The 144,179-nt window shown below is 42.6% G+C and overlaps 5 protein-coding genes and 1 long non-coding RNA gene across 21 annotated transcripts in view; 2 read left to right on the forward strand and 4 right to left on the reverse strand.

Annotated features, from left to right (window-relative positions):
• Positions 1-5,927: 5,927 nt before the first annotated feature.
• On the reverse strand, positions 5,928-12,273 carry LOC119890293 (transmembrane protein 235). The gene is made up of 4 exons (XM_038701489.1): positions 11,789-12,273; positions 10,645-10,722; positions 9,687-9,824; positions 5,928-7,195 (listed from the first exon to the last, which is right to left on the reverse strand). Exons 1-4 carry the CDS (start codon positions 11,958-11,960, stop codon positions 6,951-6,953), a joined length of 633 nt encoding a protein of 210 aa, XP_038557417.1. The 5' UTR covers positions 11,961-12,273; the 3' UTR covers positions 5,928-6,950.
• A 718-nt stretch (positions 12,274-12,991) lies between these two features.
• On the forward strand, positions 12,992-64,387 carry LOC119890361. 6 transcript variants are annotated; one of them, XR_005442225.1, is made up of 4 exons: positions 12,992-13,202; positions 17,299-17,422; positions 30,032-30,125; positions 47,138-47,200. It is a non-coding gene; the product is annotated as an uncharacterized LOC119890361 (long non-coding RNA). The 6 variants fall into 6 exon arrangements; XR_005442223.1 differs by lacking the exons at positions 30,032-30,125; positions 47,138-47,200 and adding exons at positions 28,203-28,249; positions 28,342-28,419 and having other exon boundaries at positions 12,995-13,202; XR_005442228.1 differs by lacking the exons at positions 30,032-30,125; positions 47,138-47,200 and adding an exon at positions 64,324-64,387 and having other exon boundaries at positions 13,001-13,202.
• Positions 24,199-29,068, reverse strand: fscn2a (fascin actin-bundling protein 2a, retinal). Of its 2 annotated transcripts, none has more exons than XM_038701600.1 (5): positions 28,113-29,068; positions 25,147-25,303; positions 24,920-25,041; positions 24,641-24,808; positions 24,199-24,492 (listed from the first exon to the last, which is right to left on the reverse strand). In XM_038701600.1, exons 1-5 carry the CDS (start codon positions 28,933-28,935, stop codon positions 24,287-24,289), a joined length of 1,476 nt encoding a protein of 491 aa, XP_038557528.1. In that variant the 5' UTR covers positions 28,936-29,068; the 3' UTR covers positions 24,199-24,286. The 2 variants fall into 2 exon arrangements, with proteins under 2 accessions (XP_038557528.1, XP_038557519.1); XM_038701591.1 differs by having other exon boundaries at positions 24,641-24,858; positions 24,916-25,041.
• Positions 45,898-110,233, reverse strand: LOC119890301 (BAH and coiled-coil domain-containing protein 1). 10 transcript variants are annotated; one of them, XM_038701579.1, is made up of 29 exons: positions 110,011-110,233; positions 106,692-107,015; positions 80,464-80,646; positions 72,678-72,800; positions 70,116-72,464; positions 69,471-69,585; positions 69,158-69,357; positions 68,469-68,627; positions 66,843-67,111; positions 66,111-66,456; positions 64,307-65,257; positions 62,654-62,823; positions 62,356-62,492; positions 61,713-61,826; positions 58,847-58,961; positions 58,310-58,544; positions 57,987-58,181; positions 55,952-56,125; positions 55,534-55,817; positions 55,127-55,207; positions 54,510-54,639; positions 54,295-54,409; positions 53,534-53,609; positions 51,063-51,171; positions 50,808-50,924; positions 50,542-50,703; positions 48,716-49,953; positions 48,308-48,544; positions 45,898-48,185 (listed from the first exon to the last, which is right to left on the reverse strand). In XM_038701579.1, exons 2-29 carry the CDS (start codon positions 106,861-106,863, stop codon positions 47,976-47,978), a joined length of 8,766 nt encoding a protein of 2,921 aa, XP_038557507.1. In that variant the 5' UTR covers positions 106,864-107,015; positions 110,011-110,233; the 3' UTR covers positions 45,898-47,975. The 10 variants fall into 10 exon arrangements, with proteins under 10 accessions (XP_038557507.1, XP_038557470.1, XP_038557453.1 ...); XM_038701542.1 differs by having other exon boundaries at positions 58,310-58,541; positions 68,469-68,630; XM_038701525.1 differs by having other exon boundaries at positions 68,469-68,630.
• A 20,437-nt stretch (positions 110,234-130,670) lies between these two features.
• On the reverse strand, positions 130,671-138,144 carry LOC119890388 (protein FAM104A). The gene is made up of 3 exons (XM_038701648.1): positions 137,614-138,144; positions 137,244-137,361; positions 130,671-132,800 (listed from the first exon to the last, which is right to left on the reverse strand). The coding sequence occupies exons 1-3, from the start codon at positions 137,628-137,630 to the stop codon at positions 132,579-132,581; spliced, it is 357 nt and encodes a 118-aa protein (XP_038557576.1). The 5' UTR covers positions 137,631-138,144; the 3' UTR covers positions 130,671-132,578.
• A 157-nt stretch (positions 138,145-138,301) lies between these two features.
• Positions 138,302-144,179, forward strand: part of hid1a (HID1 domain containing a) — a 9,584-nt gene continuing 3,706 nt past the window's right edge. The window contains exons 1-9 of the mRNA XM_038701637.1: positions 138,302-139,096; positions 139,702-139,851; positions 140,809-140,979; positions 141,383-141,499; positions 142,353-142,459; positions 142,584-142,700; positions 143,302-143,509; positions 143,604-143,660; positions 143,752-143,892. Of these exons, the coding sequence (XP_038557565.1) occupies positions 139,031-139,096; positions 139,702-139,851; positions 140,809-140,979; positions 141,383-141,499; positions 142,353-142,459; positions 142,584-142,700; positions 143,302-143,509; positions 143,604-143,660; positions 143,752-143,892 (1,134 nt within the window). The 5' untranslated portion in view covers positions 138,302-139,030. The remainder of the gene's footprint in view (positions 139,097-139,701; positions 139,852-140,808; positions 140,980-141,382; positions 141,500-142,352; positions 142,460-142,583; positions 142,701-143,301; positions 143,510-143,603; positions 143,661-143,751; positions 143,893-144,179) is intronic.

Below are 144,179 nucleotides of genomic sequence, written 5' to 3' on the forward strand. Positions count from 1 at the left end.
ACACACCCTGTTGGGCCTTACTGGAAGTAGGATTCCCTTTGCACTTCCTTACATGACACATGTGCCATCTCTTCCAGCCAGGAGTTCAGCAATAGGCAGTTAGAAAAAGACAGACAATGTCTTATAATAGACACCCTAATTAACAACACTGTACATAGTGTACTTGCAAAGAGCAAGAAACAACTAGGCCTCACTTGGACACTTGTCAGTAGTATAATTAATAAAGCAGAAAAATGTCTGAGGCTGAATACATCCACATCACAGTTTCAGATGTGTTACTGTAATTCTACTGTAATGAAACAGTGCCAACTCTGTGAACACTATCACTGAAATAAAGCCAAGTTGACGAAGGTGTGTATTAAGGTGAACTAAGACATTATTTAGTGGCCGGTGTTGTGCCAAATTTTGCCTGCCTGCCGAGAATTGCATGCACCTCGCGGGTGATAACGGTCATTAATGCTGGGAAAAGAGGTAGATGCCTGGAATGGGCGACTACTGACACCTAGTGGATTATGTGATTCCTCCCCCTACACCTTTTTACCATGGTACCAGCCTGACCAAGGCAATGCCGTTTTTTTGATCCACTCCACTGGATTGTCATGAAATTTAGTAGATATTCATGGTCTCTAGAGGATGATCCTAATGACTTTGGTGATCCCTATTTCTCTGACACCATCAACAGGTGAAATTAGGAGATTAGAGTCTGAGATTAACTGGAAAATGGGGGTGGGTAGAGAATTTTATCAGTTTTTTTTAATATAAGAAATAGTCCAAATGAATAATCAAAATGTAAAAGGTGTCGCAACATAGTGACAAATCCACAAAGACTTTTCACCCGACCCTGCAGCTCCCCTCCACTCTTTTTGCATTTTTCAGCTGATTGTTTTGGTTTTAAGGCCCAGAGTGTTACTGTTTTGATTCAGTCTCTTCGCTCTCATCAGGGTCGTTTCAAGACTTGCCAGTCAATGCTCTGTACACTACCACAGACAAAGTTAGTGAAAGTTTGGTCAAAATATACTGGAGCGTTTGGCTACTAACAGTCTGCCCTGTGTCAGCCGAATATGTGGCCAGGCAACTGCGCATGTATTATTATTTTCACTTAAGTTTGATTCATATTAAATTTTTCTATGGACCCCAGGTAGAATAGCTGCTGTGCTTCAACAGTCCGCCCACCCCCCCACCAAATAAAAAAAAAACAGTGTATGAGGAAGAGGAGATTTAACGTAAGAAAACCTTTTGTTATTTCCTATTTGTGCCAAAATTATTTACAGCTGTACAATCTAGTCAACAACTAGGATTTCCTTTGCTTTGTAAGCTTTTGTTAGTTTTTCACAGCCTCCCTTGCAGCGCATTGTAATTTAAGTTTTTCACATGGACCCAGAAAAGCCTCTGGCCCTCAATTCAGAGAAAAACATTTGTGTCATTGTCCACTGAAATAAACCCTGTAAGACAGAGAACGTGGAGAAGAGAGGGCGACAAAGGTGAAGGAAAATAAAGCCATTTGTAAAGTGCACTTCCCTTCACTCGTCCTCTCTCCATTTTTCTTTCTCTTGGTTTCTGGCAGACAGTATTGCACAGCTTTCATCAACAGGAAGTGGGACTATTCTATTCAGAGAGGGAAATATGCAATCCATCCTACTATTCATTATATTCTTTCTATCCACTTCTGTTTTCATCTGCTTGTTTCTGTTTGCAAACTTCCAATCCCACCAGGGAGGCTTTCCAGTTCTCTTCCTTCTCAGCCGAAAGAATTGAGACACTTGACTGAATGTTTGTTATGCTTCTTTTGTCAGCTGTTTTCAAAGCTTTCCAATCCAAGTCAGGTCACAAATCTCCATCAGCAAATTGCAAGTTAGGATGCAGGTCATTCAGGTCTCTGGATGATGACCAGTACAGTGATGCAGCATTTATAACCTTTCAATAAAGGAATAAAAATATATACCAAGCTTTTCGTTTTAATTCACTACCTCACATTATTTAATTGTATGGATTTTTGCAGGGCAAATCTTTTCTTTCACTTCAAAGTCTTAGGTCTCAGGTCCACTCTGTGTTTATGTGTACTTGCGCGTCTGTTTGCCAGCGTGTCGCAAGCCTTACGCATTTATCTTGTGTGAACTCTTCTTACCCATCTCATCACTTGATCCAAATAGCCTATATTTTCATCGCCGGAAACAAATGAAAACAAGATCCGTGGCATCTTCAATTTCTAGAATGAGCCCATTACTGTTGGTGCACACTGAGCGAGGGACATGTCTAATTAACTTTTCGAGTGGCTCCCAGGTAAGAGAAAATGCATCTTATTCACGTTCATCCTCTGTTTATGAGACCACTCAATCCTAAGATATCAGCTCCACATGCCCCTAGACTGCTACACTGCAGTGCTGGATGCCATGTGGTAAAGTGTCCAAATGGGTTAAAAAAATATACCCACCTAAGTAGCTACCGCAGCAGGAAGAAAGATGGTCTGAATCAGAACGTGGAGATGAAAGTGTTGGAGAATGAATCATTGGGACCCTTGTCCTGGAAGGAGAGGGTGGGAAAATATAAGATAAATGAGCAGTACCGGCTACATGAATCTCTCTCACTGCACAACATACATTTGAGGGATATGCTGGTTTCTTTAATGGGTGTGCTTGAAGATGTGACTGCTTTACAGTAGCTCTCCATTAGTTCCCTCTTCAGGGGTCAGTTATTGGGTCAGATATTTTTCAACCAAAGCATGCTCCACAGTGTGTTCTGTTAAGAGCCTTTCATGCACGAATTGCAGGCTATATATATATATATACATACATACATACATACATACACACACACACACACACACACACACACACACACACAATATAAATAAATAGTCTTGGTTCAGGATTACACATTCAAGACAATCTTTTCCGTGCAATCTCAGCAGACCCCTGGATGTCATCATTTGCAGCAGCTCAATATCTGTTAGCAGTAATTGTGTGAAATGAAAAATAAACTAAACAATCATGGCAGTGTAATGAGCGGGCCTCCCAGCTACAATACCAGTTCTTAATAATGTGTTGACAGGATGTGTTAATGTGCCTTCAACACCCTTAACAAAAGCTGGTCCATCGATACCGCAACATGGCAAGAAGGACAAAATCCCTTTTAGCACTGTGAAATTCAGTAGGAAAGACTGTTACCCCTGAGGCAGTGATAAATTAAATTTTCTGTAACATTTCAGTGAGTGCCTTATTCATTATGCTGATAGACCTACTGAAAGAAAGAAATGACCTGATGGCAATGACCAGAGGTAACACCTTTGTTTCACTCACTGAATCAATAGGTGAGGCTTTATAGTTTGTTTCACAGCTTACACCAGCATTTTCATCATTGCAATATCTCTTTAGAAAATACCATGATTTCTGACCTTTCCCTAAGGCAATGCTTTTTTCTGTAAAACATTTGTTCTCATTCTAGACATAATGAGTACATTAGGGTCCAGTTAAATCTATATAATATATTATGTTAACCCCCCTGATGGCAACACATGCCTAATGGAGAAATACAGTATATTGCCTATAGAATTTTGTGGAGCCGAGCACAGTCAACATCACCTAAAAAGGTATCAAAATGCTTTTGACCAATCACACAGAGAAGGTAAAAGCTTAATCAAAAGGCTCTTTTGGAGGGGAAAAGCCTAAAACTCATGACAATGACAAATTTCACAAAGGCATCTCACAAAACAAGAGATTGATTTATGAATGTATATAGTGATTACATGTTGGGGGGGGGGGGGGGGGGGGTTAAAAAACAGCTGCCCAAGGAGAAATTGAGCGAGGAAAGTAGTTCTGATAGAAATAGGCTGTGTTTCTTCAATGAATTCTTAAAACTGAAGCCTAGAGGTTGTCCAAGTCAAAATTACTGCACTCTGTCAAGGGCAAGGGCACAAATCAAAGAGTAATGGCTTAGCACCAACTTTGGTGTTCCTCTGCCAGAGTGGATTGATTGATTTATTATATACCATAAAAGTTTAATGGGATTTCAGCAGGCCTAATATATAAAAGGATGGCTGCGCGACTGAGTCGATGTGCTTTGGTCCTTCCTTTATGGCTCTCCGGTCTCTGTAGCATCCTGAGACAGGATTACTGGGCAGGAAGCTGCCAAACAAACAGCTGAGTGGACACAATGTTTCATGGTTTGGAGTTTGATTCACTGGCTGAGGCGCATTAAATCACGTAGAGTATCACATTTAGGCAAACATAAGCACACCTTTTATGTTGTAGCGTCTCTGCCATGAGCACCCTTAGCAGAGACGTTTGCATTGCTTTTCTCCATTACAGTGCTTAGCAGTGTAATTTAGTTGTTTAGTGTTTAGTGTAAGTTCACATCTTAGGGTCAAAAATTCCACTTAAATCACTATTAGTCCCAGGTTTACTTCTGCAACTCCTAAACCTTTTCATGTGTCAGTAAACTTTTTTTCCCTGAGCTTTTGTCAAATGAAAAAAAGAGCTGCTCCTGTTTAACCTTCTTCTATTGGATTGAACCACTTTTCCTCATATGTGACAGACAGTTTAGCTACAAAATGTCTTTGAGGCAGAAAGCAAGAATAGGAGTATAGTGGTAGTTAATAGTTCACAAAATCACTGTAAAACTATTGGCAACACTCCAGTCATAAAGTGCAGATCACTCGGCTGTAACAAAGTTGTCAGTGAACACGTAGGCCCATCACTGTATTGCGCAGTGGATAAACAAGCTCTCATTGTACCTGTAAACTTCAACCCTGTACACGGTACATACTTTAAATATGTCACATGTAAACCTGATTCTGATTGTTGTAAATCTGTTGTAAATATTTTGCACTCACTGCACAAACTGCCATACTGCACATATTCTTTATTACCATTCTCTTAAAAATGTATACCATGTCAATTTAATATTTTAATCTTTATATTTTATTTTTGTTGTGATGCAGCAAGTCACCAAAGCAAATTCCTTATATGTGTAAATGTACTTGGCTGATTCTATTGTTGCTCATAGATGTATTTTCACTTTTTATTTTGAGTGCCGAGTCATGAGAAAAACTGTAGAGGTTTAAAAAACAAATTATTTGTCCTGGGATAGACTTGTCAAATATAATCTGTGTGCAAACTTAATAGCAACAAGTAGAAGAGCCTGGATGTCCGGGATGTTCATAGATGCCAAATGCCGCTAGTATTGGAGGATGACCACTGCTTAATGAGCACATTGTGGAGTTTGCTTTTCAAACAGTTCTGTTTTCTGCACATTTTATATTTGTAAAGCCTTTCTTTGATGCTTTGTAAGCTTCATTCTTTACATTGCCTTGCTACCATCTTCTTTGTCTTTTTTACTGGTGCATTCCTACCTTAGCATAGAGGCAGTAATGCACTGAAAATGATGAGCATACTTTTGTGCTACAATTTCACGGTTGTCACAACATCGACAATGGTTTGAAGGTGCAAATATATTTTGAATGAATGTATCTTTTATAGACAGCAGTGTTGCAACATATTGGTCAGCCATTTCTAAATTCTTCTGAGGCTGTCTTTGGCAATTCTTTACACAATTGTTTTTCTGTCTGGCCTGACTCCGGATGTGCTTCATTTACATTCAGAGGCAGGCAGTCCCAATTTAACCTAAGGCTCGGTGGTCTAGTAAATGCAAGACTTGTTTTCTCAGAATTGTATTACATTTAGAATACATAAAACAGAGTGGATGCATGAGCATATAATCATTGTGTTTTAGATGACTCCTCAGGACATTTGTGCACTTGAAAGCATCTGATCATTGTGGCTGGTTTCTGTTGCATACTTACAGTATGTATTCACACTACAGCTGGATTGATGTTTCATTGCTATCACAGTTAATAAGAAAAAGTTAAGCCGTTCTGTTACAAAAGCATGAGCAAGGTTTGATGCGATTGTGAAAAGGGAACGACAACACAATACATTTTTCTGCATTGCAAAATGTTCAGTGTTGTATTTTCATTGTGCCCCAACATGTAGAGAGGAGTCTCATTTCTAGAAATGACAGCACAGACAACATTACAATATCCAGCTACTACTACTGCAAGGCAACACATTCACATATTCTGTGAAAACAGCTGGCATGAGTGCACTTATCTTTAGCCCTGTTTCCATAATGCATTCACCAGTAGGGTGGATTTTCGTGAAGTTTGTAAGCAGGAGGCGCAAACTAATATTTTAGATGTTTCTTTAAAAGTCACAATACTCTGGTACATGGATCAACAATGCAGCAGCTTTTTTATAATAATATTAGAAACTACACCATTCCTGACAGCATGCTAGAGTCTATACAGCTGCATTGCCTGGTGATTCTCTGCTGCAGAATCTGCAATTTTTTCAGTTGAATTAAATATTTCATATGGGTGTCGAGTAGGTGTAAGCCAAACACCCTTACAGGATAAAGCAGGTGTCAAAAAGGAAAACCTAAAATGTGACCCACAAACCTTTACAGAAATGTATACATAATAAAAGGGTTATTAGCTATACATAAATACTGACTGCAATATGCCAACAAGGCTGAAATTACTGATAAACACTCAAAGAAAAAAAGAATCTGCTAATCTATGCAGTAATTACACTCTGAAAGGGTAGCCTCTGTTTTTCTATTTGTGTGCCCACATTTATAGCATCATTGGGACAATGGATAGAAAATTATATTGAGAGGATGAAAGGCAGCAGGCATTAACAACAAGCCAGCAAAAACAATGATCAAACAGATGTTCAACAGCATCACTTCTTCAGCATCTGTGTTTCCATAGTTGCAGTTATGTAAAGCGAGCTCGCATTTACATTTTGTTGTCTTGATCGCTACCTGCTTCATGGTATTACAATACTCTTCAAAAGAAATTTTCTTTAGTACTAAAAATAAATACAGGAATAACAACAGTAATATCATCCAACCTCTGGGCTTTTAGATTCACTTGGGTATCGAAAAACACCAATCTACAACATGGCGATGGCTACACCAGAGTCATAGCGTCCCTTAATCTGAGTTATTCTGGCAGCTACCATCAGCAGCAGACCAGTGGCCACCTCCAGGCTGTAGGAGAGCCAGGCTGTGGCTAAAGACCAGCCAAAGGAAACATCCACATTGGCAAGGTTCTCCGGGGACACGATACGCTGGAACTCCTCCATGGCCTGGTTCGAGTATTTGATGTAGATGCTGACCCCAGTCAGGGTGAAAAGACCTGTTGGTGCACATAAACAGACAGATGGCACCATTGGAAATACATAACTGCCCAGATTTTCACACACGCTGTAACATGGACATAGATCCTTCTTGAAGATTTGGAATGAATTCTCCAGACACAAGACCCTTGAGCTGCCTAAAACATCATGGTGTTGTATGAAACATAACCAGTTTATACAATGAGGCTATTGATGTAATAGTGAATGAATTAGCAAAAAATATTTTTTTCCCCCAACTTTGCTTTCACATAACTCAATGGATGGCATTAGACAACATAGACTTGTTAGCCCATTAATGAGGAACAGTGCAATCTTGAAGCATTTCAGATTTAAATGTTTCTCATTCATGTGCAAATTATTCCAGCAAGGTGATTCTAAATTTAATCAGAGCATTTACACTATGACCTGTGACATAACTTTCTATTTCTTGTATTCCCAAACAGACAAATCGGATCAAACATCTCGCATAATAATTACCACAGGAGTGGGCCGAAAGGAATAACACATCACTGAATGTCAACCCCCAAAACACACTTAAATACCGAGTAGTCACCTCTACAAGTATATTTCAGACTGACCTTTTGTATGGCACCATAGAAGGCAGAACCACTACACACTTAACTACTGTCTGCTGCATTTAACCATTCTTAATTACTTGTGGGCTCGTCTCTCAATGTCCGTCAAGCAGTGTGCCTAATTTGCATGTAGGCACACACACCAGAGCAGAAAGAAAGAAAGAAAGAAATACAAAATGTTAAGTACAAATGTCATGAACAGTGCTGAAGGAGGCACAGCGGGTTCTTCGGCAGACCACCCTTTTGTGGCCAGGCGGACCAATCATTTTTATACAAGACTTCAATTCAGGCTTAAATGTGCTCAATTACAGTCATAATTGTGGTCTGCTGGGGAAGAAATTGGAGAAATTACTGACACTGATTCGTACCAGTTCTCTCCTCCCACATGGTCAAGATTTTACCTTTCGTTCTAATCTACATCCATTTTGTTTGTGTAGTCTCCTGTGCATAATGTGACTTTTATAGTTCCATTGCACTTTATGGGTAGTCTGAGCTGCTACTGCACCAATACCACACTATGGATTTGCTGAACATCTATTGTGCTCACTGAGAAAAGCGATACAGATTTGACCATTTTAATGGCATGAAGGCAGCTTTTTAAAAACAACCTTGAGTTGCAGAGTTAAAGCTGAGGAAGAAGTAAAAATTGTCCAAGGTGGAAATGTCAGTTTGGCCAGATGTGATATCTGAGGCCTGTCCAAATTCCAGTCCAATCAGTGCTGTTGTACGTGATGTGCGTTCAGATGGGATTTCAAAGACCTATTGGCACATTGCTCAATGTGAAACTTTGTCACTAGCATGGCTAACAAATGTGTTCACAAACTCAGTAATCCATCAAATGTCAGGGCTGCGCATCACAATTACATTTCAGGAAGATGTTTGTTGATGATTTGACTGTCCAAGATTATTGGAATGATATTCTGTGTAATAGGCCACTATATAAGTAACTACCTATTTGATCATCCTCAGATTCTACAAGAAAGACATTGTTGTTTATATTGTATTTAAAACAGACTGAAATCAACGATAAGATCGTCTGCTATTATGTGCCACTCCATCACTATCAGCAATCACTCCAAATGCTGTTAATTATGTCCATATCCACAGTGAGAATGTTTGGTGGTTTGGTGTCTAAAATCATGTTCAGGCTCATCTGCTTGCAATTATGATTTATTTTATGCAATCTGATTGGTAAGAAAAAAAACTGTCCCCAGTAAATCATTACCTCAAACTTTATTTCCACACGTTTGGAGTGTATGGAAAAGGTCTTCAAATCTGTGATTCAGCATATACAGTAGGAGTCCCTGTCAGAGGAGCACAAACATCTCTCACAGTACTACCATAACTGCATCTAAATGTCTTGAGTCAATCACCCGGTGTCTATTCACAAAATCTGACAAAAAGAGCGAATAAAGAGATGGAAGTCTTGCATAGTGCTTTTTTTCTCCTTATTTCCTTCCCCATCTCCACCTACTCTAATAACAAATAGCAAAAAGATACCTAACTCAACTCAGTTAAGTCAAATGGTATTTTGAATGTCCACACAGAGATATAAATGCACTCACAGATTCTACTTTTAACAATCTTCTCCACACAACTGCAAGATATAACATTTACACTAATCACTGTTTTCTCATTGGCCTTCAGTGTGCTCCAGTATACTTCTAATGTCTAAGATGGCTAAAGGTCAGAGGTCAGTGGGAGCAGTTGAAATTGCATATTCAAGAGTTAACACAAACAAAGACACCTACATGTGCAGGATGTGCCGCCTAAACACTATTCTTGCGCTGGACATCTTACACACTGACATGAGCAGGCAGAGGATTTGCTTCCAACCAGTCTACATGTCAAGCACACATAATTGCTGCAGGCTTTGAAAAAAAAAATGAAAATAATAAATGATCTGTGGACTTACTGCAGAAGAGAAAGTAGGATGCTGATCCAACCAGCAAGTTAGGACTGCTGGCCAATGAACTGACGAGTCCAAAGATCCAGCCAAACACCAGCAGGACCAGGCTGAGGGGCAACATGATGACCACGACCTTATGCAAGCCTGTAAACACACATATGCAACAATGTGTTACAGTGCCTGATCTACAAGTCAGCTGCATTTTTAGAGCTGGGGTATCTTTGGAGAACTAGCAAACGATTGCTAGATTTTGAAAGCATCTGACCAGAAAAAATACCCACCCCACCCCCTTCCCTTCAACAGTCAGTCCCCCAAACACATTTTCATGGGCAGTGAGTACACGGGCAAAGTTCGCGCAGCAAGGCACGTCGATAGGTAGACTGGCAGATATAATAGTTTATTACAGTCCTGCAACAGCCACAGATATCAATGTTTTTTATTTTGTCAGAGCATTTGATTTATTGATTGCTGTATGTAAAGAGAATGTCAACAAACATCACAAAATGCTTCTAAAATAAATTGCCTACTCCAGCTTTAAATAACTACTAAGTGCAACCATTTGCAATAGCTTTTCAAATTGATTGATCATCCAGGGAACCACTGGTTTCTATTTTCATGATTAGTAGGGTATGAAAATCAACTTGCAGAGTGTTCTCTGTCACAGTGGACAATTTATTACTGTATTTCATTGTCAAAATTCCAGACAGGAACTGTTTCAGAGAACACATTATCGTTTGCAAAATGTTCATATTTGCTTACTGTAGGTCCTCTGGGTTAAACTTTCTGACCAGTCGAGCATCTAAGGGATGTGCTGACTTTCTTCATACTATCGCTTGTACATGTTATTACTTCAACAGCCAACACACCTACCAATTACTTTTGTCAGGATTCATTGACTTTGTTTTTATTTTAAATCAAACTCATTAACACCTCACTATGACAGTTGATAAATAAAACCACTCACCAAGAAGGTGCCTATCCGCCTCTGACAGGCTGGACATATTTGCTGTGAAAGAAGGGATGACTGAGCTCCTGTTTGTGCCTGAAAATGTCAAGGGAAAAGGTCACACATGACAGGACATGTGGACAGAGCTGTAGGACTTTGCAAAATTCCTGCTGGATAACAATGTCAGTTTTTATCCTAGAGTTGCACAAATAATTATACTCAGAGATAGGCTGTAACACATTGCATGACTAAATGCATCAAACCTTTTATTACACCTCTGTGTGACACATTTCACCAGCCCTGCATGCCTGACAGTTTTGTGTCAGTGCATGTTCCACTTTTGCAGATATGTCACAGGTGAGCATAGCTTGAAGAGCTTCAATCATTGTCTCATTATTTAGCATTCACTTTGAGGACTCTGGGCGCCACCAGCAACAAATTGGACACCACTGTGAGCCCAAGCAGTGCAGCCAGCGAGCAGAAAAAGAACCTTTAGAATCTCTCTGCAACCTCCTGCGTGTTCCTCAGCAGCTGCCTGCAGGGGCTGAGACAGATGTGAGAGGTTACAGTTCCTACAGTTATATAGGCTACAACAAAAGAAACTAAACTGTGAATATGAGGTTTGGGCTCTATGATATTATTCCTGTATGGTTCATTATACTGGTTGAATAAAAAGTGAAATGTTAAGAATCTTATTCAGTAATTAATAATTCAGCACAGTCTTTGTAATTTATTTCTCCAAGCTAAACGCACTGGCATGTCACCTCCTCTGTGCACCACTGTCACAAAAATGAGTTTTTGCGCCAGAGTTCTCTGCCGCCCTGACATTGCCGAGGAATAAACCAAACCAAACTAGCATCTGCGTGGACAATAAACATGGTAATGCAGCAACATCAGACACCCGTGATAACCCACTGTAACAATGTAAAGACTATGTTGCATCACATAACTCACAGTTCAACACCATCAATACTGTTATTTGCACGCCTGATGAAACATAAACAAATTCAAAATAGCCTAATAAACCTTGTGATTGAACCCGTCAATACTTTTTACGCCCAACAGTATGTATGCCACACGATAAAGCCTTAACTTATCTTCTGAAGAAAATCTCACACAAACTACAAACTATAATATGTAGGCTTGAATTGAATTGGTATACCTTCATTAATTCTCCACAGTCCAGAATGTGAACTCAGGTCGTCTGGACCTGTGTGGTTGGGTTGCTTCACATCGATGATGTACCAGTAATCAGTCCCAATAGCCACAGCGAGGAGGGTAAAACTGAGCAAACCTGTAAACCCAGCAGTAAGGACAACCAATCCGTACCTCATTATATACGGTCCACACGCAGAGCGTAGTTACTCTAATGTTCTGAGCAGTTTTTTAAAACCCTTTTTCTACAGCATAATCTGTATCAACGCTCCAAGAGGTGCGATGCGTAAAAGCACTCCAGCTGATTCCATCCCTGTAAAGTGCTGGTTCTCCATGGCTACCACGGTCTTAAATTGTTCCCGTTTACTTTGAAAGAAAAAAACTGAGAAGAGAGATGCGTCCTTCTTTGCATCAGCTTATAACACCGTCAGGTAAATGGGGGCTTAAGGCGGCAGCGGCGCTCCTGGATTGATCCACGGAGTCAAGTTAAGAGGGATAAAACGCCACACTTCTGGTGCGGAATTCCAAAATAAACTCCACGACCCGGACACACGTGTTGTGAAGGTGCTAAAAATGTATTTTTGTGGTACAAAAGAGCCCACATCCGGCCACAGTTTAGTTATCTGGTTTTGACTTGATTACAAAAACGCAATTGTAGCCAATTTTTTTCCCAATAGCAATAGTGGCTGCTTTTGTGACCAGACATATACCGACTCCATCCGTTTACAGTATGGTAGCCTAAATTAAAAGGCAGCCTATGTGAGGTAACTAAAAATCAAGATTTAAGGTTGTACTCTAGTCTATTGTAGTTCATGATACATGTGTTTTATTGTATCTTCAGATACTCATTTTATCTTGTGTTCTATTGTAACTTAGGCTATTGTAGCCTACTTGTATACTTTTTTCATTTCCTTTTTTCCTCACTGTTTAATAATGTTGTATTTCTTTAAAATCCCTTCTAGGGACGTGCGTTGCAAATTAGCTAAGATAAAATACTGTTACAAACACAGTGGATTGCTGTTTTCAGTTTATCTATGTAAGCTGTAAAACACATTGCTCCATACCGCTAGCAAATACATAAATCCTCTCCAGCTTATGAGATAGGTTTAATTACATTTAAGAAGCTCTGTTGGCATCCTAATTAGAATAGGCCTACTTAGGCCTACCTGTGCTTTATGACCAGGCACTTTGTCACCTGTTATACCGGAGGGGACCTGCAGATGGGGCAGCTTTAGTGACGTGTGCAAAAATCCAGCACAAGGCAAGACGGCGTAGTGTTGTGTTGGTAGCCAACTGCTTTGTAAGCCGAAGGGGACGTTATAGCTACGACGTTTAAAAGTAGGGCTGTTAATGCTATGTGAGAAACAATAACGTAAAAGTGTGGGCACCTGTTTAACGAGCTAACTTTAGCGGTCTCCGAGGTAAGTTCGGTGTTTTAACTGAACCCTTAATTATCTCTGTGATTAGGCTGTATTTTGTCACGGAGGTGGTCTTAATGTCAAACATATCTACAGATTGTTGTAAAAACTAAGTTCAGCTATTAACTATAGCCTACATCAGCACATCATGCACCCCTTTCAAGCCAATATGCACACTTAGTAGAGACACCTTTGGCAACAGTTACAGCCTGGAGACTGTGTGGATAGGTCTATGTCACATATGGACGAAACGCCCCCCCCCTTCTAGTAAAACTGCCCAAGCTCGGTCAAGTGCCATGGGGACCATGAGTGAAAAGCAATTTTCGAGTCCTGCCACAAATCCTCAATTGGACAGAGGTTTCTGACTTGCCCACTTCCTTACTCTAGGATATTTTAAAGCCATTCTTGTGTAGCTTTATTGTAGTACGCAGGGAGTTGTCTTGCTTGAAAATAAATCTACCAAACTCTTGCAGAATGACAACAGGCTTTCCCTGTCCTCTGTAGCCTATTCACCAGGAAATGTAGCCATAGCTGTGTTTTCAGTGTTGTGAAAAAAGGGGGAAACACACACACGCTGGGGGAGATTAACATATATGCCTTTAATGATAAAGTTCAGTGTAATTGCACACTTGTGGGTGTTATTCTTTTTCATGTAAGTAAGTATTGATGCAAGCATTCAAATCCCACAGCCCTCTGATTACTGACATGGAAAGTAAAACTAACAAAGTATCAGCTGTAGCATTATGACAGGTGAAGTGAATAACACTGATTTTCTTAGCATGGCACCTGTCAGTGGGTGGGATACATTAAGCAGCAAGTGAAGATGTAGTCCTCTAAGTTGATGTGTAGAAGCAGGAAAAATGTGCAAGCGTAAGGATTTGAGTGTCTCTGACAGGGGCCAAATAGTGATGTATCGACGACTGGGTCAGAGCATCTCCAAAATTGCAGCTAGTGTGTGGTGTTCTTGGTCTGCACTGGTCAGTACCTATCAAACGTGATCCAAGAAAGGTGACGTGGTGACAGGGTCATGGGGAGCCAAGGCTCATTGATGCACGTAGGGAGCAAAGGCTGGCCCATGTGGTCTGATCCAACAGGCGAGCTACTGTAGATCAAGTTGCTGAAAAAGGTAACGCTGGTTCTGATAGAAAGGTGTGAGAACATACAGGGCATCACAGTTTGTTGTGTATGGGGCTGTGTAGCTGCCGAACAGTCAGGGTGCCCACACACTTAAAAACTCCTAGGTTAAAAAGGGACCAACTAATTACTGGGTTATTCTTTTTGACCCAACATCTGGGTTAAATACCTGACCCAAATGTTGGGTTAAAAAACCCAATGTTGTAGTTAATATAGCCCAACTTCTGGGTCAAAAGAACAACCCCAATATCTGGGTTGAAATAACCCAGAAATTTGTCGGTCCCTTTTTAACCCAGGAGTTGGGTCAAAAATAACTTAACTTTGTTTTACATTATATCTGTCACAGTGTGGTGCAGGCAGAAGAAGAGGAGTCCAAACTTCTAATTCAAACATTTTACTAATAAAGTAACTCCAAAAGGTACAGACAAGCAGGATGAACACACACTAAACAAGACTGTAAAGTAGAATGGCCAAAGACTGAAGGAACTAAATACTAACACAGATGAACATTGATTAACAGAATACAGGTGATGCAGATGAACTAAATGACAAAAACCATGGAAACAGATGAGTGGCTGGAAAACAGAACAAAGGAAGACATGTGACTTCAAGCACTTTTACATTTTTATTGCATTAAATTAAACTCTATATAAAAAATAGAAAAATAAACAACTCAAACATTCAATAACTGGATTGAATTTAAGGCTTAAAGTCTTCAAACATTGGTTGTGTCATGGCATGTGTGACTTTACACAGACTTTAAAGTAGTTAGATGTACATGGCAACCACAGAATTACCACAGCTAATGCTAGTCTAAATGTAGCAACTAAGCATGGTAATTTTTTCAGCAAATGGTGCTAAACTAGCAACGGGGACATAGGCACAAAAGTTTACGTTACATCAACACTGAAAATACTTGCTTACCTTGAATACACAACGAAGTTGCACCGAAGAAGCACATGCCAAAACGGATTGAGTGCGAAGTGACAGTTATTTCAAATGACTGTTGTGAGAAAATTCCAGGGTTAGGGGTGGTTGCTATACATTCATGCCAATAAAGCTCATTTGAATTTGAGAGAGAGAAAGCCAACCCTTTAACCCAGAACATGGGTTACTCTTTGAAAAACAACCCAGAAACCCAAACAACCCAGGAATTGGGTCAAAATATTAGCCCTATAACCCAGAAAATGGTTACTCTCTGAAAAAATAACCCATAATTTTAACCCAACACAAATAACCCAGAAAATGGGTTGAAGAAATAACCCAGGAGTTTTTAGTGTGCATTCTTACCCCTGTCCTCTGCTGAAAGTGCCTACAACAGGCATCAGAACTGGACTACAGAGCAATAGTAGAAGGTGGCCTGGTCTGATGAATCATGTTTTCATTTACATCATGTTGATGGCCAGGTGCGTGTACGTTGCTTACCTGGAGAACACATGGCACCAGGATGCACTATGGAAAGAAGGCAACCCGGCGGAGGCGGTGTGATGCTTTGGGCAATGTGGATGTTACTTTGACACATACCACCCAACTAAGCATTGTAGCAGACCATATACACCCGTTCATGGAAACGGAATTCCCTGATGGCAGTAGCCTCTTTCAGCAGGATAGGATGCGCCCTGCCACAAAGTAAAAATGGTTCATGGAAAGTTTTGTGCATGTCCATCAGACATTAATGAGAGGGAAAGATGGTTTTGTCAAGTGTAGGATAGGAAATTAAGTCCTCCTTGATTACTGCAATTTTCTAAAGCATCCAAACTCGTGGGGTCTATTTTTAGTTTAATTGCCCTTAATTATAAGTTTTGTTTCCACAAATGCATCTGCTGTGACACATTTAGGGTATATTAAAATACTTAAACTGTGCATGAATTGATTTAATTCTCTATTTATAATTGCAATTGTCATTTTCATTGATACAGTATCTGTTTAATTCAAACTCAGATACACCCCCTGATTATTATTTAACCATCACAGATTGATGTCTCATAAACACTGATATTGATGTGGGTTTTTGTTTATACATTTTTATTATTATTTTATTTCATTTGTTGCAATAAAAGATGGACTTCACGCGACAATTTTTTTATTGAAAAAGCTACAGTATTAATTATCCACCAATGTTTCGCACAGTGTTGCCTAGTTTAACAGCAATAGTAATTAACAATGTCTGATCCTCAGCATCTCTTACGTATTACAGAGGTTATCTAAGCAGAGGTCTATACTGCACAGATGATGTCTTGCATTGAAGATATTGCACAAACTACCGGAACAATGCAAAATGTGTTGGCTTGTATCTTCCCTGCACCTGTAAACCTGTGTTCATTTGTAAATTCTTTCATTAGCAATACTGATATGCCATCTTTGGTGGAAAGCAGCAATGTAATGCCATGGTGTATCAGAGTTATTCTGGCTCAGTTATTATTCAATCTTTTGAAGTGCTTTTGATTATTTTCACCTCGAACATTTGATGCAAACACACACAGGTTTCTATCTTGTTTTGCTGGCTTTACAAATTTGCTGAAAACCCATGCCACATTTTCTTAGAAGCTATTGCTAAGTTTTAATGTAAAAAGCTTTGCCTTGCTTTAAATTAACCATTTTTTATGATTGAATATTATAGCTAAAATGCTTTGTGCTTGCTTGAAGCAGTACATAAGCCAGCAGAACACTACTGCTGGCTTATGGTTATTGTCAGGAAGATGAACAAGAATTGCTGTTTCTGTCCACACACAAGTCAGTTAGCGGTTCACCTCTACATCACAAATACACAGTGTGGTTGAACTGGACATGTTTGAGGTTTGTCTTGCTGGTATTGTTCTGTTCTGTGTGCATCTTCTTGCTACAACAGCAGCTTTTGCTCACAGCTAACCTTGGATCAGTGAAGCATTGCTGACATTACCGTTCCTAAGCAATTTATGTTCTGCCGCATTTTGGAGATTGCTAAATCTATTCTTTCTTTTTGCAGATTCTTGAGAGGAATGCAGGAGAAATTGACTAAACCGTATTATTTCCAAACTGTGGATGACAGTATGAAGGTGTGAGAGCAGCGTGATGAGCCAACAGAGTATCAGAAGATAGGTAAAAGAGAGGTCAGAAGTTAACATCTCCTTGGCTCCAGCTCTTTCTACTGTGCAGTTTCCTCTCTTTACATAGGAAACTAATGTGTCTCTGTCTCTGAGTCTCTGTCTGTACCTTTTCTTACTGGCAGAACTCTGGGTTGCCAGTTTTGTCTGTGTCCACCAGTCTCAATGGCCAGGCTCAGTGGTCAGAATATCTTTGACAGTTGCTCAAAGTGCCAAGTTAATTTCCTCAGTATGGGGCAGGTCAGTGCTAAATAACTATGTTTACGTTACTGTTTGTATGAAAGGTCCAATGTTTTCCTTCTCTTTGGCTGTGATTTGTTTGGTCCAGTTTGTGTGAGGTCTGTGTTTAGGCGGTGCACCGTTGATGAGCTAACTGAAAGGACTTCTCTCCATTTTCTTCTGTGTGTAGCTTTGTAATGGTTGGAGCTTGGCTCATTGGCTTTAAGGTGTTTTGTTGAATAGTATTACTCTTCTTTGGATCCTAATTAAAATTCGAAATTAGTCTGTTCCAGCGCTGCATCGTTTGTGTATTGTGTTTCTGTGAAGGATATTCTTACCAATTTCAGTTTGAAGGGTCGCACTTGGATGTTAATCCCATTTTCAATTGCCTTGTTTTAGTGTCCACTCACATCACTATCATATACTAAAATTAATTCAGGTATGGATTTGAATATTTGTAGCCCAGTTCAGGTTTGGTTGTTTCATGGCACAGAAGAGACCATCTTCCTTTGTTTCTGAAAGCTTTCAAGATGGAAAGGCCCATAGATGTAATTTGTGTTCCTTATTATGTATAGTACTGCTATTTGTTTGTACAGTATCAGTGTAGCTCAGTAAAACCCTATTTGGATTTCACTGACATTTCACAATCTTGTTCCTTGTCAGAATATCTGTAAAATGCATCTATTGTTGTGATGCTTCTTTAGATTTGGCCAGCAACATTAGATAATCAGCAAAGAGAAGTCATTCATTGAAACTTTAACAGACGGAGATCTGGGATATCTGACGGGGATGAAGGGGGGAAGGTGTGGTTTGTTGTTCGATAATTTGATTTTAAACCTGTCTGACTTTTGCAGTTGGGTGTCACGGATGCTTAAGAATAATTTGTGAATTTCCCCACAGGGATCAGTAAACTCTTACCTTATTTTTAACTATAATCACACATCATCATTTATTTGTTAATTATATTTCCTGTAATTAGTCTGAAGGTGCAAAGTAACTATTAATTTAAGTTATCAGTGAAATAAAGTGGCGTAAGAAGTGCAATATTTGCCTCTGAATGAAGTGTAGTAGAAGTATTTGGTAGCAGAAAATGGAAACCCCAAGTACAATATTTGAGTAAATGTAGACTACTGTGTAATCCTTTGCTCTAGATATTATGTGCCCAACATTTAAGATTAAAGGAGAACACATCAGAGTCTGTTTACAGGTCTCGGGGAGAATTGCAATGTGAAAAAAGTTGTATAAAGCCTTTTGTGGCTCCAGAAGGAGCTGTGTGGAATCTTATCAGTAGCCAAATGTCATTCAAATGGCCGTTCCTTATCTCTGCTTGAGGCTAAGGTTACTTGCATAACACACCCGAAACTCACTGTTGACAGTCAAGTTGCATTGTGGTTATTGGGCAAGGTTTTGACGAGGAAGAAGAATGCATGGAATAGAAAATGATATTTGTGGTTCTGCTGCATCGATTTTTCCTTTTTAACTGCCCATCGTAAGCCTGAAAATGTTATGGGAATGCAATGTGAAATTGGTGGAGGGCTCTCTTAACATTAAATAAGTTACACATTGTGTTGGCGAATTTGTGCATTTTGTGTTTTACCATACCAATCAATGTTGCTGGCCTCCCTAGTTTTAGAGCCTGAATTTTGGTTGCTACTCTTTGACTCCTCCACTCTCCCTCTGAGAAGATGCCTCATTCAGAAACATGAAATGCAAAACATTGTCCAGTTCCAAGAAGTTGGATGAACTTCATTTAAACATGATTTGCATAAAAGCTTAGAGCATCTGGCCCATGTGTTAAAAACAAGTGCTTGCTTTTAATCCATAAGAAATCAGAATTGGATTTCTATTTGTTTGTATTTTTGAGATAACATCTATGGTGGATCAACAAAAAAAAATCTGAAGTTGTTCATCTGACAACCTGGAAAAAAGAACCCCATTTTAGTATTGTTTGTCAAAAATAACTCTGCCTCTCAGGCAAACCTAGCCAGTTCTGCAGTACGGCACACAGAGGAAGAAAACAGTGTCGGTCATACATATTGACCTCTAGCCATCAATTCTCACCAGAATTCTGTGTCAAGCGCAGTCTGGCAGAAGAACACACGTGGGTCAGAAAGGTTGGTTACTTGAAATTAAGTTCTTTGCAAATGCCAAAATCTTTGGCACTCATTATAGCAGAAATTGCATAGTTATTCTGGTTCGGTCAAGAGCATGTTAAAGGCAAGTTATTCTGTGAAAACATCTTCATTCAGTGAGTAATGTGTAATGATCAGGGCTAGTGAGCAGGGCATTTATGGGCTGTGATTCTCAAAGAAAACTTTTACCAGTGTAATTATATAATTAAATAAATGAAGACAAAATGTCATGGTAAAACATGATGGGCTTGAGAAAGAGTGTGTGTGTTTTCAAGAGAGAAAACTGACATTTTTAGAAAACAATACTACACTGTTGTTGTGGATAGATGGCTAGGAACCTGAACGACTTACAATGACTTGTTGAGGGACTAAGTACTGTGTTCTGCATGTGACAGCTGATGCCAGTTCCAGTTTAAATATGTGGAGTTGTTGAAAGTGTTAACAGATGTCAGGAGGTCGGTTGCGGTGTGGTGGATTGCAAACAGGTGTTTGTGCTTGTCTAGATTGCAGCATGATATGCTACTTTCACAGCACTTGCCACTGACAATTACTCTAAGAGAGAATGAACTTCGAGGTGTACATACTGCCACCCAGTGTAGTGAATAGGAAAACCATCTCAGTAATAACACGCTGGTCAGAGAGTCCTTTATGCCTTGTATTCATGGATGAGTGCTGATAAGGTTGGACTGCTCTGGTTGGGAAATTAAAATTCGCCAGCCAAATAGCTGCCACCTTCTAGCATTTTCGTTACTACTGTTGGGCTTATCAGCCTTTTTCAACAGATGTTGTGACTTGTCAACTGATGTTATTATTAGTTACAAGAGTAACTAATAATATTAATGATACCTCAGTTCCATTTATGTCCTCCATTGAGACAACAGTCTTTGACATTTCCTGTTATATTACTGAGCCCTAATTATAATTCACTGTTTTCTCAAACAGTAGGAAAAGCACAGGTGATAATCATAACATTAATGATGCCTCAATTCAGTTTAGCGGCTTCAGTTTCAGGGTCCTAATATTGGGCATGCTGTCATGAGTCAGGTATCCATCCATATGTAGCGCAGATGTCAACAGAATTTCCAGAAAATCTGAAAAAGAAAATGTGAAATAATAGCTTCAGGGGTGAGAAGCCCTTTTTGTTGACCTTTTTGTCCTGTCTATGTTTGGTAGGTAGGTAAAATACCCACTATTTTCTTTTGTGTATGATAGGGATGTAAGTTGTTGATTGTTTAATTTATTGTTCTGGCTGGGATCTCACAGACACTAGCATGATTGATATAATAATAATAAATAATTTCTGCTTGGAATGCATCTGCTGTTGTCCACTGGTTTCAATCTACTACTGTTAGTCAAATAATAGGTTTATCATTGAGATAAACAGCTGTCGGGACAAATTTTCCGGGTGGGTGCCATTAAACCATGAGCGCGGAACATCAAAGCTCGAACACAGTAAAACCATGTAGAAAACGTGATGGAAAAATGCCTTTTATGTTTTTTTCATGTATTCATGTGAGTAACAAACAGTCTTGCCTGCTTCAGTATTAAGTCTCTTCAGTGGAAGCTTGAGTGACAAATCACATGCCTCATGTACGTCATGATTAATGCCTGATTAAGACTGCCTCCATTGCACCTTGCCGTATTTTGTTTTAATGGATACACTAACACCAAAAACCTTTTTTGCAATATTTTAATTTGTTTTTTGAATTTTCAATGTTTCCACTCAGGCTTTTAATGCACAGTTTGAAAATGTGCAAAAAACTGGTGGATGGAAATGCACTCACTTACTAAGACACTTGAATAGAACATGGCCATCATTAACGTACTACCACCTGTGCTTTTCGTACTATCACAAGTCTAAATGTCTCTGAGTCATCTCTGCTCCATTTCTCAGTAACTGAGCTGAAACATTACAATATTTTGCAAGACACAAGTCTGACAATTTGGGGTCCAGTTTCTTGCTCTTGGACACCTGGGTCATCAACCCTACAATCATTGGCCGTTCATCTGAAGTGCTGAATCACAAATTTCTTTCATATTATATTAGCTTGGCATACAATTCTAGTCACAAAGTCAATAAATATGTTTTTTTCAACTTTTTATTGTCATTAAAGGTTTTCAAAAATCAGATCAGAAAACAAAGATAGTAAAACAACAAACATCTATATATGTTAAATACATTCTAAAAATATGGCTGGAGGCTCTCAGGATGCATAGGTGACCAAGCCTTTTAGACTTTGCTTTCTAAAATATTTCTGTATTAATTGCAAATTGCACACAACACAAAACCATTGGTTTAGACATTACATTTGAACTATTGCAGATTAAGTTTATTCCTGGGAAATAACTGACAAAACTCTACAGGATAAAAACAGGTTAAGGTTGTCCTCTGTGCTGCACACTAACATCTTTACCAGGTATGGGCAGCTTGTGCCCCTAGCGATTTGATGGGTGTCCGAAGTATGTAATCGATTCAGTAAGTCATGTGAGAGATTGAATTAAAATACAAAAAGTACCCCCTTACGGCTGTGGTGGTAAAGGTTTACTAGAGGCTACTGCTTACATTTTACAAAAGCAGTGTTGGGTAACTTAGTGGAACACAAATACAGTTGTTTGCTGTTATATCCAGAGTTAAATGAGAAGATTCATATCAGTTTCAGTGGGACGTTCTTGGAAGCAGAGGGAAGGCAGATAGCCCAGCTCTGTTAAAAGTGAAACATGTTTTCCAACAGCTCCAAAGCTGTCTGAAGAAGCAGCTTGCTGACACGTTGGAGCTGGGTTTGGGAAGTGCACATTCCACTCATTTCACAAATGTAATTCATTGAATCCTCTCATCTGACTGTGGGTAAACAGATGGAAAACAGTTTTCTTATTCCACATATAAGTATTCCACTAAGCATTTTCTTCAAAAGTTTCTGTTATCTAAATCCATATATTTTTCTAATCTTACCACCCTGAAACTCTAAACACTAAGAACAGGGTATAAAGGGATATAGAGTGCAGTGTGGTTTAAGGCCCCTAGGCAGAACACCAGAGAAGCACTTTCTGAGTTCACACCTGGTACATTAACAATGATGTATAGGCCATCAAATGCTTTAAATGTGCTCACCTTTGGTTTCTTTCTTGTCCCTGATATGGATATGTGACGGTTCTACTGATGCTGTCTGTTCCTGAACATGTCTGATCTCTGTTTCTATATATTTTACACATCTATATCACAAAATGTATTGTAGTGTTTGTAGTGATGCTGAATGATTGTCCTCTTTGGATACATTGCTCAGCATTGCAGATGTGCCTGAGACAGTACAATCTATTTGCTCCAGTCCACTTCATTTGCTTCATATTGTGTTTTGATGGGAGCTGTAAATGGTCCATTATCAAAAATGGAAACACCATTGACACCAGCCATTCGCCGTCTTTGAAGACAATGGTGCATTCCCTTGGTGCTTAGTGACATCAGTGGCTGTTCTTATAGAACATGTCAAAGTATTGAAATCATTTAAAAGCTGTAAACAAACTTGGCAGGATTGTTGACAGAGGTTACAGAAGTAAGGTCCAGATAAACATAAATGAAACCAAATGAAGTTAACTTTCTGTCTGTAAATGAGTGTCCCTGTTTTAAAAAGAATTAACCTTAGGATGCAGCTACTGATCCGTCATTGTCTGTTTTTCATTCATTGTCAGTTGTGAATGCTGTTCTGGACTGATGTGTCTTTCACTGCCAAATCAGTTTGGATTAGGGGTGTGATGATACATTTAGCCCATGAGACGAGATGATATACGACATTGGGTCCACAAGAACAAAACGATATTTCAACAGTATTTTTAAGAAATCTTCAATGATGAAATATATGACTGGTACCCAAAATGCTGACACACAAACTATTTAAAAGTGACGGGGGCATCTTCGATGCCAATTTCACCCTCACTCTCTATCGCGAGACAGCTTTTCACCTCGACGAGAAATATTGTCTTGTTTTAATATCACAAGATCTAGCCACACCCCTAGTTTTGATAGACAGAGATACTGCCAAAGTTATTTTCACCTTTTGGAGATATTTAATCAAATAAGCCTGTTGAATTTCCTATTGCTGCCATTCATAGCGATGCGTAGGCAAAACTGAAAATGTGTCAAAGGCAGCAACAGTCTTTGTTAAATTTCTCTCTGTTCAGTGACTGATCAGTGCAGCAGCCCTCAAAGATATTTGTTTGTCACTGTACCTATGTCGAACAAAGTGTGTCTGAAGAATTGGTACAGTATGTGTTGTTTGATGTTGGCATTGTCATTTGAAAGACAAAACATTTAACATTTACAAGAAAAAACAAACATATCTTCCTAAACTTCACTGCTTCCCAATTTAAAAAAACAAACAAACAAACATGGTATCGGGCATCTGGCAGCTAGTATAAAAACAGGCAGGAAAATATTACCCGGTCAGTCCGATTCATTTAAGCTGATAAAAGCGGGTCCTGCACCCCACCATCTTGCTCCCTCTTTGAGGACCCTGATTGAAGGGGATCAGTACTCCCAAAGAGAAGATGCGTCAACAGTTGTACCATCACCCATAAGCGTACCTCCCTGGTCTCCACGAAGGTACTTGCCATTAGAGCCCTTGATTGCGATGCGTCCGTGTTCCAGGAACTCAAGGAAAAAGTCCTCTGGCTTCTCTCCGTCTGAGCACACTAGGCCATTGCTAGAGACGTACCAGAACTTTCCGTTCACACCTGCAGAAGGATACTATTTTAGCCACTTGTTTAAATGAACAACCATTACTTTAGTTGATGATAAATATCTATTTACACAGGATGCAGATATATTATTATTAATGGTATGCAGGGATCTAGTATGTTGTGCACATGTGAAAACACTGACTTTTTACATTGTATGCGCCATCATTGAAGATCAATGAGAAAATGTCATAGACAGATCGATTTGCGTCCAGAGTGTTAGAGTTCTTGTGGTGACACACAAAGCCATTCTCTCCACTAAGGATCAGCATAGGGCGGTTGATGAGTTTCATCAGGAACAATTCATCTTCCCCTGCAATGAAGGACAAATATTGTTCATCTGATGTGCATGGGTCAACAGAGCTGTACCTTTGGCAGCACATTCAAGCATTGCAAATTGAGGGGCTCGCCTGAAAGCACTTACCCACTGTATCGCTGACGGCTGAGAGCTGCCCGTTCTTCTTTGTACACACATACTTTCCATTACTTGCTTTAAGTGCCACCCTCTGTCCTCGCCACTCAATTTCAAACATTGTGTTGACCTCTCTGAGGGAAAAAAAATACATGGATGGGCAGATGGAGGGGTTCAGGTAAGAGATATGTGAAAACATGTGAGAAAGTTCCTCTTTTAAAGCCGTTAGAGCTACTTACACTTCTGTAGCGGTGGACTGGATCTCTCCGTGAGTCACTAAAGTCCAGTAGGATCCGCCATTGGTCCTGAACATAGACTTTTTGCTCTCCTTATCAATCTCCATCTGGAAGGTCTCCATGTCTGTCTCCACATCCTGATTGGCTGAAATACTCACTCCTGTTAATAAGGGAAGAAAGACAGCCTTGGTTAGTGTGGCTTTGTTAAAAAGAAATGATGAGTCACAGTGTTGCATCCTCTTGAATACCATTTGCCTCCACTTGAATGTCATTTACTCTCTTAGGCATTACCAAAGAGACATGTGTGCATGATACAGTAGTTATAAAACATTTAATTACATCCATGCCCCCTCTGTTGTTGCATCACATAATATGCGTGCTACCTACAATGATTTATCAAACTCTCATATAGGCAGCAGGTGTTACACATAATTGTATGGTGCTTTGGCGTGGTGTTGCTTCGTGCCTCATACTGGGCAGGTGATCCTCTAATTTGTGATCTTTTCTAATAATGCAAGGGCATGTCCAAGCGCAATAGCAAATGCTAACATACTTTATGACGCATTGACCCAATTCCCAGTGTTACCCTTATGGATTTATGGCACTTAATCATGCTTATTACATCATGGTACATTTTACCTTCATGAAAACATGTCATCATTGGAATCTGTTTCACCTTAGAGATTTATAGTGGTAGAGTATATTTATACATAAGAATAGATGATCACTTTGGATAATGAGCCTGGTTTGTTGTTGTCTGCGAGCTGTGGATGACCCAATGCCTCGCTTTGTGAACTTCGCCTTAAGCAAGTTTCACATCATCATCTCTTGTTGTGTTTGTTTGTTGTTGTTAGGTATACAAAGCAATTACATAAGTAAGCACATTACAGAATAACATCCAAAATTTGCTTAAAATTGTGCCCATTGCTCTGGTTAGTGAGATAGTGCCCTGTTCTCTAAACCTTAGTACCTCACTTTCAGCCAATCTAGTGTTGTATACTTAATCCATATGTATTTACTCTGTCTGGTGGGGTGTTTCAGGAGGTGGAGAATACACAGACACCTATAACTGCACTGTGTCTGCTGTAGTTCAAATTAGATGCCACAGAAATATCCTTCAACCTTTCTCTTAAGCCTGTTACAGCCCTAATCCCCCACAGTCACCCCTCCACCCTTCCTGTTCATTTGCTTGCTGTAATTCCCTGAGTGGTGAAATGCAAATCTGCACTGCAGGGCCCACTAAGCAGCTTTCAGTGCCTTGTTCCTTAAAAAACGTGGAACTGCCTCAAGGCCAAACACTAGAGTTTAAAATTGTATTCTTTGCCTTATATTATGAGGATAGAGTGCTCGGTTGTTGAAATATTGCCCTAATAGCGACCTTTTTTTATGCATAATGATGACTGCAGTCTAAGAACCTCATTGCTCAGTTATGCTAGTATTTTGTGTGCATTGTACAACTAGTTTACAACTACACCAGTAAAAATGTCCTACAGTAAAGCTCAGAAGAACTGTTAGTTGTTTTAATTGTATTTTAAATCTTTTAAAAACTTGGCCACAAGCACAATTTGCTCTCCTGTCCTCCTACATTGTTTTGCTGAAATAATTATATAGTACCGAACAGATCACACCATGCAGGCTGACAGGAGACCTTGTAACTGATCTGTCTGGTAAGGGTTGACTGTAGCTCATTTTTGTTGCCACCAAATTGCCACACTGGCCGACAATAAATTTGGAGAATTCACTAGATTGGTGACTGTAAAGAGCGAGTAGCTGCAAGGCTTTAAGTCCATTGATGGTAACTGACACCCATGGGGCACAGATCTGCCCTAGAGTCATTTGCATGCTGCTTAATCTTCAGTGAACACACAGTGGAAATGACAAAGCCCATTACCACGATCACCTCCACAGTATGGCTGTCAGCCATTCTGGACGTAGGAAAAGCAGGGCTTTTTGCCATTAGCTGTTTTTTTGTAACTGTAAATATTCAATTAAATAAATTCAGGTCATATGAAGTGAATTTGAATCTTATATTGAATAACTATACAGAGTGTGATATTTCAATTCACTTAATGTCCACCACACCCAGCACTGGTACTGCTCCACTCAGGGATGTACTATATTCTTATTTGCAATAGGCACACCATGTGCTGTACTATCTTCTTTAGATATTTTGCATAGGCTAAGGCTAGACTCTTAGTTAACTTCAAATCCATAAACCTGCAAAATGCAACAGTCTGTGTAGCCACGCCTGTTCAGTTTTCTGGTAGCTTTACAAAACTGTTAGAGATTGAACTGAGAAATGCAGGGATAACAGAGTGCTGAAAGGAGACTAAATCTGAGAGGGCCACTAATCTGAAATCAACAGTTATTGATGACAATTGCATTTCACCACAGACTGTGAAAGTGATTTGTGACAAGATTGTGAATTTTAGAAAAAATCACAACACCATTTATCTCGCTGAGAGGTTATCAAAGGGTCATTTGAAAAAGGGTGCACATTCTGTTGTCCAAAATAAAGTGCACTGCGGTCTAAAGGATCTGAAAATGGTTTCACTTAGTCTCACGTGCTAACACTGTGGTGAAGGACTTGCAGCTGGTGTATAGTGATTGCCAAATCATAGTAAAGGAAATTGATTGTTTTTTATTTTGTCAAAAGTGATGCATTAACTATGAAGTTATATTTATAGCCTAATTTATTCTTTCCCTAAGTGTAAAATCATGGAGCCTCTAAAAGTAGCTCTAGGTAAATGTAGCTTGTAGCTCATAATTTACCTATATGACTTGGACAATGGAAGTCATTTCCACTTTAAAGATCCTCAGTGCTTAACGTTGGATTTTCAACATCACACTGCAGTGCAGAGCTCCCAACCATTTTCTGCGTGAAACTATAACATTTTTTAAATATCAAACTGGCTTGTTATCATTGGATAAAGACATGTGATTACAGTACTGCATCACAGGCTGATTACCTTGTTTGACCGAGACAAATCTTTTATTTGCGGCTTGAAAAACAACTTGTGGATGACTCTCCTCGAGATCAAACAGCTCATCTTTTCCAGGTTTGGAGCATCGGCCAGATCGTAGCGTTCCTGTGGGACCCACTGGGGTAAGATATTTCCCATCACAGTCTTTAAAGGCCAGCTTGCCAGATTTCAGCTCCAGTGTGAAGCTAGTAGTATTGGTGTTCTCCTTCACCAGTTTGCCATCATTGCTGAGGAAACGGCTGTCACAAGTCTTCAGGCTGTACTTGCCGTCCATGTATACCAAGGTGACCAGGGAGTCCACTCCCCAGGGGATGTTGCTGTCCACTGAAATCTCTCCATCTGAAGAAGACAGATGGGCATAGCGCTTACGTGCCACACTGAGAAGGCTGGCCTGCGGGTGTAAAGCCAAGTGGACAGCCCACAGCTCTTGTTCTCCAATGACCTGGGCAAAGCAGGACAGGTAGTCAGCCGAGCCTCCAAAGTAACGCAGGTAAGGCTCCGATTGCAGCGCCCAGCGCCCGTCAGATTGGGGCACAATAAGGAAACGGCATTCAGGGTCAGGCTTCTCTGCACCACATATGATCTTCCCATCTTTGTCAGAAGCCAGATAGCGTCCCAGGTGGCTACGGAGGAACACTACTTGGCCATCTTGCTCATCCTGCTCTAATGTCCAGATCTGTTTCTTCTTCATGCTGATGCCCGAGGCGTTCACCTTGAAGCCAAAGGCCTCCGCCGTCAGGTAGCGATTCTCATAGTTGATGAGGCCAAACTGCAGCTTCAGGGCCTTGTTAATTCCGTTTGTTGGCATACTTGAACAGGCCACACGTAAAAATTGCAAGTAAAGAGGCTCAGGACAAAAAAGGGAAAGGGTAATGAGGGAATGCAGGCATGAGACTGAAAAGCAAAAATAAAATTGCTCGATTTGTCCCCTCTTTCGCCTTTCAAGCAGTCAATTAGCTCCACCGATCTCCCTTGATAGATTTGTTCCTTCTTCTTTTGTCACTTTCTCTCTCTCTCCCCAGAGGGCTTGCACAGGCACTTGCTCTCTGTTCCTTAATGAGTTAGGATTAAAATCAGCAGGACACAGCACCTCAATCCAACAAGCCGCTGACGTCACATACCAGTGCACCAACCACAAACCTCCCCTCCTCCCTATCCTTCTCCGGGACACACTTAGCTGAGATTCATTCTTTATCTCTTCCACATCTTCCCCTTACGACTCACCTCTATCTTTTCTCCTCCACCCATGTCTTCCTTTCCTGGAACTCACACTGACACACTCATTTGTTAACCTGACTCCTTATTGGTTGTTACTCTCATATTTAGGTTCATATACTTGTAGCCACGCCATCCAGCCCTAGGATTATCCTAGCTTTGATCTGCTGGTGAGCCACAGCCTAGTTAGAAAATGTCCAGGGGGAAAAAAAAGGTGCCTTCCCCACTACTGCTTCTTCTTGTTTGAGCCCCATTTCAAACAGATTTTTGTCAAAGATTAATTGAATTTTTTGTTGTGTAAATGTAATTACATTCGGAATAGCATTTCCTGCTTGTTACAGACTTGATGTAAAGATTAATATTGTATTCACAAAGAGTCTCTTTCACATTGCTTTGGACCAGAGTGAATGCATGTGGGTGACTGAATCAGAAGCATAGTCTTAACTGTACAAAGGTTTCTTTCTGAAAGTAATTATCCCATTTTGACACATTCAGGTCCAGAGAAGTTATATAGTAACATTATGTTTGCTTCAAGTCTTCAGGGATATTTAAATCTGTGACGTCTATGAACTTAGCTAAGAGGACTTTGAATAACATTTGAATGTACAAGCATACGGCCCATTTGCCTTTCACATCTCTCCACTTGCACCTTTCTTGAATCTTAACTTTATTCTTTCTAATACTTCCAGACCCACCTCTGTTATTCCGTCAGCCAGTTAACAGCAGAGGATGCGACTCCATGCCCCGTGACCATGGTCGCTGTGCACGCCAAGATCAACCTTTGTAAGAGCATTACCACCCTCTTTCACTAAGGTTTCCGGAGATGTTAAGGGTAATGCCAAGGAGTACAAATTGTAATTACAAATACTACAAAAGCATGTGATTCAAACTATAGCACAAAGCAAAATCCTTTGGGTGTTATTTTTACTTGATAATCTTTGAAGGCAAGTGCTCTCATCTACTAGCCTTGGCCATTAGGAGTGATTAGCATAGTGATCCCATACCACCAGTGGGGGTTAATGTTAATCTGAGGACAAAGGTTGATTATAGTCCAAATCTAAAACAAAGCTGTTTGTGGAGCACTGACATATGTAGGATGTTGCGTGTGTGTGTGCGTGTGCGTGTGTGTGTGTGTGTGTGTGTCTGTGTGTATAGGGGTTAGATTCTCAGTATTTAAATCACAGTCAGACAGCGCGGCAAGCTCAGATATCCGGTTTTGTGTAGAACCTCTGCTCCTATGTGTTGAAAACAAGCCTTGGTATTTTAAAATGGCAGTTTTCTCCTTGTCAGATGCTCAGATAGATTCAGAAATATGTGCTGTTATCCCCATATTTACACAATATTATATCCCCTGCCTCTCTGTGACAGCATTTCACTCATTTCTTTTTCATTTGCTTGAGCAAAACCTGACCCGAAGGAGTCTAATCAAGAGGCTCCATCACTGTGGAGGCTAACTTGGGGAAGTCACAGGGAGGGTACAGGTCGGGTTTTGCTCCAAAGTTCGTATGACATGTTGTCCGACCAGGTCTAATGGCAAAATTGCTTTTAGCTGTTCTGAAGGCCACACCTAAAGGTGGGTTGAAAAGCCTGCATTCATAGAGGGGCAAGACTCGATAGTCATTCAAATATTGGGGATAAAAACACTCATTTGGACAATCTTTCCTCAATGACATTCATAGTGTTGCATTCATTTGAACATCCTGCCTATTTTTCTTGCCTCTGCACACCTGTCCAATGGCTGTGTGATGTGGGTGTGATCGTCAGTTTTTGAAAACTTACAAAAATTATGGGATGTCAATTCAGATGTCAAAGGTGTGGAGGGAGGGGGTTTCCCATGCTGTTCCACAATCTGACAACCACTTCAATTGAAGCATTGTGACGCTTGGCCTGGGAATGATCCCTCAGCTGGGTATTGCCACTGTGACACAGAAGTTGTTAAGCAGCAAAAAATGGATGGAAGAATAGAAATCATAGTCACAAGCATATAGTTTATAGTTATACTCCCTATTACTGCATACCCCTGATAGCAAAGTTGTAGTTATAAAGCTTACTTAAATGTACAGAACAATCTGAGTTCTTACAAAGCCGTACAATGTAAATGGAGATCACATCTTCACTAGTGCCATCATGATCTTGGCATACATGAAGTCTGCTGTGCTAGCAGTGTGGGCACTGTTGGATATTAAATAAGTGAAAGCATCAAACAATGTTACAATACAAAAAAGGTGCTCACACTTCACTTCTAATCTTTCTGATAGGACTATTGTTAAACTCTTTAGGTGAGATTCTGTTGAGGCTCAATTTTTATTTTAAACAACTCACGTTAAACGTTCACTTCATGTGGTAACATGTTTCTTTTTGCCTAAACTAAAACATTTATATTTTGTCAAAGTCTTTATTTCAAGCATTGTCATTTGAGGAGTTCATCAGAAAAGTATTGATCTCTAACAACCTGAACTAAAAAAAAAAATAATCAAAAAGTAATGTAAACCAAGAATAATTTCTCAGTTGTCTGTAATCAAGATCTCATTCTTCAAACTTGACGAAACATTGCTTGGTCTGACTTTACTCTGTGAACAGCCAAACAAAAAAATCTTATTAACACCACATTAACCCCTATCCATAATTCACAAAAACAATATACACATTCATGATGTGCTCACTGGGTGGCAGCATTGCCTTGTACGGGTACACAATAGTTTACTATTACAGTTACATAAAATGTTACCATTACTAGAGGTCTAAAAGGCACATTAAGTCCCTATATGAGTGATAAATTAATGTACAGTGTCATCTTAGTGGTGTTCATTTATATTTCAGTTTAAGGAATACAATTGACTGTACACTAGTCAGGAGGATCCTATCTTCATCCATTTTCCGATCTACATACCCATAATGAGCTAGTAAGCATTGAAGTATTGATAATTGTGTCAAATAGTATAACAATGCCATGTCATAAACATATGGCATGGCAATCTGGGTTTATTTGCACTTTGAGATTTCGTTGAAATGTAAAGTGCATTAGAAATAAAAGTTATTATTATTAAATTATATGCAAATACCAACTGGGCAACTAGATGTATCAGAGGAAATGCAATAGCAGACTTTGCCAATTTTACATGTCAAAATCAGTTTATTAGTCAGTGGTATGATGAATGCTGTGGCTGTACAAGAGCTTTGTAAAGACTTGGAGAAGCACTCCAGTTCCATCACTTAAGCAGTCTTGGTTTGAGCTTGAAGACTACAAATTGTTGTAACAGAAATTGCTTGGCCTTTGAAAGATATTGAGTATTGTTCAGGCAGCTATCTAACAAAGGGTACCACTGAGTTGCATAACGCATAGTGTTTCTGAAGCTTGACCCATACTAGGATAGTCAGGATATCTTGGCATCTGCTACATTGATTTTGACAGTTTTCTGTCAAATCTGTCTCATACAAGTCTCTCATCTTTGTGGGAGTGATGTAATTGTTAGAGTTCCACTTTAATTGCTAATCATGAGAAATGTGTTTACCAGGGAAGATTGAAAAATACATTTCATAAGTGAGATCACAAACAATAGTGTACTTAATTAGGACAGGCACATTATAAGTCCCTATATGAATGATATCTATTTTTTGGATGCCAAATTATCTATTTTGGGACACCACCCAGCTTTTAATTACCTTTATTACCCATTCTTCCAGAATGTGCTTTCATGGTTGGTACAGTTGATTCATATCCACTAGATGGCAGTCTGGATTAAATTTTAACTTGTCTGTTTTTTGCTCAAATATTTGGATTCCTGTATTCAGTGGGTTATGCTGTGAGATGAGAAACAGTTCATGAGAAGAATGTCACTCATTTCCCCAAGCTTCCTAATAGAAAAAGGTTGCTTGGCTGGTTGAACACAAAGCAAAAGCTGAATTTATGCCAGTACAGCAAATTGATTTCTGAGGGTGTATATGAGAGAATCTCCTCATTTCTCCCCTTGCTCTTCCTGTCTCAGTCAACCAATCCATGTACTTGTGTCATGTATCAGTCTGAAGTCACATGAGCAATTTTGTTAGTTTAGTATGACAAATGATAGATTATTATTACAGTGCAAATATAATCATAGTATAGTATTGTAATAGTATTTTTTTTAAACAAATTACTGTTTGAATGTCACTTATACTTGAGATAAAAAAAAGTGTTTTAATGGCAGTTTGTCATTTGTGTCAGCTGTCTGTGTTCCAAATAGAATGGTACAGTAACGTGAATCATAAGAAAGATACAAAAGCATTTGTATGTTGCAGGTGTGAAGTGATTAACTTTTTGGTGGTGATCTCTAAACAGCTGTCCATTCATGCATCTTCTTGCAAACAGAAAATAGAAAAGAATCAATAAACTGTTGTGATGACTCTCACTCATATGCCATGAGCCTCTGATCATGGAAATAATGTCCCATCAAACAAGGACAGTCTTTCTCCTGTCCTTCAGATGTCCCCTCTCCCTTGCAAGTCTGGGTTTCCTGGCACTTCAGGAACCTTATGAGCAATAACTTCCTCTCATTTAAACTGTGGCGGTCCAGTGGCCATGCCAAATTGCATATTAAATGTCTTAAATGTCTCTAACTTCTCTCCCTCTCTGTCTTTCTTGGTTGTCTTCCTGTCTTCATACCTTTCTCTCTCTTTTTGCACCCCTGGTTGAGTTCCTTGTTTAAAGCAACTCAGAAAGAACAATAAAACCTTTGCTGTTAGGTCTTAAAGAAAGTGACTGAAGGAAGGAAAAAAGAAAATAAAAGTGTGAAATGGGTTGGTAACTTGCAAATACATATGCATACACAGACATGCATGTGCTCCCACATATGCATACTGTATGCATGCACTCACACACAGATCAAATGGTGAGCTGAGGTCTTCCCCTAGGGCATGAACATGGATTAATGTGCAGAGTGCGATTATTTCATTTATAACTGTCCTGGACCTTTTCAGATAAGACCATTTTTCAGGTTGCCATCCACTAGCACCTTTAGAATGCATCTATTAGCCTGCCAAGCACGCAGAGCCCCACTTAAAGGACCAGCACCCTCCCTGTTTAGTTTGCATTGTAAAGCACTTTCAGAGAGTAGTCTAGTCCCAAAGGACTATGACTATGGTGCAAATGTTTAAAGTAATCAGAAAAATGACACCTTGCCTACCCCAGAAAAACTGTATACAGTACATTTCCTCACAGTGAAATATCATGAGACAGTGCATTCACCCATTAAGTTCACTTCCTGACAAATTAAATATTTTCTTTAACCATTGTAAAGATGATTATACATCTGCATAAACCTACCGCAGTTTCTCTTATGGGGCCATGTCCTTGAAATGGCTGAGGGTTCATAAAATCATAACTGTGTAAGTAGCACCTCCACTGCTCATGTCCTATATACACTACACAGGTCCAGAAATGTCCTTTCTTTGCTCTCTTGTGCCCCCATGGGACCCTCCTGCTGCTCCCTCTAAAACCAGCAGAGGAAAACGCTCCATGAGACATGCAGTAAAAGTAAAATGTAAAATGGCTGCCTTGGCTGGGAATCTCCTACCTCAGCAGCTTGGTGCTCACTGACCCCATTAATCCAGGTGTTCATTCATCTACAGGACAATCCTCCCACAGGCCGTTAACGGCTCACCCCACTGTGTTTGCCCAGCCTTCTCAATCCTGCTCTACCCAGTGTAAAGGGGGCTGCCAATGAGCTAAGTATGAGCAGCCATATAAATGAGCCTTGGTAAATGTCAAGCCTTTTAATACTCAGTTGTAATGCCACATTTGTTTTGTAGGGTGTCATTTGTTTTTAGAGTGAGCCAAACTTGTTAACCCCCCCCCCCCTCATTTTCTAAGGAGTGAAGACAGAGAACTAGTCATGCAGAGAGAGAGGTGGTATAACTTAATTGGAGGTTACATTGCTGTCAGTGCAATAGATTATTGACAAAGAGACCTCAACTCTCAGGGAAAGCAGCCTGTAAACAGGTAAGCAATAAAAGCAGGTTCTCAGTGATTAAACTGCAGACTGGTGGACAGTGTGTGCAGCCGTGCAGACTGGGCTCTTGTTTCGATCCAGACAGGGTGAGCTTTAAGGGACAGGAGCGCTCATGTTAATGTCATCCTTTGCTCACTGGCTCTGACAGCAGGGCTAATATGAGGCCTCAGCTCGGCCATTCTGACAATCCCCTGTCTCTTTCATATAAAGAGAATGATCATGTGAATTACAATGACAGAAATGTGTGTCTCTCTGTAAAAATGTGCTTGCTTGTGTGTGTGTGTGTGTGTGTGTGTGTGTGTGAGCTAATGTCTAGGTGGACGTGAGCTTGCATGCGTAGCAAATACTCACTATCCTTGTGTGTGTTTTTTTGTTTATGCGTGCATGTGCAGGCATAAACGGTAATTTATGTGCAAACACATGTGTTTCAGCGTCTCCACATGTTGGTCTGCTCACTCAGAGGTTTATATACAAGTTCTGCCGTTCTGCAAGAGCCAGACATACGTCACACTGCACTTCTCCTACCTCACCTTTTACTGCGTTCCCACACGCAGAGACTGTAAAAGAGAGTGATTTATACACAAGTGCATAAATACTGTGAGCTGGTGATACAGCCTATGCACTATACCCCTCCCACGCTGATTCGAAAGCTTCAGTTTATCCCATGTTCCTTTTAGGAGGGCATGAGGAGCATGTTTGTTTAACATCCCAGCAAACTCTGTTAGCGGGATTGTTAGTACAGTAGCCAGTGGGTAAGACAAGAAGAATTATCCAAAACAGTGCAAGGGCAAAACCATTTCCCGCATTTCCACCTGTTTTTCAGGTAAGTAATCAATTACAAATGGGGTTTGGTGTCAACGGTATGATGGCTACTCATGGTGACATGCAAGGTCAATATTGGTGCTGATAGCAAATGAAACTGGCTAGAAGACAACAGTTTTAGGGGTGCGAATAGAGGGAAAACTGTTTGGGAAGAGAGAATGTAATGAAGAAAAGGAGAGGAAGCCCTTATTATGTAGTGTGAACTCAGCCAAGCTGTATATCCAACTTCTGTCTCCATAAGCCCTGAGCACTTGCTGAGTGTTCATCTACACAGAGAGATGCCATTTGTCCTAGCACACACACACAAACACACACGCACACATTCCCCTCACACAGACTACGAAAGCTTGTCTGACAAATTGAGCACATTTGTTCACTGGAGAAATTTTCATTGAGCAACTGGGTCTTCTCTTCGTCTCCTGTTGTTTCTCATTCAGAGGTTTCCTCCCCTCTTTCTCCGTCTGTGGGTAGATTGTTTACAGCAGGAAGTGCCTGGCATCCTCTCATTTGGCAGTGGGAGACAGTGACTTGGCTGGTGCTGGTAGCCCAACATCATTCACAGTCCCAGTGCCTGCTTCAATGTAATTCATGTGCTTTGGGAGACATCTTTACCGGAATAGAGAGCATTTTTGTTGATTATTCCGTCTGTTTTTGATTACATCCTGGCTGGCCTTGGAGTGCTAGCGGACAATTTAGCTATCATTCCTAGATGGGTTAATGGGGCCCAGGCTGGAGGTTTATGTTGGGTTCAAACAGTAGGTTGGCGGAGATTTGTGAGTTGTTACAGCAATGATTACTGCATACAAATGATTGTGTGGTAAAAAAAATGTGGTTTAGAGTAAAATGTCTCAAGAACTGGACTAATTGCATGAAGTTTTGGACACATATTTATGACCCACTCAGGATGAACTGTAATAATTTGGGGGATTTTTAAAAATTTTATTTTATTGTGTCACAAAATAACTGCAAAACAAATCACATTTCCATCAGTCTCGGCTGGACTTTGTGTTTAGGGCTATTTAGCAAATGTTACAATACTTTACAACATGCTAATCTAAGATGGTGATCATTGTAAACATTATATTTGATCATTTTACTTTATTATACCTGCATAGCATCGGCAAGTTAGCATTGTCACTGTCAGCTAATCGTGCTAGCATGCTGACATTTGCATTTAGCTCAAAGCACCGCCATGCCTAAATACAGCCTCACTGAGTCGCTAGCATGGCTGTAGACTTGTAGTCTCGTTTGGACAAAGCTATAAGTCATCAGATGTTTAATCCATCTCATGACTATTTGGTCAGGCCTGTTCCTGTTGTTTTCCAAGCTGTGATGCCGGACATACAGTAAAAGAGAGGATATTGGTGTCTTCAAGGTGCAAACAGAATTTGTGCCCCTTGACCCTTGAGATGGATGTTGCATGGTGTAAATAATGCTAGCTTCTGCATAAGTACTCCAATTGCTCTCTGCTGAAGTGCTAAGCCTGCTGGGGCTGTTTGTGCTGGGTAAGCTTGTATTTCCTCAAGCATGCACCACCTGTCAGCAGCTGTGTGTGGATGTGTGTTTGTGTGTGTGTTTATATGGTCATGAATGGACCTCACAAGCGTGTCACAAGCCATGACAAGTCAAACCCATATGCTGTTGTTCTACTGTATAGTGGTAAGAGGTTGGCATGCTCTTATTAAGAAGCTTTTAGACGGTGTAATTGTATTCCAAATGCGTTTGTGCTTGTGTATGCTTATGTTAGTGCATGAGCATACATGCAAGTTTCCCAGTGGGCTACCTGATCCTATTACATTATCCGAACACATCAAAGGGTTAAGAGCTGTCCGCCTCAATAGTCATTAAGCCCTCTCTTAGCCACAGTAAATCAACGCTGTGCCGGCAACAGCTGCTCTGATCACCTATTAAAACTTCCATAATGTGCCGTGTACAGAGTGGGGCCTGTAAGCTGACACTGGCCAATAGACCCCAGATAAAGGCCATCTTGAGCCTCTGATCCGGTTCCTATGGTTAGGATAGCAAGGGAAGTGTAGCTGAGTGGGGGAGATGACAGAAAAGCCTTGCCTTAGGGCTTCAAACCACATAGGATACAAAACAGATATGCACCAAACTGTAGATGTATTTATATCTCAAGGCACCAGACTATAAGATGTTATCAAGCCTTTAGCTCAGTTAGTTGAAATCTTTAAGGCGTAATACTGTATATTCAAAGATGGAGATTTCCTGGTAGCAGCTGAGAAAATATTTTTATCTGATATGAGCCGAGCTATACATAAGAACTGAGTAAAGGAATGTGTCATGCACATGTGAAATATCTCTAAAATACTGTTCAACTGAAAAACATGCAGAGAACTCAAACATTGGCGTCAACACACATCGGCTTTCTGCAGTCATCCACGCCAGTTCAGTTTGCAGCAGAGGACTTGACCACAGGCTAGCTTTTCCCACTCAAATCAATAGCAGGACTAGCTACCTGGGCTACTGTCAGTCTGTACAGAAGCTCACACTCAGGAGGCCCGTCTCCATGGAGACACAAGCAGGGCATGAGACTGCCCTCAGGTGAATTCTCTGTGTGGCTCTGCCAGCTGAATTGGTCCATTTAGGTTTCATTTTCTTTCTTGTCTACATCTTTCTCTTTCTGTTTTTCTTTCACTTTCTCTCCTACTGTTCAGCAGCAGGCCCTGAGCCCGACTTTTCTGCCTCTTTCTTTCATTCACTCACTTTCTGTTTCTCTCCCACTGACACATAGCAGGGCTAAAATTCAAGAGGAGATATAGGGTGAAATTGGGTCTCTGTACATAACAACTGTCACAGGCCATTCAAGGGATGGATGCTGATTTGCCTCTGCCAAGGTTGCAGAGATGTTTGTCAGTTGATCTCATAGCGCGGCCCGTGCATGCTGTGCTCTTCCCTCTCCTCTCTCTCTGACAGAATTCTTTCACCTTTATTTGTCCTCACCTCTCTTAGACATTAGACTTTTCTTCTCTGTCTCACTCACACATGCGGATTGTTTTTCAGCCTCTCACCTATTTATTAAACAGGCCGTATATGGCTGTGCCTCTGTTTCCTGCATCACAAGGTACATTTAGTGCTTTGAGTTTGTTTCAAATTTAGCACACCAACCCCAATGGATTTGTTTGAAGAAAATGAGAGATGTCTCCAAAATGTCTGATCAAAGCCTGGCTTAGTTGCCCAAGGGCTTCAACTCATGTTGATAAGATGTCCAAGTGCCAGTCATGGAGCTTATGACTGCCTAGTATCTAAGCAGATTGTATATTTTTAAAGTGCTAGATATATTCGAGGAGGAGTGCAGAGCCATCCAGTGAAGGACATGGATGTGTTTAAGGGCTCTGGCAACCGGTGCTGGGGGACTGGCAGCTGGGTTGAATTCTTTTATATCCTGCTATGACTGGCACTTTTATACACACACACAGGCATGCATGCATGAGTTCATGCTGTGTCTCGCTCTCTGTATGTCTCTCTCTTTAATACGCTCACTCACCACTCGTGCCATTATACACGCTGATATCCCTTTTCATCGTGGGCGAGGCTACTACAGAGCTAGGCCAGACAGGAGAAAGAGGTTCTGTGTTTGTGTGTGTGTGTGTGTGTGTGTGTGTGTTTGTGTGCACGGCAGCTGAAACTGCTGCATGCATGTGTCTTCATCACCCTGAGAGGTCTGCGGTGAATGCGCGACAGTGGGTCAGTTGTTTCTACCACCTGCATCAGAGGATAAGGGAGGTTTTCCTCTCGCTGTCTTTTTGTCTTTCTAATTTTTTTCTTTTTCACAAGAGAGCACAATAGATCAGCCCTTCTTTTGTCGTGGAAACTGGTCAATGTAGGAAAAATACAAACATCACAGGATTTTCCCTCATACTTGTTAATCAAATGTACCATGATGAGTTCATTCTTCAGTCTGAAGTTCACAAAACAGGGTGCATTACTGGCACCCTGGTCACTTTTCTGCACATTAATTTAATTTGTTGCACCATATAAATATAACCAGCAGAAAGGGAACAGGACAGATGCAGGGAAGTGGGGGGGGGGGGGGAGACACACACTGATGCCACTTCAAATCTGAACACTTGTACGCACATGAAGGAACATATAGACCTGGACAGGCCCATATTACACTGTCCCCAAGCAGAAGCTATTGTATTATGATGAATGGATTGTCTCCTGTCCCTGTAGCAGGGCCCTGCAGCGGTCTACTGGGAGCCTGGGGATGCTTGGTGGCCTTTCTCCCAGGTTTCCTGATTCCTGACTCAGCACCAGCTGTGCAGACCAGCAGGAAAAAGAACATGCAAAGGGTAAGAATAATTCACTGGAGATTCATGGTATAGTATGACCCTAAGGTAGTCAGTTAGACAATAGTCTTTCTTTTACCTGATGGCAAACCAGGCAAAGCATTTTGGTGGAAGGGTCATCATGCCCTGTGGGATAATGGCCCCTATGGATAACGTCATGTAGGAGCAGGAGATATATGGTACTTACAGAAAATTTGCCACAATGATGAAAATACAGTATGTTTTGTAATGACATACTAAAAAGGCCCTGTTTCATTGTAAAGATGTTTATTCCAGTTTATTCTAGATCATCTGGATATGATTGCTGCTTGTTTAAATCACAGCAGAACTGCTTCCCATAGAGACACACTTAATCAAAAGCCGAATTTGGCAAATTTGTCTTGCGGTTTGAAGACAATGTCTGACAGTTGCCCTGGCTGACTCTATGCCCAGAAGCCACTCTGGCATTGAAGGAGACTGATCTTTATGGCAACAATGGCAGGCGTGCCAGTGGAGCCAGGCTGTCATAGCTACCATGGTGGGCTGTCAGAGAGAGCTGTGTGGCAGCACTGTGCGGTTGAAGCGACTGCTCTCTCCATAATGGAACAGCTGTTTGGAGCGCGGTGCGCCAGCACGCTGGAGCACAGAGTAAATAAGAGGAGAAGAGCAATGTAAACAGAGATGGGATGGCGGGAGCTGCTTCCCTGCTACCGTGAAAGGGGGTAAACACCCCAGAGGACTAGACAGAGGGGTTGTCGACACAGGAATGCACAAACACCACTACACAGTAAGGTTTGGAAAGAAATGGCGGTCTTGTGAAAGAACGAAACAACAGTAAAGCTCTACTTCAGCCTCAGGTTCCCATACAATACCTGACCTGTATATTTTTATCATGATGAGACGGATAATTACAAGAGTTGAGACAAGAATCATACAACCTACCTTGGGGACAATCCCAGTTTCTTACATTTGAAATCTTAAGACTAGCCCATAGGTTAATTATCAACTACGTGCCTTAATTTGATTTGATTTTAGGTGCAACTGATTAATTGAGCTCACAGCTGATCTCCCATCTAAGAGGGCCAAAGGCCTTTCTTTATTATTTATGAGATATACATCCTTTCTAGCACTTACAAATGGGGTAGTACAAGAAGGCGTCTGACCCCTTTTATGATAGGCTGTCATTTTTTTTCTGCTATCCTTGGGTCAGCAGAGTACTGTAGACAGTGACAGAACAACTGTGGCTGTTGGCGCAGTATCATTTTTTTAATGCGACAAGAGGGGCACAGAAAGACATTCATACATGTTATATCAAACCCAGATTCATGTAGGTGTTGAGGTCGATTTAGGACCCACAGTTGACAACCAGCCCCTCTGACTGTGCAGATGGGCTCCTCTGACTGCTGAACTCCCATCATCTTTCTTTTTTCCCACAGCTAGGTCGTGCACAACATTGAGGCTCGAAAAGATCTTTTGGACTTTTTACAAACTGCGTCCATCATCTGATTACACAGTATTTTGTGGTTGCTGCCAATCTGGGAAAATACCATTGAATGAGCAGTTTAGGACAGATACATATCAGAGATATTTTGAGGCCATGTGGCTATTAAAACCTCTTTTTTTCTAAACCTAAACTCTTGTGGGGAAATTATCCTTGAGTGTACCGTCCTCCTTAAATGGTATAATCATATGAACATGCTGCTTTCTCTCCTCCTTTCATTTTCCTCGTTTATTCATTCATGCACACATTACTGCTGTATCGCACAACAGAAGGAAAGACATGGATAAGTGTTAAAGGGATGATTTTGGAATAAAAGAGGATGTGACACAATCTAACCCACAAACAAAAAAAGGAAGACCCTGATAATGAGTCATGCATGTGTTATTTTGTCAGCGCCTTGTAAACAGGGTGGCGATATTACATCAGAGTTTGTGAGCAACATATGTAGCCAGGAGCAGCAGTAATCCCATGTAATACTGTGAAAAGCTCTTTTAGCATAGCTGATACAGAATCTTTACAAGCCACTAATAATGAGCAACAGAGAAATGGATTAGGGGTGGCATGGCTGGATCTGGGCCACGGCAAACAACACACAGCGCAGTTAGTGAGTTTACTGTGTGGTGGCATATGTCTTTATGCAACACAGGAGTGTGCAGAAGTCCAGCATATCCTTATGAGGATGTGCAGATATTTGCAAACAGCAGGTGGTTCAGTATTCAGTTCACCTCTAAAAGCCTTCCGTAATGCATGCTGTAAACATGCACACACGTTCAGCTTTTGGAGGTTTCATGCACTTATAGTTGTTTAAAGACTCCGTCGTGAATCAGCCTCTGACAAATGATGGGTATCTTGTTTACCATCAGATCTACTGAAAGACTCTCAAACTTGCCTGCCATTTTCCTTTTTGCATTTACACTCATTTTTCATTCACTCTCATTCTATTTGACATGGACATAGAAATAGCACTGGAACTGCAACATGCAATTATGCACAAGCACCAGATGCACTGTATTGTTTTGTAACAAAATGCAAATAGTGTGTTTGGAACTAAATGCAAATTTACAACACCTGTCCGCAGGAGGGTTTTTTTAAAGTTAAAATATATAAAGATGAAAAGAAAAGCACAATAAAAATACATTACAGGTACAAATACAATGCAGGTATAAAAACACAATACAGCAAAAATACAGGTATGTCTGTTAGATGTGAAAACATTGTGATTCTCTCATCTGTAAGTCTCAGTCTTCAATATTTGCATAAATCCAAATGTTGACGTCAAAGTTTTTTTTTCACGTTGAGGCTGCACTACTGCTTCACCCCATAGAGGAATAGCTTGAAAGCTTCTGTGTTACTTCTGCACAGTATGGTTGAGGTTATTCTACAGTGGCTGGAACTGCTCCATAATTGATATGCTCAAAAACAAGAGATTGGGGCTTTAGTGCCCTTTAAGCAGAAGCAGTCAGTGTCTGAATGATCTGTTTGTCCTGCTCTCTTCTCCCAGCACCTTGTTAAGACCCAAGACCTCACCTCAACCCTGCTCCTCCACACACAAACACACACACACCAGGCTTTCTGTCCCCTGTTCAACCCCCTCACAGTCAGAGGCCAGACGGGGTCAAGCAGAGGGCGAGACATTTATGAGGTGTAGATATTTGTGCAGGAAAGCATTCCTCCTGTTGACACTGAGCAACACAGTCTGGATGCTGAGCGAGCTGAACCAGACAGGCACTGAAAAGTAAGACAGGCAAACCGGTCTGTCGAGTGAGACAGAATCCAGGTTATAGACTTTAAAACGTGGTCCAAATGAGGAAAGCAATAGACAGATTTGGTGCATTGACCTATTTTAGCGACCTTGTCGTTCCCACAGATACAGCATGTTGGGTTGGTTTCATTCAGTATGTATAATTTGTCATAAATATACAGCCTAAATTGCCCTTGTTAGATCCCTGGTGAATCTTATCTTGACTGTGTTTCTCTAAGCACAGAGGAGTAATGAAGCGAAACCCTCTCAAAACATGATAATAACCTTAACACCCCCACACACCCACTCTTAACCCCTTCTTCAGCTCCAGTAATGAGGAGAGTTCCCCCTACACCCATGCTGCTGATGCAGGAAGGGACATGGCTCAGACACGGGGCAGTGGCCATAGTCAACACAAAAGGTTGTGGTGGTAAACAGAGCTGTTTGTGTTCACTGGGCCGCTGTTGGAGATGACTGATGTGCCCATTAGTCCATGTCTGGGCATTAGGGGGATGGGTGGCAGCACTCGGGCTCCATGCACAACAAAAAAAACCCTGGGCCTGCAGAGAAAGGTCACTGACCCACATTGTGTGTCCTTTGGGCCTAGCCAGTCGTTATTTAACTGATTCAGGTTACAGAGATTGGCTTTGTCAAAGTTGATGAGCATGTATGCAAATGGACAGATGCTGTAGGTCATGGATGGTGTGTTAGGACAGAGGAAAATACCTGCTGCTTCAGGCACTGAATGGAGAAGGCTTCATATTGCTGCTGGCATTCTGTTTACTGTTATAGACTAAAAACTCATAATACTACACTATAGAAAAAAAGGTGTTTTCAATTTGCTAAATTATTTTGTGTGATGTAGTGTGCTTTGTGGTCCACTAGAGAGTGCTCTCCTTTACATCTAGGCCTGTCCTTCATTTAAGAGATGTGAACAATGTGTATATGAATCCCTTTATTTTGATCAGAAAAAACAATCTTACATTTTCTGTTATTTATTTATTCATATATCTATAAAAATCTTGATCCATACCACAGATTTTACTTGTAAAAAATTGTAGCACAAATACAGAAATTACACATTTACAAATCTTGAAAACGTTAACACATTGAATGCAGACAGACTTCAAGGGCTTGGGGAGTTTTTGGGCCTATATCATGGTTATCTACCACCCCACAGATACACCAACAATGTACCAATTCATTTGAAATGTACTTTATCATGAATCACGAAAATTCACATCTCTGTATCAGTCAACATCATATTTACAGAGCTTGGCAGCTAAACCCAGTAGGCTTTATTTGATGCCGTGACAGATCTGTCTCTATTTACTAAGGAACTCAAAGCTCACATAAACTTAGTTCAGCCAGAGACACTTACATCAAAGGATTTATCGCAACAAATAAAATAATTTGGCAGAAAAGGGCCTTTGTGCTTGATGGTGCTTTACGAATGAATCCAAGTAGCCTCAAAATTCTAAGCGGCGCACATTACTCCCTAAGGGGTATAAATAACAGAGCCCAGCACACACATATAAATGAGATATGTGATAAACATAATGCACAACAAGGCAAGAGCTGCCATCACCACGTCTAGTAATAAGAAACTAGAACAGGTGGAGACTGGGGGATGGTTAAGGGAGAAATCAGCCGTGTGATATAGGTGGGAATAAACATTATAACCAATAGCAAAGATGGCACAAATGATCAAAAGTATGAGTGCAAGTTTGTCTTAAAGATTCCTTATTGATTTGCCTTTCTGGTGGTTCTTATAGTCAAATGATACTGATTAGCTGATGGCATGCACAACTTCAGTGGGTAAACCATTTTTGTTCCTCTTCCTTTTCAAACATCAACAAATCTACCATAGATATTTGTGGGGAAAAGTACCAATGCATGTGGACTGTTCTTTAAACTTTGGTATTAATTTTGTCTGTGCATTTGGATGACACAATGAACTTCATTCTGTCTTTCAAAGACATTCTCTTCGTCACATTAAAGAACTTTACTCAATCCGTCTATTCCAGAATCCAAGGGGACCCTCTGAAATGTCTCATCCTGTTTGTTTCTATTACTTACAGTAAGGAGTGGCTTTCTAACGTGTACTCCATCACATTCAAATCACACTCACGCACATACACACACTATAATTGGTGAGTGTGGTTACATTTTTACCACTCGGGAGGATTTTGCAGAGCAAAATAATTTTTTTTTTTTCTTTTTTTACAATTTGATAAAACTACATTTTGAACATAGTAGAAATTGGTGCACAAATGCTGGGTTTAACATAAATGTGTTGATGGAAAATGGCAGGTGCGGTAAGATGAAAGGGACACAGCCAGAATAATAGAATTAATTCACAGAGGTTTGTGGATGAGAAGAATCCAGTGTTGCTTTATTTCTTTTCACTAGATGGCCTCTACAAGACCAGTTTTATTTAAGAAATGCAAATGCGACATCACACCAAGAAAAACAATGTCACATTCTCATAAAGCGCTCTTGGCATGAACAAACAGCAACATTGACAATAAATAAAATGTTGGCGAACAAAATAAAACTTTGTGAATAAAGAATACTCAGGATTGCATATCAAACAAGACAAAAATAGTCCAAATGTACTTGGCACAAATTAAATAAATGTAAGTAATTTTCAGATCAAGTGAACCTACTCTATGTCCATTGCTTTGTGAATCTGATTGTCCTTCACAGTTAGCATTGTGTATGTGCGTGTACTGTACAAAATAGACACAGATGGCTGATGAAACTAAAATAGACTAATTTCAACAAATTGTCAGTACTCAACATCTTACTTTGTCAGTACCTTGACCTTCATAGTTACACTCCCAGGTGTTCTGCTGCATATTTGCTCTAACCAAAACTGCAGGTAAATGTGCAAGAAACCATTGTCACAATGCAAAGCCAATATATATGCACATAGTGGAGGACAAGTATTTTATAAGTTACCAGTGATTTCTGATTTGAGTTCAGTACAGGTGCTTGACATATGTTAAATCTCAATAAAGTAAATAAAGATATTAAAGACACTTTGGTATTTTGTAGGTCATAATGTGCTGAACTATGCATTCATTATTTTCATTAAAAGACCCAGTCTTGTTCTAAATTGATTTGTGTGGACATGATTATAGTGATGCCAGGACACTCATCACACACAAATATTATGTCAAAATGGTATACTCTTATCATTGATCTTAAATCACTTTTGACCCGTGATTGCAGTCCAGTGGGATCTGCCTGGTGATGATGACCAACAGAGAGGTACATAAATAAAAAGGTGTTTTTAAAATAGGAGAACAAAAATGCGAAGTAACAGAACACTTTTACAAAAAGCCACTTGACCTATTTTTTAACAGGATGACCCCTCTCTCTCAGAAAGTGAGTCTTGTCCTGTTATAGACTAAAACCTTCTGTCTTTGTGCTCTGTCTGTCTGTCTCAGCAGGGCATATGCAGTGCAACACTAACATCTTCAATCTTGACTTCCCAAAGCAAAGGAAGAACGACATAATGTATTCTACACCCATATAAAAATAAATCAATCGCAAACATGGAAAGATACATCTCATATATACAATAAACTCCTATATAAAATAGCTTTTATGTACATATAGACAACAGACAACAATACAATAATTGAACTGTACAATGTACACCTGAACAGTTAAGACAGGTGAGAGGTACTGAAGTGTATGGCTTGATTGGGAAAAATTCAAAATATATACAGACATCAACAATACATCCTTTACATGTTTTCAACTTCCCTGGAATGAAGAGGTCTAGGGAGAGCCCCACGCCTCACTTTCGTTTCCACACCAAAGGTAAGGCTACCTTTAAAGAATTGGTCCACAGAGACTTTTCAGTCTCATGGTACTTTGCACAGTCAAATGCACTCTCTGCTCTCCTTTGGTGACATATGATAGGAGCTGGAAGTCCTAAAAAACAGTTATGAAGCTGTCAATCACATGAATCCATTAAAGGAGATTAGGTGGACGATTGAAACACCACTTAATTTTGTGATGCCCAGGAAGACCCAGACTTTGTAATATTCTTCTTGAAAGGATAAATCAGTTGTGGACATCGCCTTCGCTTTCATGAAGGTTAGATGCCTCCAGTGTGTTACCTCAGACAGCCCTGCTTTGGTGCTGACATTTAGTCCATGGGTCCTTGAGAGATACTCAAGGAACACTTGTTGTCTTCCAAGGCTGGAGAGTCTTTTAGGAAATGTCATGGACTTTTATCCTTCCCCCAAAGGAGTCCTTCAGTAGTGTCCTCATGGAGGTTCAGCACAGGATGGAAACCCCTTCAGCAGTGACCAACTGACCTGTGGTGGGGTCATACGTCCCAGCCAGGTAGTAGAGGTCTGGGAAGGTACTGTTCGGCTTCTGATTGCGAGTCAGACACTCATACTCCTCCCTGCTCACCACCTGGCACTTATGAGAGATTGTCTGGACGTCATTCTCATCCTCATGACATGACTGGTACAGGGCATGCTGGATAGGGAAAAGACAGCATTAGCTGCATCATTAAATTTATTAACCAACAAAGAAAGAATAATGTCATATGAAAGTTCCTTATGGTACAAATCTCCATAAAATTGTAACCTCCATCTCACCTTGCCATCTCGATGCCTCTTGCCTAGCTTGGTCTCTTCGGGGTGGTAGAACCACTTGACTTTGACTACCATGCTGGAGGTCCAGGATTCCCAGAGGTTCTCAATTCGACCTATGTATGGGAGGTTAGGGCGTCCAGCTGAAAGGAACACAGCACAGTCTCCCACTCGCACCGTGTCTCTGCCTCGCACGATGGCCTTATAGAAAAGCTTCCTGGCCTTGCCCTTTAGACCTCGCCGCTGTGGAAAACCAGGCATTGCTGATTACTATTATTACCTCTCTTAACCTTTAGTGTTTAGTATTTTAGTAATAGTTTAGTATCCTAAGAGAACTAAACTAATATGAAAGAAAAGGACACATATTTGCTACATTGATGGTATGCAGAAGAAACATGGATAGATTATTCTCACCTGTGTAGGGTTTCCTGACCACCGCCACAGTTGTCGTCCTGCAAGGAATGCAGACATCTTGGGCCTTGGAATAAATGAGGTGTCATCTGGAAGCATCCTTGGTTTCTTGACAAACTCCTTATATGGTTTGGAGGTGGAGCTGGTGCATTCTTTCCTCTTCAGGGATTTGCTGTTGGAAACGTGGTCAGGGGGTGCTCCTTTGGCTGTGGAAAGAGCCACAGCTTTGGCCACAAAGGAGTGCTGGTGTGGCCTTGAAGAAGTGGAGGGTTCAGAGGGTTGCAGAAGCTCTCGGTGGGAAGACAGACAACTCTGAAGCATCAGTGTAGAACTGTCCTCATCCTCTGAGCTGTAGGAGGAATCATTGTCAGATGAACACAGGCTGGAACTGGAGAGAGAGCCTGAGGAGGAGGAGCTTGAAGAACCAGAAGATGAGGAGGAGACAGAGAGACGAGACAGGAAGCGGCCAGCCGTCCTTAGTCCTCCTGAGGCTGCAGCCAGTGCAGCCCTCCTCCTCTCTTCCTCTTCATCATCCAGATCTGAGTAGGGGCTGTGACACTCTCTGTGGTAGCTGAAGCCCATGTCACCATATTCACCCAGACGCAGAGAATGGGAGGGTTTTCTTTGAGGTGTGGTTCCTTTTAAGAGAAGTTCTACCCTGGAGGCACCACCCTTTTTGTTGTCTTTAACCAGCAGTACAGGGTGAGAGTAAGCCTCTGTCCTGGGCATACCACTCACACTGGTAGATCCACTTCGCAACAGCAGAGCCTTGCTGTTCTTTGTCTTGGGGGAGGTCACTCCTTCATGATCTAACTTGACCGGGAACTCTTGTCCAGACTTCCGGCCCCTTGGCATAACCAGCTCATCTTGCCTTCGCCTCTGGCCATACAACCCACTTCTGGGGCCCAGAGATAAACTCGGACTTGGCCTTGTAGACTGAGTACAGAAGGATGAGTAGCCATTTGCAATGCTGCTGAAAGAGTCTACCTCAAAGGAGCTACTGCTGAAAAGGCCTTTGGCTGGGGTGGAGGCCATTGGCTGAGTCTGAGGCAGGTGGAATAGGTCATCCTCATTCCCCCTCAAGGCCTTCCTGGTTGTCCCATTGAGCTGAAATAGGTTGTCAGACGTCCTCTTCCTGGTGTTGGCCAACGAAGGCCAACCCAGGAAAGGTGAAGGATTTTTATTGGCATTCTCAGCCTGCTGCTGCTGCTTTTGTTTTTTCCCAGAACCCTTTGGTCTTCCTAGAATTAAGAAAATATATGTCTATACATATATATATATTTTAGCAAATGGTGAAAAATGTATTGGTAGATACTGTATACTGACATGTTTCATTAGATATACCTTTTAATATAACGTATATGCCCAAAACAACCTAAACAATAACTACATACAGCCACAAAAATCAAAAGAATTTAATTCAACTCCTCTCTGACAAAGTGTGAACAAAAACTGAACATTGTAAACTTCACAAAGATAATATCTATTGCAAGGCTAAAGCTGAGCAGTGTACAGACCCACAGAAATGTGTTTTGAATTCTAGTCAAGATCCTAATGGTTTTCAAAGATTTCAAAGTTAATATTAGTATAAAATGATACATGAGACATTTGGAATATTTACATTTGATGTAATGGTGCAGCTATAAAACTTGTTATTTTGGTTTGAAATGGTCGATGTTACCATTATAGTTTAAATGATTTGTTGGAACAAGCAGACAAATAGTACGTGTGATACCGTTTCACAGGAAAAAGTGTTTTTTTTTCTATAACTTTACAACTTCTAGGTTATTTAAGGTGGGAAAAAAAGAGTTTTAGGGGTTAATTCTTACCTGGTCTTCTTTTGTGAACAGTTAGAGTTTGGCTGTTGATTATAGTATTGTTAGTGTTGAGTCTGTCAGAGGGTCTGTCACTAATGGGGGCCTGCTCCAGACTAGAACTTCTCTTTCCTGTTGTCCCTCTGGGTACCACAAGGACAGGAGATGACTCCCCACCTAAAGGACAAGGGGTATAAGATTATTAGCATTTACGAACAGGTAGACAATACACTGCAACATGAAAGGTAAAATTTCCAGTTACAGGGAGAGGAGACACCCACAGTGAATCTGGTATCCTGGAGGCAGCAGGCGGATGTTTGGGAGAGAAATCTTCCCTCGGTCCCCATCATCAAACTCTACCATGACTCCTCCTTGCTTCCTTTCATCAGATGAACCACCTGCAAGAGACAGAAATGTACTTCCTCAGGTTTGCAGGAAAATGTACAAATGCAAAAAAGTGATTGTATATACAATACATATAATTTAAATGTATAATTGAAGATACAGAGGACACAGGAAAACAGTTGATGTCTCACCTCTGCGAACGTAGCCTGGGTATAAGCAGCGTGAACGTTCGCTCCAGTAAGCGCACACCCTGGTTCCTTCACTGAGCATAGTCTCTGACTCTGGCCGTATATCCAGGACCTGAAGGCCAGACAAAAAGATAATTAAGATTCATTACATGCTGCACGCACAAAGACATGCATGCATACACACACACACACACACACACACACACACACATACAAACAGTGTGAGAGCCATGGAGCATTGTGCATGGGCAGCCACTGTGTCACGTTTCCAAGCGGCACTTATCTCGTGCCAATGTGCCAGTCAGGGCTGAATAGAACGGAAGCCATGATGCAGTAAATCCTGACTTGCTGAGTAATACTAAAGAGGGCCTGAATAGAGGGCTTGTGATTGCAGGTTGCCAGATCCTCCCTCCAACAATGCAGGCAGCCCCAGCATCCGCCGCTCACTGGGGGCTCTTTCAGGTTGCTTTCATTTACTGTTGCCATGGCGAGGGACTCTTTGACTGATGAGGTGTGGATGTGGGTGTGTATGTGTGCATGGGGGAGGGAGAAGGAGCACGGTGAAAATCGGGGTATTGGTGTCAGAGTAAAATAAACAGCTTTTGTACTAATTTAAAGACAAGCAGGCGGAAGTATTACATAATTAGAACCAGCTGCTATCTGGTGAGTGTTTAGATAAGACTAAAGTTGCCAAAAGCGCTTGGTGTAGAGCTGAAAATTTTAAAACTGCACCATGACAAGGCTTTGTAGGAAAACTAACACTGATGAGCGAGCTGACGTTGAGAGAGGAGACAAGCGGTCAGATAGTAAATGGATCTATGTGTGAGGGGCAAGAGCTTCCACTGTAGAGCTGCAGCCACCTGATGATCACTGATCTTGTGTGGACAGTGAAATGCAATGGTAACTCTTGGCCAACAGGGAGATATAAAAAACTAATAACGTGGGACTTATTTTATTAGTGTTCTTGGTTTACCGTCTAAACAAACAGAAAACCTAATACTGTACAAAAGTACTTCAAAAGTAAGTTCACTTGAAGAAGTGTAATTGAATCCTATGCATCTGTGATGTATTTATCTCAGTTAACTTTAAACATATGTTTCTCTAGAGGTGAAAAAACGGGGTTTCAAACTGAATATCTTATCCTGCTTTAATTGAAAACATTACATTTACAGCTAGTAATTCCTCATAAGTCAAAATTTATGGCAGTCAACTTTATCAAAAAGAAGCTCACTTCCATACATGCGATACAACATAACCAAAATGTTCATTCTTCAATTACGTCTAGTCTAAAATTTTTGTAAATAGTTTCGACATCACAATAAGATTTTTACACATCACTACTTTATCATTCTAATGCTAGATGAAATATGATTTCAAAACCATTTTCTATGAAGTCCCAGTACAGTTATTGTGCCCTCTAAGCAGCTTCTCCTTTCCCCTATTAGAATGACTGCAAAATACATGAATCCAAGGCACAATCCTGCCAGTTAAACTCTGCTCTACTCTTTCAGGGTCCTTATCTGTGCTCAGTCTATTGTGTGCAAACACAACGTCCTGTGCTCTGTTTGGCAATAGTGAAGACTTATTTCCACAGTTGGAGAATATGTGGGTATGATGGCTTTACTTTGGGTGACCCAGCTGTTATTAGGGCATAGAGACCAGCATCCTCTCAGTAAAAATATGTGACAAAGGTCCCCTGCTGCAGTAAATAGTGAAACTCCATTTCTAGATGCGAAGCATACCAGGAAGCACATCCTATCTAAAACCAAATGTATACCAGCCAAGAATGTGCTGTGATTTCTACAATATATAATTATGTCTTATTACATGGATGACTTAGGTAAGCTGTAATTGTCTTAACATCAAACTGAGCGAGAATCCAAACAATCTTGTGGTCCAGGTAAAAAAAAAAATCTCAACGACCCCAGATGCAGTGAAAAAATTAAAGGAGTGAACTATTTAGATATAGATAAATAGATATACAATACGTCTTATAATAGCTGGATGGCACCACACTTTGGATCACAGGTCATCATTAGCTAGTTTCCCTTAAAACACCATTGTGTCTTTGTCACTCTGAACCTTTAAACAAATGTGTTACTTTGGCAGCAGTAGGGATGTGTAAAGCTCTCCCATTTAAAGTTTGAAAACATGAATGAATCCAGGTGTTAGTGAGATTATTCCACACACACACAGCTGGGTTTAACGGACATTCACCGACGCTCACACACACTAACACACATAAACCCAAAAATCCTGCCTCCTATATGTTCATATTCATGTAAGAGGTTAAGATGGTTTCAGTGACCCTGAGGGACAGTCAAGGGATAACAGAAAGGCTGGAAGGCAGTGGAGTAATGCATAGAGTGTGACAAGGATGTTTAAGAGAAATAGTGTTGAGTGACCCAGAAGACCAAACAAGTGATGGTATTTCTTGTAACAAAGAGTGTTTTAGTGCAGCGGGGTGAACTTACAGCTTCCTGTAACAGTTGCTCCAATGAATAGATTCTTGGGCGGTTTCCTCTTTCACCATCGATGACAATGTTAAAGCTAGAGAAAAAGCACAGCAGAAAGAAAAAAATTAGCCTATTTTCAGATGCTTGTATTATGCTTGCTTGGCTCCCATGTCACATGTTACTCCCACTCTCCTGTTGTTATAGCATATTTTTGCTGCCTGAGCCAGAGGAGCCATTATGAAACTCAGAGCTAGGTATGAAATGATGTGGGGTTTGTAATGTAAGAAAGAAAGAAAGATGTGAAGAGAGATTAAAAAAGAGGCACACGTTTGGGTATTGGTGATAACTTCTAGACCTCTCATGGAAAATTCCTCTTTACACAATATCTTGTTTGCATGTTTTTTTTTGTGATGGCTTCATGTCTAGAAGGATGTGTTAGCTTTTGGGAAAATTCATTAATTTTATTTCCTAGCTTTCACAGCTTATCAGCTTCTACATAGAAATGCCAATTTGCACAAAGTTTTCTCCATTTTAGCACATGTGTAGAGTGTAAACTGACAATAAAGGTGTAAACATGTTATTTGAAAGTAATCCCAGTCTGATAATTGTATTGTCCTTACTTCGATTTCAACTTTAACAATTTCCTTGATGAATAAAATAATCTGAAGGTATTTATGAAAGTATTTACATGACCTTTGTAAAAATGTAGTATCGCCTTATCTATATGTATATTCAGAAACTCCATGACTGATCACTTGAACCACTGCATGTGTACTTACATGTCTGGTAGCTCCAGAGTGTGGACCCTGGCAGCATATAGAAGCTCATCCTCCTTGGAGATCAGCACCTTCAGACCATCAGTTAAGAGTTCTTTGGTAAGGACACAGTTAGGAGCTGCATATGGAAAAGCAAACATCCCAATTAATATTTCAACGTCACTTATTTAACCATCTCATACTTTTACTGTTGCAAGATATCCAGTGTTTTCCCCTACCTTCATGGCTTTTGTTGTTGCATAAATGGCCGCTGTCCTCCTCTTCCTCTGAGAAGCTGCTGCCATCCATCTGAAAGCCCTCATCAGCGGCAAAGCTCTCCAGCAGCCGACTTACTGCTCGTCCCGTTGGCTGTGGAAAATAATAGAAGGGACGGACAGAAGAATAAATGCATGCAGTGATGGATACAAAAATAAAATTGGAGATATTAAGTGTGATAGAATAAATTTTTAACATGCCACTCAAAGTAGCAGTTAACTGCAGGGCACTTCACAGTGCCTGTATCATCTCCTATCAGTAGCCCTTTTACTCTAACATTTATTCACTTTGTCACAGCAGAAGGTGTGAGCCACCCCTCTTTCCACATCTCCTCTCCCATCCTTTCCTCCGATTGCTCAGCAGGAGGTTGGGCTATGTTTAATGTGCTAAGTAATTTTAATAGTTCTACAGTAACAGTCCTCAGGGTGAGAAATGTAGGACAGTAAGACATCACCAGAATTGTTAATAGAATGTATGAAGGCCAGCATTTTTTGCAGAATTGGATTCTGTTTGGCAGTTTGCATGCACCTGGTTTCCTGAGTTAGAAGTAAGTGCTGTTTGAATTCACTGTGACTGGTACCTGTTGGTCCTTGGTCCTTCGTCCCCTGCTGCCCTCCTCACTCTGTGAAGATGGTCCCCCAACTGACCAGCAACTTCTCCGCTGTTAAAATCAACATGAGGATGGACAAAATAAGTAGTGCGGGTGTGACATATCAGTTAAGAGGTACCTTTTGTGTGTGGCTGCTTCTATGCTTGGAGGTGGTGAGGGGGTGGATCATCTGACATTTCTAGGAGGCTATGATGGCCCAAAGTGACTTTGAAATGTACAATGAGCTAGAGCCTTTAGACTATACTATTCATTTTTGTAGTTTTTTTTCATTGCTATTAGTACAATTTTCTTATCCTAGAAAATGTAAGCAATGTTGGAGTATTCCATTTTTTCTAATTAAGTATATCAACATTTCTATAAAAATACTTTCTGATAACCTTATTGATTGCTCCTCTCAACATAGTGCTCTTGCGGGTCGCCCTTTTTAGCCTTTCACTGGTGGTCGGGAAGGTAGCCAGTCCCATGCTCCTCCGGTAGCGGTTGCCTCTGGTCCCAAGGCTGCCCCAACGAGGCTCCTTAGACCTGGGTACACATGGCCTTCTCACCCCTTCAGGCCGGAGATCATCGTGGTGGTTTTTCACTGCAGTGGCCAGGCCCAGCCTACAGGGGGGCTTCTTCCTTACTTTGACTTCGCCTTCTGCTCCAGACAGACTCTGGAAGCCTGTGCAGTTCAATTAGAGAAACAGATTTAGACCAAGCTAACAAGCCAGGAGGAGAAACACAAAACAGATGCTTCCCATGAAGATGTGGAGCAGCTTTGTTGACTTATGAATCAGTTTCAAAGGATAGTCTTACCGTAAAGCTCCTGTCTCTGTTTTTTGTTCCTGGCTTTCTGATTGGCTTCCAGTTTTACAACAGATGAGGGACTCGGACCTGTCACGGAGGAGCTAGAAGTGACGTCTCTGGGGGGTTGGGCTCTGTAGTCCTGACCTTCATCTGTATCATAGCTGCCTTCCTCTTCTTCATCTTCTAATGAAGGTAGCAAAAAATACAGTACAGAAATGCTACTATTGGGTAGATTTTATGAACGTAAGTGGCTTTTCAAATCTATCTTTTAAAGTCATCACTGACCAGTGAAGTTATTTAGCTTACTCTCCATTTCACAGGCACTTCATTAGCATTTAAGAGTTTAACTGTTCACAAAAATGATGTATGAAGTGCTTTGTCTCTGTGGTATTTCCTGGTGTGAACTCACATGCAACAGCGCTAGTGTGCAAAGGAGTGTGTGTCTGTGTATACTTGTACTTCCTATATAGTGAGGACCGTAACAAGATTATAAACAACAGAGTGAGGACATTAGGGTAAGGGTCCAGGGAACGCATTATATCAATGACGGTCCTCACAACTATAGAAGTACGAGGGTGTGTGTGTGTGTGTGTGTGTGTGTGTGTGTGTGTTTGTCACTGCACTTCTCAAGCAGCTCTTTGACCCAGTCTGCTGGTCTCCAGGGCAGTCAAAGCCTCTCACAGGCAAGCGTCCACCGCTGTGGATGCACTTTCAGCCCAGAACAGCCAACAAGGCTCAGTCACAATCACTGAGGTGTTGAATGTCCATGCACACCAATTACAAGATATTTATTAATAACTATTTTCTCAATGCTGATTGCTTTTTTAATTATTTACAAATTACAATAAGACACACTGGACTTAAATTGGCATAGCACATCTCAAGTGAATAACTAATGTGTTAGTGATACTCTGGTCCAATGACAGCAGGTGTTTCTTTATTGTTTACTTGAAACCGGTCAAAGATGCATCATTCACTGCAGCCCATTGTTGTTTTCTGTAGAATTTTATTGCTGTGTACAGTTAATGTTTATAAAGTCTTTTCATCAACCAAAAACACCCTTGACACATGGCTGTTCCATCATACAGATAACACTCATACACTTGTAGTGTATGCACAGAAGAAGGTGTACGCAACTTTTTCAGCAAACTTTGGTATTTATGAAAACAAACTTGACAGGAGAATGCGCAGTCCCTCCTTGGTAAACCTTACCCTTGTACGCAAAAAAACTGGAGAAATGAGAAACTGCAACTCAGATGGCAGAAGGATGACACTGTTTGAAATGCATACCATTGTGGTAAATAAATCAAACTATTACCTCTGAGTATTAATAATATCAGTTAATTTGCAAAAACAGATAAAAGCCATTCTTAAATAAATAAACAAGCACCCGTTTGATATTCCCTGAAGTGTGGAATAAAGATTTTTTTGTGAACGAGATATCTTATCCTGTTTGATACTCCCTGGAGTGCACATAAAAATAACCATGATTTAGGATAATAAACACGAAAGGAGATATCTGTTTTTGCAAAAGAACACCTAAAATATGTAGAGTTTTATCAGGAATCATATTTAATTTGATCTGTAATTAATACTTGCATGCTAGGAAATTTATTCTCATAAAGAAGCTGAACAGTAGGACAAATTACGTTTAAAGTGATTCTGTTTTCGATGCCTCAGTTGAGCAAATACCAGTGCATAGTTTCATATATTATCACATGTTGTTGCCCTATCCCCAGGCATTGCGTCAGTGTGTGGATGTGAGGCCTTGCTTTTAAAAACAGAACTTATATAAAATGATAACATTATTTAAGTAGATCTTTCAGAATACAGCTGATGAATATTTGTGCATAAGAACTTTCTGTGTTTCGTCAATACGCAACCTTTTGATGTGAATCCCACGCGAAATTTTATAAATGAGGCCCCAGTTCTTTCTTGCTGTGAGAAGATGTTTAACACTGAGCCATACTGGGTTGCTGTGGCCAGTTTCATTATCTATCACTATATATGTCTCATAACCAGATCTCAGTATTCACTGCCTCACCTTGATCAGAGGAGTCGCTCTCTGCAGGGGAGCTCTCTCCCTCCTCCATTGCCTCCTGTCTCTGGGTACGGAGGACCCTCGCTCTGGGCTGTTTCAGACGGGAGGAACCCTGTATCGGGGTAGCGGATCCCTTTTTATGTCCACGGCGCACTACTCCAGTCCAGCTGTCTTGGGGGCCACTGTCCGCACTGGCTGCTGAGAAAGTTTGCAAAACCACAGCTTAAATTCGTGTTACGAATTATTGAATTCAACTGACACAGCACTGTGCTTATTAAAACAAAACAGCAGGAGGTTCAATCAACAATGTGGTTGTCATTATCTACCTGTGTCACTTTGTCCCCCAGACTCTCGTCTGGACTCAGCTTTGCTTGTGCCCTGGCTTCTGTGTCTATGCTTCGGGTTGGAGTTGCAGGGCGAAACCTCCTTGTCCCTAGAGCCTGTTCCTGAGAGATTCTTTTTACCCTGGGCCTTCTGTTTGAGCTGACTCACATCGCCGGCCAGCTTGGAGCTGAGCATGCTGTGAAGACTGCTTTTTCTGCAGCCCTGTGCTTTTATCTGCTGCAACAGAGAGATGAGAGAGTGAGCCAGTTAAACTCCCGGTCACAGCAGCCGCAAAAGCATCAGAGCATCAGAGGAAGAGGGGTCTAGTTTTCTCACACACAGAGAAGAAAAAGGAATAGTAGAAGCCCCAATGAAAAATATATTAATATGGAGAGGAGAGGATTTGACTCCTGAGGGTAGCACCTAATTAGAAGTAGCGTGCAACAAAGGAATATTTCGAATGCAAAGAAACAAAGAGTGGCCTCTTTCATTTCTAGTTGCATAGAGGACAAAAGGAAGGAGGACAAGGGGACCCTGACCTGTGTGCTGCTGAGTTGCTCAAAGCCACGACTGGACAGCCTCTTCTTCCTTCTCTGGCTGTCCCCGCCCCCTCCTAGGTCCTCAGGCGATAGGGCAAGCCCCGCCCCCATCGACCTGCCAGTCAAAACAAGGGAAAGGCATTCATTAGAGGAGAATGGCAGTGGTTTGAAAGAAAAAGAAGGGGGTAGGACATCACAGGGGAAAACAGAGTTGAGTCACCTCTTTGTGGGATCTAATAAGTCTCCTTTCTCTGTCTGATGAACAGAATGACAAAAAAGGACATGGAGAGCCCAGTGTCTGAACCAAGCATTTTTTGGGGGGGATCTAACAAGGAACCTGGGATTGTTTGAGGGCAGTGTGGCATAAGAAGCCTTAACGCTTTATCTGTGTCTGTGTTTTTGCAGCCTGTGAAGCACTGCATAGCTTTGAAAGATACAGTAAATGGTTGGAAGGCATTGCATTTGTATGCAGCTCTATTGTTCTCAGCGAATATCACAGCTCTCCAGTTGTATTTTTATATCACTGTGAGACACTGTTTCCCCTACACTGAGTACCATCACAGGCCAACCACTCCAAATGCCCTTGAATTTCCCTCTGGAAGCCTGCCCATAGACCACACCGACGTGAGCCAGGCAATGCTCAAACAAAAGATTAACTTCCCCTTTCCCAGTGTGCGTACAGCCTAGGAAATCGGTCACATTTACAGAGTAAGCAGGGTTTAAATGTGAAGTAGATAAATAAAGTGTCTTCAACACTTCATGTTAGTTCAGTGTTTTCTGCTCTATACACTGTTTGGAATCAAATGTGTGTGTGCTTCATTGTTTATGTGTAGTCTGTATGGAACACATCACAGTGAACAGAGTTTGTATGCAGGCCTCGATTGTGTGTAAATCTCATAATCAGAGTGTGTCAGCATACATCTGTAACAGAACATGAAAAGAATGGAGGCGATTGTCGGTCAGTGGGACTGTCTGCCCCACTGACTGACAGGAGACTGACAGAGGTGGCAGTGAAGTGTGAGTTGTCCCTCTGAGGCAGATCCCGCCACGGCTTGCCTTCCGCTGCTGACAAACACAATATGACAGAGTCCCTCCCCTCTGTGGGGGGCTGGCGGTGCTGAGTGTACAGTGACTAATTAAACAGAATTGATTAGCAGGGTTTGCTGGCGAGCAGTAGTTCTCTCCAGCCTTCCCCCCCAATCAAAGCAGCATTACAAAGGACCCCAATGCTCTACCCACAGGAATAACAGTGGCATGCACAAAAACAAACAATGCCTGCATAAATGCTCATAAGCACACAGCTGCATCCATAACTAATTGCACAGATGCATAGAATGCACAGGCAGGGAGGCTTGAATTTATCATTCACTCTAACACAGCCCCACACACCTCCAGCAGTTCAAGCTAAATAAGGTAAAGAAGAAGATACTAAAAGGCTGAGCTATTACCCTCTGACCCACTGCCCTCCATCATAGCACCCAGGCATCTTGTAGTGTCATGAGTGGCAGGTGTAGTACATGCTTTTACATAACCCTGCCATGTAACAAAACATGGGACTAATCAGTCCCCAGTCTGCCTGTTCCTCGTTCAGAGGTGTCATTCTCCGCTGCATTGTACACCCACATCTGCAGAAAAGGGCGTACACACTGGCTGCCTTGAAGAAAACTATACCTGAGCTGTGGCTCAGATTTTAAAGCAATAGAGAGTACTGTGGCCTGCAGAACACACCACCAGCGCCATGTCGGCCCCCACCTTTCTGACACTGCACTTTGCTGCAGGGCCCTGACCCGTTACCCTTTCATTTGGGTGTCATTGTCACCCAGCATCAGCGTCCCCACTCCAATCAGAACTGGCCTGGCGAGGGGGCAGTGGTACATGGGTGGAAGCAGAGTGGAGGTGACATCGCAGAGGGGCAGTAGGGAACGCTGTGGGCCGCTGCCCAGAAGTCACGGTGAGAAAATAAGGGAGAAGATGGAGAGCGAGAGAACCCTGCAAGGTGACATTTAGTGCTCTCAGCCTTTCCAAACCCTGATGACAAGGCTAATTGAAGCCTGACAGCAAACCTTTAGACCCATGACCCTCTTGGTTTATTGGTCCCCACCATTAAACTGCAATGGTACCTGTGTTTTGACAAAAGCTGACACTTGCACTTTTTAAAATGCCATCAACATATTTTGGGAAAAAGTAGGGTCCTTGATTCTTGAATATCTTCCAATGTCTTTATCTCTGTCTCCCTCTTTATTTTTCTGCTGTTCTGCTCACTGTGTTCCTGTAATTGTTTTTTTCCCCTCATACGCACACAGACATTGTATGAGGGCTCTAAATGTCAGCTTATCTCTGAGTGCCTGGACTGTCTGACCATCATGTTATCCTTTGGACCCCTGGTGATCCTGTGGGGCTGTAATGGCAGTGGTGTGTCACATTCCTGCTGCTGGGACAGATTACAGGAGAATTCACAGTACTCTAATTACATCCTCTGCCTGTCATCCCCCTAGCCAGCTCCCCCCGAACCCAGCATATCTAAGCTCAACAATGCACTACAGTAATGCCACTGAGGTTTACAATTATCCGGTTTGAAGCCTAATGAGACATATGAGCATCTTTTTGTTTATGTGTAGTACATATACATATCAAGCATATTTACATATTCTGTATAACCAGACACACAACTGACACTGAATATGCTGTTATACAATTACGGTGTTGAATAGATTAGAAAGGGTTCAAGTGGACTTCCTTGAATGGTTGAGATGTGTTCTCCCATTTCCTGTTTATGCCACTGAGAGGCGGTCCCTGTATGCCAGTGATATGGAGGGGTTTGTCGGGCAAGATTGGACTATAGTCAGTCAGCAGAGGTAGCACTCACTTGACTTTTCTATGGCTTTCAGATGAGGACACTGGACCTGTGGTGAGGGTGGGTTTCCGCTTCCTTGGCCGCCCCGGTCCTCGTCGTGCTGGGCTGCGCGGTGTTTCCTCCTTCCTGCTTACACACGCAGATGTAAACACACAAGCAGATAGAGAGGAGCTCTGAGATACTACACATATCTAAACTCAAAAGGTTGTAGCAGTGAAGAATATAGAAAGGAATCCAGTTGAAATCTAGAATCAAATGTGTTTAAGGTTTTATTACTTAAGTTCAGATCTTTTGGGGTTGTATCATGTACTTGTCCATAGTCAGGTATTACCGACACTAGATGGCGGTCAGCATGCCTCCAGTTTGGAGATGCAGACAGGAGTACTGGCACGGAAGCTAAGAAATGCGGTCAAACAGCAACTCTTGTGTTCTGTGAGGTAAAATTACTGGTTTTGTCAAAGGAGTTTGGTAGCTCTGAATAGAGTGATATAATGGATTCAGTTTCCCATCGGAAACGGTTGTACAACAGCAAAGTAAAGCGGCCCCCATCCACAGCAGTACGTTTCTTAGCTCCAAAAACTGACTACGGAGTACCTCATACAACCCCGCTTCAAAAAACCCCTTTTAAGGAAAAGGAGGATTTGGTCATACTCACTGATGATCATGCTTCCTCTGAAGTTTAGCCAGCTCCTTTTGTTTTTCTTTGTAGCGACGCTGTAGCTCAGCCAACTTCACACGCATTGCAAGCTCAGGACCGTCCATTGTTTCCATGGCACCCTTGGCTGGGCACACCTAAGGTATGCATCGTTGTTGGTTATTTTTAACATTAAAAAAACAACCTTAAAAATTGAAAGTAAAACACATTCTTTACTTGGTTATCTATTTGTTTACTTAAATGAAAAACCCTATAGAATCTTTGCATTAACATGGGCAAACTGTAGTTGCAGTCTTACTGGTTCATTGCGAGGTGTCCAGCTGCATTTTCTACGTAAATTGAGGATCCTGCGGGCTGGGAAATGTCGCCCTGAACCTGTACTGCTGCTTTCCGGAGAGTCAATCTCCAGTGCACGGGCTGTGGCCAGGGTAGCAAGGCTCTGGAGGTCAAACATAAGCAACTCCTCCTCTGTTACGAAGGAAAACACATTGATTTGGTTAACATTGTGTCAATGCATGCTTGACTTTTGACACGGAAATTGTAAGCTTGTTTCCTGAAACAAATGTCAAAAGAACCTCATGTTAAAGTAAAAGAAGAAAGATAGCGAGTGTTTGTGCACGTGGGCATTACATGTGCACATTCAGCATCAAAACTTGCACATGTGGCTTATTATTTCAAGAGTAATCCTGTTATATAGCAAATAAATGGTGAGGAACAAAGAAAATGAGAGAAATTGAGCACATTAAGCGAGTATGAGGAAGCAGCAGCATGTAGTTTCAGAGGTCATATCAATGTGGACTCACCAGATGCTGCTATGTGAGTGGCCATCTGGGCAAAGCTCTTCCTATATAGCCCTCTCTGCCTGTGGCACTGACTTAACTATTTGCTATCAATGGACTGAGCTAAAGGGGTTGCAGCCTTGCCACAGAGACTGAAAAACATGAAATTTTGTTTACAAAGTAGCACTGTCTTATGTCTTTACATATGAAGAAAAGAACAGTGACTTTTCTCACTTGTTTTAGTACTTGTTATGGTAAAAAATATTGTTGTGACTCGACATGTGCCACTTCCCTGAGCTGTCAACAGTATCTCATCACAAAGACAACATCAGTGACACTGAATCAGTAGATGGTACCCTCTTTATAGAACCCTCTTTTGGGAGCAGTTAGATGCATTAGGATGCTGTGGTAAACACAAAACATCCTTTTGCATGAATAAAAAAACACATGGCGCTTTGAAAAGCTAGGAAGCTTTTAAAGGCACTTTAAAACAATGGGGTCTAATTAGCCAGGCAATGCTCCAGGGTGCTGAAAACATCGACTGCTTTTGTGATTACACACTAACTTTGAGTAACATGTTGTGTGTGGAGAGAAAGAAGCCAATTGGTGTGTGTCTTTTTTTCCTTTTTGTGAAAGTGTGTGTGTATTTGCAGTTGTGTTTTTGTGTGTATTTTTTTTGTGTTTTTAATGCGTGTCTGGTTGTGTGTGTACTTGTGCACACGTGTGGATCAAACAGTGGCAGGGTGGAGAGATGGAGAGACAGATCCCTAAGGAAATCTGGAAGGGAAAGAGAGAGGGAGCTGTACACTAGTAGTTCAGCCCTGTCCGCTTGCTTCTTCTCCCTCTCCTGAGGCCTCTGCATCGTTAGAACAGCCTTTTAGAAAATAAAAGTGCCTTTAACACACCAAAGAAGAGGAACGGCAAGCAGACAGTTTCTCTGGGGACATGTTAGAATCCACCAGAGGCTCCTGAGACCAGCAGGAAGAGAGGAGTATCTGGGAGGGAACACAGAGCGACAGAGGCTAGGCCGGAGGGGGGAGTGGGAGTTTGTCTCAGTGGATGCAGAGGAGAAGGAGGGTAAACTACGAGAGAGAAGTGCATTCTGCTGATAGGAGTGTGTTTCTGTGTTCATGTTAATGTTTATGAGTAATGGAAGACCCATTGTCCCTCACCCTGGCTTTTCCCACAGGTGCGCTTTTGCTGTTGCAGCTCCAGATCTGCCAGTTCACTCAGAAGCTCCATACCATGGTGGGGGTTGGGCTTGGACGGGGCAACTGATGGGGTGCTAAGAGGGAACAAGGGGAACGGAGGTACATCTGTGCAGAAGGCAGCAGCAATCAGCAGCTCCAGACTCCAGTAGCAGGGCACAAGAGGTTTGTGGGGCACGGGAACAGTTGCCTGGCTTGGGCTAGTGGCAGAAGCTGGGACAGTGGAAAGACATACAAAACCCACTGGGGTGTCATCAGAGGCCATCTCTTTCTTGTGGTGCTGCTCGCTGTCCTTTGCACCCTCAAGGGCCAGGGACTGCAACTCAGGGTCTGCGGGGGAAGCAGGGTCAAGCTCGATGATGGTGGGCAGCTCTGGCTCCTGCTCTCCAGGCATGTTGACCTTTTGACCAAGCTCCACCTGGCTCTCCTCACCCACCGCCTCATCATCCTCTTCCTCTTCCAAGGTGATGACAACTTCTGGCCTTTCAGGCTCCTCTGTTGAAAGGGGTACTGGACAGGAAGCAGCCTCACACACTGGGCTCTCAGCAGGGGGGCAAACCAGGACCTCTTCCTCAGCGGTTCCCTGCTCCTCCACATCCTTCTCTCCAGGCACATAGTTGACTGCTGTCACCGTTGCTACCTCTACCTCGTCCCTCTGTTCCAGAACTCTCTCAGCCACTCTTTCCTCCTCTTCCTGCTCCACTTCCACCGGTGGGAGTGGCTCTGAGAGAGGCCTGACCACCGCTTGGCAGTCAAGCTCCTCCCCCAGGCTGGAGAGAGACCGGGGAGCATGCTCAGCAGGCTCCACTTGGACAGCTTCCAGGTCGGCTGGCTCAGCCAGTCGAACATCCTGGGGGGAGGGCCCGCTCCTGTAGCCCATGGCAATACCAGGGTAGGTGTATCCAGGAGGCAAGTCTATAGAGAAAGAAATATAGATAATAGAGTCATAAATGGTCAAATTTGGCTGAACGATTCTGATAAAACCTCCCACAAAAATATGTCATAAGTGATATTTTAGCTGAAATTTAACAGAAATCAGGTTGTCTTAAAGACAACTTTACATTTAGAGGTGGTATGCAAATCCTTATACATCAGGCCTACTCTGAACCTAACTCTCTTGCTACCTTTGAGGTCACAAAGGGTGAAAATCAGGAAAAGGAAAAGCACTCTGCCTTGATCTTCCCAGCAGTAGGAGGGGTAGAGGACCACATGCAACCTCTTGTTTGAGTGTGTTATTTGAAGTGGGCCAGGCCTTTGGTTTATCAGAGTAACTGACACAATTCCTCTGGCGTGTGGCGGCCGTTAGCCAGACATTAATGATGATGAAGAGAGTGCAGGGCCTGTGGGGGTGGAGGAGAGGCAAGGGCTGCTATTGAGGTGTTTCTCAGTCATTATCGAGGTAACGGTACTGGAAAGCCCCGGCTCAGCCGGCAGCCATTTTCTGCAGCTTTGAGCTGTTCAGTCAATCAGGGGCTTGCCAACAGAGCCACCCACACATATTACCACACCACCAGCAGAAAAAAAGGATCATTAACAACAGTGGCTTTTCCAACTTCCATTGAGTATAATGTACAAGGTGCTGTTATATCCTAGGATCCACTGTCCTTTTTGCTGTGTCAGAGTTATTTGACAGCATGTTCTTTGACAGGCATTTATCTGCTGTAGCTCATACTTAAGCAATGCACACAGTGCATTAGAGGCAGCTGGAAAACTTTGATGCTCATTTGTATATTTTTGTTTGTATGTACACACTTTTACTAATACTTACCAGGCTCTAGAGACTCTGGGTAATCCTGTGGGGGCTGTCCCTCTCCTCTCTTGTCCTGGGATTCAGCGCCCTTGGGCATCTGAGGTGGTGCAGGGCTGATGGCAGGTGAGTGAGGGGCTGCTGCGGCAGGGCTGGGAGCGGGACAGGGTGTAGAAGGAGTGCTTTTGGGATGTGGTCGTAGTGAGGGGGACTGGCAACAAGGGGACAGATGAGTGGCACAGGCCCCAGGGGGTGAGTTGTTCCTCTGAGTTGGGTTGTAAGAGTAGGGCTTGGCAGGTTTAGACGTTCTGGGTTCCGAAATGAGTTCTTCTAGTTCAACCGAGGGCTCACTGGGCCTCTTCTGTATCTGTGACATTAAAATAGTTTTTTATTTCTACATTTTATGGATGGGCCTAACAAATCTTAAGTCTAGAATCAAGTGAATTTCTATATTAGCAATGTAATAACCTATTGCTTGTAAACAAGTCACTGACACAAAAAAATTGCTTGCTCCACAACCTATATTCACTCCATCTCTGTGAGGAAATCAGCATACCTCACAAAAATATTAGGAAGATAAAAATAAACTGAATAGCCATGTGAGAATTTAAGCTGACAAATGTCTCAGTCTGCTTGAGTCTTGTTTTCTTTCAGATAGATATATAGATAGTCAATCTATGAAAAACTATGTTAATCAAACTCTCTTCACACTGAATTTCAGTGTGAAGAGCCATATTTTGACTTTATGGTCACCTGTGAATTGTGAGTGGCATGATGTTGCATGTCCATGCCATGTGCAGCTCTGTGCTGTTGCTGCTGGATTTGAGACTGTGGTTGCGGTTGCGGTTGCTGTGATTGGTGGCTCTGGTGCTGATGCTGGAGCTGTTGGTGCTGCTGGAGAGCGTACAGCTCCTGTTGCCGTAGAAACTGGGATCTGGAGTACACAGCAGGATGTTGCATGTGGGAGGGTGGGCCCCGGGCACCATACACTGGGGGCCACAGCCCTGGCTGCTCCATCACATCTAATGAGAAAAAGAGGAATATGACAAAGGGGGCTACCTTGGAACAAAAAGACATGCATGCACATACACACTTGCACATACAACCCTTTTCCTTTGGATTCATACACATGAACACTAGTACCATAGAATAACATTGTGTTATCCATATCTCTCATTATCAACCTCCCACACACGCATTTCAAAAGAGTAAAACCATTATGGATCATTTAAAAATCATTGTATTCACATTTTATAGCAAGGACATAGACAAATCTCTTCAGAAAAAGATTTTTTTGACTTCACAAAACAACATCTCCCCAGGCAGCAGCAATCCCACACTCTCCCCCGCTCTGAACAGAAAGCTGTATCTTAAGAACTGCCTGGAGAATTTGCTGGAATGCTGGAAAAAAGTCATGACAATGATGAAATGTGAACAGATGAGAGAACTGAGAGATTAGAGGTCAAATGGAAATGCATGTTTCCGCTGAAAAGTCCCACCTGCCCAGCCAAACCACATGACAGAGATCCCACTTGGGAAGTAGTGAGCCTACACTATAGAAACCTAAAAATTTGTATTTTTCTATTCCTCCCCCCTGCAATCCCTGACTTTCCCCTCCCCCTTTGTCCTAGACACACCGAAAAACATAAACTTGGACATGCAAATGTTTCCTTTGGGAAAGCTATTGTGGATGCACTTCCTTTCTCAGCTGAAAGTCCCGTGGAGCACACAAGGAAACGTACTGTTCAAATTGTGAGCTAATGAAATGTCACACCCTGTTTACTGAATATGCGTCTGCAATGAGTTTTGAGAAGTGATTGTTCCTGTCACTCTCACACTTCCTCTGGTGTGGTACGCCATACTCCACATGTATGCGTGTGTGTGTGTGTGTGTGTGTATGTTGGTGGGTTGGGCTGCACATACAGTATAGCTTTGGATGAGTACCCTGACCTGCTGAGAGACCTATTCCTGCCGAGCCAAGCAGGTGGTGTGCAGGAAATGTTTGAATTGTAGTGTGTGTGTGTGTGTGTGTGTGTGTCTGAATGAGCCCATTAAGAGGAAGTTCATCAGCAGTCTTCACAGGATCACTTTGATTACCAACAGTTCTTCTAATGTTTGCCCCAGATTATATGAACACTGAAATAACATTGTGTTAATGACTAGTTGGTGGGAGGAGAAGCTATGGAATACAGGCTACATTTAGTCAATTCCTAATTTATGGGAATTTATGTTTGCGTGGCATATTATGAGTGCAAATATATAATGTGCATGTGTGCTGCTGTACATGCATAGTTTGTGTGTACTTGGCAGACTCTTTTGTTCAAAGTGCTTTATAAATACTCTTGGCTTTACAGAGGAGAAAGCAAGGTTATGGCATACCCAGGTGATGGGTGCCAGGATGAGAGGAAGGCTCAGTAGGCAGGACCACCAGTTGGGCAGAGGGGTCCTGAGGCAGAGGCAGGACTGGCTGCAGAGGGCCAGGCATGGCTGCAGAGAAACCTGGGGGCAGATTCTGGTGCAGGGCTGTATGACCTATACCTGCTTTATAGAAAGGATGTTAGTTTAGATTATATGCCCATTACATTCTTAAAAACTGCTACAAATATACTACAACTACAAATCACAATCACTAAATCATGAAATTCAATTCATAGAACTTTATTTATCCATTAGGAATAACATCTGTGCAGAGCATCAGTGCGTGTCCCGTTCACATTGGCAGAAACACACCACAATATACGACACGTCTCATACCAGCAAATCAATTCTAAACCTGACTTGGAAATAAGTTGATGCTTGATGCTTAAAGATGCTTAAGTTGAAATGTGTGTTCACTTCAGCATAATGTAAAATCCTGGCTGCTGAATTTTTCACAAATGAAGGCATAAAAAGGAAACTTAATATTTGCTGCTGAGCAAGATTATATAAAAGCATAAATGACCTGTAAGTTGGTGGAGCATGAAAACATTTTCCTTTGACCTATTACCACTACCAAAATCAATGAAGTGTACAGCTGGAAGGTGTACATAGAATTTTAGCATCTTAATTTAATTTTCATATTATCTTACCATAAGAGTGTCCTGTCATCCAGAGAGATGGGCTTCCAGTTCTTGGCATCCAGTGATGATGAGCAGAATGTGCAGCAGGATCACCTAATTGGCCAGACTGGAGGGAAGTCCCGCCTGGGACCATGAGATGAGAGGTGAGGTCTCCGTGACAGCTGTTGGAGGGGTGGATTCTTGCAAACTCCACCCTTTCCTTATTATCCCTGGCATCAAGATGAGATAAAGATAAGGAAATACAAATGGAAACCAGTGAAGTGAAGGTTTAATGCAGTAACATTTTAATTGGGTATTAACCAATGGCTTTGCAGATGCTTACCTGATATATGCGTCTCTCTCTCTGTCCAAGGAAGTCAGACATATCTGTTCCCCACTCATCCTCTTCCTCTCCTCTTCGGTGGTGGGATCTGAGGGATACATGGAGCGGGATGGTCCTGTGAGACAAACATTATTTTAACCATTAAGCTTCTACCTTTCTGTCTACTGTGAGGACATATTCCCAAGTCTCTCACAATTTCTCAAAATGCAAGAGACTTGGAACACTGACAGTGTTTTTCAGTTTGTCATATTGTATAGCATTTGTATTTTTAATACCATTTTAACCATACTTTACTATGTTCTGATCATACCTGTATTTCTTTCCAAAAAAGAAATCCGTCTTCTGTTGACATGTTTATTAGGACTTTTGTGAGGCATTATATTTCCAATATCATAAATTAGATTTTGATGAAACTCAAAATTACACCATGAATCATTGGGCAATGAGTACAGATGCAAACAAAGGCACAGATGTTTCTGATTCTGTACTGCTGCTGTATTAAAAAAAAAACTACTACTACTACAGAATCAATTTTGATAGACAATAAAGGTTTGGAGTCAAGCTTAGTAATACTGATGTAATCTAAATTGCTGTCCCACTGTTCCCTGCACCTCTGTTTCAGAGGCAGGGACCTAGACTGCTTACCTTTCACTGAGGGATGCACCCTGCCCTGTCGGCTGTTGGGATGACTGTCCGCTGAACGACAAGGTGGCTCCCTTTGTCTGGCAACAGCCACTGCAATCCCCACTGGCGGCTGCCGCACCTCACTTTCCCCGTGACCTGCTTCCCCCATATCCCGACTCCGCCCACTGTAATCAGGGCGCTCGTTGTCATTAGCTGGGCCCTTTCTGGAAGGTAGAGTCTGTTTGTTGCCCTGCATGGCACAGCTCCCCCCAGCAGGACCTGATTTGAGGCTTCCCAACCCTCCAAAGGGGCTCTTCTGGGAGAGGAGCAGTGGCTGTTGCTGGTTGCTGTACTTTAGTAAGCTTTTCATCGCACTGCTCTCCCCCTGAGTTTGGCCCTGGGGCTCAGGTTGCTGCTGTGGCTGCTGCTGTGGCTGCTGCTGTTGCTGATTGAGGGGAGGTGCAGTGGGAGGCTGGGGAGGAGGCAGGCTCATTCCTGGCTGCTGCTGTTGCTGCTGCTGGGAGTGTTGCCCACCAGTGCTCCCTAACTCCATGTAGGACTTCCTCTGCTCCTCCTCGGGTTGTGACATATGGTGAGGAGGCCTCATGGCCCAAGGTGGCACCGGGGCCTGCTGGTGGTGGTGCTGACCACTGCTGTTGCTGTAACCATAAGGAGACATGTCCATCTTTCTTTTCAGCTCCTGACTATTCCCCTGATTTAACTCAGCAGGAGAAGGAGCATCTGGACCAGGTCTACCGTGTTGCTGGTGGCGTATCCTGGCTACCTTTTGGCCATCTCTCTGTAAGGAGCAGCTACCTCCAGGACCATGGCCATGAGCTCCTCCAGCCCCGCTATGTTGGCCCATGCTTTTACTTCCAAGTGGAGAGGAGTTAGGTGGGGGTCCTGGATGGGAACAGTCTCTGTAAGGAGAGGTGTTGACAGAATGAGGGACAGAGTGTCCAGCCTTGGGCCCCTGGGGCAGTGAGGGTCTGAACACATCCATGTCCACACCACTGTTGATACACTCAGCACTGCGTGATCGTACAACCTGATGCTGCTGTTGGGGATGTGGAGGCTGTTGTAGTTGGGGAGGTGGAGGAAGCTGTGAAGGCTGCAGGTGTTGGTGGTGGGACTGCATCCAGTCTGGAGCCTTCTCTGTTTTTCTGTATGGGTGCTGCTGTTGTTGCTGTTGTTGTTGTTGCTGCTGCTGCTGCTGCTGTTGTTGTTGTTTTCTGTGCCAACTACTATGGTGCCCACTGCCTCCATTTTTTTCTATTACCTTGTCCTTGGCATTGCTGCCTCCCCCTCCACCGCCCACACCCTGGCAGTCAGGGTTACCAAGCTGGAATGGCCCACTAGATTTGTCCCCAAGGTCTGCCACAGATGGCACAAATGTAGGCCCTGTGACTTTAGGTTCTCGCCCCACATTGGCTGGCCCCCTCTCATGTGAGGTAGGGTTGGTGAGAGGAGCAGGAGGGGGAGGGCAGAAGAAGTCTGGATGGTGGTGTGTATGGTGGGAATGGTGTGGGTGGTGTGGGTGGCTGGGATGGAGCTGAAGGCAGTGGAAGCCCCCTGGGTGAGGATGCGTGTGGGGGTGAGCATGAGGATGTGGATGGGGGTGTGCTCCTCCAGTAGCAGAACCCATGTGTAAGGGTGGGGGTACAGAGTAGGACAATGAGTGGTGAAGTGGTGCCTGGCCCCTTTCCAGACAGTCTGAAGGTTGTTCACTTATTCTCATCTCCCCACTTACTCCCTCTTTGGTGCAGCGACCACTGCCGCTGGACCCCATATGTCTGCCCTGGCTGCTCCCTCCACCCCCAATAGCCCCAAGAGCTGTGCCCTCCCCCCCACAGCTGGACATAGAAGCCTTAGCCCCTGTTCCAGTTCCTGCATCTCCATTTTGAATCTTGCCATTGTGCAAGCAGGCACTGAGGGGCTTGCTCATACTCTGAGGGTGTTCTTTGCTGTACTCCATTGAAAGTGATGCCTTGTGCCTCTCCAGCGCCCGACTGTTGACCTCCTCCAGGGGTAGAGGGTGCTGTGGATAGTGTGGGTGCTGCTGATGGGAGTGGGAATGGTGGTGGTGTGTGGGGTGGGGTGGCTGGTGGCCATGGTGCTGTTGGTGCTGCTGCTGTCTCTCCTTTGCCTCCTGTTTGCTACTGGACCTCTCCTTGTCCTTGACTGGTACCACTCCTCTCTCCACAGACCCCTCTTTAAGACCCTTATGCAGACCTGTCCCTACCCCTGGATCTCTGTCTCTGCTACAGGACCCCTGAGAGTGTCCTGAACCTGCCCTGGACATTGGTGGCAGACTGTGATTGGCTGAGATGAGAGGTGGCTGGGACGGGAGACTTCGAAGATAGAAGTTCTCTAAGAGAGGAAGGAAAGCAAGGCAGTAAAGACAAATGCATTAGTAAAGAAAGGAGAAGGCAACGTCAGAATTAGATTATTCAGTCCTCATGATAGTGTCTCTACGTATACTTATATCAATATCTCACATCAAATTACAGCATACTATGTTGTATAAATTCGATTTAAATGTCTCATTTCTGTCTGATTCAGTTTTATCATCTCATGCCTCACCTTTTTGGGTGTCATAGAAACGGTGCTGCCCATATAGAACTCCACTGTTGGCATGGTGATCCAAGTGGCTCATGGGAAGGAAAGTGTGAGCCAGACTCCCTGAGAATCGAGGATACCCTGGAGCTGCTGAGATGGATAACAAGAGAGAGGGAGAGAATTTATAAGACAGGACAATAACCACCATGATGCAGTTATCCAGACTAACCCAGCATAATCCTTCAGGTCGAATGCAGCTGGTGGTGTTCATACGCAAATAAGTACTGGCTCTGCCTGTCATGTTTGCCTTTCCTGCCTGAGTTTAGAAAGCAAACAATACAAGACAAGCTTGGGGATTGCTGTAATATACGAAACTTGTCTTTGAAACATATGGCCTGTTCTATATCTCTCTCTCAGAACTGGCAGTGGCAGCTTCATCCATCTGAATGGAGTGATAAGTGCGTATTTGAAGCTTGTGTTTACAATGAAGAGAGAGCTGGGTGGCTGCCCTTTACTGACCTACATCTGGGGTAAAAGGTCATTTGGATGTTGGGCCTTTAAGCCAGTACACCTGGGCTTATTACATCGAGCCATCTGGAGGACATTTACACCATAACCAAACACAAAACTCATTTTTCAATGGGCCATTCAAAAACACAAAGGACTTTGAAGGTGGAGGAGAGAGAAAACATGGATTGAGATGAAAGCCCATCACAATTTTAGGAGCAAGAAACAGCATCACTATGACAACCCACTTGCGCTGCAATTGGGGTAGCTATAACATAAATCATTGTGAATTGAATTAGCCTATCTCTACTATGTATGATTAATTATTTCACACAATTGCAAGAAAGATAGAGAAAGAAAGAAGAGATTCAATAATAAAATTTAAGTACAGTAAATTACAAAAATAGGGCAGTATGGGCGTTTGATGAAATGCTTTGCTGACAACAGTGCTATATAACTACAGTGTATATTATCTTCTGAGCATATTATGTAATGTGATAGGAACAATTATTGATTCACTTTTGTGAATAAATCACGTGTTATCCACATCTACTCCATGCTACGCACATGAAGAAAAAAGGAAAGAGAAGGAAGAAAAGAAAGACATAAAGGGAAGAGACAGACATGTAGCATTATTGTGTTAGTGTTAGCTTCTTTTCTAATCCATGTGACTGTGATGAATACAGACAGGACGTCCACTGTCCACCACAAGCATCTCATTGACCTCTGAGTCATATGGAGAAGTCCAGGTGTTTCACGTCTCCTTTTCCGCGCTTTTGCACCTGTCTCACCCTCCAGCCTCACTTTCAAACACAAGTCACAGACGCAGTGAAGGAAGGAGGGGGATAAAGAGAGGAAAACATGGCTCTACAAGCTAAATGAAAGACAGACGTATTTGTGTTGGCAAGCATGCAACCTGAACCCAGAAAACGCAGATGCAGTTCATTTGTGTGTGTGTGTGTGTGTGTGTGTGTGTGTGTGTGTGTGCGCGATGGTTTTAACAGGAGCTCCAAGTGTTGAATGTCTCACTTGTCTGCAGGTGGAACAATGGGGCCAGTGCTATGAGCCGGCTCTGGGGAGGGAGGAGTGTTGTGGTGGGCTTAATGACCTCGTCTCCGAGCGGCCTCCGCATGCTCCCATCTTAATTAATGAAATGTTCAGAGAGGGCAAACAGCCCTGCAATAACACAGGAGGTGCTGCTTTCGGAGGAGGGCAATGGAGTGATAATTACATACCCACACCTCTTCTCTTTTTCTTTGTTTCACCTATTTTTCTACCTCTCCTACTCTTTTTGCTCTCTCCCCTTTTGTCTCTGTCTCTTTATTTGCTGTCATGATTAATAAGCACACACATTTATGCCAATTCATCTAAAGTAGGAGGAGGGGGGGTCCTTTGTTTAAGCAAGACGTTTTTCTCTGATTTTGGGAGGGAGAAAAGCAGAGAGCTGTTTGGCAGTCTTTATCCAAGCTGGGAGAGAGGCTTTTTTCCTGCGGCAGCATGTTGTTTGTGAGCATGACGATTGACGGCGTAATCCCTTTTCACAGCGTGGTCTGGCTGTGCCCGATAATGCCAGCCCGCTCAGTTTCAGCATGCCCTCCATTGGGGCGGCAAGAGGGGGACTGCTGGGCACGGCAGAGCCCATTCAGCCATTAATCTGGCCAGGACAAGGGAAGCTGCTGCTGCTGCTGCTGCTGCTGCTGCTGCTGCAGGCGACGTGAGCAGGGTCTTAGTGCAGTCTGCTGACTGCACAGCAGCCTCGCTCTCTTTCGCTCTCTCCACACACACACACACACACACAAACAAGTCTGCAAGTGAATGACAGAGGGGAGTTTGCAGCGCCCTTTCCACAGGCGGAGCAGGGGTGAGAGGCAGAACAAACAGAGCTGCATCCCAGGGAGGGATTTCCAGAAGTTCTAAAGGTATTTTTCACAGCATGGTGGGTTGAGAGAAGCAGGCCAAGAGGGAGGAAAAAGAAGGGGGCTGGATATAGAACAGTACCTAGAGGCAGAGAATTAAGCCTGCTGAATTAGAGGCAGACGACAGAGTGTTTGGTTTCTCGCTAGCATCCAACCGTCCTCTCTCCATTACTATCCACTCCTCTTAGACCAACCCTGTAAACACCAGCCCATACAATTGCTCATGAGGGTTTCTGCACTTTTTCTTAAAGACCAAATAACATAAATGTCAAATTATATATTGTCTCTGGTGAAATGGCTGTAGCACTTCAAAGATAGAAAGAAGGACACAGAGAGAGAGAGCATGGCAAAGGAAGAACCAAGAGGAGAGGAGGAGCAGGCTTAGCTGCCTGTCAGGTCCGCTAATTGAGAAAAAGTGACAGAACCATCAAGACACAGGGAAGGGAGGAGGAGGGGTTTGGCAGAGGAGGGGCAGTACTGTGGTGGATCTCTTCAGGTGTAACTAATTGAAAGGAAGGGATGCAGGCTGGCATGAGAAAGAGAGAGAGAGAATGAAAGAGGCAGGAGTATGGAAGAGAGGAGATGTGGGGGGTGCAGCTTAAATCCCCCAAAAGGAAAAGCTAGCAACTGCTAACAGAAGGAAAGATGGACAACTGAAGATAGGCTTGGAAAGGCGTGTCAAACAGAAGTGGATTAGACAGGTGTGGCAATTGTGTGTGTGTGTGTGTGTGTGTGTGTGTCTATATGTGCTGACAGAGATATGAGACTGTGATTGTTTTTGGCATAACGTAAGAAGTCATTTGGACCGCAGCCAGCTGGCCTCAGGCCTGTGAGTAGCCCGCAGGTTTGTTTTTTTCTTTTTTCCACTCAGTTGATTCAGTGGGCTTTATTCATGGTTACAAACATGAAAATGCATCTTTTAAAAGCTCAGAGGGCCTAATACCAAGTGTTATGAAAAACATTTTACATTACATTTATTAAAACAGTCAATACACTGCATCTGTCCCTAGTCAGCTTTTTTGATTGTCCCCGCCCCCCCTCTTCATGCAACCAACATCATACTGCCACCACTCTCTCTCCATCTCTGTGTCAGTGAGTCCCCGTCTCCCTTCTGCAAATGAACAACAGACAATCCCATTTGTGGTACACACAATGGCTGCTACTGTATTTGGCAATCAATCTGAAGAGAGAATCTGAAACAAAAAAAACTCTTTTAATTTGTGCTTCCCTCTGACATCATGAATGCCAGTAATGGTTTGGTTCTTGGTACTGGCAAATACAAATATCTCAACAAGACAGTTTACTGTACACTTTCCATTTCAAACCCCGGTTGCCCAGGCCTTTCTGTGTGGAGTTTGCATGTTCTCCCCGTGTCTGCATGGGTTCTCTCCAGCTTCCTCCTGCCCTCCAAAGATATGTAGGCTAGGTTAATTGGTGTCTCCAAAATTGTCCTTAGGTGTGAGTGGTTGTCTATGTGTGGCCCTGCGACTGGACTGGCAACCTGTCCAGGGTGTACCCTGCCTTTCACCTGATGTCAGCTGGGATTGGCTCCATCTTTAAGCAGCTTTTTCTGTACTGAATTCACTGAATCCTTCTGCCAAAATAATCTTGATCCAAAGTCCCATACCACCACTTTTATGTGGTGAGATTATTTATAGTTTTGCTTAATGTGTCACTCAGTTTGTCGATCATGCCCCCAATAGAAATGTGGTCTGTATGCATGATTTAACTGGCCCTCTCTAAACATATTCAAGCAGTGTCCACACTAATGTCCGTACTAATGCGGATTAAGTTATTCTCTCTGATTTGACCTTCCAAACCCCAGATACTGAGCTTTAGAAGCTGTTACCTAATTGGATTGATTGATTTGTGATTAGTGATTGCTGCAAATCCAGGTTCAATTTCATATCCATGAAAAACATAGCCTTTTTGAAATGGTTTGCTATTTTCTCATGCACTACTGCACTTATTGGAATAAAAACACATCAGCCACATGCACCTTTTAACTGATCATTTTGTGTCACAGATTTAGATCCAAATGACAAACATTTCTACACCTTTTGAATTATCCAAATAAACCATTCAGAGATGACTTTGCAGACTTGGAGAACACACTGCCTAAGTGCATAATTATTTTTACATTTTATTTGGCTTATTTCTATCTCCAACATATACTGATTTACCTAATAAAAGGTAGTAAAAAATATTTTAAAAAGTCTGCTAAATGTGCTTACGAGTCAGCCTGCACCAGGAAAGTCTTCACTAAATGACTGGTTACCAAGTGACTAAAGAGATTATTGTTATATATCGCTTGATACATGGTAGATTTTATCTCTTTAATCTGTGGAAAATGTGTCAGAAAAACAGCAGAGACAAAGATATTCTGCGCCATGGCAGGTATATGCCAGAGACATGGGGTTCATACAATAATCTTTGAATACAAAATACAAATTTGAGCTGCTATGCTTGGATTTGCATGCAAACAGCCACTTTAAAAGCATGCTCCCCCCCCAAAAAATCCAGAGAATATCTTTAAGGTTACAAGTGACACACTAATGTGCAGACACATACACGCACAAGTCGGTGCCTGCTCTGCTGCTGGTGGGGTTCTGCTGACACCCGGCGAGAGGAGGCGAGAGTCTGGGTAATTGTCCCGCTCATTTTGATGACTTGCTTTTTATGCAAAACAGGAAAAAGACAATATGCAATTATCTTGAGGAGGGAACAGCTGAATGTGGTTGATGAACAGTCTGGATTCAATCATGCTCTTAGTGCGTTATATGCAATTAAACTGCAATAGAGATAATGGCCTCCATTGCCAACTGAGTAATAATCCCAGTCATAATCACCTCCATTACTTTTATTAGGCTAGGCATTATCATCATCACTCTTATTAATATTATTCTACTTTCCACGAGAACAAAATCTTTGACAATGAAACCCTGAAACTATAAGGTAAAAGAAACACCGATGATTACAAGATGAGTTCTGAGGAGAAATGTTTCTGACTCAGCTGATGTTAGAGTTGATATTTCATTCAAATGTATTTTTTCCTGTCTCCATGTTTATTTGAAGAAGTCTGGAGTTTTGCCTATTCTCACCGCTGTAGCAGCTGTCCACTGACTCAACACCTGGTGGCCAGGGCATGAGAGCAAGGCGGCGGGGGAGGGGAGGAAGTGGCTGGGAGGCATCCAATGGCTTAACACACGCAAAAAAACAGACAGCATCTCAGCTGCACTGCACCCGATCAGCCCCAGCTACGCATCACGCAACTGGAGCGCCGCTGATCAGTGACCACAAATAACAAACACTCCCCACTGGCGTCCCCACATAGACTAACAGCTGGGCTATTCTTAGAAAATAAATAAGTCCAAGAGGGCTGAAATAACAAGAGTCCGTCAACTTCAAAGACTGTGGTTCACTAGATGGCATTGGGTAATTAGCAAAAGATTATGGATGTGTAAATCTAAAAATGACAGAAGTGAAGTCACAGGAAAGCAGGCCTTGCATTAATAAATTGCTGGGTGGTATTGGATAGATGTTACATTTATCTGTCATCCTTAGCATTTGAATTCCCTAAATACCCTAGCACATTAATCTCTCTACTTTATCCTTGTCTGACTTCCTGGCTGCATCATTTGTAAGCAGAAATGTAAGGTAAGCATGTGCGTGTTTCTATATCTCGGTTGGGACCCATGGGGACTGGTGTCGCTGTTTTTTTACATTTACATTTATTCATTTAGCTGACGCTTTTATCCAAAGCAACTTACAATTGCTATACATGTCAAAGGTTGCACGCCTCTGGAGCAACTAGGGGTTAAAGGCCCCTTTATACTACTGCGTAGGTTCTACGTGCGTTCCTATATATATATCACTAAATATATTGATTCACTGTGTTACAGCCACCGTTTTGGCCGCATAGTAAATGTTAATTCAAAGCTCGGCTCGGCTCGAAGGCATTGCGAGGCTACCCAGTGTTGAAGTGCAATGACTTCCCCAAATTGGTTGATGAGAAGGATCAGATGAGACAAGGTATCAAGTTCACACAATGTTGATTTATTCAACCCAATACAGATATATATCCAGAGACTCTGCTGTCAGGCTGTCTAACACAAAGTCTGACTACTTCCGGCTAAGCAATGAAGAAGAAGTATAAATTCCACTTAAGGACCATTAATACTCTTGCGTAGGCTACGCACGTAGCCATGCATTTATACTTCTGCATATTTTTTCTGCAATTACACCCCCAAACGCTAGTCGGCAGTAGCGCTGCAGCGTCCACTGTGTTGACTTTCGCCGGCCGAGCAGGCTAACTTCCGGTTTAGCCCTCCGCTAACGTAAATGGGGGTAAAATTGTAAACGTGCGGCTGGTACAGCCTTTTCAAATATTACCGACCGAATGGATCACATTCTGATAGCGAAACGAGTCATTTCGCTCGGGTTGCGACGGTCAAATATATTGATTCACTGTGTTACAGACGCCGTTTTGGCCGCTAGTAAATGTTACTTCAAAGCGCGGGTTACTACTACTCGTCTCGGAGGTATTGCGAGGCTACCCAGCCGACCGGTCCGCGTCGGTTATATTTTTGAGGAGGTGCACGTCAGGCGACGGGACTACGCAGCGGCTACGCTACGCCGATTTGACGCAGAAGTATAAATTGCCCTTTAAGTGTCTTGCTCAAGGATTGAACCCGGCTCTCTCACACCAATGTGTCTTATCAATTGCGCCATCACCAAGTTTAAGACTTCTTAGGGTTCAGGTTAAAGTCAAGCATGTAGTAGTGATGGTTAAAGTAAGGGTAAGGAGTTAGGAAATGCATTATGCCAATGAGATGTCCCCACAGGGATAGAGGAACAAAAGTGTGTGTGTTTATATTTTCCTGACTGTATGTGTGTAGCCAGGGTTTTGTGATGCTGAGCATTGGGTGGGAGCCACCCTATTAAACTGTGATGGAGACACCAGCTGAAAGCTCTGCAATCACTGCAACTTTTTACTGGCTTGCATTGGCGCTTGCTGCTTTGGAGAGTCTTGAGTGACATTCTTGCTGACGTGAATCGAATACCACAAGATTCCTTGGCTGAACTTTTGACCCTTTGTCCCCATCCAACCATGGTGCAGTCCTCCATCCTAAACATGCTGGGCCTGGGCCTATTTTAGTGCACAAATAAAAGGGCGGGAGCCTCGCTCTTGCTAGATGATTACAAGCCGTGCTTTGGTGGAAACCTAACACGGCCTAAAAATACACAATATCAGAGTAACAATACACCCTGCAAAGCTCTGTCCCCAATACTGCCAAGACATGAATATCTCCTCATCCAGACAATGTGGTCAGATGAGGGAGTGAGGCTGTGGGCGTGTGTTTGTGTACATGTGTGATTTGAGGTACCTTCATGCGAATGGGGAAACCAGATTTGCGAGGCGCTGGAGTGGGGTCCGCCCCTGAAGGAGGGCGAGGAAGGCGAGGAGGGCGGCCGGGAAGGGTGAGATGGGTGGGAAGGAGGGGTACCCAGACTACTAGCCAGGAAGGTCCCCATGAAGGAGGCGGAGGAATTGGCCATCAATCCGCTGCCTGTGTACCCAGCATGGACAAAGGTAAGGAGAGAAAACATGGTTAGAGGAGTGCACGTACACTGTGACCATGAGTGCGAGCAAAAAGAAAGAAAACAGCATCAGGTCTAGATGTAGATGTAAAAGGATGGACCAACTGGCCCTGTAGGTGGAATCATTAAGCCAGGCAGATTTGATCGCTGCCCTGGGGAGAGGGTGAATGAGTGAGAGTGTATATGTGTGTGTGCGAGAGAAAGAGTGCGAGACTCTACTCCCCCTCACTGACAGCAGAGCCCTCTCCCCTCATCTTCTCTCCCCTCACACCGCCTCTCCCCATGGGCAGACTGAGGTCTCATCTCACAGCTGAGTACACACTTTCTCAGGCTCTCTCCCTCTCGCTCTCACACACTTTTGCTCCTGCTCCCCAGTGTCCCTTTCTCAATTTCTCTCCCTCCCTCCATTATCTTATGCTCTCCATCTCTCACTTTCATGCCCTCAATCTCTCTTATTGCTCTGCTCCATTTCACCTACTCTCTGTCTCTCTTTCTTTCAGTCTTCCTTTCTCCCTGCTTGACTGACAATGCTGTATTCTCACTCTCTTCTTTGGTTCCATTTTGGCATTTTACTCCTTTTCCTTCCTCCTTTTGCTTTGTCACCGCAGCCCTTTCCTCTCTTTCCCGCCTCTGTCCCATCTCGATGAGCACGAATACACTATGTGCATGCCTCTTCCCTCATTGTCCCTATTTTCCATCCCTCTGTCCCACATTCTCTCAGACACATTGCTTTTCTTTTCTTTGTTCTTTACCATAATGATGGCACCAGCAGAGCAATCTGTCCCTGACTGGCTGAACTGTGTGTTTAACAAGACTATGATGAGTAATTGACCATTCGTAGCAACGCCTGTGTGACTGGGGGCTGATTGTCTATTATGCATTGCTGGGCAAGTTCGAGAAAACACACTGATTAACCAGTGCTTAAATTACATTCCCATTATGAGACCGCCAGTGCACTTGAGCGAGAAGCCTGTGTGCCCGGCTCTTTGCACAATCATTTCCCCCAAGTCACACTGCCGTGAAGTCTCATGCATAAGTATAAAGATGCCCGGATGAGAGCACACATGCACAAACGCACACATTGGTGTAGCATACATTGTGCACACAGGGCTAGTTGTGACAACGAAGGGAGAGTGACATGGTAAAAATTCATTATCAGCCCCTCGTGACGAGCTGATCTAACAAGGAACACTCTGTGATTTGATTTTCTTTAAGCATGAATCAGTCCAAACATGAATCGATCCTTTTCGCGGAGTGTGAGAACAATTGCATGGAAGTCTTAATCAGCCAGGCAGTGAGTGAGCACATCCTCTAGGCAGACAGCAGGGATAAACCCATCAGTCTGCCACTCGCTTCTGCACCAAATAGCCTATGGCTCATAGGCCAGAGCACAGGAGCATGCAGAGGTGCGCACACACGCACACACACACACACACACACGCACACACGCACACACGCACACACACACACACACACACACACTCTTCATACATAGAAATAGGTACGGACATGCATTCTCGCACACATACAGACACACCTCTTTCACACTTTGTACCACAGCCCTAGACAGGTGGAAATCCCCCACAATCCCCAGCCTTACAGAGGTCTACCTCGAAAGCTACTTTAAAACCTTGTGTGTGTTCACGCGACGGTTTATCACAAACTCATGGAAAAACAATAATAACTAGCACATTTAGCAGTGCAACACAAAGTAGCCTGCAAAATTTGGCCAAAATGGAAAATCTAAAAAGCAAAGTGTGTTAAGTTCTTTGTGATTCTCAATGACATTTTTGTTGTTTATCATTTGTTAATTGGAATCCTGCTATAAAATGTTTTAGTCAACCTATTGAGTCAAAGTCAGCAAAATCAGTTTAAACTGAAATGAATGTTTCCTTCAATCAGTGCCACTATCATTACACACATACAGTAAAAATCACATACACGATGAGGAAGACTTTAAACATTGTTAGGAGGCAACCATGTAGGAATGGGTGCAACATGTCGGCAGGAGGTAGCCTGATAGCCTGATGACTACTAAAGTATCTGTGTTTTTCAGCCCTCCTTCCCCTCCTTCCTTTTCCACTGCCACCTCCTATCACCCCTGACCCTGCAGAGCGCTCCGGGCAGAGCTCTGTTGAGTGCAGGGTGGGGTTGGGGGGCAGTGGGGGGTGGATTGTGGCCAGTGTGCTCGCTAGGCACACATCCAGCCCCCATCATCCAGACACCCAGGGCTCCTGTATGGCACCGCCCTTCACATTGCACACTCCTCTACCCTCTCTTTCTGCTTGTCGCCCCAAGGATCCCCGGCTTTCCACAGTGCCTCCGGCTCACATAAATCAACTAATCCTCCTGCATTATTAACAGCCTCGCCCCAGAGAGAAAGAAAGGGTGAGAGAGACATAGAGTGTGACAGAGAGAGGCTGCGAAGCCCCTCTTCACACACCAGGAGAGGAGAGAGCCTCTGCCAGAAAGACAAGGAGAGGAGAGGGACAATACATAAAAAGGGAATGTCTAGATGTCAGGCAAGGGGATCTTTGAAGTTTAAGCTGATGTTCGGGGAGAAGGGGATTGAAGAAAAACCTTAGGAGGGACTCGGATCAACTCATACATAAAGCCCTTCCCACAATACAACCAGATCAGACCCCTCAGTGATCCAGTTTGGCCACAGGGTCTGTATTGGGACATGGGCTGACAATTGGTACAATCTGAGCTGTCGTAGGTACAGAAAAGCACTGCAGTGGCCTTCACCTCTGTCACATTGGCTTTTGCTGACTCCACATCCTGTCACTCAGTAAAGAACACCTCCATCTGTGATATGTCTACTGTTTGCCACCTGCTGAGAAATATACTGTGCATGGTGCTGTGCAAATCTCTCTTTCTCTAGCAGTTCGCTCAAGCATCACTGTTGAATCTAAGGACACTAACACTATTAATATGATGCCCTCCCTAAACCCATTAAAGCTTAATGAATCAGAGGTGTCGGTGAGAAAGCACACAGGTTATAAAGGTTGGCTGGTCTGCCCCAGTGTTGGGGCAGTTTCAGTTTGGTTGCCAACCAAAGCAGTGTGGGACAAATGGAGTGAAGGTCCGAGGCATGACAGCACCAGTGCTGAACTCACCATAACTGTTTATTTAGCAGCTTATTAAAAAGTGACATGGATTCAGGGGGCCTGCCACCGCTACGCCAGCTCCTTGTAAAAGTTGTGTGTTTTCTCTGCCTTTTTTAAATAAAAACCCTGTTTATTTATTTCTCCGGTTCTTAAGTGGTGCCAGCCGTGCATTTGTATGGGCTCTTAAGAAAATCGGGTCATGTTCATCCTAATCGGCGCCGATCCCTGACAGAGATGGAGATTAATCCTATTAGAGAATTAAAGGAGATGGGAGCATTGGGATGGGGGGAACCCCACCTCCCTCCCTGACATCTAAACATCCCACCTTGACACCCTCATTCACGCAGTTGTGTTCAAATATGCAAACAGAAACATACACACAAAATATCCCAGAACCTCTGGAGGTGGAGGTGTTAACTAGTGGTACTCCGCCCACGTTCCAGTGTGGGTGTGTGGGGTGAAACAGTCTAGTTTGTGCACAACAACCAAAACACACATGCTTGCACACGCAGTATTGTGGGCCCAGGCAGAGGCCCCGTGGACGGCACCGAGTGAGCAGCAGGCGGGGAGGCGGCGCAGGGAGAATGAAGGCCCAGTTGTCATGGGAACGAAAGAGAAACAGCGCTCGAGGCAAGGAGGCTGAATACTAGCCCTTACAACATCAGTGGGCAGATGCAGTTGGTCAGTGTGCTGCTCTGCAACTGCAGCCCTCCCATACTACCTTGAAACCCCACCCTAGCCTAGCTCCTGCACAGCTCATAAACACACACACCTTTCTGCAGAATTTAATCTGGTTTCAATTGTTGAGCTGCGGGGAGGGAGGTGTCGGAATATTTGCCCTGTTTAGGTCACTAATCTGCTCCGATGAGCACCCCTACCCATTAATGTAAGTCGAGGGTGAGTGGTTGCTTGCTGTCTTAACAAGGAATTATACAATAATAGGATGTAAAGGGATTAGTCTAAGTGTGGCCCAAGCAGTGATGTGGGGGGGGGGGGGGGGGGAGCTGAGAAGACAACAAGCACCCACCCACAACACGTTGTTCTTTTGAATACTGGGAATCAGATCAACATTTCCTCCTGGAGAAATACACACCCATTTACATTCACTTGTGTGCTTGGACATGAAAGCACACACACATACACATACAAGTTAAGATCTACGACTATGCCTATTGTCTAAGAGAAGATAAAGTACAATTATTTCACAGTGCATCATATTTCCCTGTCTGCTCTTGAAAAATGAGCCAAGGTAGTCTGCAGCTCTCCGTCTTATCTGCAGATGGCAGCCTGAAGGGACGGATGGACGTGTCGTCTAGACAAGTACACCTGACACACAATGAGAGATGAGAGCGATGGTGACAAGAGAAGAAGAGAGACAGAGAGAAAATTGCAGGTGTGACTGCATCAACCTGTTCTCCGTAGCTCAATGATCAGCAAGTGCCAGAGAGGGGAGGAGAGAAGAAGAAGAAACGCTAAGCGATAGAAACACACACACACACACACAAAGAGACATACGCACTACTAGTTTATAAGACCTCCAATCACAGAAGGAACAAGTGATCCCAAGCCAGCTGAGGTTGCACAGTCAGCGGTCAGTGCCATGTGGCAGCCAGGCTCTGTAGCTGTTCACAACGCACACTGAATGATTACAGCTCACATATCTCCCTCTGTCGTGTATACACACACTCCCGTCCTTCTTGTCTCAAATAAATTAAATCAGTATCAGGAAGAGTTCGATGATCAAAGAGAAAACAAAAAACTTTTTCTTTTTCAAGAGCTGCTTAAAACCCAGCTAGCTGTTGTTGGCACTGCTTTAACTCTCTGACACAGTAAGACAAGACACCAGAACATGTTTTGCTGCTCTTTAACACGTGACTATTATAAGGAAGGAACTGAAAAGCAGGGATCAGAAGCGATGAAAAAATAATAGACATTTGAATGTTAACTTACCAAGTGAAAACATATTGAGCAGGATGTCTGTTGGTAAGAGTTTCACTCCCACTTCAGTGTCTTTCTCATCAGACTTTCCTACCGATGCAGTTCCATGTTCTGCCCAGGAATTCAGACTCCCAAAAAGAAGCCAACCAGACTTTCCACACACATATTCACTCATAAGCCCACAACTAAATTTTTTGACCCGCGCTAGTACCACTGGGAGACTGGACTGGATTGGGCAACTGCATACACCAGCAGCCCCAGACAGACTGCACACGCTACCCTGGAGGGCCGCTGACTAACCCAGCACCTACTTCCTCACAATAAAGCACAGAAGGAATTTGAAATGGCTACTAAAGCGGGGGGATTTCCTTCAAACAGTCAAAGTCATCTTGAAAACATTAGCGCAACTGGTAGCCAAATTCCTCCTCACTTCGGAAACAACTGTAGCAAGAGTTTTTTTTGGTTGTTTTGTTTTGGTTGTTTGCCCCCCTGCTTTAAAAGTTCCCCCCCCCGACTGTCTTTTTGGGTTGGTGAATGCTGGGGCTGAGGGAGTGGGCCCCCTCTACAACTCGAGTAGGAGGCTGGTCTGATCAGAAGCATAGTGAAGTAAGGGAGAGAGCGAGCAGGCGGTCCAGTCCTGGAGCTGGGCCCAGTGCAGGGGTGGGGGAAAGTGCCAGCAGCGCACGCCTCCGACACTCTCCACACTGCGTGCCTGTGGAGTGAGTTTAGTGGATGTGGTCAGTGCGGGGGTGGGAGAAGTGGAAAGGGAGCAGGAGAAGCCGCTGGAAGAATAGATGGTGGAAGAGAGTCTGTACTACAGGGCAACATCCAGAGCAGGGGTAAGGAGCGAGAGTTTAGGCTAGAAGTGTAGAAAAGGGTGTGAGGGATTGTGAGAAACTTTGAGAGTGAAAGAGCAGCTGAGAGTGTGTGGGAGTGTGTGTTACTGAGCATATGTGAGCATGTGTGTGTGTGTGCGTATGGTGGTCGTCATGCTGAAGTTGACAGCCTGTGTTTGCAGAGTGGCTTTGTGGTCAGCCACTTGCTCGCGATTGAAGCAATGGCAGGGTAAAAGGGATTCTGGGAATTTTTTTCCGCAGAAGTGCTATGCAAATACAATTGGCTCGTGAGGGTCAGCTGAAGCCGCCCGCCCACTTCACCCAGCTGTTTATACAATATACAAGTTGACATGATAGGGATAAGAGATTCTAATCCTGAACAAATTAGTCCAACTGGCTTGTCTTGGCTTGGCAGGGAGCCTGAAAACAACAATGGATCCACACAAGCCGTGATGCTACAAAGAAAACAGATAGGAGAAAATGTCTCTGAGGGATATTTTGTTCTAGCAGGGGTGGGGTGATCAAAGAACATTCACACATCCCACCTATATATGCTTCTCTCCATGACCATGACCTGCACTGGGGCCTCTTTCTGACCTTCTTTCACTATGTGTACAAAAGAAACGCCAGCTTTCCTGACACAGCAAGGCAGTTATCATGTGTGCCACTACCTGGCTAGCCTTCTTAAGGGGTATTCCACCTCAATTTTACAGCAATTAATCATTCATAAAGCCTCCTTTTCAGAGACGGTAATCATTGTCAAAAAGGGACTCCACCTCTAATCCCAACACTCCTGTGCCAACAGTGGTGTGGTGGGCAGGGGGTGGCAGACAGTAAGAGATAGCAATGTCTGGAAGAGTTCCTGATGAGGAGGCGTTTAATGGGAACAGTAAATAATGAGCTGGACAGCACCGGTGCAGCTATTTGCCGAGGAGCGCGGCAGGAAGTGTGTCATTTAAGGGACAATAAGACCTCTGACTGTAAAAGTAACAGCTGGCTGATTGGTTGAGCAGTGTGGGTGAAGGCTACAGGGGAAGTTGGGGTAAGGGTGAGGAGGTTAAGGGTAAAGCACCGGGAGGGCATGTGGCTCATGTTTAATGCGACGTAGAGTAGCTGGGACAATAATGGTTAGACAAAAGGCTTAGCTAAAGGAAGCTAGATTTGGACATGTCAACTGGACCTGTGTTTAGGGTTTGTTCACTGTGATCCGTGTGAGAATTTTGTAGTGTGCTGAGTCACTGGCCTCCTCTGTAAAGACCATGCAGACATTCCAGGCTGGGATACAAGAGGTGGGGGGACAGATTCGAAACAGCAGCAGGGCCAGGCCAGGACAAATGAGCTCAAGGCCCATTACCTTCCTTTTACACCCACCCACACATGCTCACTCACATTCCCTACTCCCACAACACAGATTTAATAGCACACACAAGAAAAGCAATGTCACAACACACAATCACTAAACTCTGCTTTCAGTTTCTCCCATTCTATCCTTGCCCTGAGAACTTAAATGTTCATGATGTAACAGGAAGTGCATATTACACCAGACCAATGCAGTTTTCCTTGGACTGGACCCTCATTACGTGAGTTACAAATGTTTTCTCTCCAAGCACCACCTGTTATTTCCATCAGCATTTTACTTTATTAAATCCCCTTCCACAATACCTACTAAAGCAATTGCTTTATTGTCTCTTGGTTCGGGTAAAATGCAAGTGTTTCTTATGGAATGGCCAATAAAGGCCTGACATTTTGCTGAGCACTTGCAGGGCCAGAAGCACTTTGTTCTTTGTATACAGGGCAGTTACACACTCCTCAAGGAGAACCATTTGTTATCTGTCTAAACTTTGGTGAGTGTGCTTGTTAACTGACCCATTGTTACATGAGAGCATTTCAGGGCCGTTTGTTGCGTTCTGGCTCTTTATTCCTGAGGCATGAAATTGTGATTACCATAGCGGGGCTCATCCATCTCATTCTCTCATCCACACACGCGCTAAACATCCGCATTTTTATTTTGCTTCCTCTCTTTTTCTTCCTCTCTCTAGTTGTCTCTGTCTTCCCCCCTCATGACACACATGAAGACACACACACACACACACACACACACAGCAACACACCCAAACACAAAAAGAGCCGCCCACAGCTGCGTCAGGCCATCTCTCTAACAATCCAATCTGTTTTCTTTCCCATGATGTTTCCCATTGGCACAGGGAGGAGAAAATCAGATTTACTCCCCCACAGGGCCCATGCAGTTGCACTGATATGGAAAATGATTTCAGTGCTGCTTGAGCCCATAAACATTATTTTGGTCTCCCCTGTTAATGACACATTTCTTCCCAGCATTGTGGATCTCACAGAGGAAGAGATGAATATGAGGGGGGAGGGGAGGTGAAGAAGGGAGGAGGAGGAAGAGAGGAAGGGGGTAGGAATCCTCCGGGGCCTCACATACAAGAGGGGAGTCCTTCACCCCTCAAACCGCAGCCTGACATCCAAGACTTCTCTCACCCTCTTCCTCATTCACACATACACGCAGAAACACGTACACATACACAGCTAATCAACCATGCAGGAACTTAAATTGTCACGGCCTTCAAATAAAGCCCAAAAAAATCAGAGCACAAAGATATCCCCGCTGGAAAACGAGCAGTGTCAAAGAGGGATTTCTCACCTCTCTCTCTATCTAGCTGTCAGCCTGATTCCAAACACACTGCATTTGGCTCCAGGGCTCAAAGCAGCCCAACTACAATTGTGTCATAGAGCCCACATATCTTTTATTGGTGGTAGCAGCCAATATAGCAACCCCCCTTCCTTCCTTCTCTTGAACACAGGGATGAAATTTGTACTTTTAGTGGTAAGTTACAAACACTTTCTGCCTGAGGCACATTGTTAACGAGAGGAGCACGCTGTAGCCTCGAGTCCTAAACACAAGTCATTTAATGTGATGGTGTTAAAAAGAGACTGCAACAGGCCAATAGTGAGGCACTAAACCTCCCATTTGGCATCCATTAAAACCCATCTGCAGGGCCAAATACGAGGGGGCGAACAGGAAACAGCCACGTTAGATATGACTAAAAACTGTCCTCCACTTTTGAACATTCTCTCACAGGTCTCTCAATCTCCAGATCCAAAAATGGGATTTTCATGGTTCTCCAGTTCCACTGGAAACATCACATGGAATGCTCTGGATCTGGTTTGTTTTACAGCTGATGACTGATCTGTCTAAATCCATTGGTTTTATGTTCTGGCCATGGGGATGGATGGGTGACTAACGGCAGCTTGCGTGCCATGTTTCAACCGACGCAGCCAGAGCTCAGCCAGCCAGGTCACGGACACAGACATGCCTGGTAGTGGGAAAAAGGCAGATTAAAACAAGTGCTCAGCACTATTCTCTCTAATTAGTCCCCTGTTAACTTTTGAACTTAATTGGTTAATTGAGATGTGGTTAGACTGGGCAGGTTTCCTCTCCCTCAGGGTGACCATACGGCTCCAGTATTTCAGCCTGGCACTGCCTGGCACAGGAGGTGGCTGCCTCTCTCTCACTCTCTCTCTTTTTGAGCATCCCACCGCTCCTGTGTCGAGGAGTAATGATGCCGCACAGGAGGCAGTAAAACTGTGTTTTGCGAGTGTGTTATAGCAGAGATTGTACCCATGCACTGCACATATGCTTGTGCCACATCAAAGCAGCTCTTTGACTACCCAGTCCTGGGTGGTCTAAATCTCTCTTCTCTCAACCAGAAGTGCTAGATAGATAGGTTACAGAGAAGTGGAGTGTGGATGTGGGTGGATGTTACCTCACCACAGGCGAGTGCGTTCTGTGGAACTCAGAAGTCAAGTTTGCTTTGGAGGAGACATGAACAGAGTGTGGAGGGAGAATAAAAGTGTGGTGCAATACATACACAGATAAACACACACACAGCCCCATAGGCGTCACATTGCTTGAGTCTCCCCATCTCCTCTGGTTGATGTATAATGATACCCACAACACCACATAAATCTGCAAGCAGCTCGAATCATTGGGGCAGATTTTGCCTGCTGTCTTCCCTTTTTCACTTTCATCCCCTCTTCTCCCTTTGGTCCTTCGAGCCCCATCACTCATTCTCCTTCTCAGTTTTCCCTTTCCATCCTCACACCCTCTCCATCATCCCTCCATCACTCTGCCTCCTTCCCCTGCTGCTCAGCTCCATATTTCTGTCCTCCCTCATCACCTCACTCTCTTCCCTCAGTTGCAATCATCCGCGTGTTTCAAAATGGAAACACTTTCTCTTCATTTTTTGGGTTTTTAAAAACCACTTTCCCTCCCACTCCCTCATCCCACTTGCACTCTGCTTCTCTGCTCTTGTTCGTCCACCAGTTTTTCTGAGGCTTGGGAGGGTAATGAACGTCTTGTTTTATGGGAAGTCACAGGTTTACCCCTCCCTCTGTCAGAACCGCCCATAAATCAGCATCCCAGCATTCAACTGGCAACCAGGGCTTGTCGGAATGTCCTGATCTCTCTTGTCCTCCCATCCTCTCTCCCTCCCTCTTCCATCTGTGGCCCGGCGCCTCCTTTAGGTCATGGGGAGCAGTGCTGGACATGAGGGGGCCTGGTGGTTGAAGAGATGGCTTTGCTGCTGTCCTCTGAGTTCTCTTGGATTGGCCTGTAATATGATAAAGTCCTGGAGTGATGTGTGTGAGAGAAACAGAAGGCAGCTCCCTGCTCTGGCTTCTCTCCTTCTGATGTAGCCTGTCAGAGGCACAGAGACAGAACAGTGCAGATAACAGAGCTTAGAGCTGCCGCGCCAACCAGCCAGCCCAAGGTCTTTCTGCAGCCCTGAATATAATTTGCTGCTGGTTCACGAGTGGAACAAAGGAGAATTTTTTAATTCTTGTAGCGTTTGCCAAGACAAATGCAAGCATTTTTGTTCTGATAACCTACAGACAAGGGGAGGGAAGGCACCTGGGTAGCCAAGGCCAAACGATATACAGCATTACCTTGTAAAGAACACGCTGTATAATACGCGCGCGTCTCCCTGACTTCTGTTGTTGTAAAGCTTCTTAGCCATACGGACAATACTCCAATTGGCCCATACAGATAACCACCTTTTTTCCCCACTGTAGCAGCCTACACTTTCAAGTGTGTACAAGGTCAGTCTAATCACACAGTAAATTGTTTTATGAAATGCATCTGACAAACTAGGTTTTAAAGTTGAGTTATGCCTCCGACAGCTGACACTGGTCATCCATGGAATGTTGCTGCCGGGGCCTGCTCAACATCTGCAGCAACACACTTGAGCAGAGATGAGTAATATTAGGAGCATTTCCTGCAATCTGTACAGAGGAGAGAAGGTCATCCTCACCCGAACATGAGCAGATGAAGTGTAACATAGAGCAGGGCAGCCATAAAAAGCCTCTCCTCTCCTCTCCAGCTGGTTAGCTTGATGTAGGCTTTAACAGCTAGGAGCAGAAAAGGCACAATCCAAGGTCAAGTCAGGGGGACGGTGGGGAGGGATATCACTTGATCAACTGCTCATGGCTTGTCTGTCTGGTTGGTTGGCTGCACAGCTACCATTGCAGTCATCTTATTTCCTTGGCAGTGATCACATCTAGTCCGCTGGACGGGTGGGCGGGCCGGACAGTCACGTGTTATCCCCTCCAACACTACACAGTATTTGTCTGCAGGTCGTATTATGAATCAGCATAGGAGGAGGGAGGCCTTGTGGGGTTACAAGAGGCTTGCAGCATCTGATCGAAGTTAACAGATGTGTTGCAGCTGCTCATTTTGCTTGCCATAGCACATCCTCAAACACACACACACACACACACACACACACCCACGCACACAGATACACTCACTGAAAAGGCATACAAAAATACCACTATATATACACACGCATGTTAGCGGGATGGAAATTAAAATCATATATTTTCCAAGTGGCCATGCTCAATAGCACTACTGGCAGTGTTTTGGGTTTCAAATAAAAACCCTACATCCCAGAGTAACCATTAAACCGACTTTGAACAGCGTGCCTCTGAGTGCACATGTTGGCTTTTCTTATTTTTCTTTAATATACGCTGAGCTCTGCTGGCCGTAAAACATGTCAGCACCTACACGTTGGGCCAGAAAACCTCAAGCTATGTGATGGGCCTGACCAGTGAAATGATTTGGGGAATCTGTGGAAGGAAGACAGCGAGTCACGGCCGTAGAGTTAAAGGGAGGAAGCATGAGGGAGAGGTAGCACAGGGAAACCTCAGCTGGGTGTCCCCCTATCCATGGGAGAGAAACAGCTTTCAGCAGGTTATCACAACGCCACTGTGAGCCAAACACAGTCTAGACCTGGCAGAGGCCATTATGGAGAGAAGGGGGGGGGGGGGGGGGGGCAGAGGGAGGGGCAGGGAGAGACAGTGAAAGGAGAATAAAGAAGAGTTATTAGGGTGATGTGAGGCAATGAGGGGAAGAGGTCTTACTGAAATGTTTTGACACAGAAAAATAGCAAATGTGACACAGGTACTTAAAGAAGGGTTTGAAAAGCAAACCACCGCCATCTTTCTTTCTGTGCCCCCTCTGCCCTGTTACCTTTGTGTCGCTTGGTACACTCACACAAGTGATAGTTGCAGCTGCAACTTCCACATGCTGCTCATTCATTTAAGCCCGATGGCGTCTCATGGCTGTCAGGCTGGCCTTCATTCTTTGCCAGGTTGAGCAGTTCGAGCAGAGTCTAGGTCCCTTCACCCAGATTACTCTAGATCCTAAACACCCCATTATTTTCATGAGCTCACATGAACACTAGGCAGTCTGGTACCATGAACAGCCCACGCTAGGACCGCAACTTCATTACACTACTACTGTACAGTCCTGCTTTATCAGCTGAGCATTGTTTTGTGCCATATTGGTGCCGGCATCAACAGCAGCAGCAGCAGCAGCTTTGACTTGTTGTGCCAAGCTACACATTCCCTCACAGCCCTTGTGTGTGTGTGTGTGTGTGTGTGTGTGTGTGTGTGTGTGTGTGTGTGCATGGATTTGTGTGTTGGAGAGTGTGGTTTCTATCTCCTTACTGTATTTGTTCTGGCACAGTATTCTATTGTGGGGCTGGGCTTTGCACTTCTCAGATAAGAGAGCAGTTATGTCAACACTGGCTGCTGTGAAGGAGCCGCCTGGTCGTGTTGACATTCTACAACACTGCTTATTTACTCTGACCACAGAGTTCAGCCATCATCTAGCCTCTAATGCACTAATGACCAGAGGCCTCCTGGGTGGAGCCCCCTCCTGGCTCTGAACAGTACTGGCGCTCAGCTTGTCAGGTGAGAAGAAAGATGAGGGGGTTGGGGATAACTAATGGCTTTGAAAACCCCTGAGTTGAAAGCAGACTGCCAAAAGATTCTGGAAAAAAAAGTTGACGAATCCCTCTCACAATACACACAACCCCTTGTAGACTCAGGCAGCATGAGTCTGCATATTGAGCTGAGCTGAGCAGCCCTATCAGTAAAGAGCCAGTGGAGCAATCCATGCATAATTAGGGGGGGGGGGGGTTAATTGACTTCTTTGAGAAAGATCCTGATTTCTATCAGCCAGTCCCATAATCATGTGGGCCAGGGCTCTCATTAAGCCCCCTCCCTCATTTATCTCTCTTCCCCTCTAACCCTTTACCCTCTCCCTCCCTTTCCTCTCTCCTCCCCCACTTTAAAAAAAAGGATGGAACCCCAACCGCTTCTGCTGTGTCCTCAGCAGGCAAGGAAAGGGTGAAGCAGATTTATAACTAGCACCTGAGTGAGTAAGGAGCACACTGGCACATAAACACATGATGAGCGCACGTCCACACGCACACACAAACACACACGCGCGCATGCTAAGGCTCCAGACTGCAGTTGACCTGACTGTGACCCCAGTGCGGTAATGTACTGGCTAGTAGGTATTAGCAACAAACCTGTGTGCATGGCTCCGTGTGGCCAGAAATGTTCTCCACATACACAGTGTTACACAGAAGATTCAGAACCAATGTTTTGTTTTTCTATTTACAACAATAATGCTCAAACCACAGTGCATCAGGAAGAGCACCGTAACAAGTGCTTTGAATTATTTACAGGCAGAAAGTATACACCGCCTAATGACACGCATCCTCACCACAAACAAAAATACATTAGGCTGGCATGTCAACACCTATGAATATTTACTAAAACATCTCTACTAAGACAAGCCTTCAATGTGGTTTCAGATACAGAGAGAAAGCAGCTCCTTCCTGGATGCTTTCCTTTTCTCACCCCTTCCTCCCTTATTCCCTCTTCCTCTCCGTTCTTCGGGAGCGGTGGAAGATTTGGGGAAAAGCTGAATTCCATTAAGAGAGAGGGGGAAAAAGGATGATGTGGAGAACAGAGATGAAAAGTGACAAATGAGAGATTTCCTTCACAAGCTCATAAATCATTATACGCAGGCAGGGGCAGTATGAGGGCTCCCTCAAAAAGCCAAACTTTTTTCCCCTTGCACAGCCAGTGCTAACCACCTCTCTCCCTTTTTAACATATGTGCAGAATCACATACACAACTATGCACACTTTCTCCCTGCCTCTTTGCACACACTCCCAGATGGTGTGTGCTGGAATGGCATCCACATTGCTCTCCACCAGTCTGGTTGTGGCGCAGTGGCCTGGCTGACTGGCACAGAAACAGGTCTCATAAAATCACTTACAGTTAGGAGTGGTGCCGACATCAAAGTGGCGCGCCTTAAAACCAGGCCTGTTAAAATGTCCGAGCACGTGCGCTGAAATAAATCCCGCACATTCTGTCACATAAAAACACATACAGGGTGTAGGGTTTTGGGAGGATGGTTGAACAGTACAGCTGCTCCTGCAGGTAAGCAGGACTGCCAGACAAGGGAAGATGATGGAAATTAGCTCTTAGCATTTGCTATATGTACAGCAGGGTGCCACACACTGGGTGAGGATGTGGGAGAGCAGAGAGCAGAGGCACCCTGCTGCGTTTGGAGTTATCTGCTGAGTTGGTGGGGAGCAAAAGGAGTGCGCAATTGGGAGAAACTGTCAGCAGCCTTTTAATAGCTCCAGTGTTTGTGCGAGTGAACGTGGGGCCATTGTTGAATGTGAGAGATTAAAAAGCACTGCCGTTGGACTGGACATATGTGCGCTGTGGAGGGAAGGCGGCGACTACGGCCCGGTTGGAGAGCTGGGAAAGCTCAGTCAGTCACTGCTGGGAAACTTGAGCCCCTTGCAGGATGGCCTCAGAGACTGCCGGATTGATGGAGATCCAAAAGGACTTAGGATCTGCTTTCATTCTGAATGTTCACCATCTGCTTGGCTGGAAAGAGAACCCACAGAGCTGGAGAAAACTCTGTCAACTGACAGATGAGACAGTGAGCGTAAAAGTGTGCATGTGTGTGTGTGTGTGTGTGTGTGTGTGTGTGTGAGTAGTTGTGCAGACAGTGTGTCAGTATTGATCCTCAAAGCAGCTCCATTTTCTGAAAGAAGATCTGTCAAAAGGGGATACACACATTTATACACATATACCCCCCCAAAAAATAGCTAGGCATTAATTCATTGTGGACCTCATGGCTTAAATAAAATTCTTTCTCTAAAACAACAGACATCTGCAGCACCATCACATGTTCCAGTATGCCTAAAAGTCCTGTCCTTCCCACACAGCTGCATAGTTTACTCCGCCTCCACCATGCCAGCTGTATTGATCCATCCAGTTTCCATCTGTACAGACGACTCTGGTTTGGTAAAGCCCTGTTACCAAGGATGACCACTTCTCTCCTCATACTTCACTGGCTTCCTAGTAATGTAAGGTACAGACCGTCCAAGTCACCATAATAAACTGAACACGTGTCCTGTTTTGTTTCCTAACAACTGCAAACGAATCCACATGTGCACAACTAGTCCATTTATGATCCCTTAAGCAGCCGCGGTCTGCAGCTGACCTCCGAAAGCCCTCCTGCATGAAAATGCCTCCTGTAGGTCGATCGTGTAATCCCTTGAGTGGCCCTTGCAACACTCCAGCCTATCTATAACCCATCACTAACCCAGGAAGTAATCAGCGGAGATGCACACAAAAGAATTCCTGTTACTGTGTTGAAAGTTTTCTCTGACCCCCGGACAAACCGTGATGACGTCTGTATCCCTTCTGTCTAGTTAAAAGAGAGATAACACGGGCCTACGAGCCTGATGAAGAAACAGCAGATACACTCCCATAACTGTCATTCCATATGCTGGGAATGCGATGGGATTTACAGCACTTGCCAGCAAAACAGTAAACCACAGCTTCTTCTCCAATGGGGGCGTCTGCACACCTGAGAACAAGCTGTTCCACAAGCAAAAAATTAGTAATTAAAATTATGTGGTGAAAAATGAACACAGCTTCTTAAACTTTTTCCCTGATTATTTATGCACAAGACTTACAGTATAATGTTGGATAAATCCATCTGTGCGTGTTATTATTCTGATTACTGTCACAGATATATCTGCTAATCAGCGTAATAATTGAAGCAGGTGGATTTACTACATACCACAACATCCCTATGCAGAAGTGGAAAAGAGAGATGGATGGAATATAAAACGCCCAGGGCTGAGGTAGAATTAGGCACCTGCATCAGCCCCCCGTCCACCCCCACATGCTGCCCTCTCAGCTGCCTGCCACTCTGTTTCCTCTCTCCCTCCTTTTATACAATCTCTCTACCACACAGCTCCTTTGATTGCTCTTTCCCGTGGGCATACACACACACACACACACACACACTGACACACACACACACACACACACACACACACACACACCCCAACACACACAAACACAAAAACTCAAACACGCAAAAACACACTTCTTCCGTGCTGTTCAGAGACAGTTGCGCCAGCTGAGTTTTGATTTGGAAAGAAAAGTTGCCTCCACTACAAATAACGACAGGCACTCAAAAAACAAGCAGAACACAGTTATCACACACACACAAACCCACACACACATATGCAAGCAAAATGCATAACTCAAAAAAACATGCAAAAAGCACAGAGAAAAAATACTCTGAAAAGCAAGTTTAATCACAGATACACACAGGCAGCCACCCACACGTAGCAAACACTCACACACGTGTATCCACACACCCTCCCATTATGCTGTATAACCAAAAGGCATTCAGCCATTTCAGCAGCATTCTGAGAGCCAAGCCAAGTGAGAGGTCTGTCAGTGCATTAGCCAGCATGTAATCATAGCCCAACCTCACTCCAATTAGAAGTGGTTCTAATTCTTCACTGGAAACACTGCCTTCTTCCACCGCTAATAGTTTACTTTACTCCAACAGCTGACAGACCCAACCCTGCCTTGGCTTCCTAAATACACACACATAAACACTCACACAGACACACCCACAGCTGTAGCTCGTCTGTCAGTACGGGAGATCAAAATGGATCCTGGGAATAGTCCCCAGCCATGTCCCACTTGTGCCACATCATTCCCTCGAGTCTTTAGGCTGTGCCACAGTTCACCTATGCGGTGGAGCTCTGCGAGTAAAGGCCTCCTCCCCGCCTTCCCTCTCCGCTATGTTCAAAAAATCTCCTATTTTACTAAACATGACAGAGAGAAATGACAGTGAAATCATGAAACAATTGCAAAAATAAAAACCCGAGCGCTCCTAAAGACTCTCTGTAGATTTGGCGGGCGTGTGAGGGGAGGGTGGCGAGATAGCGCCGGGGAAACGTTAGCTAATGAAGACTGAGGAAGAGGGAACTCTCCCTATACTGATGGTTTTGCTATTAGCCTGTAAGCCGGTGCACTCGGGTGTCACTTCAAAGCATTCCCTACTATTAATCAGACTATCCAGCCCTAAAGCAAGGGCCCCGCAGGCTGTGCCGCTAACTACCCCCCTCAACATCAACACAATGGAGCCATCATTATGGCCGTTACGCTATGCCTCGGCCAGACAGTGCACCTTTATCTCGGCATATACGTTACATACTCACGGCCAATTAATTTACCTGCCATGTCTCAGAATAAAGGGGTGGAGTGGGTGGTGGTGGTGGGGTGTATGTAAGCATGCATTACCATTATGTAGTGGTTTATGTATTTGGGTAGGGGATGGGGAGCACTTGGCTCAGGTTGCATCCAGCAGGCTGTGTATTCTGCCTAGGGGGCTCTTTATGAAAGAGGCTGAAACCTGTCTGGCCCAGACCCACAGGCCCAACCCTGCCCTGATCTGGCTCTCACCTGGCAGCTCCAGGCGGGCCGCCAGCTCAGCACAGCGTCTCCATGAGAAAGCGTCCCCCCAATAGGCCCCCCTAGCTAACAACAGCCACTCAGCTGGATATCAGCCACCAAGCTTGAGGATTAACTACCACACTGGCCCTGTCTCTTTAATACTAGACACATTTTATACAATGCTAATCCTCAACATCAACTCTTTCTTCCTTTTGTTTTGACTGTTGTGATGGACAGCCCTTTCCGCCGGGTCAAAGCGAGAGCCCGCAGGGCAGGGGTGAAGAAATTATTCTCTTTTTATCATGGCGATTGTCAACTGAATGTCAGGGAGGCTAATGGGGGAAATACATTGCCTTGTTTTCCATTGCTTGCGTCTCGTAAATTTGCACATTCATGTTACATGAGGATGAAACAGCTTACGATACAAGACACTCTCCCCCTCCCCCTCTGTCTCCTGTTGTACTGTACTGAGAGCCTGCAGACTGTAGCAGTGCTGAGGGGATGAGATAACCGTTCACCATTGTGAGAAAAGACTGTCAAAGCTTTGTTTTCTTCTTCCCTGCTCTCTCTCTCTGTCTCTCTCTCTCTCTCGTAAGAATATAAAAAAGCTGGAGCAGTGGTTGCAGAAATAGTCCTGTTTCTATAATTAGATGTAAACAGACAAACCACACTCTCAAGCTTGCTCTGTCCCACTGGCCCCTCGGCCTCCTGGGAAGCAAGATGTGTGAGTGTGTATGAAGTGCGAGTGTTGTGAGTGTGCATGTGCCTTTGTATGCGCCTGCTTGCAATGCACCAGTAAGTGTATGACAGCATGTGACAGAGTGCATCTAGTCTTGCTGTCGCTCTGCTCTTTTTCTTCTCTGTCTGTCTGTCTCTTTCTCGCGCATACACACACACACACACACACACACACACACAAACTCAGTCAGTCCCCTCCCCCACATTCACCAGAGGGTAGGTCAGTGGCCGTGCATGGCGAGCACAGAAAGCTAATGCATGCAGCACAGGCAGACAAACACACATCTGTTGCTGAGGAGCCAGTCATTTGCCCCAGATCCCCAGGACACACACAGTATCAGACAGAGGAGGCAGTGTAGCCTAGTGGTCACACCAGGCAGAGGGGACAACAACAAAAAAATAGGTGGAGGGCAGAGACCCATTCTGAGTAAATGTGGGGGACAATTACTGTAAAAGAGAAAGGTGAGGATCAGGATCATCAGAGGGACATCAGTGGGACAACAAGTGATCTGACAAAAAAACAGCACAAGAGAGAGAGGGAGCAGGATTTTTGTTCTAATCAATGTCAGTAGGAGCACAGGAAATTCATGCGAGAGAGAGAGAGAGAGAGAGAGAGAGAGAGAGAGAGAGAGCGGGCAAGAGAGTGGAAGAAAAATGAGAAAGAGAGACAGAGAGCAACAAGTCCCCTTTGGATTGAGGACTAGGCAGCTGGTTGGATGGTCCCAAGAGACTTATTAAAATGGAATTCCTGATGCTAATCTTTGTTTTCTCACAAAAGGGCTGACACATCATTGAGAGGCACACTGCATGTATATTTAATGGCAAATCTCTGCATATATTTAGCAGCACACCTCATTGTTTGGTACTGTGTCACCACCGCGCGCTGTTCCACTGACAGTCACTGAATTGTGGCCCATTATTTGAGTTTATCTGCTCTTAGTCCTGCCCCTCCACCACATACCATCTACATTTGTGGATCATAGTCCGCTATTTGAAATAGGGAAGCTTAGAGTACAGAATATGTAAAATAAAAATAAACAAAACAGGAACAGAAAGGATGCGCTGTCCAGGAACAACTGATGAGTTGTATAATTGCTTCCTTTTTAGAACGAGTCCCATACATTAACAACATGTTAATGCTACAGCTGAAACATCGGTCTGTTTTTTGTAGAACTGGACAGGCGTCTGACAGATGAAAAATTGTGATTTTCAAAACTCACTAAGTGAGACCGCCACACAAGCTGTATCACAAGCATGAAACCCTGCCAGGAGCACTATAGTGGCACATCCAGCAGGGACAGACTCAGAGACGTTAGAGGGTTAACAATGCACCTGTCTAGGCCTCACAGCCAACCACAGGGTGCCTCTGCTCTAGTGGGGGGTTTGTGCAAAATCCACCCACCCAAACAACCACACACACGCTCATGTGCATACAGTATTGTCACTGACCACAAATCTGCGAACAACAATAGGGCAACGGTTCTTTTTTTTTTGTTCTTTTCACAGCACGATTACAATAATAAAATTTAAATTAAAAAACAAGTAATCTGGATTTTCTGCTTGAGCCGTTAATATTGTCTAACAGCTGTCACATGCAATAGGGCCATGCACTGAGGTGGGCCTGGGGCTGCCTGATGAGAAGCAGCCTGATACTGGGAGAGGGAGGGGAAAGGGGGGGTGGGGGGGGGCAGCAAGATAGATCCAAATCACAAACATAACAGCCGTCGTTGACTTTTGGCAAATGTATCGGTATATACAATCTCGCAAATTTCGGTGTGTGTATGTGTGCTCGTCATGGGAAGTGAACAAAAGACTTTAATGGCCTTGTTGGATTCTTAATGCAACTTCTCACTTCCTCATGTTGAGTGTAAAAATAGATGGGAAGGTTTTGAAATCCAATGCCCTGAAATCCGATACAGGAAGGTATTACCCTGCCCGTCACTCTCACCCGTGGGTCTCCTTTGTGTTTGTCCTGTGTACACGCCCCATGCTTGAGGCGAGGGCTCTGTGGCACCATGCCACACGGTGTAGTGTGGGTGGCGGTCTGTTTGAAGAGCCTGTCTCTGAGGCAGCATGGCCACTCACTAGCCAAATTCCTCTTGCAAAGCCAGACCCCTGCTCACCCCCCACCCCACTAAGCCTAAGCCTTCACTTTCTGCAGACAGTTTTGCTGATTAGCAAAGAAATGCAAAGAAAAGGAATTGATTAAATCATCCAACATCAAATCTGTCACTTAAGTTACCTGAGTGTAATGAATTCCAGATGCTGTAATTTTTTGATGACTGGTTATCGAACACCTGGTATGATGATCCGATAGCGACAAAATTAAAAGTCTGGGGCTTGCCAGAGTTTTAATGATGCCAATGCCTGAATCCTTTTAAAACAGGGTGAGCGCACGTTACCCATGTAACCAAAGTATTTGCAAATATGTGAATCTTACTCTTTCAAAAACAGTTTACTGCCCTTGCAAGTCATTTGGGTTTCCAGTTGGCGTGTCAGGGGGAGGTGACAGATGGCGGCAGCAGCGAGCAAGGTGCTATTTCAGCCAGGTGTAGGATGCCAAGTAACACCTCCACTATTCAGGGGAACTCTTGTGACATTGCATCTGAACCGTGTCATCTCACAACAATCCACAAACGAGCCCGACAACAGGCCAAGGTTCTCACTCTGTTTTGCAGAGCCGGAGCGAAAGAGGGAGGGAGTGCATAAGGCCCGAGCCAAATGGAACTTGGCCCAAGACCCACGTTCTGTCACTGTACTTCCACCACGGTTGCTCCCAGATACAAGTAGCCTTTTAATGTAACATTTAAGATGGATTATTCAAGATGTCAGTTTTCTTTTCTCCCCGGTAGGGCTCACCTCTTGAATGTCTCTCACCAAATCCCCAAAATTGTTCTGAGATTCAGAGAGAAAGGACAAGCACAGGCTTCCTGTTGCTCTGGGTGCTCTGCAGCTAAATAATTACACTGCATGCAACATACTCCAACCACTGCTCTTGTCTGGGGTCAACAAGGATGGGGGGGTAGGTAAAGCCAAAGGGAAGCAGGGTACTGTGAACGCTCACAACACAAGAGCTACAAGGCCAAGAAGAAGTAAAAGAAGCCTCCCTTCCCACAAACAACCCTCACCCACTTACTGAGGTTTATTTTTTAAAAGACCCTGGTTGTAACCAGCCCTCTGCTAACTCCACCAAACACCTGTGTTTGTCTTTGAAGTGTCTTCCTAACAACCACAGACCCATGGGATATTCCAGCAATGAGACGTTCAATAAAAGTCTCTGTAAAGTTATTTATTCCCCTTTGGGGGAAAAAATGGGAGAAGGCAGACAGCATAGCTAACCTTTGAAGGGGGAGGCTGCTCGGATATCCAGCTAGGACATAAAAACCAAGGGAATGACAGGGACATCCTACCAGAAAACAATAAAGGGGGTGGAAGAGACTATTTTTTATCTTTAACAGCAGCCGTAAAACACACACAAAGCTGGGGTCTGCAACAATGGCCCGGGGCAGGGGAGGGTGGCTAAAACAGAAGTGGCAGGAAGACCACCGCTTCCCAGACACAAGGGTCTTCCTGCTGGAAAGAAAGGAGACTGAGAAATGGAGGGGAGGAGAGAGAGAACAGCTTATGGAAAGGGACACAGAGGAGATGTAAAGGAAGGGGAGGCAGAGTGAGCAAGATGACACAAATATGACCTTTGATTACATGGGGTGTTTAGAGCAGAGCTCAGCCATGGACAGCCTCTGAGCTCCTGCTGCTTTCACACAGCCACACCTCAGCCAGAGCACACTGATCAGAACAATATGGCTGAAAGATGAGCCCCCAGCCATAAATGCAAGCAGTAAAGACAGCTCCACTGTGTCTCCTCCTTTGACACTGTCCAACATCTGAATCCCAGCCTCACAGCCAAGTGAATACTGTCTCCAACTCTGTGCCGGAGCCAGCAAGAGATAAAATTACTGTTTCAAAGTCCTTGTAAATGAACTGGCTGAATTAAACCGCATTAGATGAGTTTACAGGTCTGTCTTGCTGTATCAGCAAGCACAGAAGAGAGACAAGTTGCTCCAATGTCACAATCCCAGAACACAGTGCAAGTGCAAACTATAAATCGACCACCTGACATGCATTACAAATGACCGGCTTGTAGTAGGTGAAAATGGACAGAGGCAAATGCACACTGACAGAATCTCTACCGGTTCTAAGTTAACATGGTTCAGTGGGCAAGAAGGTAGGAGTGTGTGTCTGTCTCTTGTTTCCTAATTGCAACCCAACTCACTGGCGTGTACAAAAGAAAGAAATGAAATTTCCCCCCAAAATCTGAAATTCTATGAGGAAGCAAGGAACAATGCCAACGGAGGGTGTTGCAACCGCCATCACTCTTTTCAGCAGTGAGGGTGAAGGGAGCGCTCACAATAAATACCTCTGCAGAGTCAGAGGAGCCCTTTCAAGGAGCCACATCAGAAACCTGCCACTGAATGCATTTTTACATCAACCGTGAAATATTCATGCTCTTTGTAAAGTATTCATGTGAACCAGTGTGCAAGTTAGTCCCTGGGGGAAAGTGCAGAGAAACTGAGGGGATCCAACACATTCAGCAAACAACATTCTCAGTTGTGCTAATGTTGCTAGCATAGCAGACACTTGAGGGGACACTAATGACCTGCCCTGTCAAGACAAACAACAGTCTGGGACCAGTTTGGTCAGGAACCCTACGAGCATTTACTGTTCTTACATAGTGTGACAGGCCTGTATTCATTTGGGTGAAGTGACTGAAAAAAGGGGAAAAAAGAAAGATTTTATTAACATTAACTTGATAGTGTGATCATAAATTGTTGAAAGTAAATAAAATAAAATAAATTATACTCGGTTATTTTAAATTTAATAGAATAAATGAAAATGGTTTTGAAAATGTACTTTTTCTTTTCCTTGTGTGACATGGATTATACATTTGCATTGTGTGCTGTTTTGATGAATTGCCATCCTAAAAATATATTCCATGAATAATTGTGATTTATGCTTCATGTCTCGTCCACCTATTTGTATTATGACATGCTTGACATTTTCAAATATTATTAAAATAATCAATCAAAGATTGCACATCAGCAGAGCACAATACAAAAATAATTCCAACGGTGCCTAGAGGAGATTTAGATATACTGTGAGCTCATGTCAAATCATTCTCCATGTTAATTCAATAAAACACCTGAAATGCAAATAATTAAGTAATTGTCCAAATCTTGAAGATATTAGATCCAGTCACACCCCTGTGTACTGACAAGACTAGGGGAGAACAATAAACCACCTGTGCTGCTTATTGAACAGTGGTGACATTTGGAGGGTACGTCTTCATGTTGGTGCAGCACAATACGACAAAAGAAAAACCAAATCTGGTTGGGGGAGCACCGGTACCCTGTAGCCAGCATGAGCCTTCATGCTCTCAACAAAACATCTATAAGAAAAAAACATACGGACACAGGCAGTGTGTGAGTGTGTGTTTGTGTGTGTGAGCACTGCCAAAAGCAAACATGAATGGTTAGAGATGAATGGTGAACAGCGCCCATGAATTCTCCTGAATGACTAATTATGCCTCATGTTTAGCATGATTTTGAAAATAAATTCCAAATCTTTATGAAACAAAATGAATTTGAAAAATATATTTCATTGGGCTGCCACAAGACTGCCTACAGTAGAGCCGTTTAAACATAAACCAAAAAATAAATACAAAAAATGTAACGCAGAATACAAATACATTGTAAGAAGTTCCTTTGATTTAACCACCTACAACAACCACCTACACTGAGCCCACAGAATTCAGATATAATTTTAGCTGATACAGGCTACGTGACATAAAATAACTTTAAAGGGCTAAATATTCCTTGCTTGCCAGTGACCCAAGATTCCTCAGCTGCTGCATCATAAACACGTTTTTTTTAGAAGCCACATTAGCATATTTTCTAAGGAAGTTGTTTCAGAAGTGTTACTGTTTGATGCAATCAATATGCCATGGTTGTGACTTATTTAAATCTCCTTTGTTTCACATGGGTGGACAACAACAGCATATTGCGATCCAGTACATTACAATGCTGTGCAATTAATATATTTAGTTTTATTTGTCGTTAGAACACTAAATTAGGAATACCATTATATATTTAATTAAACCCAATACAACATCTACATAAACTAGGTCATTTGGCCAAAAGTACATTATAAATCAGGTAAAAAAGTCTCAACAAAAATTCAACATTTTCAGCATCTCAAAGGTTTTGTATTTTGGGGGGGTCATTGTATTCGATTGCATTTGACTGTGCATGTGCTGCTTTTGTTGTGTCCACTGTATTTTAAAAATATATCAGCTGTTATAAATTATTCTGTTCAGCAGTCTTTAGGTGGGGTTTTACATTTTGAATGTGAACACAAATGTTTGTCAAGGTCCACGTTTGGGTACACAAGATACCCAAGTCACTTGTTAAACCTGATGAATGCACTGTGAACACATTTGCACCCCGACACTTTGAAGCCCAATATAGAAGGAGGACTTTCTCTTATTGCTCTTCTTCCAAAAGCTTTCATACACTGTAACCCATGCATACCTGTTCATCCAGCTTCTTCCTCCGCTTGCTTATGGCTCTGGGGTATGGCCCAGGGTTTTTGGTTAAGAGATGGCACCAGTGTGACACATATCAATTTAACGTGAAGTGACAAAAGTCTCATTTCAGATTCAGCGCCAGAGCCAATGGGAAACCAGCATCTGTGTGCTCTGTCCAACTTCCAACTTGCAAACTAAAACACATCTTAAATGCCATGGCCAGCATTTACCCAACTTATCAAATGGCTATTTGTTTAACTAAGATGTCTTTCTTACCTTTGAGATTTACGCTATAAATGTTGATTCAGCTTAATCAAAATGCCCGGTCAGGCTTAGTGTAAATCAAATTCCACCTGATAGCAGATATTTGAATAGTGAAACTCGATCAACAGCCACACCTGAGCAACCATTTATTTTAAACAGAAAGCCCAGTCTATTCTTTTCTTTTGTGTAAAAATAATCAGCTTCGTACCACATCACACATGCAGGCCATACTATTATTCACGCTGATAACAGGCTTTATGGCGCAACATTTGAAGACCATTTGAAACAACAGACTGAGATATAAATGTTGCAGATATGGGAACAAACAACGTTTCAGTAGCTACATTATCGTGGGACAAAACCCTAGTAGATGTTTGACTAACCTGAGTGGGGAGCCATTGGTATGTGCGAGGGGTAATATTTTCCCGGCGGGAAGTGACCGGCATGCTGTACAGAGCTGTGGCCCGAGGGAGCGATCCGAGAGGCGGCTCGGTGCACCAGGGCGCCCCGCTCTGAGAGAAGGTGCGCCGGAGCAGCGAAATCCCGTCCTTCCATTCCGAAGAATGTTGAGTAATCCGAAATCCGGATAGGGCAGGTCAGGAAAATCAAATGCAGCCCATATAATAATCCTTTCCTTCAGATCTATGTGTTGCATTCAGTCGATCGCAGGCTTCCCCAGCCAAAAACGTAGCCCCCGATCATCTTTTCTGTCAAAAAGGAGGAAAATCAGAGCAATTTCCATTATTAAGACAAATGGAGAGCCCGGTTGAGAATTACACGATGCAAAACACTGACATTGCAGTCCAGTGTAATAAAATGTAAGAGAAAACAAAGCATTAGTTCCGCTCCATTTGATTTAGCTGTAATACCTTTCTGTCATATTAAGGCTTCTTTTGCATAGAGCTAAAACCACCCTTTTCGACCTAAAGCTGGTGGTATAAAACAAGTCAAGGCAGATAGAAACGGCCAGCAAGGCGTCCAGTAGCCCACTGAGCCTCACATTCAGCTCTATTGATCAGCCTGGGATATAGGCTAGGCCTAATGTGCATCATATGGAGAAGAGGCTTCATGCCCCACGCAGGAACACCGAAGAGATTGACACATTTTAGCTTTCTATGTAGCCTACTGTTCATATTATATTTTATACAAACAATTACTTCGACTAGGCTACCACGTCAGCACTTGCCAGCTGTCACTCTCTCCCAGAAACCATGGTAAGCACATCCAATATATCTTTAAAGAAATCGTGATTGCTGCAACAATCTCAAAAGCTTAGTAATTCTGTTAGAGGAGGGAGTGTGTTGTCCTGTTTAGGTGGGTTAAAATGATAGAAGCCTACTCAGCCTACATCTCAAGGTGAGCAAGGCTGCCTGCCTTCTGCTGCTCGTCCTATTGTCTCCTATTGGCGTTTTTTCCCCCTGCCTCTAACCTCTATCCAGCTCTCATTACAGCTCACACTATTTTCCCATTTTGCACTACAGTGATACATAAACTGCCATCAATAAAAAAATGTAGGCTATTATATTTTGCACCATCTGCAGAGTACAAAATAATCAACTTTGTCAAAAAAAAAAGAAAAATGAACAAATGAATAAAATGCATCGATCAATTTGCGGACATTCGGGCACAACCTGCTGTCACTTTAAAAAGTTTCGAAACAAATAAAGCAAGAGACCTGCTATTTAAAATAAGAATATAATTCAAATACTGCTCAATAACAGAGATGCATCAGCTCCTGAAAGACGTGGGCTCTCTCTCTCTCTCAGTGTGTGTGTGTGTGTGTGTGTGCTTTGCACGTGTGCGGCGCACCCATGTGTGAGTGAGTGAGTGTGTGTGTGTGTGTGTGTGTGTGTGTGTGTGTGTGTGTGTGTGTGTGTGCATGTGAATAACTGCACTCTCACTGTCTTCATCTGCCTTGACCTATTTCAGGTCAGGTAATCAAATGGAGTAGCAAATACATTATAAGCTCCATCCTCTGCCATGCCACAAAAATAATATTATAGGAGGAAAAAATACCCATTCGTATTAATTAAAATAAAATTAATTTCACTATAAAAAATAATTTTGCAATCAAACGTGACAGCCCATTTTTTGTGCCTCATAGATGGCAGTAATTAAAAATAAAGCTGGCAAACAGAAGGCAGCTTAATTGTATAGTTCCAAATAAGTAAAGAAATTCTACAAGGCTGAATACAGTATGGCTTTACATTAAATATTCTCAATTTGGGGTCTCTACAGGCTTTCACGGAAGGTTTGCAGGGGGTCCCCCAGCAAGATAAAAGCTTCATTGTTCTATAAATTAAATTACAAGAAAAAAAAATATCTAAATTCTGCCGTGTGTAAGAATGCGCAGGCATATCATATGCGCTATTTCATTCTCATCACTATTATCTCCCCATGTAGCCAGTTACAGCCTAGCCTACAATTCACGACAACAATAAAATCCTTCTGCACTGAGTTCCCTGGGACAAAATCTTATCAGCTGAGGCTTTTAGAGCCCGTGTGTGTGCATGCATGTGGCCCTTAACGTGAAAACGTTTAAGAAGCCTTGCTATTGCATACATGATTGCTGAGTCTTCAGTGTGTGGACTGTATAGAGAGCCAAGGTGAATGGCCGCCCGTCAGGAGGACTGCCTTTGTCTCCATACTGAGAGTGCTTTGCAGTCAGCCATTAGCCTACCTTCCCCCTCGCCATGCTGTTGCATTCGGCCCACTCTATATGTCCACTAACAACCTCAAAATAAAATGATTCAACATTTACAAGACTGGGAAGAGGTTGCTGCCGTGTAACTGTTCGAAATGCACATTCGTAGAAATTTAATCTGCAGTGGCATAAACACTCGCGGTTATTTCATTTTAGCTTTAAATGTGCGAATGCCCTCACCAAATATTCGCTTAAATTTTAAAAACCGTTCAAATAATCGACGCCCCTAATGTAATTCATTAAGCAGCCGTCAATTCCGTTTGCAGAATCCAATCGAAAGCAGGAACGCAGATAATAAATCAAATTACACTGTATAGGTCGGATCGCGCGGCGAGGCGGGCGGCCCTCCGTGGCTGAGCTGGCCGGCAGGGAGTGAACCTCGTCCGGGCCGAACACAAACATGCCTCCCGCCCTCTCAAAGCAAATTCTCCGCTTGAAGTTGACTGGAAAGCGACTGCAACCACGGTCTACACCCCACCGACAGGATAATAAAAATATACACATTTTTGAACAGTTTATGAAAGGCTCCTCAATCGTGGTCAATTGCAAACTTACGTAGCATGGCACGCTTCTAAAAATGTAATATAATTACAAGCAAAACATCAGCAAATAAGTCGTATATCAATAATTTAATAGGTTTATCTAATTACGATATTTATCTAATTTAATGAAACTATTAACATTATTATTAATAATAATAATGTCAATATAATATAATTAATTATGCCAACGCTAATAACAATAATAATCATAAGGTTACCCAGGTTTTGTATTTTTTTCCAGCACAACAGCCCACATTAAATCATAGGTTTAGTCCACGCAGTATACATCTCATAGATATTAAGGTTTTATTATTTTGTAAATTATAGAAATGCACTGTGTGTAATGAACAGCATGTCATATAGAATTTCAGACTAAATACAGCCTCTGCCATTACAAACAGGCCTTAAAATATTTTTATTCAATAAAAAAATCGAGTATATAAAATTACTACTTACTGGTATGTTAAATCCTTGCATAACAATAAATTATAAAATCACAAAACACAGGGAGGGAAGGAGCAAGGTCAAGTGCGACGCCCATTTAAAAATCAAAATCTGAAATAAACCATGTGGCTAGAGTGAAATCCTACAATATTTCCATCTGAGGCTGTGCAGTAGCCTTCTGGATGCAGTGGGACTAGGGCTTCCGGCCTGGCTGGATCGGGGCTCGGATCTCCGAGCAGCGTTTTCTCTCCCGGTGCAACTGCGTACCTCGCGTCTCGGGGCAGGCTAAACACGCCCTCCCATTGGTCGGATACCTGCATGCTAATGAGATTGTGCCGCCCGCCCGGAGATACGGAAGGTTGTGATTGGCCGGCATGGCAGGCCAATAGTGTGGTGGCTGGCAATGCTAAACAGAGTGAAAAGCGCCAGATTTAAAGCCCGGGATGCTCTAAATCGCTCACAATAGAGCTCATTGCAGCCTGAGCACAGCTTAAAATGCTTAGTAGATAATGTGAGGTCTACAGGCAGTGGTCATAATAATGGAAATAATTCAAGAACAGACAGTCAGTGTATGCCTGTGTCTAAGAAAACCCAAATTGAACTTGGATAATTCTCCAAACATAGGCTATTTGAATCAAAATTATTTAGGTACCCTGCCTACATGATTTGTACCAAGAGCTTTTCAGCTTGAATGTAACTCAAAAATGCACTACAGTTAAACAGTGGTGTTTATTGCATTTATAGTGGTCATAACAGTGTAGCTAAATAATCAAAAACTAAACTAAATTTAATTAAAAGTGGGTATAAAATCGCTGACACAAATAGTCCTACTAAAACATAAAGAGTGCAAAACAAAACGATACAAGAGAAAAGTATAGGCTATATAAAAACTAGCTTTATTCAGCAATGTTTGAAAAACACCTGTTTTGAAGTTTTCCATATAGCCTATAAAAACAGGCTCAAATGAAAGCAGAATAAATTACTATATTTTGAAACACATGCTTGAAGTAGCCTATCTCTGTTGATGAATATGCATTTTTCAGCTGCCCCTTTTTAACACATCAAACACTCACTGTACTTGTGTCTATAGGCTATTGTTTCCTTCTTTAGCAACTATGCTTTTTGACAAATGGTTTCAACACCAATTTCTTGAAACTGTACACTGAATCATGCAGACAAGACCATAATTCCAATATTTCCCTCATGTTATTACCATGGATTTGGTTATAACATTATGCTAAATGTTTACAAATACCCCCCCTCGCATGTAAGGTTCTGATTGGGTGGCACGGCGCCAGCGTATTGTCAGTCACAGAATGTAAACAAGACTGTGATTGGCTGTTGGCCAGTCCGCATTGGGCTGTCTGAAAAAAAAAGAGAAAAAGGCAATAACTGGCCCTGCGGTTTCAAGGCTTCCCGGGTTAGATGATGAAAGGGGATAAGAAGAGGCTGTTTCAAGGCGCCCCAAAGGCGGACCCCTATTGGCCCCGAAGCCATATGAGTCAAGCGTGAATCAAAGGGAATACTGCAGAGAGGGGGAAATTATATGTTGGATATTTAAAATAATCGAGGTTAGTTTTCGGATAAATGCGGACCAGCGATGCCTAATTATTATGAAAAGTTATGACAACAAGTAAAACGAGCCTCGAAACAATTCAGGTTATAGGTTGCACGTGAGGGTGAAAGGCGAGGAGAAAAAAAAGCTCCGGTTGTGGATCGCCCTGCCGAAGTACGCTTTAATGGAGAAAATCTGCACGGAGTCTTTCACCATTTTAAAGTGTGGCTGCATGAGGTTTGTCGTAGTGGGGTTAGTGCCGTAAAAAACAACAAAAAATGTAATTTGCTTGAGTTAATCGGATGATAGCGTCTCATGCTGTTTGTGTAGGCTAACCTAGTTGTGGTCTGGCTTTAGTGGCTGAATTCAGATCAGGGTGTAAAATGCTTACATGGAGCCAGGAGACGTAGAGGGCGATGTATGAAGACAACGATAGAGACAATCATAAATGTTGTGCAGCCAAAATATTTGACTGTTTTTAAACCTGCATGTTTGTACCATGTAGCCTGTTTTTTTCATTCCACCCATTTAACAGTTTTCCCCCATCACAGTTTTTCCTTAAAATACTTTTGCCTGGCCCCCTGATGTTAGGTGAATAAATAGCTGCAACTGTTTCCCATCCTACAAGGCTGTTTTAACATTTTATGTTCATGCTTTGTGAGAATAATAAAGAAGATAATTAGATTTATTTACTTTTCATTTTGGTTATTTCTCTACATTGGGCTATTTATTACTATACTTTTTAAATAGCCTAAATGTTTAATTTAACTGTCAGGTCACAAGAAATGAAATACACAAGGAATAATGTTATGACAAAAAGATTTATGTTACATTATTGCAAATTTTCTTGTGTGTTAGTGACCCCTTGCTCACATAAGATTTAGTTTTATTTTTTATCACTTTAGCCTGCCTGACAAAAATACTAAATAGTCTTTATTCATTCATTCATTATTTATTTACTTTGGGACAGATGAAACCTCAAACTGGCTTGTGGTGACTTGTCAATTCACAACGTTTATAGCCTGATCCTAGATTTACCCAACTTAGACCTACATTAGCCTAATAGAAATATAGTAAGAAAATATGTCTGACATTAGGCTTTCTTTACTTGCGCAAATTAATGTCGTTCTAAATGTAATGGATTTTTTGGGGCGTCCATTCAGTGTGACCATAATGTCATTTACCCAAGCAGACACTATTTTCATTGTGCGCTGCCTGTGTGAGATTTTACTAAAGGTCGGCTGCTTTGCTTGAATACTAACTTGTATTTTAGCAGAGGGTGTTGGAATTTCATCTCATCATGGGCTCACCTCGAGTGAGTGCATGCAATGTGAAACAGTCAAAGAGATGGTTAGTTGCACACACACGAGCGCGCACAGTAATATGCGTGCATGTGCACGCGCACACACACAACAGACAGAGTGATAATTAATGCGCAGTGAGTGATTTCTTAAGAAAAAGACCAGTTTTACGACGAGGATTGTCCTTGATCAGCGATGCGTTAATGATTGACAGTCTGTGCCTCCCACCCACATACAGACGGAGGAAGGGCCCTTGGATATTAAGGACAGACAAACTCATTGTCTATATGCTTGTATTTCCACACAAAAAATATCAAGAATACTATAAGCATGGCTGATTATCTGGAACATCTGACTGTGATAAAGGATACACGCTCTGGAAAAGTTTGAAACAAAAATGCTCGAGATTAAACTTGCATGGGCGTTTAAAATATATTGTTTTTATGCATTAACTACTTGAATACTGAAAATGTCACTGCAAGAATTTTATATTTAAAAAAGCTAAAATCATCCAAAATGAGTGATTGCATGTTGTTGGTTTTATGTGTTTGGTTTGCTTGTGTCATGACCAAGAAATCATTTGAAGTGTGTTGACAATGGGTAGCCTTTGACGTGTGTGGCACATGTGCATGATCTGATTGGATATCAGTCAATATATAAATTAGATGCAATTAATCACATATTGACAGTTGTATGCATAAACAAACATTTAGGAAGCAAATTCAACAGCTCTTAATTTGTGTGTATTCTTACACAAATATAAAAAAAATATACATATGAAATATTTTTTTCCTGTTTAGGCCTATGTGTGGATTGGCATAATTAAAGTGGGATAGATAGATGTGTGTGTGTGTGTGTGTGTGTGTGTGTGGTGGGGGTGCTACATAACAACTTGAATTGTAGTGGCATATGGCACAACCAGAAGCCTACTGAAGGTTGGCGCTGTTTCATGGAACTGTCTTCACTTCAAGGAGAGAACCCGGATCTTACCACACTAATAAAATTGTTCATTTTATTTTTAGATAATTCTCACACTCAACACATTTCAGTTTTTAGCAACAGGCCAATGACAGTCTGTTTTGAAGCAGGTCTCGTAAATTTACACCATACTTCCTCGGTCTGAAAACAAAGGATCAGTGCCTGCAAAAGACAGTGGACACAGACAATGCACAGAAGTGTCATATGCATCAGAGCAAATGGAGCACAAAAAACAGATCCAAAACAGGACACATGCCTAGTTTTAATAAATATATTCACCCCTAAAAAGAAAAGACCAATTTCTCAATCAAAATATTACACCCAGTGATTTTGCTACTGAAGCATGCAGGGCAAAGATCTAATAATTTGCACTAGCCTACAATCCTGTGACATCCTCTGGCACCTTTGCTCTTCTTTACCTTCCCCACCCAGGGAACCTGACATCATATTTTAACCCTGTCATTACCTCACTGGGGATTTTAGGAGGACAGTTTCCCTTTGTAGCCCTGCAGGCTCACAATGGATATGACAACATTTGCAAAGTTCACCACCAGTTGGAGGCTTCTAGTACAATTCCACTGCTTATAGCAATGGACAAAAAGCATGTGTGTTTGTGCTCATGTAGGCTATGTGCTGTAAAACCTAATCATTGCAACTAATGAATTCTACTGATTCACCAACGCTAATATAGATATAACATAAATAAATAAACAGCTTTAGTTGATGCTCCATTCAAATAGCCCTATTGATTATTGCCTCAGACTGTATCACGCATTAAGTCATTATGTTCCTTGACCAAGTCTTGTGATCGTGGATGTCTAACACAGCTGTTGAAGGCTTAACAACACACAAGAGCAATATTGTGCCTCCATTATCAAAGTCATCAGCCATGTTTTCACCCAACATCTGCAGCAATGGGGTGCTGGGGGACACTGGGGGATGGGGAGGTTGCAGGATGCTCCCATGGTCATGTGACCAAGATGGCTGTTGTCACTAAAAAGCTCTTGTTTGAGAGAAGAAAAGGGGGCTTGTGGTGTGATTGATTTCTCCCCCAGCTGCAGGTTGGAGGAGCATTGCATAAGCATCACATGGCTGAAGAGGGCAGCGATCATGTAGATCAGTTCAGATCAGTCCCAGACACGCCTGGTATCTCCCAGACCTAGAGAGAAGTCCTTGGCGAAGTCAGCCCAGCCATTTGGGCTTCCTCTTTTCATTCACAGTGCCTCTGCATTGATTTTACACAACTTGAGTTTTATCCTCTTTCTCCTCATGACAACCTAAATGCGTTGATTAGGATATTCTGATTTCTCTTGCCAGTTTGATAGAAAAATAACACCACAGGGTTTTTGTTGGCAGTGCAATGGTGCAAATGAAGGCTTTGTCCTGTGATATGAGAGAGATTCTGTTACGCAGCAGAGTATGCTCCAAGTTGACTGGTAACATAATATAACATAAGTCCTCTGCATGCAGATGAGCTCAGATGAGACCAGATTATCATGACATTTCACAATGAGGAAGTATGGAGAGTCAAGCATGTATGAGTTAAAGTTTAGATTCCCTTAACTGTAAACAAAAGTCAAATGATTTGATATAAAAATAATGACACTTGATCATTATTGCAAAGAATAATAAATGCCAATTTAATAGTTGGGACTATAGAAGCATAAGCTTAAATCAGCAATTACAACTTGGTTTACACTTAAGCAAAACATGCTAAAACTTTACCTTCTCCAATAAAGTTTTGCATTGTGTGGTCACAATGCAAAATCTAACAATTAGCAATGTGAACCTCAGCGTGGAAAACCTCGACAGCCAAACATGTTTGACAGTGGCAACACTGTACAATCATCCACCTCTCAATAAACTGCTGTTGAATCAAAAGGGTGAAGAGGCTGGGCCACAAGTTACTGATGTATGATCAACAGAGAGTCAATTATTCAGGCCTTGCAGCACAGCAGGCTGCAGCCCCAACTAAAAATGTATGGCTTATATAAATGGAATAGTTAAAAAGTATTATATGTTGATGCTCATCTACAGTAACAACAACAACAATAATAACAAGCATGCACTGAAGTCAGAGTATGTTAAAATGCCACGGCTCCTGATAACAAGCAACTTTTGAACAATCAGAGAAAACTAAGCATTCCCTCACAGTTATCTGATTTGGTGCACTGATTGTAAAGTAATAACTAAAGTGTACAGCAATCCCCCCGCCCCCCTTCCCCTCTCTCTCTGCTATAAATCCAGCTCAATCATCATACCAGCGAATCAGTTTATATGACATGTATATGCTTTTCGCATGAAGTTTCCAATTAAAAAATGTCCTCTGCAAGGCCTTAAACTGCTTTCCCCTCTATAGCAGAAGGCCCTTCTGTCATATTAATTTCACATCCCCAATAGCCGACTGTGGTTACGACATAAAAGTGATGGTCTGTGTTTCAGTATCCCGGCTGATATGACTCCCAAAGATATGGGGTCCTTTTTATTGATCTCCAAATATGCAGTTATCACTCTCGCTGCCCACCTGACAATCGCGCAATGTCTGCCAAAGATAAAAGTTTAACAATGCTTGATAATTTCAACAATGCCGAAGTGGAGAATAGAAGAAACAGCAGCGGGCACAGTGAGTTCAACGAGCAACATGTGCTCTAAAATCCTCAGTGTAAACCTTCAGGTAGAAAACCATTGACACTTAAATGGCTTTTCCAAACAATTTTTTTTGCATAGTTTGAATGTTGATTATGGATTTGCCAAACAAATACGCCCACGCAAAGCAAGAGACACAAGGTGAGAGAGATAAAAACAAAGAGACATCCATTTTTTTTTATGGTGCACACAGAGTAATTACAAGCTCCACACAGTGTCTTCCAGCAGGTTAGGTATAGTGGTAGGTTGTCCATTTGATTAAACCACTAGACATGCATTGAGAATCATTTTCCAGCAAACACAGAGCTAACTTTAAATGTAGTCTAGATACAGTAAAGTGGTGTCTGATTATTAATCTGTGCATCCAGTGTATACACATATCTTCTTCTATGTATTTTCTTTTTCATTATGATTTATTTTCAGAGGTGTAATATCTCTGTAGTTCAATATGAAGGTAAGCTTTCTACATATGCCTGTGCACATACAATACATGTGGGCCAGCGCGTCATTTGCCCCTCTAACATAGATATTGCAAAAGATATATAATATTATTGTTTGGGCGAATATGACCAGGGAGCCATGTTCTCCGTTCTCAGGAGGACATGACACATGGCTTAGTCTAGAGGATGGAATAATGTGTGGCAGAGTGAATGGCTGCACATGCTCATTACTATCATTAATCACCAGGGACAGAGATGCCTAATGATAGAGAGAGGAGGGACTTCACAGAGGGAGGAGGGAAAGGATATGACAGAGATGAAGGATTCCTCAAGAATATTAACATTTGGAAAATATAAGTCGCCTTCTGATTCATTTAAATGTATCTATTTTGGGCACTTCTGGGTCTGGCAACATCGCAGGGATTGCTCGAAACAAAAGGAACAGTGTAATTAATATTAGGCTTAATTGTCACTCTAAATTGTCACATAATTCTAATTTAATGTGGCGATCTCACTCTGAGTGTGAGGGGAAATTGGGCTGAGCCTGTTCCCTTGTGGTAAAAATCTCTGTGGAGATCAAATGGGGTGTGTGGCATTTTCTCACAGACGTTTGATTGTGAACTGATAGATTCCTTTAATGGAGCTTCCACTGGCTGCTTGGCTGTTCGTCGCCCAGTATAGCATGCAGCTAATGGGAGTAGCCGAGCCTTGAACCAGATCTCAAGGTGGAGGGGGATCTGGTGTAGCTATGCCAGCTCTGCAGCCTGTTCGGTGGGAGCTAGAGGCCCTGAGCTTGGCCGTCCCTCTGCAGCAGCAGAGGCTCTGGGGATAGTCGAGCATGGCAAGGGCAGGCTGTTTGATCAGCACATATTTTTAATTGGCTCCAGGCACCCTGGAGTGTCAGCATTGCCACGGTGTAGACTCCTATTGCACCTTTCCTAATTAAAATCATTACAAATTCCAGGCGCATCATAAAGGATTAAATGAGACTTCTGTCTGTGTGTGCGCGCCTCTGTCAGTGAGTGTGTTTTATCCATTGGTGTGCCTGTGGACGGGTGCGTTGTCTCCTTGATAGCTAACATGTATAGCTTAATTGTTTTTTTCCTCAGTAATAGTAAATGAGGGAGGGCTGGCTGTAATCCTGGTTCAGTAATCAAATTACATGAAAGAGAATCTTCAATCTTCAACTCTCAATATATTAAAGGTGGAATAAGTTTCTATATGTCTCCTCAAAAGAGCTAGAATTTAATATGAGCCCCAAAAACGTCTACTTTGGGGAGTGTTTAACCTACAGTTTTTTGTCTTTTATTGAATATTCACATCTGTCCTGCTGTGTATAGCGGGTTTAATGAGAGCAGTTTGTCTTACTCGAAATAATTGATGTCAAACAAACTGTGCAACTCCATGGAGAATTATTTTGAAAGGCTTGGAAAACAAATGGTCTCAAGAAAACTTGTATTAAACTTCATTGGATGTTTTATTCATCACTTCTTTGATGGGAGCAAAACTCCTTCCCTTTGTTAAATTAGATTATATAGATGATGACGATATTGTATGAAAGCTCAGTGATCTTGCTGCTATACTGTGCTTTAGGGGACTAAGGAAGGAAGGAGTGGCTTCAGTCTCCTAAACAAAGGAGGCTTAAATATCTTAAACATCTACCAGTGCCACTTTGCCCCGAGGGAGCATAGGAACAAGGGAGTGTTTCTTTGGTCTGATATTGGAAGCTAGAGTTCATGAAGGCGAAAAGGCAAGCAATGACTATGGAAGGAGCTGCTCTGTTCAAAAACATGCCCCTAAAGCTTTAACACACACCCTGACACAAACATTAAAATCATATGACATATGACAGAGAAAATTACTACAATTTATAAAGGTAATAACCATGTCTGACCATAGTTTAAGATGAATATCTCAGTCATGAGCCATTATGAGAACCTCTACAGCATTCAGGGACAATACATAAGTGTTGGACAGAAGCCTCAGAGCACAACTCGAAGCCGATAGTTATGGCGACCAAGATTGATAATGTCGCTAGTGGAACACTGTGGGACTCCTATTCACATCAGCAACCAATAAAACTACGGCAACTCATATAATAGTTAATGGACAGTATTGTCCAGCAGTGAATGGACATGCTATGTGTAGGCAGACACAACAATGGATTGTATACAGACGTCCCATGGTTCACTGTAACTTGTGGTTGGGGATGCGAGGACTAAACTAGTTGCAGATCGAATTGTGTAAACACAGAGGACTACAGTGTTTTTGATTGTCCAAACTGAAAAAAAAAGTGGGATGCAGATGGATGAAATATAAAAATTACCCTGGGAATTAAGTGTTTCTAGTGATTTATGTGTTCCCAGACAACAGGATTTAATACATAAAAACGTTGGTAATTCTAAGCCATGGTGGGGACTAAACTGAAATTGAAATTGAAAAAATATATTATATACATATTTCGGAGGGCTATATTTGTGTTGGCTTGGTTCCTATTGACTCAAGAAGAACAGACAACAGAGAGATGTGGCAGGGGAAAGAAAGTGAATAATGGATCGGATAGATGACTGAGGGTGGGGTGTCTCTTCAACCATCGCTGCTTCCTGTCCGGAAAAGTCCATTCATCATTTTCACGTCTTTGTGTCATGGCTTACTTTGGCAATAGCTAGAAGTGTGGCAATGATGACACAGAGGATTGATGAGGTGCAGGCGGGGGTGGCTAGCAGGGGTTTTCGGTGGAGATGGTCAAACCAGATGTGTTGTGAGGTGGGGCTGGGATGGACTACGAGGGGAACCTGATGAAGGTCATGATGTTACCCATTGGCCCCATTAACCATTTCCATTTCCATACACATGACAGTAGGCCACGTAGAAAGTCTGGATTTTGGTGCATATTCAAATAATACACCAATAAAGTATGTCTTAAATCCTCAAAAACTATCCGCATGCCATTACCCAGCACCATATAGGAACACTGTACACATAATGTGGATAACAACCTGCAAGAATTCATATCACAAAGACAACATACTGTGTTGAAATCATTTAAAAACTAAAAAAAACTTTTGCACTTGATATCTTTCTCATGCCTGTACAGTAAATATGAAGCTACCGCCAGCAGCTGGTTAGCTTAGCTTTGCACAAAGATCAGGAACGGGAAACAGCTAGCCATGACTCTGTCCAAAGGTAACAAAATCTGCCTACCAGCACCACTAAAGCTCACAAATTATTAACATGATATATCTCATTTGATTAATGTGTACAAAAACCAAGTATATTAAAAAAATGACATTGAGGTTTTACAGTTTCCAGTCTTTTGCCAAGCTAGCTACCCAGCTGCTAACTGTAGTCTCATATTTAATGAGAATGGTGTTGCTCTTCCAATCTAACTCTCAGTAAGCAAGGGACTTAACACTTCCAAAAAAAGAAAAGGATTCTTTTTGTGAAAAACGACTAAAATTTGTCCAGTTTTGTCCATGCTGTTAGTTTCACCTTGAGAAGTTTGTCAGTGTTTGTTTATAAACTGTAATGTTCTTTGGGTCCAGATGATTCGCCCCCTTGCCTCACGTTGCTTTGAAAACTCAAAAGTGTTTAATGTCAAATCTTATTCACTTACAAATGCGGAAAATTAGCCTTAAAACTAGTATCCTGCACCTTTTTAGCAGCATGTGAAACATTAATTAAGGAAGTCATTCACATACTTATTATATTAGTTGTTACAGTATTTTGCCAACCTCCCTGTGAGGTTTTTGTGTAACTAACACATGGTAGCAGGCATGCAATAATATTCTATCTTACATTAAATCAAAAAAGACCTGGCCCATATATCCCATTGTACCTTGAAGTCTCTAAATTTTAAAGCTTAACCCGCCTCCTCTCTGCTGTACAGTAGATAAATGCTCTCAGGTCCACATTAGTGCAAACAGTGGTTACTGTACATGAGTGGGTATTGCTGGACTCCCCCTTGTGGTAAAATATTACACAACTGTAAAAGACCACAGTCTGCCAGACAGATAGGAATACACGGAATTGTGAAGGGGTAACTGAACTCAAACTGAATTAAATCAGAGCCAAGAGTTATATCAAAAGGTGTTCTCTCTCCCCCCTCTCTCTTAACTTCACTGTGTAGTGTATCCCCTGCTGGCACTGGGCGTGCTCCGAAGAGTGTGGCTCTCCCAACTCAGTAGCTGATCAGAACCAGGTGGTTAGGACTCCATGTGCTTTCCATTTATGCAGGATGTAAATGGATTCAATTAGATCCAAATGCACAACCTGTCAGCCAGGGGGAAGTGGCAGACTTTCAAAGACCATTAGATTATGGACAGGATTTGGAATAAAAACTTCACTGGCCGGGTTGTGCCATTAAATTGGTTGATGTGAAACTATTGAAGTGATTTGAGCTTGCATGCTGACTGCGCACTATTCATGTGGGCGCAAATTCTGTCACACACACCCCTTCCCAAATTATCATTAGCACCGCCCCCCCCTTTCTTTTTCCGTCTGTCTCTCTCTCTCTCTCTCCCTCCTTCCCTGATTCACATACAAATGCAAACACACAAACAGCATACATAAAGCGGTAGTTTTTCCCACACATATTGCCGGTGGCCTCGCAAAACTTGCCTGCATTACAAACAGTAGCTTTTACAGCTTTAAAGTCAAATGACTCCATCAGTCATGGCTGTTAAGAAGCCCAGCCATAAAAAATTAAAGACTTCCAGCAAATTGACCAACTGTAACACATCTCCTTTGTTTTGATTGGCTAGAAAAATATGATGTCTACTGTTAACATCCAGTTTCACTCAACGGTCTCTGTAAACATGTAAAATATGGTGGAATTTAGGCCTGTTGAAGGAAAACCGTCATTCAGTGACCATCTAAGCAGTGATGCATTTTCACATCTTTGTTAAGGAAGCTTTACAGAAATGTATATTACTGGGCCAAGCAGATGTGGTAAATACAAACCAGTTTCACTCATCATAATTTGGAGAGGGGGAGGGGAGGTTGTGTTGAAAACAAAGAACTTGTCACCCAGATACAGGCTAGACAGGAGAGAGGGTTCACTTGACCTATGATTTTAATGCAGAGAGCCTTTACTTTACAAGCCTGATATAGAAGTGAATCAATGGGACATTTCTAAGCCATTATTATCAATCACCATTGCTTAAGACACCCTAATGAGCTCATTAGATAAGATGAACAGCAGATTGATTGCAAAATGGGGCAAGTAAAAAGTAAGATGTAGAGAAGTAGAAGGTGATGGAGGAGAAAGGAAATAGGTCTCATGGATCTCCAGAAAGAAGAATAGGGGAGTGAAATTAAATGAGTAAAAGACAGGCCATGTGTCTTGGGCTTCAAATTCCTTTTATTTATTTTTTTTTAAAGATAATTTGTGCATCTTTTCAATCAATTTTGCCACCTGCAAACGTCTTACATAGATCAAAGAGATATATATGTTATACTGAGGGGCAGAGGTGGTTTCTGAACGCAAGATGTCATCAAAAAGGGTCAACAAAATGACCACAAACCTGTGTGTCTCCCACGCACAGCTGCTGATCTAAGCTGTCTGTGTTCCCGAACAGAACAGTTCAAGGCGATTCAATAACTGCCTCTGTAATATGGGCAAATAGGATGGAGGGAAAGGAGACAGACAGAACTGGAGGGAGAGAGAGAGAGAGAGAGAGAGAGAGAGAGAGAGAGAGAAGTAGAACAAAGGAAGAAAAGCCAGAGAAAGTCAGTGAAGTCACAGAAGCAAGAACACAAAGAAGGAGGGGGAACGATCTGTATGAGAGTGTAAATGATGTGATTTGGGAAGACATTTGTTCCCCTTGGGCAAGCTTGATAGGCCATTCTGTCTGAATCGGGGGAACGTAAGAGAACCCCGCTGGTGTTGGATCTTGGCTGCTGTGGTACCACAGTGGATCGAAAAAAAAAGTGAAAGTATTTAAGAGAAGGTCAGTATTAAAGCAGAAACAGCCCTCTATGTTTCCACGCAGGACGGAACAGATGTGCTCACAACTCCAGCTGTTGCCAGATGTGGATATAGGGCCATCTGTATGAACTGTGTGTGTGCCTGTATGTGTGACTGTGTGTGTTTGAAAAAAAAAAAGAATACGCAGACACTAAATGCTGCAGCTTACATGAGTCAAATTGAGTGATATGACTATTTTTGATGATTTGATTCTGGCACCCACCTCTCCAATTACCTCCTGTCAGGATTATTGTAGCTCCTGATAGCCTCAAGGTGAATGTTGGCTGGTTTTATGGGAGGAAAAACAGCTCAGCGGTTAACATAGTTTGGATTGTGTACACACAATTTCAGCATCTTGTCAAATTTCGGCATTAAGAAGCCAATCATAAAAATGTTGCTGCACAAACTACACTTTCATCTCATCTGTGGTCAATTATATCCTGAAGTCTGCCTCTATTCAGCAGTAGATCCATACTGACACACAGACAGCATTCACACGAGGTGAATTTAGGAGGCTGACAATATACCTTTCTATGTTAAAGTAAAGGTTCATGCTTCTCCAGGCTCCTATGTTCATTCATTTGGTTGAAAATATCTGAAAACGAAAAAATATGATGGTGAATGTAAAACCAAAAAGAAGATTGAAGGGGGGAAAAAAGAAAGGAAAGTAATTTTTTTGTGTGATCCTAGAATATAAAACCTGATGAGACATACAAAGCTATAAAGTGTTATGAGACCCCAGGAGATGGCAGATTAAAATGTGCAAGGGCGATTTCCACCAATAAAGGTGGAGACAGCGGCTGCTCTACCGCTGTGCTCTGCTCCACCAAGCAAAGAGAATGGTCTGAATAGATTTCAGCAACCTTCATAAAGCCAGGACTAAAGCCACTTCACAAAAGGGGAATAGAAACCAAGCCAATCAATTAATGCCCCCCAACAATGACGAGAACAGACATGGAGAAATGCTTTCAGACCCGGTGTGCATCTGAAACTTGCTGGGTTCCAACATCCTGTGGCATTGAGCAGGAGAGTCAGGGTCTACTCTCCACATGTTCACCGCTGCTTTATTTGTGTGTTCATGCACTTGTGTTCTAATGTATTTGTTTGCGTATGTGTGGGTTGGGAAGCTCACTATTGAATGAGTACATTCAACAGAGAACCTAGCTCTTTAAATGCCAATGAAAATAAAGAGAGGGAAATTGTAGGCACTCTGAAGCAATGGGGAAAAAACCAACAGAGCGAGACAGAGAAAGCAAAACCTTACAGTGCCAAGAGGGACTTCATAAGGTTTAGCAGCTCTCCACTCAAATATATGGTGGCCATAAATCCTCCACTTAATGTCCTTTGGGCTCCACTTTTTATGGGTAGTGACAATGACAGTGAATGACTTATTTAAAAAAAAAGTTAATCAACAGAGCAAATTTCAACAAGGCTGTCTGGACAAGCGCCAAGATTTACTCTTTCAAAAAACCCTATTCAGGTAATGAAAGTCAACATTACGTACTGTTGCACCACACAAGACATTCAAAGGGATGTAAAATATTATGTTTCCACTGAAGTTTGGAAGGAGTGAATCATTAAATAGAAACCAAGCAGACCAATACATGATACGGTCACACTTGAAATAAATTTGTGTTCTGTTTCTTATTTTCACTTTGTTTGTTGACATTTGCAGTGACAATGCAGGCATTACATGACAAAATACATTGTAAAGTATCAGCTGTAAAATCTACTACTCAGGTCTCAAATGTAACAACTAAATCCGCCTACCAGCATTGCTAAAGTGCACTAAATGTTTAGTTTAGAAAAAAGGCAAATGTAAAAATGTCAATTTGACTTTTTAATCCCAATTGCTCTACAAATTATTGAATTTTTGAATTTCTTCACTCTGAGCAGTTTCCAGGTAACCACTGGAGTCTCCAGAAAGTTACTGTCTGTCCCCAAAAATAGTCTGGCACATAACCCCCTATGAAACAGACAATTATCTTTTTTACACGTAGGCTTTTGTATGAATTAAACAAACAAGATATAACGTGTTGATTAGAGAGATTCAGAGCAGATTTTGTCACCGGTTGGACAGAAAGTGATTAGGTATATTTCCTATAATGACGCACTTCTACGTTAAATGGTCACATTTGAAGCAAGAGAGGCATCTGATACCCAAACATTTAGTCCCTGAGATCCAGAAACTACATTGCCCATAATGCAACTCAATAGTTTCGTTCATTAGGCCCCCCTGATTACATCATCAGGGTTATTTTTTCAAACTGTGGAAAGCTCACAGTCACAGTAGAAATTATGTACATGCTGAGTAGAACTCTCATGATGACATGAAACTGAACTTCATGAGTAAAATCAGTGGAGTGCCCCCAGCGCAATAAAGTCTTACATAGTACAAAGATATTCAAGAACAGGGCCAGTAATATTAAACCAGAAAACAATACTTGAGTAAATGCACTTAATCCAATATAGTATCAGCCTTTTGTGTCATATATAGTGCCCTAAGCAGCCTCTGTAATACAATTGCTGCAAAGTCGACAGTTTTTAGAAGAGATGGGATCGCTCTCAATATTTTGTGTGTGTGTGTGTGTGTGTGTGTTATTAAAGCTCAACCATCAAGGCTTTGCGGATGAAAAGGCTTGTCATTGTGTATATTGTTTATGGGAACTTGTTTCCCTTCTGGTTTGATGATTACTCATATTGTAACACCCCTCCTTATAACTGGTCCATCATATTCAAGTGTGCACCATCATTCACTGTGGCATCGAGGCGTTTCAACAATCATGTGCATGCCCAAACAATACTCTGTCCAAGGATTACTCACAGTTTTCTTTGGAGAGTCAGTTTGTTTTTGTCCATATATCCATGACTCCATATAACCGAGCTCTGTGATGTGAGCCTTTTCTCTCCATGTTTCTAGTTGTTCACAGTCAGTCTTGATGGCTCATCAAGTTGTCACGGCCTTCGAGCTTTTACAGCATTCCTTTCTTTATGTAACTATAGGCGATTTTTTTTTCATCAGTGCACACTGACTGTGCTGTAAAATAAGCCCATGAGCAGACCAAAAGCTTTGAGGTGCACTCAAGGCCAGGTACGTTGTGTTGATATTGGAAGGAAGAGTCCTGCCTTCCTTCAGAGTTGTTCAGAGCGTGAAGCCACTTTAGGCTTGGCCTTCCTTTTCGAAGGAATAGTAGGAAATTGCAGTCTTTGAAAGTCTGCCTTAGGGTTTTGTATGTGTGAAAACAAAGGGACTACAACACGAGAGAAAGCTGTGTGGGAGAGAAATGGAGAAGGAGAAAAGAGAATAAAGTTTGGTCGCCATGGCTTTGGTTTCACGTTCAACAGAGGAGTCATTATCAATTGCGAGAGGAGGAGAGAGGGATGGTGACTTAACGACTACCAGCCCAAAAGACATGATAGATGCCTTTAATAACCTCTGGCTGTTTTTTTTGTGTCCTCCAGGATTTGTTGTTATTAACATCTAGGTCTTATTATGATGACCACCTCTTTCAGCGTCTCCCACATCACGCTGGGTGTCAGTCCAGACAGTCAAAATAAACACAGTCAAAAGCCTCCCTGAACTTGTGCTGATGTGGCACTGGTTGATGGTGCCGGTGTGTCTCAGTCGTGACCAAGGGATGTGGCTTCACAATAGTCAGCAGTGAGGAGAAAGCACAAGATCCTGCTTGGTGGTCACCTGTTGAATCGGTTGCAATCTACACCTCAAAGCCCCGTAGCCACTGAAAGAACGCCACCACACTACTGCTTGCAAAGGCGTGTTTAGGTAAATGGTGTTTGATGGTTTTAATAAGCATTTCCATTACGAAGAGGAAGGAGGAAGGAGAAAGCTCACTGGGAATGCACGCAGGACCACGGGAGCCATAAGGACGCATGCTCATCACTGCTGAAAGAAAAAATGAGAACATTTTATTGTGCTTCCATTTCTTTTGAAAATAGCAATCACAAACACTCAGTCCTTTAGTGTGTCTAAGTAGCTTCAAGCTCTATCACAAGCATAGATTTGGTGAGGGCCCATGTTTTATTAATTTGCAGATGAGCTCAGCTATTGATGGCGTTTGGCTGCCCATGGGTTCAATTAGGATAATACAGGGAGAGGGGCAGATTATGGGCGGCTATTTAAGTGAGGGTATATCTCTTCCTGACAGTTATAGTCCACATGCAACAAATTGCACCTCGGTGGCTGTGAGCGGCGCCACATCAGTCCTCCGGTGATGAAACATGGCTGTGTGGCAGGTCAGCCGCGTGGAGACGACACCAGGCTGTGTGAGCCATGTAGCCTGTCCTCTCTGTGCTAACAACACAGGTCTGAGTCCAGCCTATTCCCATTCAGTTAATATGGGCCATTTAGAAAACAGCGGTCTATATGGTGGTGTGCTGAGTGCACACTCTACCCAGCCAGCCCAAACCAGTCCCACTTAGCATGACACTCTCTAAACTATTGCACTCCTTCTCACCGGCACACTCAGGGTTGAACGCCTGTGAGTGTTGACAGCTGAACAGGGCAAAACCGAACCATGTAAACATCCCGGTTTACAAATACAAGCCAGAGTGCGTGAATATTCTCACATTCAACCATAAAAGGAGGAACAGTTGTGGCCTGCGTGTGGGACAAGAAACTGCTCACGGCCTTCCTTTCTATGTTTTGGGGTGAACATGACTGATCGGGGGCCTCGACTGTAACTTGCAATGAAAACAGTCTACTGTACATTGTCTCCGGAGCACATTGTGTGAAATTGAATAGGGAGGCCTATAAAGTCAAAGCGGAGACACCGACCCAAGCATGCAGAGCCTTTCGGTTATCTTACTTTTCTGTTCAGTCCGTTCAAAGCATTAAAACTGCAGACAGCTCTATAGAGAGTGGCCGAGCTGTTTTCTTTTGCTTAGGCAAATGACGACTGTTTCTCAGCTGCATTGGGGCAGTATGTTTAGGCTACAGTCAGTGAGATAACCCAGTCCTCCCCTCCACCCCCTGTCAGCAACAGTTGGGGAAAGAGTGAGCATACACAGGAGCGGTGACTGGCTAAGGAAGAAGATCCTCCTCAGTTTTTGTTTCTTTTCTTTCTTTTCTGTCTGTCTTTGTATTTTAACAACCTCTCTCCTCAACTTGATTCAACTGGCTTGCTCTGCCACCAGGTAAAGTGTAGTACTCTCTTAGATGCAATGCACAAAAAAATCTGTCACAAATCCAGAATTTCTAACAATAATACTGTATGATTGTATAATTTGTCAACATGGCTGTAAAAGGAAATGATAAAGGCTTGTTGAAAAAAGGACTTGCAAAAATGCAGTGAACATCCCAAGATCACCTGAATATCTATCCATCTTAATTCCTGACCTGTGAAGTACTTTATCATCCTGACCCACTAACCCTTCCCTCTCCTTGTTTGCCTGCCAGAGCTTTCCCCGTTCTCTGCTCCAGCCAGGCCGGGGCAATAGGGCACCGCTAATGTGTTTGGTGGGTCATTAATTCTTCGGATGGCCATGGGGGCAGCGGAGCAGGCAAGCTTTGTTGTTTGATGTTGGGCGAAATGGTGGTGGGGAAGGCAAAGCAGATGTTTGTGTTGGCTGGCGAGGGAAAGTAGCATACGTGATGCCAACCCAATCACCATCTCATGCTAGGCAACAGCTGCCCAAACACATTTCAGCCCAAAGTCTGGCAAAGACAGGCGAGGGTGACCAGATAAGCTTTACCTCACTTTTCCTTTCTTTCTTCATGTTCCTTTAGCCATGACTTCATTTATGTTTTGAATACACCATAGCTGCTCACTTGAAGGACTGTCCTGTGACCAGTTTCATCCTTTTTCTGGTTTTCAAAATAAATTAGATTATTCAAGGAGATTGTGTTTTAAGTTTTGAAGCCAAAGGTGAACTGGACACTGATAAATATAAAAGACACAGTAGTTTGTCTGCTTGTCTGTCTTTGTTGCGTGTCGCTGATGTTCACTGTGGTTTTGCCTTTGAGGAGAGATGGGAATCAGAGAGGACACAAAGAAAAGGAACCATAGAATAACCCAGATTTTTTCGCTGGCCACGGTAAAAATATAACAATGTATGCGCATACATAGACCCCTGAACAAGGACAGTTCATTTAACTCTCTCCTGCCTCTCCGCTCAACTGATATGAGCCATTCATCACCGCCCACCTTCATATCTGTACTCTGCCCAGGAAGGACAGAGTGTGTATGTGTGTTTGTGTATGTGTGCGTGAAAACAGATTAAAGATAAATATCTTCTACGTTGTCCACACGTTTTGATACCGTTGTAGAATTTCCCAGAATTTATGAGATTCAGACTGCAGGGCTACAGTTTGCGTCCAGCTAACACTTAGAGTGTGCTGCCCTCTGCTGCTCTTTTCATGAACATCTGGACAGCTGCTGTTCAGAAAACACACTTTGCTAGGATTTATGCTGAACAATACTGTGCTTGTATCAACGTTTTATACTCTTCGTCCAGTAAAAATAAAAGCCCTTTACTTCTTTTCTGCGTCCACTGATCAACCCTTCACCCCCCGAATGACATGTAATCAATTCAAATGGTTTTCTAGTGAAGTGTTGATTTTTATACACCTCCCCCAAAAAGAAGCCATTTTAAACAGCATGTGCAAGAGGATTTAAGGGTTTTGATGCCCTATGATGGCTTGTAATGTACTGTAGGTGTAAATGCTCACCTGCCCAGCGACTGGGGATGAAAAGTTGCTGTTTAGCTATATCTCTGTGAAATGCATCAGGTTTCAAGCTTGAAGTCAATGTTTTATTATACATGGACCCTGTTAAATAAACTTAAAACACAATATTTATCCTGTATATGTTCCTTGCTGACACAGGCTTTTTGTAAACACTGATCTCTCCTGCAGTGTGTATATATTACCAGAGTATTGTAAACTAACATAAATAGTAAAAAAAAAAGAAAAAAAAAGAAGCCTAAATGGGCCCTATGGACACTTCACTGAATTAGCAATTCGGGGTACATAATTCCTTTAATATGCAGTAATGTTTACTCACACAGAAGTTTGGATTATCACTGGGAAAATATTTATCCCCGCTGCTACTAATTGCATCCTCACCACCTTAATTACAAAGCACTTTCCTTGCTCTAATTTGATGTTTGCTTCAAGATACAAAAGGCAGTTCAAAAGAGGCATACCTCAGATGATGCTAAGATGAAAAGTTCACTTACGACTCATTACTTGCCCCACTCTGTGTGTCATTGTGCTGTATGTTTGGTAGCTGCATACAAGATAATGAGAAGGCATGCACCTGAGATGCAGGAAGATGTCCATTCCCGAATTATCACTGGCTCATTCGTCATCTCTAACTTAATAAAAGGTGGAGCGAGGGAATCAAAGGAGGCAAGTAATGAGGACTCACAATAGCCGGCGAGGTAACCGTGGTTACGTGTGGTACATTAATGTATGTAATCTGTTACTGCGTCTGTGACAAGACAAGGACATGTAGCGTGCTAATTAAAGAAACCTTCCACTGCTCCTCGCTAAGACACAGGTCATATCTCATTACTGATGGTTTCGATGCATGGGGAGTCATTCATTACTGGCCATTTGGAGGGAAAAAGGGGAGGATGTGGGGATGGAGGGGATTCCTGTTTGCACATAGCAAGCAAAGCTAATTTCCTCATATTAGACCAGTATGAATAGATGTAGATCATCCCAGCATCGCCATGTGAGGGATTTATTATATAGATTTTTAAATCTTTACTCTGCTGTCACTTCCCAACGAACAAAGAATAAAAATGAATGGAGAAAGGAATACCTTTGTTCAAAAACATTATTTTATTTTTTAAATGAAGGGGTATTTACATGAAAAAGAGTCAATGGCTAAGGTTAATGTCATGTGCATTACTAAATAGAAAAAAATATATAATTGAAAAATAAAATAAACCACGTCTTCAAAATGCTTTTGTTTCTGACACACCAAGTTGAAAAAAAAATTGTTTTAAAAAAAATACACAGCTGAGCTGACTGCTGGGATGAGGGCTCAAGAATGAAACTGATCCTGCTTCATGAAAAGGAGACGCACAGCCTTACGGTCAGTGCTTGTACCTGGAAGTTCAGTGCACAGGGACACATGTGTAGCAACCATAAAATGGTAGTGCACAGGCAGAAAGGCTGGTCTGCCATTTAAAAACAGCATTTTAGTGGCTCCAGTAATGTTGCACACAAAGCCTGGGGAATGTCTTTTTGTTCCTAAAGGCTGTATTGTAGCCCCCCTCTAGACAGAAATAACTATGTTTTCCTACATGCTCAAATGCCACATAAACAGTCCCTCTATAAAATAAAAGACTGAGAAAGTCTAAGAGTATGAAAGGTTGTAGAGTGCATGGGTGTAACTTTTGTTTTGGTTTCTCTTTGTGGTCATGAGAAGCTCGTCATGTTATGACCACCATATTTTTCCACGATCACAAGAAAACAAAAATAACCGTAACTCCTTAACTAGTCTGATCTATAATTGACAGTTATTACTTTGTGTTCATTGTTAAATAACCACAGGTGCCGTCACTCTCTAAAGAGGACTAGCATAGTGATACTAAATGGACTCTTCCTTTGGTTGTAGTTGCATCAGTTTATAATAACAGTGTTGAATTCTGATGTGGCAATGCTGCTAATTATAGAGGATTATTCCCATGTCACAATCTCCAGCATAATTATTTAATGATCATGACAAGACAGGATGGGTTGTGTCAAGATCACCAAGGGATGTCATATAGGATCATGAAATAATTAGTCAATTACATGATCAGGAGAAAATAAAACATAAAAATAATAGCTAGAAAGCAACACCTTTGCATAGCACTGCCATGGCTGCACAATATTTTAATAATCATCTATGTTTCTTCTGCACCAGGAACAATAAACTCACCGGACTAGTAATTAAATATGAGATCAATGTAAACCCAAGTACATGCAGTAGTTGATGGAAAAATAGCAAAAGTGCTCAAAATTCCCTGTCTTGCTGTGATGAGAAAAATAAAAAGAAATTGTAATCCGCACTAAAACCAAATCCATGGCCCGACCCTCCACTACATTTAACTTAAATCTATTGAAAAGATTTTTTAAATACTCTACCAACTAAAGGACAGAAAACATAACTTCCTTTGCTAAGTTAACACCCATGGCTTCTACAGGTCCCCGTCTGAATATGAAAGCAAATGAGCAGTCCAAGACAAGTGCAAATCCTCCCTGAGACTGGTCCATGTACTTACACAGACAACAGATTCAGCATACAGCCCAAGTACCCAACTAGGAGACTAAACAGGTCAAACTGACCGGCCTAAAATTGTGATTGGTGCCATTTCTGCAGCTACAGTAGCACTGTTTTCATACAACATTTAAGACAAAACACAGGGATTCATCATCATCTATCAGTCACAATATGGCTCTGAGAGCAGCATGTAAACCAGACTGGTCAGAAATCAAGTGGATCACAAAAAATGTTTAAGTTGATCACACAGTTATTATTGCTAAATTGATTATCATTTTGATTTATTTGAAAGATGAACCCCCTCCAGATACCTGGCCAGGACCTGGTTTCCATTCACAGATATGTAGATCTGTGTGATACCACAGTAACTGGAAATGGGTGGGAAGAGCTGAGTGAAGTGAATCAGCATGTGATGATCTGACATGCCTCGAGGCTGACAGAAAGACCTTCAGGTCGTCATGTGTCTCTGAGGTGACCACGGCACTGCAGGCTCTGGAAGTGGGCCTGCCTCAGGATGCGGTTGATCTGCAGGTAGGACACCAGGTCTGTAGGGCCAGCCAGTTCTGAGGAGTCACTAGAGCCGAGTGGACTGCAGGGACCCGTAGCACACTGACTGCTACAGCTCCCAGCTGAGTGTTCTGGGCTGCTGATGCTGCTGCTGCTCTCACTGTTGGATGACTGAAATGCAGATGTCAACGTTAGCAGAGGGCTAGCCTAACATGAACATCTGGTACAGTTCAAACAAACTGGTGCTTTTTCCCTTCTTGATTAGTTGTTTATGCTGGTTTGTTTGTGGTGCAAAGCAAACCAACCACAGGATTTTGCAATATAGATAGTATTTTGGGCATCAATTCAAAATCTAATCCACTATTAAATCCATCTGTTGATAGTGAAACCTGGAATGAAATCGATCTCCGAACTATATGGATGTCATGAGAACCAATACTTCCGAATCAAGTCGATACTAACATTCTGAAGACATGTTGGTATTCATTTTGCTAGGTACCGAAGGTACTGGAGATCCAACATGTGAAAGATAGCGACATCCTCTGACAACTTTCACATTTGTTAGTTGTTTTATGTTCAAATGTTTGTGTTAAAAAGAGTGTATGTTGTACATGGGATTTATTGTTTCCTCCCCACTTCACTCTAAGGAGCTTTGAGTTTCAATGATAAAGCGCTATATAATTGCGTTACATCAGAATCAAGAGTATTTTATTGATTCCCGTGGAGGAATTTTTTAAAAAGGAGGGGGAAGGGGACTTGTGTTCTCTGCATTTAGGAGGCAGACACCATCTCCACATTTAAGAGTACGCTGAAGACTTTCCTCTTTGATAAAGCTTATAGTTAGGGCTGGCTCAGGTGAGTCCTGAACCATCCCTTAGTTATGCTGCTATAGGCCTAGACTGCCGGGGGGATTTCCTATGATGCACTGAGCTCCTCTCTCCTTTACCTTCTCACCCTCTGTATGCAACCTCATCCCATTATTGCATGTTACTAACACAACTTCTCCCCTTTCCGGTACTCTTGTGCTTTTTCGTCCCTCTCCTCTCTCCTCCTATCACTTCCTGCAGGTGTTTCTGGCTCTGGAGCTGTGGAGTCTGGATCTGTGGCTGCGGGTCACCTGCTGCCCCCCGTGTTCCTGCTCGACACCCTCTGCTGCAACAACTATTGTTACTAGTCCTCTTGTTATTATAATCATTAACATTACGATTATCATCATTAACACTACTATACATATCTGTACCATTTTTCATTTAGTCTATAGCAACATCACCTTTATCGTCTGTACAGCTGTGTGTGTATATTATGTAGGCTGCCTCCCTCCCCCCCCCCCCCCCCCCCTCTCTCTCTCTCTCTCTGTTTCCCTCTCTCTCCCTGTTTCCCTCTCCCTCTCTCTCAACCGGTTGAGGCAGATGGCCGCCCACCCTGAGCCATGGTTCTGCTCGAGGTTTCTGCCTCTTAAAAGGAAGTATTTCCTTGCCTCTGTCGCCTAGTGCTTGCTCTTGGTGGGAATTGTTGGGCTTCTGTAAATAGCATCATAGAGTACGGTCTAGACCTGCTCTTTTATGAAAAGCGCTGTGAGATAACTGTTGTTGTGATTTGGCGCTATATAAATAAAAGTGAATTTAACCCATCCTAATTAGGAGCAGTGGGCTGCCATTGTACGGCGCCTGGGGAGCAATTGGGGGCTCAGTGCCTTGCTCAGGCAGCAGGGGTTGTAGCCAAATATGTGGTCTGGTTGCTGCCACACCGACCACTGGTTGCTACCAGTCTCTAAGGGAAGGCTCATTTCTGTTCCTTGTCACACAAACTGTGGCTGTATTAAAAAAGGTCAGTTTCAAGTTTTTATACAGTCTATGGTTCCAAAGTAGACCTAAAGTGACCTTAGATCATTTAAATTATCTCAACTGGCAGATGATACAATTTTTTTGTCTAATAGAGAGGAATGGATCAAAGCAATTAGATGTGTTGAGGAATTTTCTACCATATCAGGCTTAAGAATGAACTTGAACAAATCTGTTTATTAGGCTATCACTTAAGGAATGTGAACTATCAGAAGTTAATGGTATCCCTGTGAAGAACCCAGTTACATACCTGGGTGTGATAAGAATGAAAAACTCTGCAATAACCTAAACTTCAGCCCTATGATTAAACAAATAATGAAAAAGGTTCAACATGTGGTGGATGAGGCATCTTTCACTGACTGGTAGAGTTCTACTATCTAATACTGAGGGAATATCCATATCTATGTATCCTTATCATTGGAAATGCCTACTGAAATATACAAAGAATTAGATAAGATCTTATTTAATTTCATTTGGAGGAACAAACGTCATTTAGGGAAAGATACCCTATGCAACATAAAAAATTGAGATCTGGAGGTTTTAAGTTTTGAAACCTTAAACAATACTTTCCAGGTTAAATGGCTAACTAAGTTGATAAAATGGCCTGGAAATGAATAGATAGTATTTTATTCGCATGGTTGCCTTTATTCAATTCAAAAACACCAAAGTATGAAGAAGACATGGCGAACCAGACTTAATCTTTTAATTTGGCGAGAGAGGGCATGAGATGAGGCTCCACAGTCTTGGGTTGCTGCCACACAGACCACTGCTGCCACACTGGTCGGTGTGATCGCTGCCACTAGGGGCGCTAAAGATAGTGGTCGCTGCCACACTGACCACTGGTTGCAGTTGGTTGTATCTACTATGTAATACATCTTTATCATAATTCTTTGTTAAATATACTATGTTATCGATTATGCCTACTCTTATTGTTGCAATATATATTGCGGTTTGTGTGGTTATAGCCTATCTACAGTAACAAATATATCTAGATCATAATACTTTGTTAAATATAGCCTACTAATTTTTGATTAACTATATTCTTATTGTTAAAATCAGTCTAGCCAACAAGTGGTCACCACACTTTCCTTCACAGGTGACAACACTGGCCTTCTTCTTGTAGGCAAGAACCAAAGATAGAGAGATTTATTACTGCAGGTTAACCACACAAACTGCAATATACAGTGCACCAATAAGAATATAGGCATAATCGATAATATTGTAGGCTATATTTATCAAAGTATTGTGATCTAGATAGATGTAGCCTACTGTAGATTGGCTACAACCACACAAACTGCAATATACTGTACGCCTACAGTGCATTAATAAGATATAAGAGTATATTTTACAAAGTATTGTGATATAGAAAGATGTACATACACACACTATAATAACACAGGCCTTGTTATAGGCAAGGACTAAAGATAGATAGGTGTAGGCTATTACTGTAGGTATAACCACACAAATTGCAATATATAGTGCAACAATAAGAGTAGGTATAATCCATAATATTTTAACAAAGAATTATGATAAAGATGTATTACAGTAGATATAACCAACTGCAACCAGTGGTCAGTGTGGCAGCGACCACCGTCTTTGGCGCCCCAAGTGACAGCGACCACACCGACCAGTGTGGCAGCAGTGTGGAGCCTCATCTCATGCCCACACGCACAAACACACACACAGCAGTCCACTACTTGCCCCTGATGTCTGCGATATTGCAACAAAGTTTGAGTTTCAATAGCGTGAAAAATGCCACCAAAGCCTATTGCTCAAGGAGAGACACAATTTTGCCCTTTATGGTAGGTATAATATTTAAGTGTTATTATTTTATGCACTGATGGACGCCGGCACACAATAGCAAGCATATTATCATATGTAGCGCTGTACTAATTGGAGGATGCATCAAAAAGCCAATAATGCTAAACAAATAAGCAGCAGTCAATACAGAGTCTAATTCTAGTTTCATGTTCGCTGGTCGCGGCCTTAACCTGTTTGTTCAAAACTGTGAGCACGATAGTGGCTGATGGTGGAGAAGTGCAGCCATCCTGTCAGTCATGCCGTGCGCAGTGTAAGGTAGTTTATTAGGAAAGTATGCTCATTTAAGTCTGTTTATGTTTTTAATGTAAATAATAAACAGATTTGTTCAAGTTCATTCTTAAGCCTGATACAGTAGAAAATTGCTTTGATCCATTCCTCTCTATTAGACAAAAAAAATTGTATCATCTGCCAGTTGAGATAATTTAAATGATCTAAGGTTACTTTAGGTCTACTTTGGAACCATAGACTGTATAAAAACTTGAAACTGACCTTATTTTAATACAGCCACAGTTTGTGTGACAAGGAACAGAAAGGAGAGCGACTGTGGTAGCGACCAGTGGTCGGTGTGGCAGCGACCAGACCACAGAATTGGCTACAACCCCCTCTCTGCTCAGGAGCACCTTCGAGAATGGTTCGTGCCGGCGACCCACCGGTTCCCAAGCTACGTCCTCACAGACTGAGATAATGCCGCCCCATGGCTTTCGGTATGTCACTAGATTTTAAGTGTGAAAACTATGTCTGAACAGGAAAGCGCTACAACTACTTAGGCAACAATTAATATTTTCCTTATGTCTCTTTTGTTTTTGGTTTAGACAAAGTGAACCAAACTGCAGGTATCCACCTAACATCTACAAACTATTGCTAGTTAAAAGTTAGTCAAGGACAATTACTAGCCTAGCATCTGTTACAGTTTCTTCAGTGTAAAGACGTTTCCCTTGACAGGTATTTGTACCTCAGAGTCCCAGGCATCCCGGCCTGGTTCAGGAGACAGCGGATGAGCTCTGCTCTGCCTTTTGGCTTGGGGCACCAGGTGGCCACTCTCCTCATCACCACCACTGCGCTGCCGTTTCCTGTTTGGATGAAATGAATATACGTTACAAAGACATTTAAACCACACACTATATCGTTGCTGTCACCCACGCACGAACAACTGCTGCTCGCATGTGTGAACCCCGATCATTTGTTAGCATACACGAGTGACCGACATTGTTTAAATGGCTGCTGTCAGTGGTGGTATTGAAGGCCACAGTGGCGTTACTACACTTGTTTCAAGTAACATTTAATCAGTTCACGTTAAATAAATTATTGTAGGCCTCGCTCACCTGTTTTCAGTCAACATATGATGGCACTAAATAAATCTCGAAGAGTTTCCTTTGAATTTGTTCGGAACAGACTGGAGGACCCGGGTGGTTGACGTTATCGACTTGTTAGCGTAAGTTAGCTTGTTTCCCGTCAGTCGATGGCCTAACGGATATCACCTGAGTTAGCAAACTAACCTCGCCTTGCTAGCTGATTATGTTGAATATTGGTGTGATACTCTGAGCCATTTTGGCAACGCTAAAAAACGAATCGGATATAATTAACTACACATAACGTTAAACTTTAGATGATTGGCTATTAAATTGTATAAAGACCGGGCGTTAACGAGCTAGCGTTAAGCTAGCTAACGTTACTTTAGTTAACAAGACAGTCTAACGCTAGCTAACCTTCTTAGTTGATGTTGTTAAATAGCTAACCACAGCACATATTGCAGAAAAATCGCTTTGTTTCTAGGATAACAAACTCAATGCCAGAGCCCGAGAAATATTACAGCTCCTTTAGTTCAATCTAGCTAGCCAGCTATAACAGGAACAGCTATCACCACAGCCAACCGCGGCAGTTGTGTTTACATGGTACTGCGGCTGCGCGAAGACCAGTCATGGTGCTGTCAAGAGCTAGTTGGAGAATCAGAGTACAGTTTTCAGTGGCATCACAGATGTAAAGTGTAGTGAGCGCGGTAGTCAGGATGGCAAAGGAGGCAACTGACAACGTGAACTATATAACAGGTTTTATTAGATTACACGTTTGTTAAATAGACAAGCTAATTTCGAAATTAAAGTAGAAGCTTACGAGCACTCAAAGGCAGCATAAAATAACACTGGCGCACATTCTATGAGTGCAGTGAAAGAAAGCTGTTATTATTGATTCATTGAAGTTAGATAAACCCCGTGAGATTAATTTGTTTCTGCTATAAAAATGCAATTGGTATCCAATCGGCAAATATTGGTTTATGGTCTGATATTACCCCCCTCCCATAAATATGTCGCTGTTTACAATAAAACTGATGCAGCCCTACTGTTTTAGGGGTTGAACCAGATCCGTTAAATAAGACCGAATAATACCGAACTGTGCCTTCAATAAAAATCATCTACTATTTAACATGAGCTGCAGCCCAGCTCATCATATAACCAATTTATAGCTATTTAGGCTATAGTATTGAACAATTTCCAGGACATTAGAGTTTTTGTGTGTGAATATAGGCTTATATATAACAGTTGAAATGCTGTAAACAAAACATTCAATCCGACTAAGTGGTTGACATCTTCACAACCCGGAAGTGACACCCTGTAGCGCAGTATTTCCAGCCAGCCAATAGAGTAAAAAAACGCCTCCGCCAATGACTCAAGCGAAGGACGGGGTTGAGATTAACAGGGATTCTCAGCAGCAGCGGTCCTGTTATTATAAAGGGAAATAATCACAATGGGCAGCACCGACTCAAAACTGAACTTCAGGAAAGCAGTGATTCAGCTGACAACCAAAACACAGGTAGGCCTATTTGTGCTTCCATACAGCTCATCAAAGGATTGAAAGGGGAGATACTGTGCCGATGTGCGCACCGGAGAACATCACCGAGGAGATGAGAAAAGCGTTTAATGTGGGAGCAGAAGACAAACATTTTTGTGTTGCATGTTGTTGCATTCATTTAGGCCTATTTTACATAATCGAAATGTTTATATAAGGTTGGTGTACAAAGACTAAACGCCTGAAAATTATGGTCGAATTTGCGATGCAGATTACCACGAACCTTAATTAAGGCTGTACATGTTTAGTTTTGAGAAGATGAACGGTGGCGTAGTTAAATCAAAGGTGATGACGTAGGTCTGGAAATGACCACGTTTGCAGATGCGGCAGGTGGACTGTGCTTAGATCAGAGTGCCAGATAATGCTCCCTCACTCTTGCTTGAATAGAGGTTGTGTTTACTTTGCCATTAGCTAGGTAGGCCTTGGATAAGTGTATAAGTATTATGATGAAAATATATTTTAATGCACTGCAAGATCAATCAGGCTATTGTATTTCAACTCTCACAAACATAAAATGCTCCATTTGGCTCAGATATATGGGGACTGATATGTAAACATATTTTCTACAGCCAGTGGAAGCCACAGACGATGCATTCTGGGACCAGTTCTGGGCAGATGCCACCACCACAGTCCAGGATGTTTTTGCACTGGTGCCAGCTGCAGAGATAAGAGCTGTTCGAGAGGAGTCCCCCTCAAATTTAGCAACCCTCTGCTATAAGGTATGTATGAACTGTTCATGCATCTGTGTTATGCAAACCTGTTTATGAGATGAGATTGCATGGGGCCGTCCCTTGCGTTGTGGCTACATCATGGAATAATGTTGTTTGTTAGAGCTTGGCACAGTCTGTCAGCAAGGCACTGCCTCATGCTCTCAGATGTGGGAATAAAATAGCCAACTCCCCTTCCTTTCCCTTTGCTTCCCGTCTCTCTGTCCCAGCTTCCGTTTGAAGCTGCCTATCAGAAACAAAACAGACATACTGGGTACTTACAGCCTAATTAAATAAAGAGGAGGAGACGAGAGCCCTTGAAGCTGAGCTGATTCAAAGGGGTTTCTGCCTATTTTAGACACAGGCTGCAGCATGCTGTTGGAGTAAATGTAGATCATCAAATCATTTTGTTGTTAAATGTCCAAAAGAACTACATATGTCCCCATCTCACAGTCAAAATATGTACAAACTGTACATATCTAGTGTACTTCCAATTGCAAATTATATTAAGGATACACAGACTTTAATGAACAGTGTATGAGATGTTGCATTTTGTTGTTGAAACTGTTCATTCATCATTATCCATCCAATTGATGGCACAGTAAAAGAGACATATTATGTATATATTAAGTGTAAGCTCAAAGGTTTTTCCTCACTGCCCAGCAGAGCAGCCCATCAAATCATTTGTATTTACAAAGAATTTGATGTTGCTGGGATTTTGAATGGAACAAGAAACTAAGATGTTTCTTATGGTACTATGCTGGTTGACTGGGTAATGCCTCATTAACTGACTAAGCACTAACAGCAAGAAAAAAAAAATTGTATTATTAAAATTGAATTAAAAAAAACTATATTAAGCTTTTCCGTATGAAGTAAAATTATCAAAAAGTGTGCCTGGCTCAGTAGCTGTGTCCATAACCCACATACTCGCTCTCGTGTAACTCCTGATCCCGTTTTTTGTCACCTCAGGCCGTGGAGAAACTGGTGCAGGGTGCAGAGTCTGGTTGCCCCACAGAGAGGGAGAAGCAGGTGATCCTGAACTGCACTCGCATCCTGACTCGCATCCTTCCGTACATCTTCGAGGACCAGGACTGGAGAGGATTCTTCTGGTCAACGGTGCCTGGTGCTGGGCGGGCTGGGGTGAGTGAAGACAGATCTTTTAATCACTCTTGACACTTTTTATCAGACAGTGTCACTGTCATTTGCACATTTGAAGACAAGATGTTGTTGTTTGATAATTAAAATATGATCGATTGGTTACAAAAATACAATTATCTCATCAGGGCTCTAAGAATAAGTATAATAAAATTATTGGGGTTATGTATGTTTTTATCATGAGTACAAATCCCCCACACTTAGTATATCAGTTACATTGGTTTCCTCCTTCCATACACTGCAAGGTAATTTCAGCTGTACTCTCAACCATTTCTTCCAAACCATGAACTTTTTTCTATTTTACCATTTACAAAAGCCATTCAATGAATGGTAGAGAATAATGGTCATCATCTGGATCTAGCTTCACACATTTGTCCATCCCTTCCAGACAGATGAGCTGGATGATGATGACGGCGCTCGACCATTGGCTGAGTCGCTGCTCCTGGCTATCGCTGACCTGCTCTTCTGCCCTGACTTTACCGTGCACAGCCATAAGAGAGGCCCCGTGAGTGAGCAAGTTTGTCATTTCATCACTATCCAGCAAAATTAGTTACTTCTGACACATCACGGAAATAGCTGGAAAATGGTTAACGTGATCTGTTTTGAAGGTTACACTGTTTCCTTCTTCCTTGTTGAACTGCCCCACGTCTTTGTCACGCAAGTTTCTCTGAAGAGAGAACATAGGAGGAGATCATGCTTACTGAAACACTGCCAGTCTGACCAAGAAGAATTCCTTGTCCCTCATGAGCAGGAAAGGAATGTTGCACGGCAGATTGCAACTTTGCAGCTTACAGTGAATGCTCTTTGGGGGTATTAACTTCCCTGAAATACTGTCGTAGCCAGTTCTTATCATTTCACCATCACCATTTCTACTATTATTTCCTCCCTAAACTGCAACATGGAAAATAACTGCATCGTGGAAAATGTGCTCAAAATACAGCCGTTAAGGGAAGGTTAGGAAAGTGTTATGTCCTTTTCAGAAAAATTACAGCACTGGTTTGTTTTTTAAAACAAACTATGTTTACTGATACTCCTAAGCAGGAAGAAATGTGTAAATAAGGAGAAATGTAAGGTTGTGCAAGGCTGTGGTTTTGGACAAAGCCTTTGACACCGGCATCCCCTTTCTTAGTTTCCATTTAACCATGGTAGCAATTTTTCCATAACCTTACCTGAGGTGTCATTTGCCTAATCTTAATCAAAACCTAATAATAGTTGCTGTACTATCAACATGATGTTTTCCTATTCTTCAGGCAGATCAGAAAACTCTCAGAATGCAGCAAACAACCTAAAATGTATGTTAATCCTGCTCTTTGAATGGAATACCATGATTTATGAAAGTTTTTTGTGACCACCTCCAGGACTCTGTAGAGAGCATGCACTCTATAGACAGCTGTGAATACATCTGGGAGGCAGGGGTGGGCTTTGCACAGTCCCCCCCTCTCAACTACATCCATGACCTGAATAGGTGAGTCGGCCGGCTGTGTGCTCAGAAACATCTGTATCACAGTCTTTACTCTCTCATTTTTACGTGGGACTGACTTTTCCCCCCCCCTATCCACCTCCGTGCTTTTTCGCATGATCCTCTTCAGGACAGAGTTGCTGAGACTGTTACTCACCTGCTTTTCTGAGGCCATGTACTTGCCTCCTTCCTCGGACAACAATGTCCTCAACCCTTGGGTGACATTCTTCTGCTCCACTGAAAATAGGTAATGGGCAAATGTAGACACATCCACAAACGTATAGAAAAATGTGATGATGTGCATCCATCCAAGTGAATTTTCACGAGTCTTTTAAAATTACAATTAAGTTACAATAAGTTTATGACGTGAATACACATACTACCTCTAAGCATCATTTAGCCACGTTAGAGAAATCTGGTTCATCCACTTTCAAGGTCTTTTTTCAGAGCTTTCAACAGCCTCTCATGGCCTTCTCACAAGTGGAGTTTGCTCAGTTGTCATAGAGACGGCTTGACATTTCCAAAATAAAAGCTTGTAAGTGGACTTTGAGCTCAGGTTTTTGGTCTTTTTTTAAGACTTTTTTTTGTCAAACTACTACTTCCAAAGTCAAGAATTTAGTTTTTATATTTATGCAAATATTATGCACACATGCATTTTCATTTATCTTGTAGACTTCACTATATAATTTCTGTTTCGACTAAAGTAGAAAACTAAAATTAACTAATAAAACTGTATATTATAATTTTCAATCGAATTTACATGTGATGACAGCTAGAGACTCAAAGGGTAAATTCTGCACACAGATGCACCTGATTACCTAACCCGGTTTTCATGTCTTTCTCTCTAGACATGCTCTGCCTCTGTTTACCTCTCTGCTGAACGTGGTGAGCGCCTATGATCCAGTGGGCTATGGCATCCCGTACAACCACCTGCTCTTCAGTGACTACCGGGAGCAGCTGGTGGAACAGGCTGTACAGATCCTTATCGTGACGCTGGAGCATGACGGAGGGGTTCCCCAGCGCCCCGCCTCACCTTCCAGCATGGAGGAACAAGAGGTACAACACAAGACCATCCTGAAAGATCATCAATCCAATGAGTATATGACATGTGTGTAATGTCATTCAAATAAATCTCTTTATCGTTGTGCAGTCTACAGGCCCTGAAAACCTGTTTGTGAATTATTTGTCAAGGATTCATAGAGAGGAGGTATGCCGATTATCATTTCTATAAAAAACATGAAGATCTATCTTCCCTGTAAAGATGCCTAAAGCACAACATTCTGTTTCTCCATTGGCAGGACTTTGACTTTGTATTGAAGGGCCTAGCTCGTCTGCTGACCAACCCTTTGACTCAGACTTACCTGCCTAACTCCACCAAGAAGATTCAGTTCCACCAAGAGCTGTTGGTCCTTTTCTGGAAGCTTTGCGACTTCAATAAGGTTGGAATAAAAAACTAAAATGGCATTAAAGTTAGTTTGGTATATTGCAACCTGGACCCTATTTCACCATGTTTTTGTGTCTATGTGACTAATTACGACAACATTTTTTGAGATTGGTCCAGTATTGAGCGAGCTTGCTGCAGCTGTCAGACACTAACAATCTGAGCCTGTCAGTAGCAAAAACAAGCACTTTAGTGGACATAGTTTGATGGGGGGCATAATTGCCCACACGGATCATGTTGCAGCCCTGTCTCGCGGCTGCCGACTTCAGTGTGCTGGCTCAATAC

Source organism: Micropterus salmoides, unplaced genomic scaffold (assembly GCF_014851395.1).
Source record: "Micropterus salmoides isolate LMB-PRFRI ecotype aquatic unplaced genomic scaffold, ASM1485139v1 Ms_hic_scaffold_10, whole genome shotgun sequence".
NCBI classification, from domain to species: Eukaryota; Metazoa; Chordata; class Actinopteri; order Centrarchiformes; family Centrarchidae; genus Micropterus; species Micropterus salmoides.

Bases quoted from the DNA above. Each gene is read 5' to 3' on its own strand.
- LOC119890293 (XM_038701489.1), bottom strand. From the start codon at position 11,960: ATGAGGTACGGATTGGTTGTCCTTACTGCTGGGTTTACAGGTTTGCTC. The intron at 10,723-11,788 runs GTATACCAATTC...TGACATTTTCAG, and splicing joins ACTGTGGAGAATTAATGAAG to GCACAAACAGGAGCTCAGTC. The intron at 9,825-10,644 runs GTGAGTGGTTTT...GTGTGTTTACAG, and splicing joins GGCGGATAGGCACCTTCTTG to GCTTGCATAAGGTCGTGGTC.
- LOC119890301 (XM_038701501.1), bottom strand. From the start codon at position 106,863: ATGGAAGGACGGGATTTCGCTGCTCCGGCGCACCTTCTCTCAGAGCGG. The intron at 62,824-64,306 runs GTGAGGGACAAT...CCTTCGTAACAG, and splicing joins CACCTGTGGGAAAAGCCAGG to AGGAGGAGTTGCTTATGTTT. The intron at 48,186-48,307 runs GTGAGATGGAGG...TTCCCTATCCAG, and splicing joins AGAGGCATCGAGATGGCAAG to CATGCCCTGTACCAGTCATG.
- LOC119890388 (XM_038701648.1), bottom strand. The intron at 132,801-137,243 runs GTACAAATACCT...TCTGCATTTCAG, and splicing joins GGGATGCCTGGGACTCTGAG to TCATCCAACAGTGAGAGCAG.
- fscn2a (XM_038701591.1), bottom strand. From the start codon at position 28,935: ATGCCAACAAACGGAATTAACAAGGCCCTGAAGCTGCAGTTTGGCCTC. The intron at 24,859-24,915 runs GTGCTTTCAGGC...CCAAAGGTACAG, and splicing joins GTCAGCGATACAGTGGGTAA to CTCTGTTGACCCATGCACAT. The intron at 24,493-24,640 runs GTCAGTGTTTTC...ATCCTTCTGCAG, and splicing joins TGGCGCATACAATGTAAAAA to GTGTGAACGGAAAGTTCTGG.